Raw genomic sequence first — 144,179 nt, 5'->3', positions numbered from 1 at the left:
GGCGGGTAGCACAATCCAGCGTTTTATATGTTCTTACTGACTTTAGCCACTGTTCGAAGAGTTCTGCTTTTTTGCATGCTAGACTGGAAGGTCTTAAGCACAGCACCTAGAGAAAAAAGGTGCCCTGCAATTCCTCAGAACATTTTGATTTAAATCACTGGTGCAGCCTAATGTGTAATCTACACTGCACAGATAAAAACAGAGGGTTTTTTAATGGTGATTTCTGTTTGCCTGTTCTCTGAGATAGTTTTTTTTTTCCTCTCATCTTTAACCTCATTCAACATACATCTTACGTATTAAAAACCTGCAAATATGTGAACACATGAAAAAGGCCAATTTGAGTAGTAGTATCGGATATGAACTGTCTGGACTCTGTCTGGTTTTAGTCTACTCTGCTCAGCCATATAATTTCTCCTCTCCTGCTACAGGGCCTCATCATATTGGTCTCACTTGAACTTCTCTTCCTCTTTTTATTGTTTCCGCTGGCTCATGCTGATGTTTTTGCCGAGGTAGCTTGTGTCATTCCACACTCAGCTCACACTTGGTCCCTACATTTTTTTCTTTGTCATTCCTTTTTTCAGTCAAAGTCCTGATCTGCTTTAGAACCTTCATGGACAATTACAGTGCTTCCTTCTCTTTCTCATGAGCCTCCAGTCAACATCAGTTGTTTTTATCTCCTCAGGCTTTTTACTGTAATGTAGCAAAATTTTCTCTGCAGTCTTCTAAGATTGGTCTTTTTCTCTTATTTGCTTTAGCGGTGGTGCATTCAGCCACAGAAAATATAGTTTTCCTGGCATCACTGAGATCCTACATCCCCGCAGACAAACAAAACTGAGACATAGGTGCTATGGAGAACAGACATGTCTGTTGAAAGGGGTGGCTGTGGTTCTACTTAAGATATATCTCCTCCACCTCCAAAAGAGAATATTACACCCCTGAAGCAAGAAGGTGATCCAAGAAGCCATAGACAGCTGGCCACCAGAAGACCACACTATTTGTCAAATGATTAAGGCAGGACAGGTCAATTATGTTTTAGAAATGCTTTCTTATCTATACTAGTTTTACAGGAGAATTGTAACGACAACATTTACCTGAGAGATGAATCTCCCCTGTAAGGTCACTCTTAGTTCTGGAGAAATGTCTGCATGACTATATTAGTGTGAGGTTATGTTGCTCTTAACCCTGGGAAGACATGGCATAATCAAACCTTCCTTTGTGCCTTATGCTTTGAGGAGATTTATTTAGAAGATGTGAGTCAACTTAAATATTTTACATGATGACATACTGATAGCAACATATGCCACTGTGACCTCAAAGCTTGTTTATTAAGATTCCTTTTTCACTGAAATATTAGCAAGACTCATCTGCTGCTTGCAGCTTGTTCAGGATGTAACATCATGATTGCCTATGAGTTTGAAACACTGTGATACTATCCTCCCCAACCTTGAAACAAGTAGTTTTATGACATTGGAACTAATGCATATAATTTATGTCTTGAAGTTAATTGACTTTAGTGTCTGAGTTGCAAGCACTGGCTGAAGGTTTTCCTGCCACTGAGGTGAGCAGAAACATTCACTCTAACAGATATTAAAAATATTTATAAAACATATGGAAAATTGGAAAATTGTGTTCTAAAATTCCCTTTTTGAATCTCTGGCTATGTCAGCCACATTGTCTCTCTACTTAATTTCCTCAAGGATTCACACATCTGAAATTTCTTTCCTTCAAAGATTTGATAGGATGCTGCACTTGTTTTGGGAGTTACACTGTTACACTGATTTATGAAATATTTTAAGGTTTCCTAAATGTTTATGTTTATAATTTCTTTCCTCCTGACTTAAATTCATGATATGAATAACATCACTATTTTAGAAGCAAAACAAAACAAACAAAAGAACCTTACCTTTTAACATTTTATTTATTTGTTTGTTTGTTTGTTTGTCTGTGTACTGGGTCTGGTTGGTATGGAAGTAACTTTCTTCATAGCAGACTGTATGGTCCTGTGTTTAGATCTGTAAGTAAAACAGTGTTGATAACACACCTGTGTTTTAGTTATTGCTGGACAGTGCTTGCACAACATCAAGGCTGCCTCTGTTTCCCATTGTGTCCCCCGAACAAGTAGGCTGGGTGTCGGCAAGAGTTTAGGAGGGGACACAGCCTGGACAGTGGACTCAAACTGACCAAAGGGATATACCATACCATATAACATCATGCTCACGAATAAAACTTGTGGGGGAGTTTTTCCAAGGTAACCATTGCTCAGGGACTGGCTGGGCATCAGTCTGCTGGCAAGGTGGTGTGTGATTGCCTTTGCATCACTTCTTGGGGTTTTGTTTGGGGTTTTTTTTTATTCACTTATTAAACTGCCTTTATCTCAACCCATGAGTTTTTCTTGCATTTGCCCTTCCAATTCTCTCCTCAGTCCTGCTGGGAGTAAGAAGTGAGCAAGTGGCTGGTGGGTGCCCAGTTGCTAGCAGGGGTCCATCCACCACGCTCTGGGACTGAACAATTTCCGTTTCTGTAAGATGAGATGCATATGCAAAACAGAAGATGTTATCATTCCACACACAAATATTTTTATGATGCAGGTAGCTGCTTGACTTGTTCTGGATAATTTTGAAAGTTACTTCACTTTTCAGATATAGTCTCATCTTTTTTCCATAGTCATAGAGGTTTTTTGTGTTTCCTAAGGTATCTATATATTAGTTTCAGTCACCTATGTAGGCAGAAAAATTGTACTCTTGATCTCCAAGTACCATAGTAATTTCTGCAAATAAGAGTTACGCTTCAATATCTTGTAGGCGTTTTGAAAAGTACTCCAACTATATAGAAAAAGAGTCAATATGTCCAAGTCTTGATTATGAACTTCTTTTAACTTCTGGAGAATGGGATTAACAATTAAAGATAAGACTAGACTTGAAGCCAGAGATGTTTTATAGTTTTATGGTCATTTGAATTGGAAATAATAAATATTTATTTTCTAGCTTGGAAAGGGTGTCTCATGCATTTATAAGTGTTCTTAACTTTAGAGGTTTGAAAATGTCATGAAAGTAATGGCTCTCATAAGCTTTCCACTGGTGGAGAAAATAAGCCTTATGATATCTATTGACATGGGATCTAGCTCTCAGGCAGGGTTGAAGTCAGGTAAGGACAATTCTCCACCTCTAAGTCTTAATGTTGCTTTCCATTCGCGTTCAAATTTTCTCTGAAGTTTCACATCCCTGACCACGGTGACATGACTGAAATTTAATGATAGGTCAAATTACAAAGCTTTCAAAATGAGATTTAAAAAACCTCATGGAACAGTCAAAACACTTTTGGAATGTTTTCCAAGGCTATCAACTACACAAAAGTAACAGATCCCTTTAATACATTTTCAAATCAACCAAATTTTGTAAGACAGCTTGACCTTTGCTTCAGCAATAAGAAGAACAGAAGTTACGGTAATCTTGTCCATCTTTCTTACCAATGGAACACATTTGATCCAAATGCAGGCTAATTTATTCCTCTGTAAAGTCAATATCCAAATCAATTACTCTTCAGACTAGGTTCTTCCCTGTTTAAATTTTGATCTACTTGAATGCTCATTGACATAATTTGCAGAAATTTTGGCAATTCACTGAATCATCCTGTGTACTTAGCACCATAGTCCAGAGATGTTCCATAGGAAGAGGAATTTTCTTCAAACTCCTATTTTAACATTTAACAACTTCAGGTATGAAACAGTAAGTTGGATCATTTATCATGAAAATATGTAGCTTTATGAATTAAACAATAACTACCACAAAGCCAAACTTATAAAAGAATTTAAGTAACACAGGCTAAAAAAAAAGCAAAAGTCATCATCCATATTTTCATGCATATGGCCAAAATCCCAACCTTTTTGAAAGCCAGAATTAATCTGTCCTTCAACTGACTCAAATATGAGGCAGAAATATACATTTACAGGAAAAACAAGCAAACAAAGAAATAAACAAATTAAACACTTGTTATTGCATTTTATCATAACAATGTAGCTGCAGGCTTACGTGATTTGTACATGTAAGTGTGAGGTTTGTATGCACATCTGTAGAGGTGTAGTGAAATCATCCACACTGGATGCTCTGGAGCTAGAAATGCAAGGGAGAGGAAAGATATTATATTTTAGCTAGAATCAAAATCTTTTGGTGCATCTACAGACGACAGTTGTGGCCTGGAATGCGTTATTGTTAACCTTAGTTAGGGTCACAGAAACAAAGCTAGCTTCTGAGAAACTGGCTGAAATTACTCCCACAATTTATTTTTCTCTATTCAGAGGTCTTGCTGATACCACCTGACAGAAGAATAATGTTTGTCCAAGTGAGAAGTATTACAGTTTAAAAGACCATATATATCAGCACCAGACTTTTAAGATGATATTGGGAAGTCTTCTCTTCTGAAAAAGGACATTTTCATAATAACAAAAACAGTGTAAAGGAATGAGACCTCCTGGGCTGAAAGGACTATATCAGAAGGCTTCACCTCACCTGCTAGCAGGTGTTATTGTGGGTTTCAGAGAGGACTGCTCCTTCTGAAGACAGCCAGGGAAGTGCCTGAAAATAATCCTCACTGACATCTAGAATTCAGAAGATAAAACTGTGAAGCAGTAACAAGCTGGAGTGTGGGGAAAGTTCCTATCGATTAAAAGAAATGCATACTGCAGCAGAGTGATGCGATTTGTGCAAGGTAGTCCAGAAGTTGTAAGACAGCAGAGTCCAGAAGGTAGTTCACAAAATAAATAAATAAATAAAAATTAAAAAAAAAACAGGTGCAAATGCTATGTATGAAGGGAACAGACCATTTTTGGTTTTGTGTTAAGGCAATGGACAGATGTAAGTATTTCATCACAAATGTGAATCAAATAAAGCCTAAAGTTTGGGGACCTTTCACCTTCTCCATGCAGAAGAGAATCCTGTTAGCCCTTCCCCCAGTTGGAGAAAAGATATTGGGTTAGATGACCTTTTGGTCTCACCTGTTAGGGCTGTTCTTATGTTCTTATTCTAGGAACTAAAATCCCTGGGGTTTTGACTTCCTAACAGGCTGGTTACAATAAAGGTCCACCAAGGTTATTGGCGAATATAACGCTGGTTTTTTTCTGCAGGAAAAATATTTTTTATTTTTGTTGACTGTTTATAATTGTTCATATTACTTTAATGTCACAGTTCTGAACCAGCATCAAAGGAGGTAGGGCTGCACAGGTATAAAATAATTAAAAACTTGTGTACCACACAACTTGCACTTCAGTTATAAAACAAGAATTATGAGATGAATAAGGCAAAAATTATGGATACATGTTGCCCTGGCAGGTAGTGAATTTGAAACATTAACAACCTAAATACTGTCAGATTTCCTGTAGAAATTTTTGACAAATGAAAGAAAAAGAGGTTTTTGACAAGTAACAATGCAATACCTGGACTCGTACTTCTCTTAAGTTAAAGGACAAACATTATAAAGAATTCTGAAGCTGTTTATTTCAATGTTTAGCAAAATAACAATGGGGGATAACGTTTGATTCTATCAGGGGTTCCAGGTAACTTTTCGGTAGAGAAAAAAGAATGATAAGCAGAGTGAGAAATTGTGACTGATGGCCTTAAAAGCAATGCTTTTTTGGACAAGATATAGAAAAGTAAGCCAGAGGAGGGATACAAAAAGAAGGAAATATTTATGGCCAGAGAATATAAATAAACTTTGCAGCAGGATTTTATATGAATCCCAGAAAAAAGATTTGTTATTTGTTTATTTATCAAGGGTAGGTAGTGTGATGTTGTAGTAGCTGAAACAGGAGTTTAGCTTTGCTGGCAGCCATCAAAAGAGTTGTCTTAGAGGCCTTATACAGAACAAACTGAAAGATTTAATATCTAGTAAATTTCTGAATTAATGATGATATCCAGGTGGAACTGAGTGCCATTCAGGATGATGATGTTGTCAACAAAAAATAAGAATACTCTTGGTAGATAAGAACAGTTCAGGGAAACCTTTTGGATAAAGAGGAATGTGAGAAGATAAGCTCTGCAAAATACTATGTATCCACTGACTTTAACAGTGGAAGAGCAAATGGAGATGAGATGGTTATTGGAAAAGCAAAATGGTCACTGGAGGACTTTTTGAGGGGGAAGAATGTATGCTTTTATCATGAAGAAAAAGAGCCAGAAAAGAACTGACAGTCAAGAAGATTTAGAGAGCAAAACAAAATTGTTATGAAAGAGATCAAGGGAAGAAAGTGGATGAGGTAAAAGGAGAAAATGAAGGAATTAGAGGGAAGAACAGATGAGTAGGAGATGGCTGGATGAATCAGGCTGTGCGAGCATTGCAGCAAGAGATAAAGGAAAAAAAAAAAAAACAAGGGAAAAAAAAACCATTAAATGTGTAAGAGGGTGACTCAATAGGAGAATTAGCATTTTTCAAGTGAAAACCTTTCCCAAAACACCTTCCAATTCATTCTATACAAATATGCAACATAAAAACCCCTATTCAGTTTTAAAGTCTTACAAAATTTTCTGACTCATGATCTTTGCAACTGTGTGATGAGCAATGCTGCCCATTAAGTCACTTCCACAGTACCAAAACATTCCTTTGATGACTCTGTCTGCATAGCTGACCAAACCCTTACTTTTAAGATCATTTTAATGGAGTGGCATTGCTGCTGAAAAGAAGTAAAATGAAAATGCTGGAGGGCAAAGTCCAGGTACAATGAGACTTTAATTAATCAGGTTCCTAGCCAAGGCTTACTTCAGGTTTCACTGAAGTCAAGAGAAAGCCTGCTGCTGATTATAGTAGAATTGGATCAAAGGTGCATGACAAGATGAAGACTCTGTGAGAGTTCTTTGTCCTTAACTCTTTAATAGAGAGGTTAAAAATCATAATTTTTCTTTGAAGGATATATTAAGGTTTGGACTTATGTTCATATATTTTATAAAGAAAAAAAAAAAGTAAAATGCAAAATGGTTTGGTTTTCTTTCCTCTGCTTTGTCAGTTTCTTCTTTCTTGTTTTTCCACTAGATTAGAAAAGGCAGAAAGAAAACTATTTAGAAGAGTCTTCAGCAAAGTGCACTTAAATTCACTTTAAAAAAATGTTTCCCTCTCCCTTTTATATTTCTCTCCCTCCAGCAAATATTTTTCTGGTCCCTTGCCTGCTAGGAAGTTGGTTTAAATTATTGCAACACTTTCCCTGAATGTGAAGAACCGGGGATCTTGTCACCTCCCTGCCCTCCTTGTTAGGTTAAGGAAAAGCAAAAGTCCTCTATTCTCTGCCTATTACTATTTCCTGAAACAGACTGTTTCTGTAGGTAATCGGATATAAATGAGAGCAACCTTTTTCATAAACTAGTGTTAATCAGAAAATTAACAGTTACTTGGCAATGTCAGAACTGGTGGTCAGAAAAATTTGCCATTTAGGTAGATATACTCCCTGCTTAGCTGTATTGATCTCACAAGCCGGTCATATATATCAAGGAACAGTTGATTTAAATACAGCTATAGAGAGATGAAATGTAAAGGTTGATACAATAATTGATATGTGTGAAGAAACTGCAGCTGCACTAAAAGGCCTACACGTATCTCTAAGGAGATAATTATCAATAAAAATATCCAATATTTATCAAATAAAACTTATCTTTCTGTAACACATATTTTATATTTTTCAACATTTAAATGAAGTCAGACAGGAAATATTTTTACACTCTCTAATAAGTGAACAGTCTTTCAAATTTCAAAAAAAGATCAACTTCAAGTTTGGAAAATATTTTAAAAACTTAATTTTTTTATTAATTAATCTCTCCATTTAAATTTTTCTTCAACTTACTGCAAAAAAAAAAAGAAAGGAAATATTCTGTTTTAATTTTCAAAATGTTCAGTTTCAGAGCAATAATTTAATCATGATTTTTGTTTTGATTAAACTTGAAATCACACTCAAAAGGAAAAATAATGTTCAATCCTAAAAAATATTTGAAATCATTAAAATAGGATCCTTTTGGACAATTGTAAAAACATCTTTCATAGAATCATAGAATCATAGAAGAGTTTGGGTTGGAAGGGACCTCTAAAGGTCATCTAGTCCAACCCCCCTGCTGTGGGCAGGGACGTCTTCAACTAGATCAGGTTGCTCAGAGCTCCGTCCAAACTGACCTTGAAGGTTTCCAGGGATGAGGCATCCACCACCTCTCTGGGCAACCTGTGCCAGTGTTTCACCATCCTTAGCATAAAAAATTTCTTCCTTATATCTAGTCTCAGTCTACCTCCCTTTAGTTTAAAGCCATTCCCCCTTGTCCTGTCACCACAGGCCCTGCTAAAAAGCCTGTCCCCATCTTTCTTATAAGCCCCCTTGAAGTACTGATAGGCTGCAAGAAGGTCTCCCCAAAGCCTTCTCTTCTCCAGGCTGAACAGCCCCAACTCTCTCAGCCTTTCTTCATAGGAGAGGTGTTCCATCCCCCTCATCATTTTCGTGGCCCTCTTCTCGACCCGCTTCAACAGGTCTGTGTCTTTCTTATGCTGAGGACTCCAGGGCTGGACACAGTACTGCAGGTGGGGTCTCCCCAGAGCAGAGTAGAGGGGCAGAATTATTCCCCTCAACCTGCTGGCCACGCTGCTTTTGATGCAGCCCAGGATACAGTTGGCCTTCTGGGCTGCGAGTGCCCATTGCTGGCTCACGTCCAGCTTTTCATCCACCAGTACCCCCAAGTCCTTCTCGGCAGGGCTCCTCTCAAGCCCTTCATCCCCCAGCCTGTATTGATAGTGGGGGTTGCCCCGACCCAGGTGCAGGACCTTGCACTTGGCCTTGTTAAACCTCATGAGGTTCACATGAGCCCACTTCTCCAGCTTGTCCAGGTCCCTCTGGATGGCATCCCGTCCCTCTGGCATGTCAACCACACCACTCAGCTTGGTGTCCTCTGCAAACTTGCTGAGAGTGCGCTCGATCCCACTATGTCATTGATTTCATCTTTGATGTCATCTTTGTTTCTTCAAAATGGGAAATTCATTTACACTATCCTTTTTACCTATAAATTTCAGTTTCCACAGTCATCATTTTGTCAAAAAAAAAAAAAATTGAACTCTAGATTTGACTACATTTGAGCCACAAGTTTGTCAGTTCATCAATCATATCTGTATAACATTCCAGCTTTCACTTTATTCTAATATTCCAAAATTTACTTAACATATTCCTTGAATTTATTCCCATAAAACTAATCTTATTGAGTTGAAGAGAATCTTCTGAAAACACCTCCACTGCCAGCAGAGGATGAAATAAGAATCACAGAGTCACCTGAAAGTGAAATACTCTCTAGGAATTACTGTGCATATTCATTAGTAATATGAGACATAAGTAAATGTTAACGTACAGGGAAGTGACCTTCTTTACAGATATTTCAGAAGTGAGTTAAATGACAACATTTTTTTAATGGTTTGAGAAATAGTCACGACAGAATAAGAAGGCACTTGCAATGCCTTTTAGCATTACCTTATAAAAACAAATTAAAAATAAAGTAACAACAGAGCGAACAATAACACCTCATTTCCACTTTTGACATATATGTAGAGAATAAATATTCCTATAAGACATCAATCAGTGTGAAAGCATCCATCACTGGAGAAAGAATCTAAGGAAGGAAGTGAAGATTTTCCTCAAACTGGTTAATATTTTCAAATACACAGGGTGGGGTTTTTTTTCCAGATTTTATAGACACACACAAAAAAAAAAAGGAACAATGTGGAAAATTTTCTCCTTATTTCTCACTCTGCAAAAAGCACACTTCATCCAGCTCCACCATCCTAAATTGTTCACTTCTTGTATAGCCCTGATATAAGGATTTAAAAATACATTAGTGTGAAGCATTCAAACAAGTTCAAAATAAGACCTGTCAGTAAGACCTACAAAAGCAAGACCTTCCAGAGGACTTCCTTACCTACAGTCTGTTGTTATTAACTTCAAACTCTGGAGCTAAGGAAACAGAGATGCAGTTAAACCAGCTCTGAGCAATATCAGAAGTTCATTGTAGAGTCCTACAACACTATTGACAAAGTGATCTGTCAGCCTCATACTATTTACCCTAGAGGTCTTGGGAAGCCCTTAGAGTTCATCTGTTACTGAAACAAGCTTCTTAGATGGAAACTGAGCTTTGCCCTTAAAACATCAAAAGCAATAATTGATGAAATAGTGGCCTGAAAATCAAATGCAAAATATTTCAATTCCATGGAAATTATATATCTAAAATTTTTTTGTCGTTTTTATTTTTAAATGAGTGAAAGGGGCTTTCAGAAATCTGAAGACTGTCTGGTTTTATTGACTACTGAAAATGTTGGGTTTTTTTCCTTCTTGTTTCGGGTTCTGCATGACCAACTTAAAAAAAATAATTAAAAGGAAAAAAGAGCATCAAGTATATTCTTGGATTGTTCCTTTTCCTCAAGCCATGGTGATCAACTATTACGTAGAATGTTACCTTGCAATGAGTTTTCCATCACGGCTTTTGCTTCATCTAAGAAGGCCCTCTGGGCTTCTGATTGGATTCATGGAAGTTTACTTATAAATAAATAAATTAATTAATTAATAAAAGATGTGAATACTGAAAATGCCTGTGGTCAAAAGCAATTAACGTGTGGATTGTTGGAAATTGTCGATAGGCTATTTAACTGAAGTTTCTTGCTTATTCTTTAACTAAGTACCTAATGCTTCATTCTCCTTGAAAGCCAAAGACACTAGAAAAAAAATCAGTTGGAAAACCAGGTAGTCTGTTTGCTAGAGTCACTTCTTCTAAGCTCAAAAATAGAAAAAACTCACAAGGCTATTAACTATGGGGACACCCAGGATCTGTAGGATGAACTGAGCATAATTATGGAAGCATAAGCATCTCAAAATGCCAAACCTAAAAAATCCTTCATTTTCCTGCAGCAGGCTTGCTATTGGCTGCATCATTCTTTCTATAGCTTACAAGCAAAAAAACTTATTTCACTAAATTATTTTCACATGAGTATAAAGTATAATGTGAAGAATGATTGGACCTTGCTGTATCATTGCTTGCCTTCCAGCAAGCACTATGTGGCTTCACTACAGGGTTCAATTAATGTGAGGACAAGACAAGCTAACTTGTAATTGTCACATAAGTAAACATGTCAGTCAAAGTAAACTCTTGTCTCCTTCAAGGCTTTAACTTGCACTAGTAACTCAGATTAAAGCAAGAAACCACTTTGTTTTCACTGAATTTTTGTTGTAACTTGATTCCTTCAAACTAAAAAAGAAGCACAAAACATTTTATATTAGTTATGTGAAGGTTAGACTTATTCTGAGGGGAGAGCTTCTGCACTGTCTTAAAGAGAAGAAAGTATTCCTGGGTCACCTGTTTCTTGACTTCTGTTGTGCTTCCAGCCTATATTTATCTCCTTCTTTCAATAAAATTAGTAAGTGTCATTTACTGCCACCCAAACAATTATAACCCTAAGTTAAGCCCTACACCTTTGCTCAAATAACAGCTGAAATGAGCAGAAAATACTACTATAAAACATATTCAGTTATGACATGGTTCTTTACAAAGGGCAGGTTGTCAACTCTGTCCCTTAGCCACATTTGAATTTGAAGAGAACTCAAGCAGAAGGAGAAATGAGAAGGATGAGGGAAAAGTAGGTTAAGATAGGAACAAATAGGATGCAATCTAGGATTATATAGGACCAAGTAATTTCTGTGCAAGCAAAGCTTTTTCTTTTTTCCTAATATATATAAAAAAATATAGCATAGGAGAGTAGTTTTCTAAAACCCTTTTGTCAAGTGACAGTAAAGTCTTAAACCCTAGCAGTACTGATAATTATAATGCCCCATACTTATTTAAACAAATAGGATTCTTTCTCTAATCATCCTGACCTGAGACAACTAATAGCTGTAAACCCTTCTAATTACTTCCTAGCATAGGATTACTTTCACCTGACTGAGTAAACTGACATTTTAAATTCCTTTTTGCAATGTAACAGGATGTGTTCTGTTCAATGCTGCATTTATAATGTCCCAGTGTCTGGCAGAAGCATATTGTGAATTTCATTCAAAATACCAAGACAGGTGTTTAAATAGATATCCCAAGCCTCAAAGAAAACACAACAAAAGCCAGCATTTAACTTCCAATGAGGAAGGAAAGGCAAGGAAACATGTCAACTTGTGCAATCCTTAAGAAGCAGAATAACCCAGAAGCTATTTAGAGCTGCATCAAATTAATCTACCTGGTATGCAAACCTTGTCCCAAAGTAATTTTATTTCTTTAGAGTCACATTTTGTATGGAAAATCACACACTGATGGCAGGGATTGGCTCTGCTGAATGAACGTGCTCAGATGCAAATCCTGATGTTACTGGAGTGGTAACAGTTAAAGTCAGTAGAAAATGGAAGGACCAGACTTGGTGACATATGCAACAGTTGTTTATAGCCAGATATGATGTAGGTGAGAAATATAGAAAACTTTTCACATATTTCTCAATAATGCAACTCAATTACAATAATTGAAAATGCCCTTGAAATTTAGAATTTGGTCTGGTTACTCAAATATATAAAGATAGTGACTTTTCCCACCAAATTCTTATTGAAGAATGAATGGATCTTATTGAAGAATTTGGAGTATAAAGTAGAGAAAAAGACTTCAAGGATATCAGTTTGGCAAGAATACATGTGACTAACTTTATACAGCTGAGTCATCTCACAAAGTCAAAGGAACAACTTATCTTAGCAGCTTAATGTTTGAGATTAAAAAAATTAGTCATATGTAATTTACCTAACTTCCTTCCTATAGTTCCTCATCCAAAAATTTATTTCAAAATCTTTTCTGAGGGAGCTTTAATAGAAACTCCAACTTCTTCCAGTGAAATCCATTGGCTACACAAGATTGACTCCAGAGAAAAAACAGAAGGAAAGAAAAAACTATTTGCAAAAAACAAGTTCTCTTCAGATGAGAATAGGCTATACTAAATGTATTCCCAAACCCAGAGAACATGTCCTGTGGTGACATACAATCCACATGTTTAAAGAGTGTTAAAACGAGTTGAAAGCACTGATCAGAAATCTGGGATTTAAGTGAAGAAAACCCCAAAACATCCTTAAAAATTGGAGGTTAATACAGTAGAAACAGGTGAAAGTTTGGCTCCATAGTAATTATTTTATGATTTGTCATGAGCTCCAATGGATACAGGGTTTCGGTCAGGAAGTTTGAATGTTCTTCAGAAGATTTTCATAATTAAATGTGAACTTAAAAAAATGAAATATATTATTACATAAAAATGTATAATCAGGGCCACTAAACAACATTAACTTTTTTTTCTTTTTGATTATAGAACAGGAAATACAATTAGGAGTAATGAATAAGTTTGTTGGGGTCTTTTCATGAGATATTCCTTACAATTTTTCCTCTCTAGCATCATTGCAAAACAGAGTTTTGACAGTTTTAGAGTCTTGATTTGCATATTTTAACACCAGTTTGTATTTCTTTTGAAGTAAATCTTAGCACTATATTTTCTGAATGTGTAGTGCTTCATTTTGTGATAGTTATATCACTATAATCCTTTCTGTTCTGGAAGTATAAATATGTACTTCTAACTTTTCCTGTTTTTCTTTGAGAACCTCCCAGGAAAATATTTTAATCATAGACAAATACAAATCAAAGACATTCTGGAAGAAATGTTGTTATAAAATGTTTATGACAATTTAAGGATTTGTATTATAAAACTTTAAGCTAAACATCAAAAAAGACCTAGCTGCTTTTGGCTTTTGGTTTACCTGTATTATCTGGATCTTTTGTTTAACTCAGAATAATGGAAAACAATGAAAGCATGCTGACCAAATTAAAATACATTTACAGCCGATTTAGATTTCCAAGCCTATCTGTCAGTTCAAGGTTGCAAAATCTAATATACTGCACTAGAAAAACTCACAAAGGTGTATTTCTTCAAACAATGGACATTGCACTATATGGCTTTTATAAGGTGATTTACATTGCAACCACAGGTAGCAGGGAACACCTCCCTCTGTTCATCTAAAATCTGGGATTTTACATGTAATTTAGACAAAGAGATGGTCTCCTCTACAGAGAGATTCAGTTCTGTGAGTTCAGCAATGCCATTCGAGTTATGAGCAATTATATCGTGAAATAGATGGAGTTTTCCACGGAGAGAGCATCAGCTGATTTCCAGATTGATTATAGGGAAGCTGGGCTAATGAAATGGTTGCTGAAGGCAGTGTCACAGATGCTGTGAGAGGAACAGAAGAGAAAAAATAGTTTGCTAGTGAGATGGGAACATACATGCTTCTTGTATCACAGATAATTGGATTAATCAGAGCTCTAGTGCCAGCAGAGCCCCGTATCCCTATCTCTTGATTTATCTGTCAAAGACACTGGTAAACAGTGGCCCTTGGGAATGTCACACCAGAGGGAAGGGCAGCATCAGTGCAAAGGCATTGTGGCATTTGATAGCATGTTAGGGAATCTGACATCTCTGTAAACAAGATATTTATATATTTGTTAAGAGGTTAACCAGCTAACCTCACCAAAACCTGCAAACATTGTGAAGGTAAATGGTTCATTGTAATCAGGATCTTGAAAACATTCTATGTTAGCTTAGACTCTGGGATGTCTTCTTGCTATGGACAACTGAAATTTTTCTATCAGTTTTGCATGACATACAAAATTTGCTTTGAATCAAACGTGGTTTCCATGGAGAGTTTATACCTTCTGGATTCTTATTTTAGTTTTAATTTAAAGAAATTAAAAACCTAGGAAACAAAAAGGAGCTTCAGAAAAATAACAGGATTGCTTTGTTAAATTGTTTTCAAATCTTAAATTTGAGGAAAAAAGTTCTTGTTTGGATTGTCACTTAAATCTTCCGTCAACACATAAGTAGTTTTCAGACTACTTTTTGATGGTACCTTTTTTGTAGAGAGGAGTAGTATAAGTTGTCCTACCTAAATGAATAAGATTCCCATATTTTATTCGTGATTGGGTGTCGTGGTTTAACCCCATCCGACAACTAACAGTACGCAGCCGCTTGCTCACTCCCCCCTCAGTGGGATGGGGGAGAGAATCAGGAAAAAAAAAGTAAAATTCATAGATTGAGATAAAGACAGTTTAATAGGACAGAAAAGAAAGGGAAAATAACAATGACAATAACAATAATAATAATAATAATAATAAAAGAATATACAAAATAAGTGATGCACAATGTAATTGCTCACCACCTGCCAACTGATGCCCAGCCAATTCCCGAGCAGTGGTCGCTGCCCGCCAGCCAACTCCCCCCCAGTTTATATACTGAGCATGACATCATATGGTATGGAATATCCCTTTGGCCAGTTTGGGTCAGCTGTCCTGGCTGTGCCCCCTCCCAGCTTCTTGTGCACCCCCAGCCTTCTCACTGGTGGAGTGGTGTGAGAAGCAGAAAAGGCCTTGACTCTGTGTAAGCACTGCTCAACAATAACTAAAACATCCCTGTGTTATCAACATTGTTTTCAGCACAAATCCAAAACACAGCCTCATACTAGCCACTATGAAGAAAATTAACTCTAACCCAGCCAGAACCAGCACATTAGGAAACCCTGCTGTCTAACGTATGTGCTGTACACCCAGCTCTTGTGCACATAGCATAACTGATGAACGTGATATACACTGTCCGTATTCAGACATGCAATTCACCATACATCAGCAGTTCAGATGCATCTGGAAAGCCTTGGAACCAGCATGCACATACTGTATTGTTGATTTACTTGTGAAGAATAATATTGAAGCACCCAAATAAGCTATAACAGGCATGCCTACCCCAACTGGCTTCAGGATGTCAAGGAACCATGGACAATTCACTAAACCTATCAAATTTTGCATATTTTTTAATAACCTAAAACACAGACAAACCTTGATATTCTGTTGTCCTGCATGCAATTGTCCTAATGTATCCATAAACTAAGAGAAAACCTGCATCAGTTTATTCAGAAAAAGAATTGTAAGATGTGAGACCCAATCACTTACATTGGATCATATGCATATATTTTGTTCTGAAGCATTTAAAGTTGTTATATGTATAGTTTATTTCAGAAAGCAAAAGCAAGGAAACAAAGTTAAATAAGAGAAACATAGATATCTGTCTCTCCAACAAAGAGGCACCAAATTTCCCGTTATCACAAATATCATGCATTCTAGACCAGTCATTGACACTTCAACTGCTATCATTATGGTTTATCAGGCTTTATATTCCTAACATTAGGAATATGATAGATGAGTTGCCCCAGGGTTCGGTAAAAATGGGGTGGTTTGAACAAGGATTCAGTACATGAATGTGATCAGAGGTGGAAAGGAGCAGGCTGCAACACTGGTATTTCAAGGAATCTGGAACTGCTCTGCACATTGCAGTCAGAGTACACATCAAAGCGTTTGAGAAAGTTTCCAACTTTTCTATTGGGGAATGCACTTCTTGTATCACCCTATAATCCATGGTAGTGCTACAAGGTGCTAATGTGCTTAGGTGATAAAGCATTAACCAGTGAGTATTCAAGAAAGAATTGGGTGTCAAGTTGCCTTTTAAAGTTTAGTAAGTGTCAAGTTTTCACCAATTCATAAATAAATGAATGGTTCTTGAACTACATGGACTGCTTTCTTTATCCAGCGTGAAAGATGGCCTCTTCTGACACCTCTCTGCTCATTCTGTTTGCTGTATTTGCAGTTTGATCTTGATGAGTTATTTCGTTTCCTTCTTTTTTTATACAGGTTTGCCATCCTTGAGGAGTGTTCTCACCATAAACATCCTGAAAGCCAAATCACATAGTATACATCACAACAAGATATCTTCAGACACCTCCACAGATGCTGTTTGAAACATGACACCTGATTTGCTAAGTACGAGAAGACTGAAAAAAAAACCCCCTATACACACATTCCAAAAGTTCTGAATTTTCTCACCATGAGATCTGAAAGTATGATGTGCTTGCTCACCACACAGAACACTGCTCAGTCTTTCTTCACTAGCATGCATTATTTCCTCTTTTGAAGCTTGTGCTGTGTTAAAAGGTTGCTTTGTGTGTAAAAAGGCAGTAATTCATAATATATTCATTCGTATGTGAGAACACAGTTTTATTATTATCTTGAACAAGTAATTCAATGGAAAGCAATGATAATGACACACTGATGACACTAGTACGTATAAAAAGGAGAATGAGCTAATCTTTCAGTGGCAAAGAAAAACTTGTTATTGTATTGCCTTATGCAGTAGGCTTAAATAATAACACTATCATGACATGAAGTTTATATTCAATTTTGAATATATACTTTACTTAAAATATCATATTCATTTAATATGAATATACTTATTCTTTTTCCATGCTACTTTGAAAAATATTCTATAATATTCTGCCATACATCAGTTTCAAAGAGTTGGAAGTATATCTTAATTTATAGCCTGAAGCTGCACAAACTTGATCGTATCAGTACAGCTGTCTGGAAACAATTTTCTTGTCCTTTGAGAATTTTTGACGTATCAAAAATTTTCCCATCTAAAATGAGGCTAGCAAAGTCAAAATCTCTGAAATAAAATAGTGAGAGTTGATTAATCCTTCAGTCCATACCCAGTTTAGTTTCACATATTGTGTTTTGCATAGGCAACAACAACAAAAACAAACACTGGTTACTTTAAAATACATTGGTTTACTTTGGTAATTTTCTTTTAAACTATACATTGGCTTTTAATTAAGATAATTTTGATACAAAAAAAAAAAAGTTAAAAATATTAAAGTCAGCTCTATTAGAATCAGCTCTATTTACTAGATCCCCAAATCTACAGAGAGAACAGCCATGGCAAACTGATTTCTCCTCAGTAAGAAGATGAGAAGCATACATCTGTGAATGTGCTTAAAGGCAATTTTTAACCTTAAGAAACATCACACAAAAACTAAAGATACGAGGCTTCCCCAGAAAACTAAGAAAAAAAGAAAATCAGAAGATTAGCTATTTCTTGTCTGATTATTGAAAATCTGCCTTGACTCTACACCTTTTTGAAGCCCAACTCATATTTATATCCTTGGGTTTGTAATTCTAAAAAATACATTCATTCTGAGAAAGATGGGAGAAGCGATACTATATATTCAGTACATGACTAGCAAACACTAATCATGGTTATAATAATAAATCCTGAACAAACAGTTCCTTAAGTGTGTTTTAGACAAATGAAACCATGTTATTTTTTAAAAAATGTGGACATCTGTTGATAGTTATTTGCATGTTTACCACATGCTTATTATTTACATTTTGTGCATTAAAAATCTAATTGTTTATTAAAAATGAATTAATGAAAGCAAACCTTATGGCAACAGAGGAACACACCAGAATGAAACAGAAACTGTCAGAAAAAAAGCAAATTTGCCCTGAAACCCTATTAATCTGAGGCTTTATGATTGCCTGCTGCTTGTGCTAAGATGTCAACAACTGAAGTGGTGTAGGTTTGGGATATTTTTAATCTCTAAACGCAACAACCGTCAGTCAGAGAAATTACATTTGAGTAAATGAGTGTGGCTCTCCTTTGGGGTAAAAGGAAATGTGTCAGAATTATCACAGTTAGGTTGGCATAGCGTCTGGGCTGAATTGATCTATCATGGAGGTCTTTAATGTCTCTGGAACAGTAGTGCACACAGACTGCATGCTTCTTCTGACACATTGAGCGATTTCCCAGGAGACCTCCCTTTGGTCTACAGTAGCACAAACAGTTTTAGGCGGCTCGACACAGACTGAGTTTCAGCAGTGGTCTAACTTCTCTGGGATTTACATTCCCCTTAATGCAAACAACAGCTTTTGTCCTTGGGGAAAGTTGCACATAGATGGATTTTTTTTTTTTTCCTTTTTTCATTACGATTATGAATGGCACTGTTGTTAAAAAACAGTGATATTACATAGTTTAAAGCTAATCACTGACATGTAGAATATCATCAAATTCTTTTCTCACTCTCACTACATCCCTAACTTGAAAGGGGAACAAATTCAGTTTAATCTTTTAAGAAGCTTGGCAGAAGGTATACAAACTGAAAGACAACAAGACAAATAATTTAGAACTTATAAAAGAGAAGGGAGTCTTGAAAAAAATCCCAGAGGGTGGTTTTAAAAGAATGCAACTTACACTCAAGGAAATCCAGCAGCCACTGGTAAGCTAGTCCCTGTATCGATTCTGACCACAGGTCTGAGGGATAAAAGATCATTGCATCTTCCCTGACACGAAGGACCCTTTGGCTGCACTAGTTTTGTAGCTTAGCAGGGAAGAATTAATTTACAATACAAGCTCTTCAGAACCATATTGCAGAGGAAATGCTTTTAATTCAGAGCCCCCTTTTTAACAGCCTTCCAACTGTTTTTTTTTGTATGCTATAAAACATCCAGTTTCAAGCTAAAGGACAGCAAAGTGGTGCTTAGGGCTCAGACACTGGGGAGGAGCATGAAAGTCCTGTTGTTACTTCTCAGATGAAAGAGGAAAAGAGCAGAGCAGTAACAGGAAAGCAAGTGTTGAGGCAGGATCACACCAGGGCTCCAGTTTGAAGGACCCAACAAAAGGGTGGCTACTCCTTTTTAGTCTTCTAAAGGGCCTTCTTAGCCTAAGAAGATGGCCCCTTCTTAGCAGGGCCCATATCAGTCCCTGAAGAGAAGAATTGTGACTGGCAATATGGTAAGATCAGGTCAGTGACTGAATCTGCATATTTTACACCAAGAGAATTGTTAATGGTACGCTGTGGCTGAAGCTGAATGCACTGAGATTAAAACATAGGCATTTCTTTTGTTCTGCTGAGTTCTTACACTCAAACTATTACTCAGAGTCATTTTTGTAAACAACTGGATAAGCTTGCAAAATTACATTTGCAATAGAAAAGTCAGCAAACCTTATGTTAAAAGAGTAAAATGACACGACTATAGTAAAGACATTTCTTCTTTGTTATCTATTTGATCAGCTGTGAGGGCCTCTAACCTGCAGATTTCCTTACTACTGTGACCTCAGGTCTCTGCTTGACTTGGCTTGAGAGAATAAAAAAGAATTCACTGTTATTAACAACACATACACTAAGTAACTAAGCTTATGTTCAAGGTAATACAATAATTTTTATGCATATAATGAAAATGGCTTCTTAGTAGCAACTGGACAACATTGTCATTGAAGCTTTATAACAAAAATCCTTATTGAAATTTGAGCAATACTAATTCTGACTCAGAAGCCAATTCAAAAGAATTGATCACAATATATTTCTACAATCAAAATTACAGACTCAGTACTGAGAAATAACTAAGGATATTGGAAAATGATGTCCTCTTACTTAGAGGATATATAAATTATTTGCTGACAAAATGTGGAAAAATTGAGAAAAAAAATGTTACTGGCAGCTTAATTATTGCAACACATAATTTTGGGTTTATATTGCTTATTCTCTTACTTTACCCTAGGCTTTCAAGAAAGATGGTTTGTTTTGTTTTGTTGTTTTAATTTTCCCTACTGCTACAGCTGATGTAGGTATAATTTTAAGTTTTCTTCTTTATTTGTTCCAAAGCAAAGTTTTAAAAGTGATGTGCACAACAGCTAAGATCAGAAATACTACCACTTAGTTTGTCTGTCTCATCTTTTCAGAGTGATATCTCTGGACGTGTTTTGTTTTAATTCCAGTATCTGGCTTCATGAGTTTTCATCTTGAGGGGTGGGAGTGCTTCTGAGCACTCTTTTAATTCAATAATAAATTATTGTCTCTAAGAGAGAAGGGCTCCAAAGGGAAGGAAATGGGAAGCTGGTAGGATTTGAATATATTCATGTGGGTGCTGTGATTTGCAACTGGCAAAAATGTGCAAGCAGATGGAGCTGTGTTATCACTACTTTAGCTTCCTGAATAACATGTCATAGTCATTTGACCACTGAATGCAATGGTTAGAGCAGAGAAATACTGAATGTCTCCTGACAAGATGGAAGATAGCTCAGCATTGTCAAAGGTATGCTACATTTTCGCAGATGGTGGTCTGACGACCTATGAACATTTGAGGAAAAACCTCTCATCTAGGTGCAGGTCGTCCATTGGATTGTACTGCAAAATGACTACACCCCCCCCCCCCCAACAACAACAACAACAAAAAACAAACAAAAAAAAACCCTCAGAAAAATCCAAAAGCTATCCATGGCAAAAAATGCTGCTTCTCAACTGGCAGGCAGTGCACTGCTGAAGTGCTGACTGATGCGTCAGAGAGCAGAAGGTGCATATTCCATTCCCACTAACCAGGGCAATGCGGACACAATTAAGCTTTGAACAAGTTTCTGTAAAGTGGTCTGAAATCAGCATTATGGTCTAGGGGAGACACAGCACTCAAGGGGGAATGTGGAGAGCTGAGTCCTCCCATCTCTTCCCTAAGCTGCTATATGACTGAGAGGAGTCATTCCAGCATAGTTTCGTATGTGCTGTTCCTTCACATCCTTTCCACTCACATTAAGAGGTCTTTGGCTATTTGAACTGTACATTCAATAATGTAAAACCACTGTCTTACAGCATGCTCTCAAAGCATCTGGAATATTATGTTCCTGAGTTCTACAAAAGCCCTCTATTCATCACAAAAATGGAAACAGATAATAATAATAATAAAGACCAACTGTCACAACATAGTATTGGAGACTCATTCAAACACAAGCATATAAAGCTGGCTACATCTAAACCACTATGTTGTCCATGTGCTGAAGTAACCTGACTATTTTGCTGTTTGGAGGGACTCAGTAACAAAGTACTCCACTACTCCATCTGGCCTTCATCTTAAGAGGATACCTATTCACTCTGGGATAATATTTTGAAGCTTGAGCTGATCTGTACCTCTTGGGATAATGCATTTTTGAAGCACTGTATATTGTTTTTCACTAACATGCAAATATCTTCTGAATTTTGAATAAATTCTAATTCTGAATAAATTTTGGATGCTATACTAGACAACAAAATAACCAGATGATCGGGCTAATATCCAGGAATTAAATATAATCTAGACAGTATTGCTTCTGATATTTATAAAGAATGGTTGATCTTACACAGAGCCCCCCATAAGGGGCTCTCCTTTTAAATTATCCTGCTGTGGTAAGAGTAACATTTATCAAAAATGTGTGTTGTTTAGAGAAAACTGATTATGTGTGACTTGAAGCCACATAATTTTTCTAGTTAAGATAAATTCACATTAAATCAATCACAGCTTTATGAAAATAAAGGCCAGGAAACTAAGCACTGTGTAGATCATAGTCCCATAAAACAGGGCATAGGGTTTCGCATAATAAAAGAGGAGGTATATAAACATGAGAGCACAATATTAGTTCTCTCTCTTCCCCTCCTCTTATTAGAGAGAGCAAAGATATCAGAATTAACTGAAACAGCATTTGTTAAGTAGTTCAGGGTGGGTTTTTTTTCCAAATAAAAATTAAGGCCAAAAATGCCAATAATTAAATGCTGTGGTTTAACCCAGCAGGCAGCTAAACACCACACAGCTGTTCGTTCACTCTGCCCTGCCCCAGTGAGATAAGGGAGAGAATCGGAAAAAAAAAAAACAAGTAAAATTTGTGGGTTGAGATAAAGACAGTTTAATAGGACAGAAAAAGAAGGGAAAATAATAATAATAATGATAATGATAATGATGATGATGATGATAATAATAATAATAATAATAATAATAATAATAATAATAATGATAAAAGAATATACAAAATAAGTGATGCACAATGCAATTGCTCACCACCCACTGACTGATGCCCAGACAGTCCCCAAGCAGCAGTCACCACCCCCCCAGCCAACTCACCCCAGTTTATGTACTGAGCATGACGTCACATGGTATGGAATGTCCCTTTGGCCAGTTTGGGTCAGCTGTCCTGGCTGTGCCCCCTCCCAGCTTCTTGTGCACCTCCAGCCTTCTCAGTCGGTAGAGCATGGGAAGCTGAAAAGTCCTTGACTAGTGTAAGCACTACCTAGCAACAACTAAAACATCGGTGCGTTATCAACTTTGTTCTCATCCTAAATCCAAAACACAGCACTGTACCAGCTACTAGGAAGAAAATTAACAGAAAATCCCAGCCAAAACCAGGACATTAAAAAAACCCAAGAGGATTAAATATTCTGAAAAAAAAACCCAGACTCTTCAGAATATCAAAATGGCCTGATTTTTTCCAAAGACATTAGCCATGTGGTTTCCCCATGTATTTTAAACTATGTTCCCATTTGCGAAGCCTATGCAAGGAACCAGGAAGACTTGCCTGCAGAGAATACTACCTGTCACTCAAGCCACGTATCCCAGCTCAAGGCATGGACACTGGCTTCCCTCAGCACCACAGCTCCAGCCTGGGGCTCTTAGGCCTTGTTATCTCCAAGACTATTGCTGAGTCCTCAAATTTGAATCAACTACCAAAGCCCAGGAACTCTCTGATCATCCTAAGAACTACCCAAAGGCCAAATCAGGTTTCATTATCTTCCTGATTGTGCTTTGGTGAAATCTTGAACAATTCAAAATGATTCCTTAAAATCTACTGGTATTGCCAAACTGGTTTTGTTGCTGTTTGCTTGTTTTTCTACTCTAAAATATTTTTAATCAGAAAAATCTTAATCATCTCTGTACTTCCTATGCACGCATGAGTAGTAGAATCTATCTATGGATCTATTAAATCTAATTGGTTTGACCAGATTAAACTGGTCAATAGCACTGCTTATTCTCTCAGTATTGCTACGTTTGTGTGATCTCTATAGATACCTTTTTGTAACTGAGCAGTATGGCAAAGCCAAGCTCTGAGAAGACAGTGAGAGGCCATCATATTTTTGAACAAATACTAACATGCTAAAATCTTCTTTCTTGGCCTCTTTTTCAGTTGTACTTTCATTCTTTCCTCCCAATCATGATGACTAGAAACATACTTTAAAAACAAGTTAGGGGAAAAGATGAATCTTGAATAATTGGCATCATGAATCATAGACATTTCAGAACTCCAGGAGCTGGAACTTGAGGACAGGATTCATCTCACCTATCGTCAGCAGCTGAAAGTTAGGCAAACAGTTGAGCTTCTCAGCAGGGTTCCCTCCATAGTCAGCTGAGAGAAAGAAAAGAAAATACAGATGAGGTTGCTTAGCAACTCCATTTTTTTTCAAATGTCTTAGACGGCTCTCTTAAAATGGGATGAATCTTCCTCTGGAGACCTCCTTCTGCTTCCAATGATTATAGATGAAATAGCTTAAAGTGGTTGCCTGACTTCTGGACCAGTAAAATAGGTGAAATTAATTCCATCTCAAGATCTAATTACAGCACAATTACAGATTTTGGTTGTGCTCCAAGGATTGTAGTGGAAGGGAACTTGAATATTACCACACAGAAGGTGAAGAAGTTCATCTAAATAACCTGATGCAAACAGAATAGAGATTTGCCAAAGCGATGGAGGACAGCAATGGCATGTGCTGTGAAGATTATGCATTTATGCATTTTTTTACATCCATAAGCAGAAAGAAACATGGGAGAGGTCTGGGAATATTCTACACAAAGATCCCCGTTAAAAGACTTATTTATGTATATTTATCCCAATGTAGAAAGAATAAAAGTTAATTTATTCAGTTTTCGAATCATTCTTTACCTTTGTCATATCAAGAGGCAAGACATCATCAGAGCTTTGTTTCTTTTTTTTAAAAAAGCTGCTTCTTCTGCTATTTTCTTTATTCTAAATCAGCTGCTTCTTCAATGTTAGAGGAAAACAACTCTCCTCCCATGATTTTTTTTCAGTAACTCTTCACAACTGTTATATGTCACACACTCTAAGGAAAGAATTTAAGCATCAAGCTTATGAAGCAATGGCAGCTGAAGGGTTAGCAGTTCATCTTGATAAATTTTTGAACGCACATACAAAGCTCATATGGACTCTAGTTATGGAATTAAGGATGGAAATTTCATGTGAAGCTAAAGTACTTTCTAGCTGTTTTTAGCAAGTCAGAAATATCACAGTATTTATTTTTATTTTCAGAAAAAAAGGTTGTTTTTTTTAAATTACTAATTTTACTGATATTCTAGAATTCCACTCAAATTCATTCTTTTTATTTTTTTCAATATTATAATTTTTATGGGTCATATTTACAAATTAATTTTAATAATTTAAGATATACTTCTACAAATAAGTACTGAGTCTAAATACCACAGACATGTGCACCTGCACTGCCTAGGGTTCATTTTTTCCGTAGTGAGCAGGTGACATTCACACTGAAGAGCAATTTGCTTGTGTCTCTTCTGAACCACAAGGACTGCCATTGTTGCCCTAAAACAGTTAAGTAGTTAGTTAATTAGTTAGTTTGTGTGTGTGTACATATGAATTAAGGTGGAAGCAGTTTCAGATCAACGTGTCTGATCTAAGATGAGGGCTATGCTGTGGCACATCAGAGTGATGTTTCTATAATACAAAAGTGAGGGTAGGTTATGTCTACCCATGGGAGTGGCACAGTTTCTAAAAGGAATTATATGCTTTGTTTATATACTTATTTTCTCTAGAAGGTACTTAAACTCCATAGTAGATCTAGTCTTCTGTTCTGGAAGTAGTGTATGTGGAGGTCTACCCTCTGCTGGAACATATGCTTTGGTCAGGAGCCTTGCATATTTTTATTAATATTTAAAAAGCCCTGTTTTCTTAATGTTTGGAGGTAAGGATGATGCTGTTTTGAGTGGAAAATGGATTCAGGATACCCAAATGAAATTATTGCCTTAACTTTATTTCCTGTACCAAAAGAGTATTTAACTTGATTATTTCACCGCTGCAGCTGAAGTTAATTTTTTTGCAAGTACATCTTATAAAAGTATATTGCTATTGCAATTAATTGGATAATTACTGTAGGGAGGTCAAGAAATTTTTAATTCAATGTGATTTTTCAGATTTCTGAGAAATAAGAAGTCCTATCCCCAAATAAAACCGTTTCAAAACATTTTGCAGATTGACATGCAAGAAAAACCCTCCAGAAATTCTGTTTGGATTAGGTCAATCAAAACAATGCATTTAAATCATTTTGAAAGGTTTCATTTCATGCAGGAATCATATGCTCACAATTTTATCCCCAAAAAATTGATAAAAGAAATAAACAAGAAGCAACTGGTATCTGTCAATAGTTTCAGTAAACCAACATTTCCAGGAAAAAATCTGTGTTAAAGATTGTGACTAGGTCTAATTATCCATGTAAAAATTGTTTATATAAGACTGAAAAATAAAGTGCTAAATAAATCAGTTTATAAAAGAGTTATGACCTGAAACTCACTCTTTCATGTGCATGACTTTATCTTCACTTTCTCTTCATCTATTAGTATTTTAGATCCAATATTTGTTGTTTCTACTTAAGTATACTGCACTACTATAGTATGCAATAAATCATGCTTCTATGATCATTTTGGTAAATTGATTGAAAATAAGAACATTATAAAATTTATACGTAGTTATATTGGTTACTATGTATTTTCAAAACCTTCACCAGCTTTGAAGTGACTAAATGCTAAGAAAACTTCAAAGCCTTGCTGCTGTAAAATCTGGCCTGATGTTTTAAAACTTCAGTTCAGCAAAACCTAACCCAGATTTATCTTATTTTAATATTTTGAAACAATGTATCTGCATACCAAGGAAAGAAAACAAGATAGAAGTGATCAATACCACTGATTTATGGATGACAAAAAAAAAAAAAATCAAAACAAATTAATAAATTTGAAACTGCTAGTGCTTTCTAAAAATGTTTTTCTACCTATTTAACCTATAAAATCAAGTTAATTTAATATTACTTTTGAAACTTGACTTATTGAGATAAACAAACTTTCTCATAGAAATAAATCGAGAAGGTGTGCATGTATGCAAATATGCATATGCATGTGTGTGTGTATGTAAATAACTCAAATCATTTAATGCAAACTGTCTAAAAAAAATCACTGAGGTTTTACCAAGCTGGGAAAAATTCAAATTTAGGGATTTAATTTACTTAAAAATGCTATAAACAGAGTATAAAGATTAAGGTATGAAACTGATTATTACATATATTCATATGTACATATAGAAGGCCACTAGGTTGGTCAGGCAGGACTTGCCCTTGGTAAAGCCATGCTGGCTGTCTCGAATCACCTCCCTGTCCTCCACGTGCCTTAGCATAGCTTCCAGGAGGATCTGTTCCATGATCTTCCCAGGCACAGGCGTGAGACTGACCGGCCGGTAGTTCCCCGGGTCTTCCTTTTTTTCTCTTTTTAAAAACGGGGGTTACGTTTCCCCTTTTCCAGTCAGTGGGAACTTCACTGGACTGCCACGACTTCTCAAATACGATGGACAGTGGCTTAGCAACTTCATCCACCACTTCCTTCAGGACCCGCGGATGGATCTCATTGGGTCCCATGGACTTGTGCACCTTCAGGTGCATCAAACCTGATGTTCTCCCTCAGTGGGCAGCTCTTCATTCTCCCAGTCTCTGCCTTTGCCTTCTGCGGCTTGAGCAGTGAGGCTTGAGCACTTGCCAGTGAAGACCGAGGCAAAAAAGTCATTGAGTACCTCTGCCTTCTCCATGTCCCAGGAAACCAGGTCTCCCGTTTTGTTCTGGAGAGGGCCCACATTTTCCCTCGTCTTCCTTTTATCCCCAATGTACCTATAGAATCTTTTCTTGTTGCCCTTGAAGTCCCTGGCCAGATTTAATTCAATCAGGGCTTTAGCTTTCCTAACCTGATCCCTGGCTGCTCGGACAATTTCTCTGTATTCCTCCCGGGCTGCCTGTCCTTGCTTCCACCCTCTGTAGGCTTCCTTTTTGTGTTTGAGTTTGTCCAGGTGCTTTGTTCATATGTGTTTTAACTTTGCTTTGTTTTAAACAGCTCAAAGTTTAGCAATGTCTAATTGTTCTTACCCTGTTTTGGTCTTGTTACATGTTCTTCCCCCCTCCCACGCACACGTCTTCCCTCCTATCATGTCTTTTTTGGGAACTTGGAGCCATATACAGAAATGTAATTCTCCTTCAGACAGGACAGAGTGGCTGTTCCTTGCATAATTGTACCGAAGGAAGAGGTTCAAAAGTGGGAAGGGAGCAGAAGATTTCTTATTCTCTCTCTTATGCCCTATCCTATGTATATCAAAGAGGGGCAGCCAAAATCTAGTGCTTGTCAGGTCTGATTTAGTAATGTTCTGACAATCTTTCAAAGTCATACACTTCATCACACTCTTTAACAAATGAATCATTTGAAGTCTTTCACAGAAAGAGAGAAGAAAGCTTGGAGCAAAGCTGGAAAAGAAGATAATAACATTCTGTTGAAATGATTGACTAAGTGAAAATACAGATGTGTTTAGAACTAGTTTTTCAACTAGTGGTAATTATTTGATCCAGTTTCTTTCTGTTTCAGAATCTTAAAGGCTCTGGTGAAAATGAACAGAGCTGAAGTTGCACAACTGTTACCTTTGTTCTTGTGAATCTCAGGGAGCTTTTCTTATTTATGTGCTTCTTGATTGTTCCGTTCTGTTCAGCTCTGTTCTTTTTTGGCATCACATAGAGTCTCTTATTTGAGAAAGGTTAAATACGTATTTAACATTTCTGACAATGGAAAAAACTCATATAAGTAGCGTATTGAAGGGAAGTTGTTAATACTAAACCCCAGACCAATTTTTCCTTACAGAACCTAGGACATCTGTGGGAACACAGACTTGTGAGAATTCAGGCCTGCCTTGGCTTATCAGAAGCATGGGAAGATATTGCATGAGATATCGAAGTCCCACTGGCAGATTTCTAGACATCATCTGTTGGCTGGATATAGGTGGAAAAAACTAGGAATAAAAATAGATTATTCCTTTCCTCTTCTGAAGTTTTATTTGCATTTAGTTTTGCCTAAACAAGTTAAGTGTAAACATGTCAGGAAAAGAAAAAATGGTGGGAACCGGGGATTGAAGACAGAATGATTTAACATGGCAACCAGCCCAACTCCGTGCACTGCTGAGTGATCTTAGCCTCTGTGAAATAGGGAAATGCTCAGAATTTCAAAGAAGATTAGGTATGTAATCACTGATTCCTGTGGATGCTAGCAGACAAATCTTTAGGAAGGTAGAGAAAGGAAGATGAAAAGGGGTCAAAAGAGAAAAGACCCGATTCCAAAAAAGACTTCATGAAACATAAAACTGAAGTACAGTCTATCTTGCAATAAAAACAATCCTGCCTCACCCTTTTAGTGCACTTTCTGCTTTTCTATATCTCTTTCCACTGCCCACTCTTCTTCAGAAGGAGCATTTTGTTTTCCTTCCCTATATGGAGTAGCCTTCTGTGTGTTAGAGCACCACCTCAGATTTCCACCCATCTCTCCCTATTTGCTGTCACACCTACGCTTTTTCCTTTTTGGCCTACTTTTGATGTATATTCCATTTATAGTGCATATTGCAAAACTTTTTACACCCATCATGCAACACTTTGCATTAGAAGTGCCTCTTGTTTGTGAATGTATAGCATGTAATTTAAATTTTCCCCCCCTGTAGTAGTTACTGTGCCATATTTACAACACCATGAATAATATATGTGAGAGGACTGGCCTTATGCTGTCTAATATAAATAATGTTGTTTGTTTTACTACAAACTTGTAGATGGCATCAACAGAAATGGAGCCATTCCCATTTATCTGTGTGTCCTCTGCCTGGTATTGAATAGATCTATGCCTGCCTTTAAAGCAGAGGCCAGTCCCCGAGCTGCCACTGAATAATGCTTTCTAAAGCTCAGGGAAGTATTGTGCAAAGATGCTTTGTACATCTCTCCAGTTTCAGGGGTTCCTCTGTACCTGGATGGTCTCCTAATATTGATTAGAGTAGCCACCATGTTCCCAAAGAGCAGCCAAAAGAATGAAAAAAAGCAGAGCTATTACTCATGCATTTTTATCATCCAGACATCTTCTTATTTAGAAAATATCTTTTAGGATCCCCAAGACTTAAGGCTGCACTGAGACCATACGGCATCAGAGATATACATTTGTCTGTAGCTTTTCTTTTTACTCTCCCATGTAATTACTAGGACAAAAATTATACTAAATATTTTTTTCTGGTAGTTCCACTGCTGAAGTGGACCGACTGTGGGATGAAAATACTGCTTAAAACTTTGCTTTATACATTTTAGCTGAGGTACAGTAATTAATTTTGTTCTGGGTCTGGATTTTGCTTTTTGATTTTCAAAATATTAGACCAAATTCTGCACTCTGTTACACATATGCAAATATTCTTTTAATGGATGTGCAGCATTCTCAGAGAAGACTTAGTTCATTCAGGGCCCAATTTAACTGCCACTGAAATCAATGGAAAGGCTCTGACTGATGTCTATACAAATTGTATCAATCCCTTAATCATTTCAAATAGGATCTAATGGTGAAATGGTTCTCATTAAAAACAGTGTATTCTGAATATGAGCCTGCTGAGCTCATCAATGGTAGTATGAAAGCAATAATAAGAGCATAAAGAAAAAGGAATTATTTACTTAGGTTTCTCAATTGGCTATTTGATGTAAACATTCCTTTTGTTATAGTTAAGTTTCTCTGCCAGAATAAACAGATTCCTCCTTTCACCCCAATTACTGAACCCATAGCCCTAATGATATTTCATAATTAGAAACTAGCCTCATGATCCATCTTTCCAAGAAGAAATGTTGGTACTAAATTAATTATGCTACAAGTTTAGAGAACTACACTTTGCAACATTTCATGTTATTCTATTGGTGCCCACAACAGACATCTGATGAAAGCTATCTTCAGGGTTTGTTGGTACAGAAAATGATTGCAAAGGACCAGTTCCTAGAAGTCCCATTGCAAATGTTTATCTTATGTCAGTGGCTGAAATAGCCATTAGTACCCAGAAACCAACAAAAATGCAGGAATAGGAGATCCAAAACCAGAATTTATGATACTCCAGTTCTCCCATTTTAACAGTCAACTTCTTATGCTTCAGTTGAAGATGCTAGTTCAAGCAAACCACAATATTCTGTAATATTGCGCATCTGGTGACATAGTAGGGAGCAGTGATTACTTGTACCCATACAGGCTGCACCAGGAAACAGGAAATTCATTACTGTTGCTGGCAAAACCATATATTTCTGTGAATGTCCTGACCATTATTAGCCATAATTCCCGAAACATCTTTTGCAACTTTGTATTATGTCCAATTTCAGGTACAGCGACAAGCCCATCATTATCAATAGCTGTAAGTAACAGCTATTGTTACTTACTTATTGTAAGTAACACTGGTGCTGTAAACCTATTGAGTACAGGGGGAAATCTCCCACACCTTGCCTTCTTTCAACTTAAAATCATTTGTCACTGTAGTGTTACAGGATAATTTTGCATTCTTCAATGAGTATGTGCACTGTATTGCTACTGTAGACAATTAGAGTAAATTTTTTCTCCGCATAATTCACAGGTTATGGGCATGCCTTTACCCTTATTATTAAAACCAAAAACAGATCAAACTGAGCTGGTGGCATGAGTCTCTTTATTTAAGCTTCAGTTAATAAAAGGGTCCTTAACAAAGCCCTCCTCTCTGAACCCTCCCACTGCATTCACTTGCAAATCACTGTATGGCTGGCAAAGCCGGCGTCCTGTCCCCCCCCAGCTCCAAACCTTCTCATGTTGAGCACTGCGGCTCTATCAGCAGCAACATCTCTCTCAGTGAGGGACGTTTCTTATTAATCAGGGGCACTGAATGGAAACCAATCAGATAGAGAGTCCCTTTGGCTTCAGCTCCCTGCCTGCCTGACTTAAAAGTGATGCTGGGAGAGAGGGAGCCCTAGTTAGATGCAAGTACATACTGCGCTGGAGATACAGTAACAGGCAGAGGGGAGGAAGCAGGTAGAGAAACAGCACTGGAAGGACAGAGCTAGGCTCACACTGGCAGACACGGTGAGTAGATTAACTTTCTTCAACACTGAAATTGCTGACAGCAAAAGAGCAGGTGCTTTCTTAAAAAGTGTCTAAAAGGTTAAAGATGACTTACAGACACTTTTTTTTTTGGAGGGGGCAGGGTCAGCAGAGGACTTTGGGGAGATTTCTTTTATACAGTTCAGAAAGAAATTAATTGTACTAAATTGCTGAAATTTAAACTTCTATTGCTGTATATATGACAACTGCTTGTTCATATTAGAAATCTAGCAATGTGTATGCTATTTTGCAATACTATTAGACACTATTCAGTTTTTACTGCAATATAGCAGTAACAATATAGCCTAACTTTCGTGCAGGGTGCTTTTTCACCTGTCCAGATAGAAGCTTCCTTTTCTTTCTTTCATGTTTGTTTTTGTCGAAAACATCTGATCAAAACAAACCCGATTATGAAGGATGAAAAAGGAGGAGGTCTTTACTACTACTAAGAATACAGTACTGATGCTTTGTTTTGTTTTTCTTTAGTGGGAGTAGCAAAATTAGTATTTTTTTAATACGTGTTACAAGGGGAAGTGGCAGCTCAGGGTTCAGAAAGATTGCGAGCTGAGGGAGATGTCCCTTTGGATATTCATAGCAGTAAGTCAAAGTCAACAGGCTTAGAGTGTAAGGCTGTTTTCCAGAAGTGCTACCAAACAACCTTATCAGCCTAATATGTATAATCAGAGACTAGCACAGAAAGCAAGGCAGAAAGCATAAAAGCCTGAACTGACCACTTGATTTCGAAGTAACCAGCAGAAACCAATTCTCCAATGAATGACATTTTGCTTTTTCTTTTCACATGCAAGAAACGTGCAGTCACATCCATTCAATTTCACTGTATGAGCTTCAAACAATGATGCGTATGAACTATAAAGAAATGGATATTCCTTGCAGTTGTATTGCAATGTGCATACAGTAGCCACTCGCCTTCTCACAGATTTAAGTAGTAGGTCAGCAAATAGAATGGTATTTTCTTAGGATAATTTCCATTTTCAGTAGACAAATTTACAACCAACTTATCAGTCTTGCTGTGATTAAAATCAGTGACAAAACTCATATTTTACTTAAATCATAACAAGATTATGCTTCATTGCTGAGTACTACACTAGTTTCTCATGGTAAGGACAAATATGGATAAAAAGACAAGTGTAATATTTGCAATAGTTTCACTAATGAGATCAAAAGCTCTGTTTAATAAATAATATTGGTGGTAATGATAGGAATTGCTAATGACAGATCTTTAAAAATCATTGTTTCCAAGTCATTTTCCACATCTAAAATGTTGATTTCTATTCCAAAAAGTGAGAATAGACTAATTAAATATTTAGAAGTCTTGTGTTATATTTTTTCTACGATTATTAAGAACTCTATAAAAGAACTATATTAGTTTTAAAAAAGGTGCACTGTTATCTATATGTCAATTTGACAGGTCATTTGTCCTTCACTATGTAATAATATAAATTCAAGATAGAATTAAATATGTTTACAGCTAATGTGATTTTCTATTAGCAAAAATATAAAACTTTTACAAGGTCACATTATACAATCAAATGCCTATCAAAGAAATAATTCTTGTTTTGTTTTTTAAGTTGGATAAAAAAAGATTAATTTTAAATGAGGAAATGTAAGTGTATCAGTACTACATACTAAACTTGTACCTAAAATAGTTGTCAAGTCCTTTTAAACTTGATGGGGTGATTTCAACAAAGTTTTTCATATGTTTATTTGTATGAACAAAGTAGAGTATTTCACTTCAGAGGCTGTCTTGCAGCCGTTATTGTGAAAAATTGTGTTGCATAAGTAACCAGTTCATCTCACCTAGACACAAAAAGCAGTTTGGAGATGCAGTTTGGAGAGAAAATGTGGAGAAAACCAGCCCTGCAATATGCTTTGTACAGCTCCATGGTAAAAGTGCTTCAGGCTTTCAGCATTTTCACACTTGTCTGCAGAAGTGACCATTCTGAAAAGGCTGTCCTCCCCTCCGGACAGCAGCCCGTTCGCAGGGATCTGCGCTCTCCCCTCACCTGGCTGCCGCTCCACAAGGATGCTGATGTCAGTGGCAGTTGCATGGCGTTGGCAGAGACACCCTCTCATCATTGGCTCAGCCAATGAGGATGATTTCATTCCCCGACTTATCTGCCAAACAAAATGCAATAACCTAAATCCACTAGTTTAAATGTTATCACCCACAATGCTGCAGAAAGAACTGTACAACTTAATTCTGACATTCGCTTATGCCCTGGCATCAAGACATGGTTTCTGAAACTGCACAACACGGGTTTCAGGGAATCTACTGGCAGAAGCGTTGAGAAGTAGAGCTAGAAAGTAACAGGACTGACAATTTCCTCTGAGAAGGAGTTTGTTCAGGAGATAAAACAAGGTAGACTGATGTCTCCTGTTGGCTGTCCAAAGCCTGATGATAACAGGAAACATGAAGGAACACTTATTACTGCAGAATTTTCATTTATTATAGGGTAACACACACACACAGGATCTTGCACCTATTTTCAGAGATAAACAGAAACGCAGAACTGTTCTCCTTTTCTTCCTCCTCCCCCTTCTTTTCCCAATTTTACAAACTGTTCTGGGGATACAGCAAGACCTTACTGAAAATCAAAACTCAATAATGACCACTGTTTAAAAATTCTTCCCATTCCTGCACAAATCTTGGACTTATAAGAAAAGTGGGCTATATAGACCTGGATATAAGACAATATAGATATATAATTTTATATGTTTCTTTCATGCAGTCAGTGCTATTTAACTGCAGAAAGGAACTGGAGCAAAAGCCTAGACAAAAATGCCTCTCCCACTCATATCAGAATGCCTTCTGAATTTCTAAGGCTTGCAGCAGGTGTTACATGCAAATGCTATCTGCAGAAGCACAAATATTTGAACATGAATAAGGATGTCTGAGTGAAAGCTAACTGCATTCTGCATGTGAGTGAGAGAGTTTATGAAAAGTCATTTGTAGGAATAAATCCAAAATTTTGCTGAAAGGGGGTGGGAGGAGAAGGAAAATAAAGCAAAGGGAAATGATTATCAGCTATGTACAAGAAGAATCTTTGTAAAAGCAGTCAAGCGTCATTTTAATAACTTTCTTCTTTTGCCTTTTAAACAAATAAGAAATTGCCGAATGGCAAAAGGCAAGTTACCGTCCTGACTTTCAGTGACTGATCACGATAAAAAAAAAAAGTGGCATTGAGGCCTACTTGCTGAGCATGACTGAACAGGAGAGACATATCTTGATCAGATCATACTATGTGTTTGGAGTGCAAAATCCTAGCAAAACTGGGCTTTGGTTACTTCTAGGAAAATGCTGTTACTAACTTCAGAGAAAAAGTAAAAATACCGGATATATACTGCTGCTTACAAGAAAGCTCTAAAATGATTATGTTTTAGAAAGAAATAATTTTTTAATGCTTAGTATGTAATGTAATTATAGAAAAGATAGGAAGTGAAGTATGTTATTTATAATCTTCATTTCGCAATCTCAGAAAGATTACAAAAGGAGATGGGTGGCATTATCTTCATCCCATACACAGAGATTATTGCACAGAGAGTTGAATTGACTTGGTCTCAGTTACGGAGTAGCTCAATGTCAGAGCTAGGGGTGGAACGGGGCCTCTGCTTTCCCAGTCCTCCAATTTCTCCGTATGAATGCACTAATGTTCATAAAAATAAATGTGCCTTGAATACTTAAATAACACCATAAACAGCCATGAATATTTCTCTGGAAATATATTTCTGTAGCTGCAAAATGGAATGACTCACGTGATGGCCAGTGTATTTCTTTGCCAGTTAAATGCATATTCCTATATTTAAATTTCACACCTTTTAGTAGTAAGAGTAATAGCAACATCAAGACAACATCACATTAGATTCAGTTTTCCCTGTCTCATACAAACATAAATTTCATATTAGAATCTCTTGATATGAAAATGCAAATGTCAGAGAGGTTTATGCAAGTACAAATTTTCTAGGCGCTAAATGGTGTTCAGGTTACTTCATCCTTACCAACCCTAGTCAAGGGAAATAACCACCAGCTTCATAGAAATTCTGCCTGGAAGAATATTACAGTGTTTGGCCATGCATGTCATTGCTTAGAGACTCCAATTTTCACAAAAATACTGACAGTATTTTCCCATTGTATATAAGTATGTTGAGAAAGAGCTCCTAAATTACTTGTCCAAATTCAAAACATGCTTATTATAAATGATACCCAAGAAAAGGTTTTGTGAAATAGAGAAAACTGTAGATAATGCTTTTATGTTTGGAGATGGAACCAGCAGGCCTTTCCATCATTTTAGGCAAAATACACAACAACTCTCATACGGAAATTATCTCAATTTCCATATTTTTAATAGTTCAATTGAAGGTAATTAATAATGTATACAAGCCTATCTAGCAATATATATAGACATTATTAGCTTTAGTGATTACTTTCAGAAAATGATGATCAATTACATTGATAATCAGTGGTGCAGAATTTGACATTTATATTTTGGCAACTCTTAAAAAAGAATTCAATAAAACATCAGGTTGTATAAGAGTGTTCAATAAAGGAAATTTAAAAAGTATAATGATCTAACATCCTCAACTGAAGACCTTACCAAAATAATTGTTCTTTATTTCCTCTGTATTCCATCATTCAATATTTTCTCCTGAGGAGATGACAAAGAGGTAAAGGGAAAAAGGTGTGAGTTGGGGATAAGGGTGAAGTTAATCTCATTACTTCTGTTTGAAAGAAAAAGTAGGCATAGTACAAATGAAAATTAACATTTTAAAATCCAGCAGTTATAGGTTATATATGATTAGAAGGTATCAGTAAACTACTCTTACCTGAATTTAACAAATCAAAATAGACCCAGTTCATGAACAGAATTCTTCATATATATACATACATTCATACATATATATATCTATATACAGACATAAATCCAAGCATAATTCAGGCAAATTGTAAGAAGAATGATAAAATATTTTAAAAAGGAATAGATTAAAATGGGTTTGCTTAAGTTTGCAGTGCTATTTTCTGGCTGAATTTGTTTGCTTTTGTTGTTTATCATAATACTTTCATGTGATTTGCATTATTCTTTAACATAATACTTCATAATAATGGATTCAAATATTAAGTTTTGTAGTGGAAAACTACTGTAAACAAGTTATTTCTTCTGATTTTTAAGGCATAGGTACTGGTTGTGGGAAATCTCATAGAAATAATTCTGCCAGTGTAATAGCAGAAAAAAAAAATCAGGAAAACATAGTTATTTCAAAAGGAGATTCTCGCAGTTTAATTATTTGTCAGAAGAGGTGTTTGTGCTCGTACCACATTCTGGAACCCCTGTTCAGAATAACAAACATTTTGCAATAAGACTAGTCCCACTGAAGCCAGTGAAATTGCTTTTGTGCGTTCCCTTTACCCAGAGTAAAAATGAGTGCTGAATCTGTGTTTTTATGATTCTATCTGATAAAAATATATATTTTCCTCGGAGTAAAAATACAAATATTATGTTACAGAAAATATTTTCTCATTTCCTGCAAGATTTGCAATAATCCTTACATTTGCTTCCCAAAGGTAAAAGGAAATTTCACTTCTAATGAGAATTCAGACTTGCTGAAAAATGGAAATATATTTAAAAATTAGCGTAGATTCTTCATTCCTTGCTGTTACCTGCATCCCATGGATTACCAGCAATTGAGCCAGATCTTGCTTTTATTGTTTTTAAATTTGTGTGATACATGCTTTCTTTCCTAACGGAGACACATTTTTGGATTGCATTTATATTTTTTCTAGGGGTAAGATACTAAGTAAACCCCCTTGTGTTCTAAAGAAAATTAGTCTCTTCATTTTCTTTCATGGAGATAGAACTTCTTTATCTATGACACTGAAGATAATGTTCTTTGCTTAGTAGTAGTAGTAGTAGTAGCAGTAGTAGTAGTAGTATCAAGGCTGAGAACTCACATATTACTTCAAGTAAGGGGTTTGTAATGTTTTAATAGCATTTGTCACATTTTAATAAAATTCAAGCTTCTGGTGCTGCCTGCTCTTCCAGTCATAGTCCTACTGAAAAATACTCACTACTCATGGTGACAAACCACCCCTGTAGCAAACAACAGGACTTTCAAAACAGAAAAGTATGTCATGTATTCAATGTACTTCTAACTACTTTTTAAGGCAATTAAAGAGAAGACACTCTCCAAAAAGTTGGTACAGCTGCTCTCAGCTACAAGCGGCCAAAAAACCTACTGTTTGAGAACGTTTCCCTGAAGCTTTCATTCAGGAAAGGGGAAAACAGCACTAGGGAAGTTAAAAAGGGGAGTAAATTAGGAATTGATTAGACTGCACCATAGATTGATGTTTTTAGCAAAAAAAGAAACAAAAAGTAAAATAAAAGATGCTCATTCATACTGTTTGGCATAGATCTGAAAAGGTTGAATCTAATAGGCAATGGTTTAGGAACGTACCTAGTGTTGCACATTCAGAAACATAACTGTTAGCACTGCTAGAAGGAAAGATTTAGCACTCCTGCCAGTGGTACTCACTTTAATTATTTATTTGCCATTTGACTTTACTCTCATCCAATTCACATTTACGTTTTGGAGCACATTTCTCTAACAGCCCCCTACAATATAGATCCACAAAGAATAAACTTCTCAAATATACAAAGGTCCTCTATGTTTTTTTCTGTCCCCAACGTGTTTAGATTCTAGTTCATAATACTTTCCCAAAACTAAAACCCTACAGGTAGGATAGATATATTTTTTAAACTACTTTAAGGATTAGGTTTGCTAGGCGTTTGTTTGATTAAATAGTGACCTGCACTGCTATTCTCAGACACAGGACCATAGTTATCTTTGATTACTCAAGTGATATACTCAGTAATAGCACATAATATATAAATGATGATTTCAAAGAAAACATACATCTGAAAATTTCCTAACAATTGCAGATGAGACCAGATAGTTCTTGTGTAGTTTGTGTACAGATCTGTGTGTATAACACACTAGGAGTAGCATATATTCACAGCTTGGGTGCTGAACAGAACTAAAATGGGCCTTAAGGATTAACCAGGATTAGAGTTCCTGGTCCCATGACATAAAGGGGATCTCAACTTCTATTCAAAAAGAATTTCACTACTTTTTAACTGGCAGAAAATTGTATAAACTCAGGGTAACTATTTAAGTTATATTTTTCTGAAAGTGCAGGTAGTTTGAAACAGTAGCTGTGTCCCATGCATGTCACTGGGACCTTTCCTAAGACCTACACATGGCGGCCCCAAACAATACAAAGCCAGGGCAGAAACACACATTGAGTAACCTGATGTAATTGTTAAAGGACATGCCTAGAGCCACTAGAAGAAACCCTGTCAATACGGTAGAAAGAATCACTAGTTCTCTGGAGACAGAAGGAAAGGAAGGAAGGGAGGCTGGATTCCTCTCCAAATCTTCAAAAGTCGATTCACAAAGCTGAATCAGCATAAAGATTTGTGTGAATCAGCATAAGATTCTGGATTACTTGATTTGAGCTCTTTTTAAATGCAGTACTGTGGGCAGCTACAATACAAACAGGACCAAAATTAATGTTGTAGTTTGTCTATACCCTTTCTGTGCAAATAGCATCAGAATCATTAATTTGTACAGACTGAAAGCTGAAATCTGAAAAAAACCATACTTTTAAGGAACATAAATAGGGGGACATTGCTGTAGAATAGAAAGTAAATGAGTCGCATTAACTTTCTGCTTCCTTCACCTCAAGTTGATTAGCACTAATTGAATTTCATGCTAGTCAGCCTCTGAGTTTAGTAGGCAATAAAAAAAAAAATCCTGAAATTTCATTGCTTGTGGTGAAAACACACAGTCATATGTGCATACATGTGTCTATAACTGTATCAATATTGATATTATTTTAGAGATAGAGATGATAGAGATAAAGAGATCTAGGGATCTCTATAATGATATCAATATAGATATAAGTATGTTATTTTTTTTATGTGCAGAGCATCAGTGTCATGAAAGCCGTGCAGGTACTTGCATTGTAAGGTCTCCAGTGGTATATGTTCTAGCCAATATCAGGTAAGGTAGGATGCTTATGTTCTCTGAGTTGAGGAGAACTCTGCAGGCCATTTCAAGTTTCTATTCTTTAACAGCAGAGCCAGACCACTAAATATCAGAGGAAAGCACAGCAAAACAGCTGCTCTGCTTAACCATCAATCCATAATCATAGAATGGTTTGGGTCTGAAAGGGCATTTAGAATTCAATGCCCTTACCATGGGTAGGGACATCTTTCAGTAGATCAGGTTGCTCAAAGCCCTGTCCAACCTCACCTTGAATACTTGCAGTGATGGAGCATCCACAACCTCTCTGGGCAATCTGTTCCAGTGTCTCACCACCTTCACTATAAAATATTTCTTCCTTCTGTCCAATCTAAACCTGCCCTCTTTCAGTTTAAAGTCATTGGTTCATGTATAATTTTTCATCCACCAGTACCCCCAAATCCTTCTCCACAGGGCTACTCTCAATCCCTTCTTCCCCCAGTACGTATTGATACTAGGAATTGCCCCAACCCAGGTGCAGGACCTTGCACTTAGCCTTGTTGAACTTCATGAGATTCACATGGGTCCTCAAGCCTGTCAAGTTCCCTCTGGATGGCATCCCTTCTCTCAAGCAAATCAGCTGCACTACTCAGCTTGGTGTCATCTGTAAACTTGCTGAGGGTGCACTCAATCCCATGTCTATGTCGTTAATGAAGACATTAAATAGTACTGGTCCCAGTACAGACCCCATTTCAAAATGGGGTTTCCAGCTTGTCTTACTGTTTCTCATCTCAAGGGGCGAAGATTCAGGAAACCTGGAATCTTGTTGCTACAATGCAGGTTTTGGCATATCTTCAGCCTTACTGTATGGTCATCTAAATGATCATCCCCAAGGCAGACAAAGCAATACCTCTGATAACTTTCATTTAAATGCCCCTTTACAATGCAAATACAAAGTTGACTTCTTATTCCTACTTAACTTAATTGCTCCTGAAGTTTAGCTTTATCCTGATAATTGACAGGTCAAGTGATGTGAGCATGCTCCTTTTAAACAGAAATTTACATCCCAGTGGCCACTATCAGGTATCTGAAGGACAGGAAGAGCAAGGAAGATATAGATATGTTCTCTCTCCTTTCCAGGTAGTCTGTAGTGGTTAATTCTAAGGCACACTGAATGAAATATGAGGTTTTCAGGATTGCCATAGAGCATCCAAAATTTCTTATCCTATTTATAAAAAAGAAAACTGTAGATGTTAAGATTTAAATAGAAAGGTAGTCATAGGACAAAACTACCACCTCCATTTACAAGCAATTGTTTTCTCAGGTGCGGGTGACAAACAACAGCACCCATCCCATTCAAAAGATGAAGAACTGTTATTTGCCCTGAAATATAATTGTGTTCATCTTTGGAGGCAGCATGTATTGTAATTTTTTTTTTTTTCCCTCAAGAAATGGAATGCTACCATATGGTATGTTAAACTGTTGTGTCTGAGAATTGATATATCTTAATACTTTGCCAGCCATATTCATTAATGTTAGGAATATATATTAAAACTTGCAGTTTATCTCACTGAGAATTTAATAAGAAGTATTTGTCAGTGTTCATTTGGTTTATTGTCCACAGTTCTTTGAAATTATATGTGAAAGAAATTTAAACATAATCAGTGTAAAAAAGCTCAATATTTAAATGCAAGAAGATACGTATGCTTTATTTATATATATATGTATTTATGGGCATAAATAAGTGTAATTCACTAGTAAGTCAACTCCAACTTTTTAGAGTCAGGTGCATTACAATTTCATAGAGTGCATCTGCTAGTGAGCAGGAATACCTCAAGATCTCAGTAGAATCTTACCAAAATTATTATCTGCCAGAATGACAGCAGTATCATAACATTTCCAACATTTATCTCTTCTCATATTCTGTACCCATCCCTAGGGCCTGGCCTCACTACCTTCTGGAACAACTGGCCTTGCTTTGTCCTTGCTGTGGTTTGAGCTGGAGGACTATTGAGTTTTGTGGGGTCAGAGAGACTTGCCGGTTTGAAGAGAGGACAGTGGAGGGGACAGAGGTTTCTGAGTGGTCCTCATTCTGAGGGAAGCAAGGAAAAAAAGGGTGGCACCCTCCACCATGGGGTGATGTGTCATTGAAAAAGTCCTTTTCTTTTGCTCTGGAGATTAAACTGGTTTAGCAAGTGGAAGAAAAGATCCTTCCCCTCACTCCAACTCTCACTGACCTCTGTCCAAAAGAATTAATGTCACCATCATGTTTGTCTTAACACTTTATTGATATTTAAACAATGAAAGATTCAGAAGGTCTTAACAATCACTAATGTCTGTACTTCATTATTAAGAGACCTCCAGGAAAGGCCGGGGACTGGGCTAAGGCATAGGATCCAACCTGGCCTAAGTATGTGCACCCACATCACTGGACATCCATAGTTTGTCATCTTAATAGGGCAGTCCCTGATCAGGTCACCTGCGAGTTTTATGCTCTTCTATCATATTTATGTCCACTGATAGTGACTGCCTGGCAAAAATTGTAATAATTAACTAATAGAAATATTAATAATATTTCTGCATTCCCCCAACATGGAAAATATTGTCTATTACTTAAGTGAAAGTCAATTTATCATTTGTAAATTAAAGACACTGAACCCAGTTCTCATAGAACAACACAACACTACCTAGCTCACTAGGGATACACTGTTTTAAGTGAGTGTTTTTCACCCTGTGAGTCTGCAGACTTTTAAGGACCCTGTTTCTCAGAGACCCATACAAAAATATATATGCCAATTATAAGCAGGTTAAAATTTGTTGTACAGAAACCCACTTTCCTGATGGAAAATATTTATAGTATCTGTAAACCATAGTAGCCAAAAAAGAACCAACTTAGAACAGAATTTGTCTACTGCATTTTCAACAGATTTGAGGTTTATAAAAAAAGATATGTCGCCTAAGTAACCTTGTGTTCATATACTGCAAATACTGGAGGCACACAAAGGGAGAGGCTGTGAAAGGACTTGAGAGTGGAGAGTTTTTTATTAATACTTTATCGTGATTTTGATATCACTAATAAAACTGAAGGACAGGAGAATAGACAGGAAGACACAGACAGTGCAGTTTTAAAAATGAGAATTTTTAACCATTCTAGTTTTAATACACTATTAACAAGTTCAGAAACTTTCATGGATGTAAGTCTGCATTGCTTAAGTTCAAGTTTTGTCTTCGACTTCAGCTGAGATAAAAATAAACAAATAATTTTACTACTGAATTTGAAGTCCTGTTAAATTACTGGTACAACAGGAGAGTATAAACGGAGTCATAGCTTACTGTTCAGTAAAAAAAAAAAATACGCTGACTTGAATAACAGGTTTTCTCATTGAACACAGAATAAAATACTGAAATTAAAACTTGAAGAAGAAATACTAGAACCTGAGAAAATTATACAAATAACAGTGCATCATATGTAATATCTTTGTAATGATATGATTCTATCTCACTATAACTAAACTGAAAGAAGATCAGTGTTGTATTAGAGATCAAGTAAATTGGTATTCATGTGGTGCTCCTCAGAAATTACCAATTACCAGTCAGTAATTACAACAAAGTATTTCAAAGTGTTCTATGAAAGCAGTTAAGTATAAGCTCCAGGTAAACAACAGAAATGCATGTAGTCCTGATGGAAAGCTCAACATTGTCTAGCTGAATATTCCCATGGACACCGGTAACATTTAGATTCAATCTTTATAAAGGGAGGAAATACTGTCATGGTCATTAATAAGCAGAGCAGAGGACCTGAGACCTGCAAAGGGACAGAAAGGGCAGAATTTGTTAGGCAGCTGAGCACCAGCTTGTTCAGGAACATCTGAAGTGCCTGACCCACAGCAGAGCCCGCAGGCTGGGCAATAGCAACCAAACTAGGGAGGAAATAGTCAACTATTGTGTAATAAAGACTAATATTAAATACTAAGAATTTTTTTTTCTTTCCAGCGTCTTCACTCTCTTCCTCCTGCACAGGGGTTGGTATGTGTGCAGAATCCACATTAATTTGTATAATGTGCATGTGAATATAATGTGAGCAGATAGATAATATTACGACAAAGCCAATTTACATACAGGATGTGAAAAAAAAAATATTTGGATAATTATTTTTTAAAAATGCATTATCTTCTGTAACTAAGTCATTGGTATTCAAACAAATAAGTAGAATAACTCCATGTTCTTTGCAAGGTAAATGTTGGAGGAAACAGTATTGCAAAATGTCAACAAATACTGATTTCTGATACATCAGAGGATAAAGTTAGAGGAAAATCCAGATAGTGTAAAGAGGCTTCTTTCTGCACAGGCTGGGAGACAAAGGGAAATCATAGTTTGTTCAGCTATCAAAATAAGATTGAAATGTAATTTCAGTATAGCTTAAAATGGGATAAATAGAATACTGTGAACATATTGCTCATAAAAGTAATAAATTCTTTTATTAGATAAAATCAACAGTTATACTTGAGTACTGCATAATTAGAACAACAGATAAACGCGTAGTACAGATTTTAAAATCATACACAGGGCTAAGAAATCTTTGGATTAAAAAATCAAAGCCAAATGTATACATTAGTAACATGTTGAAGAAGCCATTGTTTTAGAAGGCATTAAAATGTATGTATCATTAAAGAAAATTTCATTAGAAGGCAGAGACACTAAGTGACTAATGCCAGACAAAAAGCAGAAAAACTACAGAAATGCAACAGAAACCTAACTGTAAGCCACTGAAGTTAGCAGAATCTTTTTACTGACTTACATGACTTGGAAGAAAATTCTAAAATTTACTGCAAAGACTAGAACAGTAAAAAATATGAACAATTATGCACACCTGAGCTGAGTAAATACAGTGCATGTAAGAAAGAGAAAAAAACCACCACCACTACAAAGATTAATTGTGTATTGAAATAATGTCCTGTGTAAGTGATGGAGGACAGAAGAATGGAAATAAAGAATGCCTTACCACACTTAAGCTTTGAATGCATGCCAGAATAAAGATGATACTGAAATAAACACATCACAAAAATCCAGAACACATTGGCTTTCAGAAAGAAAAAGCAAAATTATAATTGTATGTGTCATAGAGAAACCACCAGAAATTGGGAATTCCAACTTTAAATAACTACCTAAATTCTTACTAAGAACACCTTTTTCAGTGTTGGTGCAGATACAACCTGCGTTAAAAACAAACAGTACTTAAGTATTAGTCGTAATTCACTGTATGACAGAGGACTTACTTACATGATTAAAACAAAACAATAAATTCAAAGTATGAATGTTTTTGACTTGGTAATGGAGTATTCAAAGTAAGCCTGATGGCACATAAAAGAACTTCAGTGAATGTAATTGGAGAAAATGTGAACATATTTTCAAATGCCAACAGGGTAAACAGAAAGTAAAAATATGGTTGCATTAAGCACTTTTTTTTTTTTTAATTACATTCACAAGGCTCACATCCAAACGAGGAAAGTTTCACATGTAGTATATTTTTCAGTGCATTGTATGTTATAATTTCAACACTCACAAGCTGGTGTTAAATGTATTTTCTTATTTATTAATCAAGACCAAAAGGGAAAGCTAAAGATCAAGAAATAGGTTTAACTTCAAGCTCATAATTTCTTTTATGATGACTTAATGGCAGCTGATAATATTTTTTTTTTTTATTTTATGAAATTAGCTTCTGTGCAAAATTACTCACTTTCATTATAACACAAGTGGGAGGGGGGTTCAATCTGGAAGTTAAGATAAAATATTTCATTTTGTATCAGATAACAAGGCCTTTAATGATTAAAGTGGTTTTATTATTTAATATTAGCTACTAAAGCATACCACATCACAACAGAAGTGATGAAGTGGAAAGCTGTTTACATATTGTGAGGCAATATAATAAAAACTCATGAAATATTGATACTAAAACTGAAAAACATAGATTTTAAAACATACCAACTAAAGAAGTTCTCTTTTACAGGAAATTGGGAAAAATACTGGTAATGAGTGTAAATTATGAAAGGTTAACAAGTCTTAAGAAATAATAATGACTTGTTGAACATAAATAGCTGTAAACAATCTTTTCTTTTTTCAAATTTTGAGTTTAAATGTATTGTTGGAGTAAATTCTTGGGAGGGCAAGTCACAGGCTGTTCCAACAAGGCACATCATAGGGTGGATTGACCTTATGTGATGAAGAGATTTGTGATAAGCAAAAACTATCTAAAGAATATCAGAGTGAAGAAGAAACTGCCTAGATGCTTTATTCAGCTAAACTATTTTAAGGTGGAATGTTTATTCTGTCGTGTTTTATTCAGTTGATTGCTTTTCTCAAAAAAATCTGCAGTCCTACATGTCTACTTTGCTCTGGAGTCACCCCAATAACAGAAGTTTTCCTAAAACTTATCTATATATTATATTGCAGTAGAAACTGTTAGGTGACTTCAGATACCTCTATGGTAAATACTGATTTCTGTGAACAATGCTTACTCCCAGACGTGTATCTTTGAAGTTCCACAGAAAGTAGCAGAGGCTCTTAAAACACAGGGAGAAAGTAGTACTATTACATATGTCTCCAGTGAGGAAAAAGCTGGGGACAGAAAAGTTTAGTGGATCTCAAAATAAATGAAAAAATAGACCCATGGTAACATAGACCGTTTTCAGAGCTGCTGAGCATTTATAAAAGTAGTTTAATTCCTGGACCTGCTGATACTCAGCAACTCTGAAAAAGTCAGATCCATGTTTCTTGAACTGAGTAACTGAAAACAGTGATTCTAATGGACAGCCAAACTTTATCTAACAAATATATGCTATGAATGGATTGTTCAAATTTAACTTTATACACTTCTCTGAAGAACACCTATCCTCCTTTCCTGCAGCGTTTTTGTTCTCAAGTGTTTGCATCCTCTCTCTTCTCCTCTTTCCTCTCCTCCTTGGTACACTTGCTCTTTCCCTTCCCTACACTTGCCTTCCTCTTTTCTTATTTACTCAGCATTAACTTCTCTAAAAAAAAAAAAAAAAAAAGGAAAAAAAAGAGAAAAAAGATGTAATGGTTTAGATTATATAGAGTATGTAGGCTACGATGTTTAATTTTACTTAGGAATAAGAAAGAAAAATACCAGAAACAACTAAAGAAAAATCACATTCCATACAAGGTGTAACATTTTCACATAAGTTTCATATATAATTTCATATACATTTGAGCATATGTGCTTTCAACCACAGAATTTGTATTTGGACTTGCGTCTCTAGGGTTTTAACTTGACCTTTCTTTTCTCATTTACCAAATAGCTCTGTAATACCAACGCTAACGTCACTTTCTGCCAACTACAGTGCTACCAAATAATGAGATATGTTCATAGCCAAACCAGCAAGAGAGCTTTTTTGTAAAGCAACAGGCAAATCAAACCTATACTTTAGTTCAAAAATATTGGAAAGGGATTAACCAACTATCAGTGCTCCTCTGATGCCAAAAATACCAAAAGTCCCTCCTCACATAGGCTTACTGGGGTGTGCTGGACTCCCCACGTGGTACACAGAACTATCAGGGAGAGGCAAAGAGAATGCTCTAAAGAAATTACGAAAGTAAAGCAAGTGTTATTGATCGCTCTGCACTTTTCTGTTCTACTCCTTGAGATACATCCTAGTCCACTGACCTTTCAGGTATGAAGGCAGTCTAGTCCGTGCTTTCCAAAATATGGGTAATGCCTTTATGAGTACTGTGTTCTTCCAAGCAAAGATTTCATAGAACTGGACGTCTCATCAGTTATTAAGAGTGATATTTTAAGTTGATCTTACTATTTACAGAGACAAACAATCGAAGTATGTTTAGCAAATACCTCAAGCACTCTTCTTTGATAGTTATATATATATTTTCCATTTCATAAGGTGGGAAATGAGTACAGAGAGATTAAACTCTGCTCAAAATTAGTAGAAGGTCATGTGGTGGAATCAAGAGCAAGAGAAATTACTCCAACTTTTTTTTTTTTTTTTTTGTGACAGGATGTTTTTCTCTTGTTTAGGTATATTTGACTTTAGTAGAACCATTTCACTCAGCTCCAATAAGATTATTAGTATGTATTATCTAGTACTGAACTATATTGCTTATTCGTATAAAACCAAAAAAACTCAGAACAAACATCATCCTTAAGTACAATTAAAAAAAAGGAATAAAAGAATGTTTGCAGTTTTGCTGTCTCATAAAGTGGAAAGATATATTACAATGTTATGGCTCCCTCTTTTGGATAGCACATATCTAGTATGCAATAATAAGAAAACTCATCATGTCCTTAACACCAAAAAAAATAACACAAGCCTCTCTGGTTTTCCCCCAGATCCTGCTTAACAGTGATAAATGCAGCCAATAAAACCAAGCTTTTTATACATTTCTCACAAAATGCAATTATATTGCAGATCTCTACATTCTATAAAAATAGACATGCATTTCCCAGCTCGGGCTGTAGCTAGAATATTTTTGAAAGACGTTAAACATTAGTCTATCAAATACCTATAAGAACTGGAACATAAAATTCTTTCATGGATTGCTCCTTATTTTAGCAGTGTTGTTAATACAAAATTAAGGAGAACAATAAACAGAAGATTGATGGAAAGCACTTAAGCTAACTTACTCTCTGGACAAGTGACCATAAAGGAATAAATTTTGTTCCTACACTATTATTACTTCATTAGGAGCTGTGAGTGAAAAATAAACGGTCAGTTGGGTTGCTCTTTAAAATCTTCACCATAACTGTGACCTAGCTGAAAGTCCACAGATCTATATGCACTGGCTTCAGGAAATTTTTGAACATACCCTTGAAGAATTAAAAGACATATAACATTTTTAGAAGAAAAAAAAATATTCTTGTAAAATAAAAGGTGTTTTATTAGATGGGAAAGGTGAGGAAAGAGTAAAACTGTTAAAAGGTATCAAACAACACAAAATAGTGAACCTTAACAGAGCCTGAACTCCTATGAATTAAGACTTTTTCCTAATGTAAGACTAGTAATCAAAAAATGTTGGCTTTATAGATATAGTTATATTTAATTCTGAATTTGGATTTTGCTTTCCCAGGTATTGGAAGCATACCACCATTTTTCTACGTTAATATGTAGGCATAATTCTGCATTACACAACAGGTTCGATTTTCTCCATGTCTCCATGTATGCTGCTGTGAGACAACTAGAAATAAAATTTTTGGCAAAAGATGTTCATGAAAAATTCAGTAGCATTATTCAATGACTTCAGCTGTGTCAGCTAGAAGACAGACTTTATTTCACTCAAAAATCCTTCCTATTACTTTCTTATTACCTTTATATAAAATATGGATGTTAGGCAGGTATATATAAATGAATTGTTCTACAGGCTTTGTTTAACACTTTCTATTACTAAAAATAGCCATTCCTGAACATTCATTAAGATGTTGTGTTATACAATTAAAAAATTAGTTGTTTTTATATCAACCTACTTAAAATTGTTATATCATGATACCCATCTTAATTATATAATTTCAGCATGTTTTTCCTTCACCGCATCCAGAATTGCAGTAAGAGAATTGCAGTTGACTATGCTGCATCGTTATTATTCAATCTATTTATTAGTAACTATAAAATGTTTATTTTAAAATCAACACTGTAGTAATGAGATTTAGATGAAGGTATATTATTTTCCATGAAGAACTGCCTGTGGATAGTTCATATAATGACAGTTCTTCAGAGTTAGGAAAAAAAAGGCAATTTAGCATGCTTTATTTACAGTAGTAACAAAACTGTTTCACTAACTGATACTGTGCACCCCCAGCCATACTACTAAAAAGTGACATCAAAATTTGGCTGTAATAATGATTGTGGAATCACAAAGATAAAAAAACAGGAGGAAATTCACTTGTAGGAAGTATAACTTTGTTTCATGTAAAATATCTATTCCTACATAAACCAAGAAAAGATCAAAAAAAAGTGACTGACATACACATCTCTATGTACAGATGAACTATACACTTTGTTTTTTCCTGTTATGTGATTAAGTTAATTTGTTTTCTATTAAGCCAGGTATTTTATGAGTTGTCTTAGCAGTATGGAGTCCAAACATAGCTATGGTCCTTCATATACCCTTTTCCCTCATCTTTCAGGAATGCAAGAAGGAAGGGAGACAGTCATAGGCATTTGAGTTTACGTGAGAAAGTTTTAAAGCTCGACTATGCCCTGTCATTTCACGCAAAGCAACAAAAAATACTGGAGCAGACAACATAAAGCAAATGCTTTGTTATATCAACTTTTTTTCAGTCATATTTCTACTTTTTTTTCACTCTGAAACTGGAAACATATACATGGTTTCATGCAGTTATGTCTTTTGCTTCTTACTGAGTTTTAATGAAAAAGGCAGGAAAACATAGGGGGTAATTCTGGAATGTTATCTGAAAGGTACTATGTGTGTTTTGAATTGATCCAAATAAATCACATGAAAATCTGCATGCTCTGGGAAGTCATACTGAAATATAGGCTATTAAACTCTCAAGTCCAGTTCAGATTTTATTAAAGGAAACATATCACATGTAATTTGAAAGCTACCTGGTATCTTAAGAGAAATAAACTAGTTATTTCTGTCTCTGGTTGCTAGAAAAAAATAGTAAGACAGTTGGTATCAGCAATAACAACTACAGTCTCATCAAAGCATGATTAAATGATTAAATGCATATTTAATCATCTTTAAACTGAGTTCCAGATGGGTTTGAAGTCTTCTGAAGTTGCCCATCATGGTAGTAACAATAAACCACATACAAAGTCAGCACTAAGGGTAGAAATTTGAGGGCAAATTCAGGAAATACTATAGGAAATCTTGAAACCTCAACAGGGGGGAAAAAAAAAGAATAATTTTTACAGGATTTATTTCCCCAGGGGGCTTTAAATCTTGAAGTAATCAAAATTTCAATATGAAATTGAGCATGGAAGCCAAACTCTGAGCTGCTGATCACAGTTCCTGGTGGGCTTCTCTGCAGGACTGTCAAGCACCAGAGGGAGTTTGACCACATCTAGGCTACTAGCTCTTGGGAGAGAGCATAAATCCTTAGGAAACAAATAGCAGAAAGGGGCTCCACTAGAACAGCGTATACCCCCAAGATCCAGTGCCATGTATCTGTGTAATACCCTTTCTGTCATTTTATCAGAGGCTGGGGAAACATTTTGATTTTAACAAACTGCTATAATTATAAACTGAAAACTTGTTTGGAAAGTTCCATGAAAAATTTTACCGTCAGTGCTATGCTTGTGGCTACCCACTGTTCTGTGGTTCATTTGTCACAGTTTTCAGCAGAAAACAGAAAGGGTTATAAACCCTTAAAGATTAAATGACAGATTGGGTTTTTTTAATTTTTTTTTTATTTATTTATTTAACCAGGCATTCATCGGAAGGTCTAACTTCAGTACAGTGGGATTTCAAGTCATAGTAAATGGCAATGGCTTCACGCATACAGTCAGGAATCCTAAAAATCTCAGTGATGAAACTGCTGAAATATTAATTATTTTCTTTAACTTTTCACTTCAACTTCATTGATACTTGAGGGTTTCAAGGTATCAAGTTTGATGCCAACTTTAAAAAGCAGTTCCAGTTCTACCAGGGACAAGTCACAGAGACAAAGTCTGAGGCCCAGACCAGTGAAATTGTTAACAACTCTTACAAAGAATACAATTGTTAGGCACATGACATACTGGGGAAAAGTCAGTATAGTTTTTGGAAAGGGAAGTCCTGCCTCACAGACATATTTGAGTCCTCTGAAAGAGTTATCAAGCATATGGATAGCTTTGACCTCTTTGATATGATTTAGTTGTGCTTCTAGAAGGCTTTTGACAGGGTCACTCACCAAAGGCTCTTAAGCAGCCATGAGCTAAAAGTGAAGGTCCCTGCATATATCAGTAATTGATTAAATGACAGGAACCAACAAGAAGAAGTAAATAACGAGTTTTCACATTGCAATAAGGTCTGTTGTAGTGTTCCACAGGGATCTGTACTAGGGCCAGCACTGTTCAACATACTCATAAATAAACTGAAAACAGGTTTGAATATCAAGGTGAAAAACTTTGCAAGTGACATTCAGCATAATAAAGCCAAGGGGCCTTTACAAAAGCTTGCAAAAGGATCTTATGACTATGATTATACTAATATACTTCACCTGGCAGGGAAACTGGCTTTTGCAATGTAATTGTCCATACCATTTTACTGTTATTACAGTCCCTAACATCAGTTTAGCCTATACCAACTGGCACTCTCCCAGAAAATTCCTGACAGTGTTTGAGGACTAAGCCTGAGGTGATTTCTCATAGATGATATGGATATAGTAACCCTGCTTTGGAGGGAGGGAGGGGAGAGAAGAAGAGAGTTTAGCCATGTGGATTTGAGCCTTGCCATGCCAACCAGTCTCTACCTTACAATGAGTTAATAACTATAGCAGTTTTCTATATATACATTTGTAGTCTATGCAATACAGTGAGTGGACACCAAAATGATGGATGGTGAAATTGTTATGAAATTATGTAAAGCCACACACATGGTAAACCCCAGATTTTACGTTTAAAATAATAAAGTCTGATATTGCCATTGGGGAATAACACCATAATGTAACAATAGATAATAACAGGAAAACATTAGCCCAGAGCTCTGCAGCGGTCAAAAAAAGCAAACAATGCCATGTATCATGATGAAATTAAGTAGAGAATGTGATTAAACTGCTGTCTATATATGCATGAAGCTCCTGCAGCTTGAATATTGCAACAAATTATGATCTCCAATCTCAAAAGATACATCAAAAAAAGAGAAAAGATTCAGAGGAGGGCTACACGTGCAATCAAAAGTATGGCACAGCTTCCAGACAAGGAATGTTTAAACAGGCAGTCCCAGAACTTTTCATCTTGGAAAAGAGATAACTGAAAGAGAAGTTGATTTAAGTCTATACATTCATCAGTGGCAAAGAGAATGAAGAGGGAATAACTATTTACCTTGGTTTCCAATGGCAGTACTAGTTGTCTAATGAAGCTGTCCATTACAATGTTCAAAAACAAACAAAAAGAGTTGGTTCTTTTCACAAGATTGTTAAACTGTGAGTCTCCTTGCAGAATGTTGTGGCTTCTAGAAGCTTACGTGATTTCAAAGCGAAAGTGGAGAAAGTCATGACAAAGAGAATCTATTGGGGATTACTAAATACCTAATACTTGGAGACTGAGAAAACATACAGGAGAAAAATCATTATATGCTTCTCCATGCTTATACACTCTCAGGGATGTCTGCTTGTTGAAGACATCCTCATCTTGGACTATCAGGATACTAACAGAATAAGCAATACTTTATTATGCTTATTTAGAATTTGTTCATGTTTTGCATTTGTCTTTCATTAATGAAGTCAAATGAGATGCAAGTGAAGGGCTTTTTTGGTTGTTTGGGGAAGGTGGGGGGGAGGTGTTTTTTGGTTTTAAGGAAGAGATTCAGACCTAGAAATAAGAAAAAGGAAAGTAATTGTACTTTATATTTCTGAGATCTATATTATTCCTGTGAGTGGTAGAATTACCACTTGTAGGTATTTTAGGGTGTTTATTATGGAAATAAAGGCTGAAGCCTCAGCTGCATCAGACTTCTTTCAGATTAACTGAGATAACAAATAGCAAAAAAAATATGTTAAACCTATGCACTTTTTCTGTGCACAAATTCCTATGCTTGCAAGGGGCCTGCTCAGCTCTGAGGATGAGACTTCTCTTGATTTTGTGATCCCCTTGGAGACAGCAGAAGGGCATAAAGGGGGTTGAGCTCTGATAAATGACCGCATTCAGCAGCTGCTAAGTTCCTTCAGGAAGGAAGCAGCAACAACGGGCTGCAATTACCAGTCCAAATCTGCTAACTACCTTTAATTGGTCAGCAACTGAGTTTTTCCAGTCCAGAGACGTGAATGTATATTCCCTTGCAGGCAGTAATTAAGTCTGATTTTCATGATCCTTCTCTATAGGAACAAGATTTCTAACGACTCAGCCATACATGAGAAAAAAAAAGGAGGGTGGAAAAGATTAATGTTTTTTTAAAAATCTGGGAAATACTAGCTTGAAGATGTCTTTATTCTCAGAAATTCTAGCTTGCAACAACCTCTTGGGCCATTATACAAGCTGTAGACTCGGAAAGTTTAGCAAGCTTTCATCCTGGTACATGCTATGCTCAGGAGATATGCAGAGGTAGGAGGCACCTGATATGGAATCTCAGACTGCTTCGTTAGGACCTAGCTGTGTGACCAGAGTGGACTGCTGCATAATAAAGCAGCAAGAAAGAGACATTTGGCAAAAGCATGTAGTCCCAGTTATCAGGAGAACTGGTAAGTATGTCCTGTCATTAAGAGTGCTGCCATAGGTGAATCTCATCTGCTTCATGCCGAGAGACTGATGAGAATCGATGTATCTGGAAAATAGGGACCTACACCTCCAGATACTCCTTTGTTTTGTATCGGGTACATAGAGGACTATGCTGTTTATGGAAAAAAAAAAAAAAAGAAAAAAGAAAAAAAGGCAACAACAACAACAAAAAAAATCACCAATCAAGAAATGCCTTAAATATTGCAGGGTATCAGTATCAAAGTATTGATATTGAGTATCGAGACAATCTTAAAGGGGAAGCAAAGAGAAGAATTTTACTTTGATGACAGCATTTATTTTTCCTCCTGTCTCTGAAGGCTATTCTTTAAAAAACATGAATGTGATGGATGTGTTGCATTTGTAAATAAGGTGTGGTATAAAAATATATAATATGATAAGAGTAAAATGTGTTCCCTGTGAAGAAAAATCGATACTAAAGATCAAAGGAATATCTTCAAAAGGCCTTGCATTAAGGGTTTACAAGTGCTATATTTCCAAGTTCCCCTCATGCTGATGACAAGCAGATCCTGTAAAAAGGTTCATTATTGGAGAAAAAGGGTCTTCTATTTTTTATTTAATGTGAAAATACACATTTTGCTTTTGTAATCCAGTGAGCTGCTGCCTCAGGAGTAGATATTTTAAAAGTCTCTTTTTAGCTTCATTAAATACCATTGCTAACAAGTGAGAGACCCTCATATAGGATGGGTTGGAATACTGCAGACTTCATTCACTAGCTGACAGAAGGATGGTTGGGCGAGAACGAGTCCAGAAACAATTTCATCTACACCTTGGAAGAGACTTGCTCCAGAGAAGGGCAAATGTTTTTTTCACCGGCCAGGGACAGTTGTTTTAAATCACAGCTGTGTCTCTGCATAAGTCTTTGCCAGTGGGGACTGTCCAAACACGAATCAACACATTCTCTTGCCAGATCCACCCACCTGGGGGACTGGCATTACTCACTGTGAGTGCTATAGAGAGGGTGACTCAAACCATGTTGAGTTAAATTTGGACCAGTGTCTCCAATGTATGTGCCCAAGAGGCTGCCAAAACTCTAAAATAAATGCTCTCTCTTGTCACAGCAAGATAAATGTTTCTTATAATGCACCTACAAACCATAGATTAGTTTGCCTAAAGACATTAATTCAACAGACATTCCAATACATATTGTTATTCATTCACATTCCTTAAAACTTTATTTATATTTGTGTGACTCCTTGACTCATGTAGCTAGGGGAACCTGCACTGGTGTCCCAGACACAAAGAACTGCCTTCAGCTGTTTCCTGTCAAAATTTTCAGCTGAGTTTCCCAATGGACAAAAAGCAGTTCTGGAAATCTGTTCCAAAAGGTTTGCAGTGGGAGCTGCTGAGTGGGGAAATGTTTCTTTTTTAGTGTGGCCCATGTTTCTGTGCCCGAATGGGATCTGAGTACTTGTACTCAAAGAATGAGTGTTCATCAGTCAAAAATCTGTCCCTTAAGTTTTGGGGATCCCTCAAAAGCTACTTCAGCTCTCATAGAAATAAATTAAAACACCTTACTTGATTCCCCCAGGTTCAGCCCGGGAGGTCAGTCAAGATGCACATTGGCTGGTTTTTTTTCATCTTTTCAATGTTAACCCTGACCCCATCTTTACCTATGGAGAGGGGATAGGGAAGGAAAAAATTAGGAAGATGAAAACAAAAGGAGCTTGCTTGTTGAAAGTCAGCCACCAATGATACGTCCACAGTCTATATTCATGTTTGTAGGATGACTGCACTAAGAGAATATTTGAGCGCTGCAGTCAGAGGGAAGCATGTGTATGCATACCTGGGCTATCTTTAATTAGTTAGGGGAGTAATAAAAGTGAACCTACAGTGGCACAGACCTAGCCTCTAGCTAAGTCTTGGTATTATCGGTGGCAGTGTGCAGTTTATAGTACAGCCTTTTGTTGCTACAGCTTCACTGTTCTTAGTATTCAGGCTCGGTAGATTAAAGCTACATGCAGATATTTTGTTTTCAAAAGAAACACAGCCAAAGTCAATGAGACCACTTCCATGCATGCAGGCTACACAAGATTTATACTTGCTATATCCTGTTAAAATACATACTTTGGTTTTACAGATTGTTTGGATCATCCTGAACATCAGTTGCATCCTTTCTATTTAAAGATTAGTGAGCACAATATGAAGAAATGCTGCTGCAGTTAACTCCGCTATTTTTAGCTATACACAAACATTACGGCCTTTTTCTTTCAAAACAGAATTTTACTTCATTATTAACAAATGAAACAAACTAATGTGGGATACGTTACCAAGTTGCTGAAGGTTAGCTTTTTTTCATGTCATGCTTGTGAGTGACTGTGCTGCACTAATTAAAAACATTGCCATGGCAATTGCTATAGAAACATTTAAATTGGCATCATTGCTAACAAATCCCTGCTATTGATCCCAGTAGGGCTTATTTCACACTACACCTGAAGAATCTAAATAGAATATTTTACATTCAAAAGCACTTTAAAAGATACATTTTTCCAGTTGCTAATGTGCTCAGGAGAATAATGTCTTTCATACAGAGATAATTCATTCACCTGGAACTGTTGTAGGATTCTGACATCAGAGTCCTTACTGCAAGGAGAGACTATAATGGTTCTAGGCTACCATCGCAGATCCCTCAAACCATAAAAATTAAAAACATTTATTGCCTCCACTCAGATCCTCTGATTTGCAAAGTGGAGAAAGAATGCAGGTTCTCCAAAATTTGGGGCATTAAAATGTTTAATACATGAATACCTCATCTTAAAAGAAGATTCCAATGCAACTAGGAAGAAAACCATTTTCCATTGTTTGACAAGAACAGTAAGTTGACTGTTGTACCGAGTAAATGGTGGAAGCAGAAGTGAAGTGAGAGAGATTGCGTATATAATTTTGATCAGTTACTTAGAACAAAACCCATTTAAATTCTTCTCTCTGGTTTCAGGTTTAAGATCTTTTCTCCTCTTAGAACATATCAAATTAGATGTTTACCATAATGTTCAGTAGATCCAGACTGATCCAGACTAATAACTCTCTCTTTACATCTAATACATCCAACTATTGTAAAAATCAAAAGCTGGAAATAATGGGCTATATCTTTTTTTTTTTTTTTTTTCATCCAAAACCTGAGTCTTATCCCTCCTGACATGAAGGCTATTGCCTTTCCTCTCAGCAGTAGTAAAGTCCTTCTGTTAATTAGCAAGGAAATCAGTAGAGGGCAGCACTACACAGAAAACCAAGCATTTTAAACAATCTCAGATTAAGTTCTGCACTGGCTGGCATAAAATATGGAAACCTAGATTCCTCCAAGAAGAAAACTCTGTTAAAAAATTGGTGTTTGCACAGAAATAATTTCTTCTAGCAGGCTCAGAGCATCTGTTCACAGAGCATTGTGGTTCCTTGAACAGCTGCTCTTACTTTTCCAGACTACATCAGAATCCTTTGTTTGAACATTAAAATACACTTTCTGAGTCTACCAAACACAACTCCTGACCCACTTGAAAAGCTATGAGACAAGATGCATAAGCCAATAACTACCTTGAAATATTTCTTTGAGTACAAAGAAAAGAGTAGTACAAACATCTTATACATTTGAAGGACTATGGCAAATAGTGTTTGGACAGAAAGGAATGAGGGCAATTTCAGGAAATTAAAAATGTGTAGTTTTGAAAAAGCAAAAATGAAGCATTTGAAATTTGAAATTTCATTTCCATTTGAGATTATCACAAAACTGAACATGCAATCACACATCTCCAAATGGCCAAATGAAAATACATTGATGTCCCCTATCCTTCCCCCTGTTTCAAAAAAGAGTAAAAATAAACCAGACTAAATCATCTGAGTGTTAGATTTGTCTAAGTTTTGAAATAATGACATTTTGAAGAGAAAATTTAAAATGTTTGACATTTTTGGATAACTTATTTTTCACAGCAGTCTTCCAAGGCTTAGAGGTTTTGTAAAATATATTTTAGGATTTTTAGTAGTTTCATAGATTCACTATGTGTTAAAATTTTACCGGACACGTGTGTAGTTTTCAGGGTTTTTTGGTTGGTTGGTTTGTGGGTTTTTTGTTTTAATGCAGAAGAGCTGATATGTTGCAAGAAATTAGAGAAATAAATCAGTCATGACCTTAAATATATAAAACCACAAAATTTATCAGAATAGTTAAGTAGCAACACATCACTCATATACAAAACAAAAGCAATCAAATCCAAAATTTGATCAATATGAATATTTGAATATGTTATCGTTCAGAATGTATGTAAGATGAATTCTTGAACTACAATCCAACAAAAAGTGCTGTAATGCAGTTGTGAAAGGGCATTATTTGAGGACACATCAAGCAAGAGTATCTCAAGAAGAGATAAGAGACATCAGAGCCATTGGACAAACTTGATAATTTGCCTTTTGAGTACAGTATTTTCAAAAATAGTTCTTGTTGCCGTTTACTTTCATTCTACAATACCTTAACCAGGTTCTAATTTAGAAAGACTGAAGAGGCCCTGCAATCTGCCTCAGATGGTGCAGTGGGCTGAATTTGAGGATCTGGATGATCATGTCTTATACTCTACATTGATAAATAGTTTTATTTAGTGATAAAAACTACTTCAGTCTCTATTATACAGGGAATTAGAATCATCAAATTTAGACATGGATAAAAGATCAGCTGAGGCTTTTTTTTTCCTTTTGATCTGTATCCAGTAAGTTTCAAACACAAGGCAAGATCATCATGTACACAACGTGTTCTCCAGTTAACGTCAAAATTTACTGGTGTTAAATTAGCCACAGGAGAGTTCCCCTTGGCCCCTCTGCATGCAACAGAAACATATTGAGTGTTACAAGAGAGAAAACAAGGTTTTGAGTATATCTACAGAATTCAAAGAAAATACAGCCATTAATGTATGCCAAGATCTATGTACATGCGTGATTTTATGCAAATAGAGTTAATTTACTTTGTGCTTTGATTCTTCAATTAAAATAAAGAAGCAAAAGAAAATAAGTTTTCCTGCATTATATCCATGATCTTCTGCATAAATTTGACACCTATTAAGTTGTTTTCTTTTTGTTTTTGAACATGATGTTAGAAAGTGATAAATATTCCAAGCCTTCACTTCTTGCTCAGCTAAAACTCTGTTTGAAGTTACTAAAATGCTAAGACTTTGATCCCTCTTCAGGATTGCTACTTAAGATCCTGAGACTGTACAGCATATCATCATTTTAAGGAAAACTTCACACAAGGGCACAATTCTATCAATTTAATCGTTAAGGCCTTTAGAGTACAATTCACTGAATGTTTTTGGTTAAATGGTCTGGGTTCTTAACTGACTAATAATTTTCACAAAAAGCATCTTATTTCCAAAAATTTCTATCTTTTTATACAGAAAATTACTCCCTTCCCCTCCCCTAAAAAAAACAAAGTGAAAGTAGCTGCTGGTAATGTTGGGTTGTGGGAGAAAAGAGCATAAGTATGTGTGATTTTTTAAAATTTCAAAATTTCTGTATTCTAAAATTTCTGGGTGTTGTGGCTTCATGCTACAGTCACTGTTCATGGACTAGGATTCCCAAAGCAGACGATACTTTTGCTGCTGAATTTTTTTCCTATGCTTTCCATAATGTACAGTGACAGCTCAGCTAACGATATCCTAAAGCAAAAGCAGGCTTTACAGGAAACCCAGGTTATGGAAAAGACTTGGACATCAGGCACCTCAGTTGTACTGCCAAATAAAGAGTATGGGTTTAAAAAAAAAAATCTTTGGTTTTGATTAAATGTTGTTTACAAACTTCTACACAAAACATCAGTGCCAGTTTTAGAAAAATAATAACAACAATAAGATTCTATATCATGAAAATTCCCATTCATTCAGGAGGGGAAAAAATAAAATACACTCCAAATGCAGAATTTTGTTAACCCCAGCAGGATTCCTATGAACCAAAACTTATCTAACAAGTACTTTTTCTTTCTTGAATCTGTTGAAGTCATCAATAATACTTTAAATTTCATCTTATATTATGAGTTCCTTTGTACAGAAACAGAAGGGTAGTAAAGGGGAAGAAGGGGTTGTATTAATCATGAAGTAACAGAAAATTCAGATTTGCAGACAATTCTGAACAGATAGTAAGAGATGATAGCATCAGGCTGAGCTGGGAGAGATTAGGTTGGAAGGTTTCTTACTATTTGGGCTGTTTCATTGTGTCAGGATGCTGCTGGTAGCTAAAGTTTTCAGATGAAGAAGTATTTTACTCAGACTGTTAAATTAATATCTATATACAGTGTGAGAGACTGAAATAGAAGAAGATGAAGGAGACATTAAAGAATTTGACTTAAAACTCTCTGAGTAATTCTTGCATGTAGTTGTCTCAAGAAAATGCTCCAACATACAACTGGTCTTTATTTTTATGGTTATATGTAATTTCCATGGGCTATTGTCATGATCACTAGGCTATTTGTATTCTTGTTTCCCTAAGGCCACAGTCTTAGGGAAACAAAATTATTGCAACTTACTCAAATACTTTTCTCCATCCTCTAGGTCCTACTTACAAGAGGAATATAACATTTGAAAAATCTGTTCTGGTGGATTACTAGAGGAGTGGAGGCTAACAGTATCACTGTAAACGATGAGGACTTACTCCTTGACAGTTTTGCTTTGGAGCTGTATGTTTCATGCGATTCATATGATGCCATCCCAAAAAAGGACTAACAAGCACTCACACAGTGAAAAGATAACAGGATTGTCAGAGAATGGTGGAAAAACACTGCACCGCACCAAGCGTGGTTGGATGTGGAACCAATTTTTCTTGCTGGAGGAGTACACAGGTCCAGATACTCAATACGTGGGCAAGGTAAGCCTTGTGTTTAAAGGATCTTTAGAGATGATGCATCTGACACCCTTGGTATTTTCCCTCCTTCTCCATAGTTGTTTTGCTTTTTATACAGCAATGGTCCCAATTTCTCATTTAAGTCAAACAAAGCATGTCATGGACCACCTGAGGCTTCCGTGATTGTTCAAAGTTGTGGAGAAATGAAGTAGCTTAGTGAAAAAAAAATAGGAAACTGTTCAGACTAAAATGTTCCAATTTCTTATTGCATATGCCCATGCAAGTTTTACCACTGAATCATTTCCATTTTTCAACTGTTAAACATAAATATTAGATAAGGTAATAGAGAAGTTATGCCTTCATTCATCTACCTCATAGCATTTGCCAGTATACTGGGTTGTGTACTTCCTCAAGTGAAATATAGAATTCTATTTATTAATAATAAAATTGTTGTCTATGCATGATTCTAAGTATGGATAAAGTGTTCAAGGAGAAAAAAAAATCTGGTTTTCATCATTTCTGCAATAAACTGAGATCTTTACTTAATGGCTTGAGAGACTTTCCATTCTTTGAGACCTATCTACGTCAGCTATGGCCGACAACAGGACCTCTGAATTCCAGCTGTCTGCAGTCCTACTTTTTCTGATAACACACAACTCAAAGATTTCCAGATTTTTAGCCCTTTGTGGTGTCTCACCAAACACGAATGTGCCTTGTAGTCTGGTATAACTAAACAATCTTGGTAGAGATGTAGAATACACACAGCAACCACCCAGAATTACTTACAAATTAAGGAAATGTTTATCTTAATATCTTAAGTTAATAAATGTCCATTCCAGCTTCTGTCATTCATCCACAATACTGTCACTAGCTTGCATTGTCAGGTAGCTCTCTCACTTTCTGGTGCCTAACTACCAAATAGATTGAGACATTTTTAATTAAAAGACCCCAAACTGTTTTTGAACATTTGCTAATATCTCTGGTCATGGGAGGCATGTTCATCTGAAGAATATGGAAATCATCTCTCTTTATTAAGAAGCAAATGTCGAAGAAGCCAACCATGGTAACTATGAACTTGATTCTGGTCTTGTTTATACCAACACTACACCCATATAATTCTGTTTTCAGTGAAATTAATTCTGACTTGAAGTAGGGGAAATAAAATGAAAACCAATAATCCTATTGCTAGACCTGTTTATCAGTGTGTAAAATAAGAAGGTTTGTTGTAGGCAAAGGGATCTTCAATAAAGAGTGAACTGCATAGAGAGATTTCTAAATAAAATTTAGTTGGAAGCATCTTTCAGTATTGAGTAAACTTGCAAAGAAAACTTACAATAAGATACACAATAATATAGACCTCCATCGCCGTAAGTTCTACCTAGATTCAAAGAAATATTTTTTTGTAAAAATAGAAAGTTGTCATAGAGGAGAAGTAAGTATCAAACATAATAGTTGATTCCAGTTTCAGTCCCACTGCTACAGACGAATGGACTCCAAACCACCTATGCCATTCTAAACCTCAGTAAATTAAGCTTACATCAAGACTGTCATCACCATCTCTGTTTCACACAAGGAATGCCTACATGGTATATTGCAACAGATGCAAACTTACTCTGCACTTATTACAGACTACCTAAAAACCATTGGACCTTATTATCACAGAGCTAAGTCCAGGAAGGAAAACAAATGGCTGTACAGCAGTTGGATCTGAGATGATTCATTTCTTACAACTCAGATAACATGTTGAGATTTTTCACATTTCACTGCAAAATATTGTACAGAGGCCCTGAGGGAGGGGTTAGCATTACTGATTCTCTAAACAGATGGAAATCACCCCAACTGTTACCCCATGTTCCAAAGAGATGGAGTTGGATTGAAGTGATAAACTCCATATGGTCACATTAACTTTAGAACAGTTTATGACATGACAAAATGATCATAGTTCTGTCCTCAGTGGTATAAAACCACAATAAATCCATATAAGTTAGTTTAAATTGTCCTAGGTACACGTGACATATGGCACCAAGAGGGAGCTGTTACAACAAGAAGTCAACTAAGGAATTTAGTTTTTTTTAAAAAAAAGCAACAACTTTTTTGAACAATTTTATTCTGAGAAAGGCTTAAATCTCAGGTTTAGTATTCTCCTGCTCAAAGTGATGGTAATTAGCAAACTGGTATCTGTAAAGAGAGAGCACTTTTATTCCAACCCATGGGGACTAGTTCACAGCAAGTATTCTTATCCAGTCCCTCTTTAATATGGATATGCACAGGCAGATGGATTACTGGAGTAGAATAATAAATGTTGTACTAGAAATTAAATAAACTGAATTAAGAAACTTTATCAGGAAATAAACTTCTAAGGGATCTTAGCCATAATACTAAAAAATCAGTTTTCTCTCCCTAGTTCAATTTTCAAACAATTTTAACCTGTTAGGTCATTGTGTTTTGTTAGTGATGCTACTTTGTTGATGCTTTATTTTGTTATGAAGGCATTCTGTTATTGGCAGTGGAGTAGGATCACTCGGTATGACATAAAGGGATAAAATTTATTTACTAAGAAGAATGGGCACATGGGATGGAGGGCTATTCTGTGACATCCACACACCTCTCACTCCCGCTGCTCAGCCCCCCAGCCCAGTTTAGACCAGCAGCGGGGACCCAGGGGAACTGTACACTTGCTTTGACCGCTGGACTGCCCAAGTCTTGGCTGGCAGTCTGGCCCTTACGAGGGCACTTCTGCCTTTGCCTCAGGCCCCACTCTGTGTCAGAGGTCCCTGGATGGAGGAGTTTGTCCCCCACATCTGAGGGGTTATCATCTTAAGTATAGTACTTCTTAAAATTAGATTGTCAGCAGCCAATGGCTGCACTAGTCAAGTAGCCTCAGGATGATCTCTTTCCCCATATCTAAAGCCAAATAGCAGTTGTTACTGGGGTTTGTCTCACCCTCTGGTCTCCTTCCCAAATATCTTCTAAGAATGGAAAGTCATTAACAGCTCCATCATCCCTGATTTTTTGTCTCTTTCCTGCACATACCAGACTAATCTAAGCAGTTAGAGCTGGCGGATGCAATCACTGTCTCACTTATCTGAGTGGTGCTTGTGTGTAGGCTTCACCCTGTGACAAGCAGTAATTAAAAAAGAGGTCTGGTGTACTTGTAAGGTAGATGAAAACCCCAGCTCCACACAAACCTGGCTCATGGCTCCCAGACTGCTAACGGGGGTAACACAGTGTTAATGGACTCTGAACAGCTAGAACAGAGTTTATGTTCCCAATTATAGTTAGATAGCTTTTAGACAAAGGCAGTAGTAGTGATAATAGGTGACATAAAATGGAGACCAGTAAGTGCATCTAATGCACTTAGCAGAAATAGAAAGTATTGTTTGATGAGCAAAGGAAGTTAGCATTCAATAGCTGCAAAAAGGCTTGATGGCTAAAAGAATTGTAGTAAGGAAATTACTTAAAGAACAGACCTAAATCAACAACCACCCTTCAGGGACAGGGCATATATGCAGAACGATTGCCTTGTGAATGTGGTGGGAGTCAAGGTAAATCCAGACAACCTACAGTATATCCATCACATATCCTTCTCTTCTCCCAACTCAGAGGACCTGTCTCATACACTGGTGCATGCATAAAAAATAAGTGCATAGGAAGTCTTTAAATTTGCTAGGTCTTATTACTCGTACCTGCAACAATGCAAGAACTACTTATGACATCCTTCAATTTCTTATCCTTTTAAATTATATTCAGGAAATGCTTAGAAAAACCAGTGCCTCCATCATGCTAAGTGTATAAAAAGATGCATAGGGAGATAAACTTTGCTCTGGGGAGTTTGCAAATGAAATATTCAGTCAGACCCAGGTAAAGTAAGCAGTATCACAAAGTCCTGTTTAAAAATTTAGCCAAGAAAAATAAAAAATTCTAAAACATAAAAATGACCATATTCTTTCAAGATGCCTGTTGCCTAGTGTGAATGTTGAATATCTCAATGAGATCATCAGTGTGAGGAATTTTTACGGGATGTATTGAGGGCAACTGTAAAACTCATCCTGCCTACTAAGAATTCACAAAGAAGAAAAAGAAAAAATGGGTTACAATATAACATTCAGAGTTAAATGTATGCGAGAAGTTTCTTTTTAAAGGAAAAGAAACAACTGGCATTTTTTTGTGAAATATGAAGGGGTTGAGAAAATAAAAATCCTGACTGTATATCATACTGTGGCGTTCCTTGGTTTCTGGCATCTCCTTTTCTTTCACTAGAGAAGGGCCATAGATCCAGCTTCTCAGCTGCTACTAACTTTAAGCCCCCTGCAGAACCTAAGAAATGGAATCTAAAACACTGACATTCTATGAGAAAAAAGTCTACCAAATTTACTCACTTCCTAAGCAAACAATCCAAAGAGATAATAATCTAAAAAAAGGACATGCAATTTAGGAAGTATTAAAATATTGATGGTGATGATGTTCATTAATTTAAGAAAAAGCTAATAAAATGCACAGAAGGCTCTAACCATGTAGCCCTTTAGGAATAATTAGTTTTATTTTCCAAAGCTAATACTGATTTTATGTGCCTCCACTTCTAAATAACTTACCTGATACCCATTTCAGTTGTGCAAAATGCCAAATATCCCAGCTCTTTAACTCCTGTCTTTATGAAATATCCCTAGGCCTATTCAAAATCATCAGCCATTTTAGAAAACACAGTCCTTTATGTTTTGCAACAATACACTTAAGTGATTTCAAGAGAAAAGAGATTTTCCCTCCTTTTAAGTCACTCAATTACATTTTTTACATGAAAGCTAGTCTCTCCCTATATCAAACAGGCACTTTGCTAATCAAAGGCTGTTAATCTTGATGGACAGATAACATGTGAAGTTCCATGCAATGTATGTTAGACCACTCATAAACTGTACAATCAAACACCTGTCATATCCCAGAATTTAAAAACAATAAACAAACAACAACAATAAAAACATTTTTGTACACCACCTGCAATCTTTCTTTTTCATATTAAGGGGGAAATACAAAATCAAATAAAAAAGAACAGACACTGCTCAAAATTAGCTGCTCCATGAATAACCTCCTGTTTAATAATGTCCATAAAAATAAATAAACTAAGCTTTGTGTGTCATAAACACAATTTAAATTGGATACAAACTGAAGAAAAATCTCTGTTCTATCTCCAGTTAACCAGTGATTTTTATTCATGATATTTGCCTGTGTGTCTTATTAAAAAGTATAAAGTGAAAAGAAAAATATTCAGAGGGTGGGGTTTTTTGGAGACCTTTTTTGTTTTGTTTTGTTTTGTTTTTAAAGGGGGGAGGGGGCGGGCTACAACATATATTCAAATGCAACCATTTATTTCTTGTAGTCTGCACCCACAAATATTCAGACATCTACAAGTGAGATTGCCTACTATAGCAGTCTGCCTTATAAGAAAAGAGAGAAAGAAGACCAGAAGAACTTCATGTAACAATTCAAGAAGTCTCACTGAATTACCAGCCTCACCAGAATTGCTGTTATTTAATACAAAACTTCACTCAATTACCTCATTATACTGTATGGGTTTTTTTCTTATTTAATGGAATTGGATAGTATTTCCTTGGAAATATAGACCAAAAATGTACTAATGCGTGGAAATATTATTTCACATTACTTTGCTGGCTGCCTTTGGTACACCACTGTCCTGGTTTCAGCAGGGATAGAGTTCGTTTCCTTCCTAGTAGCTGGTACAGTGCTGTGTTTTGGGTTTAGGATGAGAACAAAGTTGATAACACACCCATGTTTTAGTTGTTGCTAGGTAATGCTTACACTAGTCAAGGACTTCTTAGTTTTCCATGCTCTACCGACTGAGAAGGCTGGAGGTGCACAAGAAGCTGGGAGGGGGCACAGCCAAACTGGCCAAAGGGACATTCCATACCATGTGACGTCATGCGCAGTACATAAACTGGGGAAAGCTGGCCGGGGGGGCCGCTGCTCGGGGACTGGCTGGGCATCGGTCGGTGGGTGGCGAGCAATTGCACTGTGCATCACTTGCTTTGTGTATTATTATTACATTATTATTATTATTATTATTATTATTATTATTATTATTATTATTATTATTTCAATTATTAAACTATTTTCATCTCAACCCACGAGTTTTTCTCACTTGTGCTCTTCCAATTCTCTTCCCCATCCCACTGGGGGGCGGAGGGGGAGTGAGTGAGTGGCTGTGTGGTGCTCAGTTGCCGACTGAGGTTAAACCACAACCACAAAAGTCCAGAGTAGGCTCCCTTTTAATATGCAAAGCAGTAGAGAAGTCAGAAAATGGGATCAGTGAAGCCCTTACTCCATTAGTCTTATCCTAGTTCATCCATGTCCTCTCAACCATGTTGCCAAGGCCTTGGCCATTCTCAGCCTCTGCTCTGAGCAGTTTGGGAAGAAGTTGTTTATGGCCCAAATGGGTGACCCACTGAGCTGGCTCTTGACAATGCTGCAGTGACAAACTATGCAGTAACCTTAGTTTCTCCATCCTGAAGCATGATGTTCTCATCCGCTGCAAATATATTTTTTTATTAATTACCTAATATTGTTTTCTTTATGTATTGAATTTTATCTTAATCTTTCCTTTAGAGTATGTGAGAGAACTTTCTTTTTCAGTTGTGTCTTTAATCAATTAATGCAATTAATCCATAAGGATTTCTTTACAGTATATTATTTTCCCTCCACAGAGTCAGTTTAAGAACCACCTATTCTTAGGATAAGAGAACATACAGGTGCACTATCCTTTCAGTGTTTCAAGTGTGCCCTGCACTTTGTTATCGATGCATCCCACTTGTCTCATTTGAAAAACTGTTGCATTCAGTACAGCACCTAAATGCTACTAAAACCAGCATGTTTCTTTGCCATCTTTTGACTTAGCAGTATGATGTTTAAAAAAACCAACAGAATCATAAACAATCATATGTTGCTGACATTTAATCATTTAGATGTGTAATTCAACTGGGGGCAGATTTCATCACATTCTTAACATGTTCCTTTTAGCATGTGCTATAACCCAAAGCCATCCTGTAAAACACAGCTTTTGAAGAAGATTTAATAATGTATTTTCATTAGAATCTCTGCTCTTAAAGTAAAATCAGTATTGTAAAATTAAATAAAAGAAGAAAAGTTAGTGGGGTCTCCTGGGTCACCTTCTTTTGTCTTTACTTTCCTCACAAACCCTAAGTTTTTCCTCATCTTGGAATGAATACTGCAGAAAAAATGTTGTGTCAAAAAAGAAAGGAAAAAAGTCATAAGGACAGAAAAGATCAAAGAAATAAGAAAAAGAGTCTGACCAATATTTTAAAAAATAAGAAATGGAAAACATTTTTGATTCCAAAATTAATAAATTATCTCCACTTACATTGTATTCTTCAGCTAGCACATTTTTTCAACAAACTTTTGATCTAGTTTCAAGAAGCCATATCTATAGGTAGATGAATCCTGAGAATAAAACTAAAATGGAAACAGGCAAACCAAGAAAAAAAAGGTTAAAAAACCCACCACAACAAGTGCCTGTCTCCAGATACATGTATAACAACTACAAATACCAATGAAGAGCCATAGCTTTATTTGTTTAAAAATAATTTATTTTCTGAAGGCTTCCAATGTAAAATTTATTGAAAAATTGCTGGAGGTAAAATTTATTTTCATTAAAAAATAGTAAAAACAAACTTTCCAATACAATTTGATTGTTACTTTTAAAAAGAGAGCTGGAGGGCCAGGTAAGAAAATGGTGAAAGAAAAATGCTACATCTTCCAAAACCAATAGGACTGTTTTCTTTTGGAGAAAGGACAGCTGTTCTTTTCTAACAACCTAAGTATGTTTTTAATTGAAGTTTCAAAAATAGTGAAGAGATCTAATCACATCATGCATAACCCAAGTATAAACAGTTTAAATATGAAATATCTTGAATGTTACATTGCCCTGATAGGCCTAAGCTAGAATTTTGCAATCAAATTTGGACATCCTATTTCACAAAATAAAGAATTTCTGAAAACAACTCCAATGATCAGAGACTTCAAATACATGAATAACAAGAGTGAGTTGGCATTGTTTGATACAGATAGAGCAGCTGTCATGAGATCTGACAGCTTCTGTTTCTTCAACTACATAAAAGACTGCTAAAAAAAAAAACAATCTCAAGTTCTTGTCATGTTCAGGGCAAGAAGTTGGGTTCATATTGTCATAAGGTTGATTTACATTCAACATCAGGAAAAGTTTTTGATGGTATATACAGTCAATACAGTGAAGTGTTAGGTAAAGATCACTTGGAGAGACAGGATTATCTTGACACTGGAGGTTTTCCTGAGAAACTAAAAAAACACATGCCAGAAAGTCCACACTGATCCTACCTGGAGGCAGGAGGATGGCAGAGATTATCTCTTTAGGTCCCTGTCTGTTCTGTTTTCAAGGATTCTGTGTGTGTTTTTCAAATTCAAATGCTAAATCAGCTAAACTGTTTGTGAAAAACAAAACTAAACCAAGAATAAACCCAAAGACATAAGAAAAGAGGAAATCCTCAAACTGTTTATTCCAAACTCTTCCCTTTCCCTTTTCCTTCCCTTTTCCCTTCCCCTCCCTTTCCCCTTCCTCTCCCAAGACAGAACATCCAGTATGTAATGATTTTCAAGTTTAAAAAAAAAAAAAAAAAAGCAGAAAGCTGCCAACTATGTGCCTTTATGCTTAATGGAAAAAGGAGAATTTGCAAGATAATTTTTGAGAATTTAGCAAGGCTAAGTGACAATTTCATCCATAGCATAAATACAGGCATCTGAAAATTACCCAGCTACTTTTAAAGCCAAAGCCAATACAAGATAATTCAATAAGGGCAAAAAAATAACAATTCCCCAATTATTTTCCCTTTTCCCTCTCTCCCTCCATGCTCCTCCTCTCAGGTGTGGAAAAATTGCACTCACCCGATACCCAACATAACAGCAAAGGCTACTGTGTGGAGTCTAGTTTATTGTTCACTACAATGCTTGCTCTTTGCTTAATCACAACTCCCCTTCCCTGGGGATCTCCTGAGTGTGTTCAGAGCACCCATAGGGTGGGCCAGGACAACAGTAACGGGGGTCTGAGGCCCACACAGTGGAGGCCCCCCCTATGGAGTTTACTGGGATTTAGGGTGTTGACAAGCTAATGAAAACCAAGGCTTGAAGTAAAAAAAAAAACTGATTTAAAGACAAAGTAGGCATGGAGAATGGAGTTCTCTTCTGTCTCCAGTGGTAACTTCCAGTTGGCATTTAAAATACCATTTTCATTTTAATAAAAACTGGCTTTTCTGAGCTTAGAAACCTCTTGGTCTTGGCAAGCTCCTTATGCTAAAAGGCCTAAGCAGGTCTGCCTCAAAGATCTGGCTGGCTCAGGAACCTGCCACAACAAGTAATTGTTATTCATAGAATATCCCTAGCTGCTTCTTACAACTTCATAGGCTGGTATTTCTCAGCCTTGCAGCTTTAAGCCTGGGGGAAGAGAAGATTAGACTAGTGGCAATCCTGCAGACCTGTCATTATCTGTTATCAGGCAATCATTTAGTGTGCATGAAAAGGTGGGAGGGTGAGGAAAATGTATTTCACAAGATACTTTTCATGATGTTTTATATTTGTTACATTGATTGCATTATGGGAGCGATTCTGAAAAGGGGAAGTGTTTTGACTATATTGTGGTTTACCGGTGCCTATCAGCCTAGTGATAAAAAGAGTTCAAAACCCATCAGAGCAAATCAATATGTGACTACTCAGAAATGGCAATTTGACTGCATCAGAGGGTGGTATTGTGTAACATCTTGTCTGTCGGAGAAAGGTTTATGAATAGTCTTCTTGAAGACAGAGGAGCTGTCAACAAGCAACTGCCAAGAACAACAAGTCTTTTCTTCCTGTATGTGTCTGATACATCAAATCCTGTCCATTCCAGGAATCATCATACATTTCAGCCTTCTAGAAACCAAAAAATATGTTAGTCTAGCCAATGTAATCAGTCAATTTAACACTATGCTGGGTATCAATCAAAAGAGGAATCTGTGATTTCTTATCAGTTATAGAAATACATAACTACGGTCAAATCCTTGCTGTCTGTATTGCTGTAGCAACACAAACACACTGTGCTAACTTCTGCTCTCTCTTATATCAATCTATGGTCAAGAAACTCTGCTGAAATCGCTCCTTTCTGTTTTACACAGCAGAGTGTAATAAAAAGAGTGAGAAAGCATTCCAGCCTCCATGAACATTTCAGAAGTTATAAATTCCTCCAAGTCTTGCTTCACATTTCAGGCACAAGCATGCTCATTTCAGATGGAAGCCATCATACCATTTTTGCCAAATTGGGAGTGTGAGGAAATGACAATCAGGCTGATAATCTTAAATGAGTTTTAGCCTTAACTGAAGAGAAATTGTTTTTATGTATTCTCCATTTCCATAGAGGGAACTTAAGGAGAAAGGGCATCAATTCCCCTCTGTTTAAGTTGTAGAATGCTTAACAAAATCTCAAAGAGGTCTTTGGATGGTTGATTCAGGTACAAGAATAAAGTTTTAGCCCAAACCCTGCCATAAAAATAACTGGTGATGCTGGAAATAATTATTAATAACATCTGATTGAATGTTTGCTTTATGCACAATTTTCCATCTGTAAAATGTAATTGCCAACACTTATCCTAATGAAGCTTTTCCTCAGAACATGTTTATGTATGAGGTGTGCCCACACAATATTAAAAAAAAAAAAAAAAAGCTCTGGAATATCATGAAAACAGCCATGAATCAGCCATTTGATTGGAAGCAGGGCTTGGAAGTATTGGGTTGAATAAGATATCAGGGCACACTATGAAAAGGAGGAAAAAACCAAAACTAAATATTTAATAGCTTTCTACCTGGTGAACGGTGCTTGAATTTGTGATACAAACAATTGCTGTAACTTTTCCTAATGCATAAAAATGACAAACACAGAAGTATTAAGTGGGATATTGTTATACTTCTACTCAAGCATTCATAAAATGCATTTACCTAGCTTAAAATTTGTGATTCTTGTCACCACCTGTAGCCATTTTTGCCCCTTGAACTTTTAGATGATGCTACATATTTCTGATTAAGACCTGAAATAGATTTAGTTTCTAAATATTGAGAACAAATTTAGTTCTTATAAGAAAGTTCTGGTTTGCAACTTCTATGCAGCTTAAGTGGCATTAACACTATTATATCACACTGTTAAAAATGTTGCAACTACTGACACAAGCTTTAAAAATGGTGCTTTTCTAACAGTTCAATCTTACAGGGATTGTGCAAGTAAGCATATTTTTCTTTTTAATAAGCATTTGTGATGAATAAACACTGTCAAATACCAGGAGGTAACACAGCATTAAATGTTCAAATATAACTGGGTCAGGTAGCTGACTGAGAGGACTAAATTAACAAATGAAGAATAAAACATAGAAAGTATTTGCTTACTTTGTTTCTCTACTACTACAGCATTTGCATTTAAAATGCTGAGACTAAAGATCCTTTAAATCAATAATTAAAAAAAAAAAAGGAAAAAGTTTCTGTATGTTCTGTGCAACACAAATGACTAAAAGAAATAACCATGTACATTTATCTTTAATTTTAAACCTAAATTAATTAGCTATAAACAAATGGTGTGGACAATAAAATGAATGTAAAGAGGAATTTGGCATGCAAGCAAATATTTCTGTATTTATTGTCGCTGAAGTAAATGGAAACGGGGTTGTTGCAAGAAAGCAAAATAAATCATTAAAGTTTTTTTTTAACTGTCTCTCTAAGTTTCACAGAACATGAAAATACATTTATCTCTGTACAGGCTAGTAATTTTGAAGTGGAAGAGGTCACAGTCTGACTCCCACCCATTCCATGTGGAAGATTTAGAATCACATGCAGAAAAGCATGAATTGAACAGCAAAAATGTGAGTCTATCCCAGAAGAAATTCTTTAGTCCTTCAAAAATGTTTTTAATGGAAGGAAACAGGAATGACCCATTCTGTTTTCATTCCATTAGAGGTGCAATTAATTGTCTTTGTACTTCAGGAGCCTAAATCTGGTCTAACTTCAAAGTGTATAAAAGAAAAAGAAACAACAAAAAACCCCACAGTTTAAAATAATTTTATGCTTCTAAAAAGCTATGAGAATATATGTGTGTGTGTGTGTGTATATATATAAGCCATTGTTTTCTCTTCAGGATAAAGAAAAGATTTATTTTGATCTTTTTTATGAGGATAAAAGAAAAAAGGATAAGTAAAACCTTATAATGATGATGCTATGATTATTAATATTAATTTCCACTTCCCTAAGTACCATTCAATGAAATATATCAAAGTATTTTATATTAAATGAACAGTACCTATGGTGAGGCAGACAATGACATAATATTTGTTCTTCTGAGAAGAAAACTACAGCAGAGTTGCTGAAACAGTGATTTGAGGTCACAGAGCCAGTCAATGACAAGAGCTGGAAACAGAACTGACTAACCACTGCACAGGGACAAATTCAGCATAATGGCAAGGCTTATCTGTTTGAAGAGAAGATCAAGGCAGAAAGGACAGCACACATTGAGTGAAAACCATTTGAAAAATGAACACTCCTGATCCCTCATTTTGAATATTAGCAAAATCTCAAGTTCTATCTTAAAACTTATCTCTAAATGGTCAACAAGACCATGGTCAACATTTTGCTCCAGATGAAGTCATAAGATAATTAGCAAAACAATCAGTTTTACTTTGTGTGCTGTGTGCTTCCTCAAAGCACAGAGTAACTCTTTAGACAAAAATGGATTTCAGCAAAAGATGCAGTCAGCATTGAAGACTCCCGTTCCCAAAAAAAATCTTTTTTTGATGAAGTTAATACAAAGTTAGCATTGATACACTCAGATTTTTATCTGCTTTAACCATATGCAAACGTTTTGATTATCCATGCTGTTAAACTGACATTACTTGAACTCATCTTTTATGCACCACTTGCTGGGCTTCTTTTTCATTGTTTGTTCTGACAATCTAAAAAAAAAATTTAAAAAATCCCTCTTAAATTACTCCTGCCTTATCTAATGTCTCCATATTAATCTCACTTCATTTGACCAGCTTGCAGATTCAGCTATTAAATTAAACGTATCCTCCATGAAGCAACACTGTTGGTCTGCAGGGCTTTATGCTTGGTTTGGGCCTTATGCTTTGGCTTCTCTAGACACTACTCCTCTTTCATGGAGTTTTCATCTGAAGCCCCAGGCAGCCTTATCCTGGCTCTCCTCTAAGCCACAGTCTTTATGCTTAATCAGACTGGTATAATTAGCCTGTGATTTATGCAGAACCTGAAGCCCATCTCAAGCCCCCTCCAAATGGCATTACACTTACCAGGTTCTGTTGTGCCAGGAAAATAATAAAGTTGTTTTGATAACTATTCCAGCCACCGCCTTGTCTTTGCCATCATTACAGTGATGACCTTCCAAAGATGGTATTTTGAAACAAGATTTAAAAGAACCATACAAGTAGGTAATGCAAATTTCAATAAATATGAAATCAATGACAAATAAGAAAAAGAAAAAAAAAAAATACCCTAAATATCTCTTTCCTAAATACTGGTTTTCAGCATACTCTTCTTGAAACAACAGCTTCCCTTAGGAAGCTACATTATCACAACATAGATTCAAGGCTTGTTGCTTGTTGTGCCCCGTCCTGATTTCAAAACTTATGCTTTGATATACCTACCTTTGAGAATCTGTTTCTCAGATTTTATCAAGAGTGGGGCGTGCACCTATGTGTCTTAGAGCGGGCACAGGGCAGGGGAATTGCACTCACTGGTGAAGGCACGAGACGGATGACTCTACAGTATACCTTCACTGAGTACCCTTTGGTTGGTATGACAGTTTACATTTCCAATACAGTCTACAGAATAGAGAAACAGTATAATAAATATAAACTAATTTCAGCCTGTGCTTTTTGTTTGGTTAACTTTGCCAATAAATAAGCAGTAGCAAAGGACCTTAGTGATGCTTTAAGTCAAGCAATGACCTTACCTACCTTCCACTACTGTTAATTTGAAAGTTTAGTTTTAGAAAAACATTTAAGGTATTTAAACAGTCACCATTTAACAACCACATTCTGAAATGTGTATTGAGGAATGAATAGATTTCTTCTTGTGAGGGCTGTACAGTGTCCACAAAATATTTATCTTATCAGTTTGAAAAGTAGGAACTTAGGAAAAACACATCTTTTAAAATTGTAATTTGAAGCTTTGTGTTAGAGATCATTGTGAATCAATAGGCATGGAACTCAAAATCATTACTTTTTTAGGTTTGAAATGCATTCATGTAAAAGTAAATATGTTTTAAGGATAGTAAATAACAAAATATTTTGAATATTTCTGGAAACAACATATAGTTGAACAGCTTAGGAAACATGCACATTTTGGGATCCACTTCCTTTGAGTCAGCAGGCCTACAGTCTGGTTTTGTTTGTTTGGTGCTGCAAATCTGGAAGCCTGTTTACATATTTTAGACCAAAAAGGACTCTCTGATGATATTGCCTCACATCTCAACATCTTACCCTATTACTCTTACATTAAGCTGTATGACTTTCTGAAAAACATTCAGTCTTGATCTGTAGACATCTGTCTACAAGTATACACACTTATATGTATATATACACATAAAATTGTGATTAAAAGTAGTAAAATACTCCTGTTATTGATGTATTCTTCAGATCATTGTGGATGACCCACAACTGGAAACAGTATAACATTAGTCAGTTCAGTATAACTTCAGTCAATGCAGTACTTGTCCAAAGTTAGAGCAATGGGTAACTAGACAAGTTCAAGGCCATCAGATTCATAAAACAAAACAAAACAAAACGACCCCCCACAGGTCCCTCTAACATCCCTATTCTAATCTGACAGTTGTAGATGCTGGGGCGGGGCGGGGGTGGGGAGTGTAAAAGAAGAAAAAATTGCAGTGGCCAGACTTGCATGCTCTCTCAAACCACCATCTCCTATTGCTACTGAGATAAAGAACTTGACTATACAAACCATTGGTGTCCCCTACTAGAATATTTCTTATATACTTATTAGTGTAGAGCTGAGCCCAGATCAATTAGTACTGTCCATCCATATGACAAACTCATGTTGCTTCCAGGGCCAGAGCCTTTATTCCTGCCTATCTCTGTGCACATCTTTTGGAACTACAGTGCATTTTGAGTGCCTCTGAAAAGGCAAGAGATATCACACACAGAGACAGATTTCACTCAAGTTTCTTGTGAGAGAAAAATCTATGAGAAAAATATCTTTTCTTATTGTGAAGCCTTTAAAATAATGATGGATTTATCACCTGTTCCATGGATTGATTAAAGTGACAGTGCTTGATGTTGTGATGTGATAATTTCTGACCTGTGGACATAACTGATCACTATGGTCACTTCCTGTAAACCTGTATCTCACGTTATGGAACAGCCAAGTGACAGGGTATGGCAAACCATAAAAAAGCAGTTCGGCTTTTTTCATCAGGCTGAAAACCTGCAACCCAGCTGTTGATTTGGAGAATAAAGAGAGGAGAACAAACAAATTCTATGTGCTCTGAAATCCAATTCTTTGTGCAGAAGTAAGAATGCAACCATTTTTCCAGATTTGTTTACAACCTAGCATATAGGGCATAGGACATGTAGAAGGTATGCAGTGGAAGGAGGCACTTGAGAAAACAGATTTGGTTTCCAGGACTCCCCCCAGGTATGTAGAGATGTACATGGAGGGAATGAATTTGCCCGTATTGTGTTTGTATCAGCAGAATCAAAAGACTGAGAATTCTGCTGAACCCCTCCTGAATGAAAACCAGATTTACCCTTACCTACTAAGTAAAAATCAGCACCTGCAGCTGATGTCAGCAGTGTTTCTCACAATACCATTCTCTAGAGAATTTGTAACAATAGGCGGCTGAACACAAGAGCCAGATGCTGGAAAACGGGAGATAAGAAAAGTAAATGTCATTTGCCTTGTTTAATATACAGTCACTTAGGTTACCATCACACACAGAGTTTGGTTGTTTAATTAAGAAGTTTGTGCTGATGTCACAAATTCAAGTCAGGTAAATACATTGCCATTTAAAACATACATAAAACTTTTGATTAAACACACAAAAATAGAAAATTAAAGTAATGCAGATACTGCTATTGCAATCCACACTGAAGAACTACTGCAGTTATTAAGATATCTTTAGAGTTTTTAATTAGTTAAAATGTTAATGAAGGAGAATATTGACTGAGCTGCTGTTGGTGCTGTATCCTAGCTGCTGTAAATCTCACAAAGGTCTGAAATCATACAGTGGGGGCACTGTTCAATATCCTACCTGTCACTAGCACTCAACATATTTTCTGTGACATTTTAGGGTTGGCTGGCATGCTATAAGCTCTTATTTCAAGTACACTTCTTGCATTTTTGGTATGAATTTATTTTGTTTTAGGTAGTACTCATCCATCCTCCTTCACAAATATTGTCTTCTTTCCCACCTCTATATGCATAACCTTCTTTACTTGGAGGAAGCTTAGAGTGATAATTACAGTCAAGTTTCCTGGGGTCAAATCAATTTGTGCTTTAATACATACTGGGCAGACTTGGAAAACTCAATCTTTTTTCTGTGCCACAGCTTCAGAATAAATAGCATAGTACAATCACCATATATGAATAGAAATTTGATGTAAATAGGCATACGGCTTTGTAAAAATAACATTCACATGAGCTTGTGTTTTCCTGTATCTTGCATGTTTCTTCCCTCAGCCCAGGAGCTTTAGCCAGAAACTGTGATTAAAAAATGCTTGAGGAGTCCTAAAAGTACAGAAACTTTCTTCTTTTCTTCTCATTTCTGAAAGGGTCACTTTGGACACACCTGAATAGCTTATGCTTCCCTGTTCCTTCCCATTGCTTACTATTTATGTTTATTGCTTTCACATTTAAGAAGACGTAAGCATATTTGAAAGAATCATACTAAATCTGACAGTTAATGACACTGCCAAGTTGATTGTTTATGCCATGTACAGTCTATTATGGTCTCCCTATATACATTTTCCAGAGTCAGTAGGTCTGGATATATTACAGCCAAAACTCAACATTTTCTAGCTGTCAAACTATTAATAAAATGCTTCATTATGTTAATTTCATGGAAAAGTTTTTCAATCTGAAGTTATACATGGCTTGAGTCTTTTGCCTTAAGCTTTAAAGGAAGCAATGTTATGAAAGGTAAACTCAAGGAAAAGACTGTAGTAAAGGCAAAGTTGTGACTGGCATGTGGAAAGCATCTTAACTGTACCAGGAACTAAGAGGTTGAATATATAGTGTTTTGGAGGGGAGGGGGAATGTTTTCCATCTGAAGCGTAAATTGCACATGAAATATAAAAAGAACAGAGATGTGTTCAGACAGCTGCATTATGGTTTAACAAAACCTTAAATAGAAATACACTTGGTATAAAAAGACAATACCAATGTAACTCTTGGTTCAGCTTTCATTTTCACAGGGGGAAAAAAATCTTTGTCTTTTATAGCTTCCAAGTTTCCTCTGCTGACTTGTGATAACCTCAAACCAAAATAACTGGCACCATTTACACTTTACGTTTTTATTGTTATGCCTCCAGCAACTGGAAGAAAAAAACCCAGCAAGCAAATCCTAATGTCCTCCTTTAAGAAAGACCTTTGAATTACACACATTGAAACAAAACCTTATTCCAGCCAAAATTAACAAAGAGCATGCAATAAGCTACTGCTCCAAACATCTAATATACATATACAGGCATACACAAACTTACCATTAGCATTTTCAATGTTTTGTGTAAATATAAATACAGTCTAACTTTACTGGTGAAGGTGGAAAAAAATAACAGAGAAGACTGCAGTAGAGTAGACTCCTCAGAAATTGCTTCATGCAACTATAATATCAAAGAGGAATTAAGCCCTTTAGATTACCATAGCAAATTTACAGAAATTATGAAAATACCTTCACAATTCTATAGGATGAATTTAAAAAATACTGTAAGGACATTAAAATTTTCTAATGTAATTTGTAGGACTTATGCTCAAAGAACTTCTTACTTCTACTTGTATACAACAATAAATAGCAAGTAAGGATGAACACCCAAAGGTAGTATTGCACAATATACAAGGCAACCTTGGTGACAGTGAACATAGGAAGAAAGGTAACACTCCATAGCTATATTTGACCTGTGGGACCCAGAATTGCTTCCCCGTTCCAAGAAAAGTCTTAGTTTTGCATCTTCCTCCCATTCCTCCCTGTCCTACTTCGAGGAAAGCAAATAAATTAGCTGAGACAGATAGGAACCTCCACTCTCTCTAATGTATGACCAGGATGTTAAAGAGTTTGAGTTTCAGGCGTTTGGGCCTGGGACTAGGCATGCCCATGAATTCACTTGTCCTCCAGGTCAGATATCAATCACCCGCCTATCTATCTGGTAAGTTTATGACACATCTGAAAAAAAAAAAAGATTTCTGACTTTAAAATTCTATATTTGTGCCATTTGTTCCTCCCATGTGCATCTGCATTCTAGCTGTGATTGCAGCTCCATGCAATCCTGTATCCTTGACATACCCTTGAGGAGGTTCACTTGTGTTCTGGTAGTAGTTTCACCACAACAGTGTGGAAATCAGCGTGGTCTTCATCTCCCACTAAAATATGTAGATGTACCAATTTAGTGACACTAAGAAGAGTTCATTTGACCACAATAATCCCCCAACATATCTTCAATTAAAAGTAAGGAAAGAACATTGTTCACACTTTCTAGAAGGCATTTACAGGCAGATAGGGTCTGAGACAGAAGACCATGGGATATCAGGATTCATCTGCTGGAGAAAACTGTGTCGGTGGAGGCAGTGGAGGTAAGAAATCTGTAGTAATAGCCCTTTTTCTATACCATGATACAGATGCACACTGTAAACCATCTAAATTGTGTTAGTACAGTATGTACCACAATGTAAACATGGATCTACCCTCTCCTTGATGTGTCTTCGTCCTTCCTTTCCCCTCATCCCTGTTCACAAGAGAGATCATACCTCCTTTCTGAATTTAGGCAACCAAATAAATGTTTTCACTGTATTTATTCATAACAATCTCGCTAGTCTTAAGTAGCTCATCTTGCTCTTTTTTCCCCTTTTCATCTGCAACAATAGTTGTACAGAAATAAATTGCAAATAAAATGAAATTTAAATGAAGTCTGGCAATTTCTTGCTTCTAAATGGGGAAAATTCATTCATATCACTATATAATTTATTAACTGTGTCCACTGATTCTCCCTTCTTCCATTGATTACGTCTGCCTAACTTGAAAAGAGTTACTCTCTATTACAAAGATCTGAGAACCAGATCAGCTGCACAGTTTACAGAAAACTTAGTAAATTAAAATTTAGTTAATAAGAAACAGTCAAGTACTTTTAAACATGGGCTTTTAAGGAACTTTTTTCTAAGGCAATATCTTTTTCTTTTTCCTCTGTTTTCTTTTGCCATTCCATGCCAGTTCCTGAACTTGATCATTTATGAGATATCTTTTCCCTCCAAAGAATGCTGTTATCTTAGCATATAATAATATGTTATAATAATAGCAGTTTTGAGAGAAGTTATGGATTAGCCTTGGACATACTAAGAATGCATAGTCAAATAAAATACTTTCTGAAACCAGGCAGTTACATGTTATAACCACCATTTGCTGATAAATATTGAGTGCTACATGAGGGTGAAGTGTAAGCCAAAGGAGCAAGGTACTTAATTTAGGGGAAATAGAATTATGCTACAGAACTCTGAGATAATCTGTTCTTTGCCTACTCATTTACTTATTGTAAATTACAGTAACAGGGACCCATGTAAATTTATGTCAAGATTTCTTTTGAGAACATCAAGATCTCAATTATCACATCACATAAAAATTCAGTTTCACAGAACTGGATAGGCAAGCTAATTTGAGATACACACTTTTCTTATGTAAATAAAGAAAAAAGATTGAGAGAGCATTTATAAATATGCCCATATTTATAAGACATACGTTGTTACAGAAATAGCTAATTGTCACTCCCATAACCATTACCAATGTCTTTGTCTCTGACGATCCTCAGGAAAAGTTGTGTTGGGAACATGTTTAGCCAGCCACACAGAAGACTATAGAAAAAGAAATGTGTGCAAAAGAATATTAAGAAATCAAGATACTCGGCAGTGCATCTTCTAAGTTATGTCTTCATTCCAACGTGTTTCAGATGACTTGATGCTGGATATTGAATGGAATGGGGATGGCATTTGTTATCGGTGTGGTCACTATATACTGAGTAATCTAATATATTATCTGGTTTAGGGGTTTTTTTGTTTGTTTGTTTGCTTTTCTTTATCAAAGTACTTCATGGTTCTCCTCTGGCCTGCCAGCTTTTCACAGAAATTGCAGAACGAATATTTTATGATATGAGAAAGGACACATTTGACAAATTCATTTTTCAGCCATATAGAGTTTTTGCTTACTAACCTACCCCACCCCAAATAAAGAAAAAGGATCATGTAGAGTAAAGCAAAACAAATATTTCAACAGGAATTACTTTCTGCTGATAGTAAGTGGTGGACCTCCCCAGACCTGCTGAGTCTGTAAAATGTAGAGGGAAACCACAGCAGTCAAAGATTATTTCAGATCAAATGTATGAATATTATTTTTCCAGTTTGAACATCTGAGCCCTTCACACACATAAACAGTTTACTAATTAAAAAAAAAAAAAAAATCCATAAACTATTTTGTATGTAAAACTGTTTACTATAACTGGAAATAGGATTTAGAAAATTTGTCTGTTCTTGTTCCTTGGTTTTAGTAAATAAAGGGCATGACATTTTGTAAATACATTATAACACACCATGTTTTTGCATGTGATCTTCTGTAGGTGATTTTCTGTAGGCAATTTTCTGTAAGGTCTCTGCAGAAAAAATAAAATTTGAAAAGCTGAAATCGTATTTTATATTATAAATTCAAAATATTTAAGCAGTTTATAGAAGATTACCAGTCATAAAAACCGACAATATAGATTGGTCAAAATTAGATTGCAGTATCTTTTTACGAATGTGTATGTCCCTATACTTATTTTGCATAAACATCTACAATCTTACATGGAGTTACTTCGTCTCATAAATTAAAAGCATGTTCTGTAATTATATAACTAATATAGTGAGAGAATGGTTGGATTGTTCTGTTTTACAGAACTAGTATTTTATTTCCATAAGATGCTGGATAATGTTTTGCTTTATTTAGTTATTCTTAAATATGAAAATGGTCCTTTTTTTTTTTTTTTTTTTTTTCACAAACTATGATGTTGCAAAATTACTTCACAGGTTAATGAAGATTCCTCAAATGCAAAGTGCAAAACAAAATATACATAGGAAATAGAAATTGTTACATGTAGAATAAGTGGTAGTTTGCAACTGTACTTCAAGTGATCTTGCTAATAGAAAATTGGCAATAGGAAGTGGAACTCTTCATTGCTAGGAAATCACATTCTATTCCCAAATTTATGATGCTTGAAAATTCTGTTTATCATTTGGTAGAAACATGAGATAAGTAGGAAGCTTAAAATACCCATCACAGTTTGAGCTACCTGACATCTTTGTAAATAGTTTCAACAGACAGAGGAAATAAATTAAGCTATTCTCTGAGGACCTATGCATAGTTGAGGAGCAGGGTAAGGGAATGGCAATGAACAGATGCAAATTTTTTCCAGAACCATGTGTTAGTGCAGAAAAGATCACTGCTCCCACTACTTGCTCATCGTTGCCCCATTTCAAGACGTTTTTGACCCTGGATTACCAGCAGAGTTGTTCATATGAGCAATTGAAATGAGGTTGGCAAGCTAACACTATTTACATTCACAGCCTGGATCACTGCTATTCATCTGCATCTGTCTCTTGGTATATAGAACCTCTTCTCAGCAGATGACCAGCTCTCCAAGTCTAAAAAGAGTTTGTAGGAATAAAAATTTTCAAATAGCAAACTTGGCAATCTTAGTAAGTAAAGGGCTAACTTTAAGTCAGTTCATAGTCTCTGAAAGATTCTTTAGGTAGCAGAACTGTCTGGGAAATGCATTTAACAACTTTTCAAATATGTACTACATTATTACCACTGTTTAAAATAAAATTATGTTAAAATAACATTACAGATATAATTACCAATAAAATATTATTTCTGATAAAATTCCACATATACAATATATTCTTATTTAAGAATTTTGTTTTCTGTTCTAAATCAAAACAAACAATATAAAAATCTCATTCTACCCCCTGCCCCCTTCTTTCTTTTATTTTCCAGTTGAGAACTGTGTGAGATTTTGTTTCAGTAATGACTGCTTGTTTTTAAAGTGGGAAACTTCTAGTGCCTCTGGACATATTCCATTCTTCTCATGCATAGCAGTCCTGACAATTAAAGACCAGGGCTCTGGTAAGTTAAGCCTCTTTCTTTGCAGTCTGCCAGGCAGGCTGCTATGGAGATAATACCTGTGGGCCAAAGTCCAGTTTAATTCATATAACAATAAGCAAGTTAAATAAATTTCTATCAATAACAATGTGTGTTGGAGTATATATTGTATATATTGTCCTGAAGCAATCAAAAGGGACTTCAGGGCACTGGGGTGACTGGTTGAAGGATCAGGAGCACAGGTAGTGTTCTCCTCAATCCCTACAGTGGCAGGGAAGAATACTGAAAGGAACAGGAAAACACACCTGATCAACACATGGCTCAGGGGCTGGTGCCATCGGAGGAATTTTGGCTTTTTTGACCATGGGGAGGTTGACACGGCACTGGGCCTGCTGGTGACAGATGGAGTCCAGCTGTCTCACAGGGTGAAAAGGATTTTTGCTCATGAATTGGCAGGGCTCATTGAGAGGGCTTTAAACTAGGTTCAAAGGGGGAAGGGGATAAAACCAGGCTCACTAGAGATGAGCCTAGGGGTGGCGTGCCAATGCCGGGGGCGAAATCGATAGCCCAGCTCAAGTGCATCTACACCAATGCACGCAGCATGGGCGGCAAACAGGAGGAGCTGGAAGCCATTGTGCAGCGGGAGAGATATGACTTAGTCGCCATCACAGAAACATGGTGGGGTGACTCTCATGACTGGAGTGCTGCAATGGATGGCTACAGACTCTTCAGAAGGGACAGGCAAGGAAGGAGAGGCGGTGGGGTGGCCCTGTATGTTAGGGAGTGTTTTGATTGTCTAGAGCTCAACGATTGTGATGATGATACGGTTGAGTGTTCATGGGTAAGGATGAGGGGGAAGGCCAATGAGGCAGATATCCTGCTGGGAGTCTGTTATAGACCACCCAACCAGGATGAAGAGGTGGATGAAGCACTATACAAGTGGCTGGCAGAAGTCTCACAATTGCTAGCCATTTTTCTTGTGGGGGACTTCAACTTCCTGGACGTCTGCTGGAAATACAACACGGCAGAGAGGAAGCAGTCTAGGAGGTTCCTGGAGTGTGTGGAAGACAACTTCCTGACACAGCTGGTAAGTGAGCCTACCAGGGGAGGTGCCTCGCTCGACCTGCTGTTTACAAACAGAGAAGGACTGGTGGGAGATGTGGTGGTCGGAGGCCATCTTGGGCTTAGTGACCATGAAATGGTAGAATTCTCGCTTCTTGGTGAAGTAAGGAGGGGGGGCAGCAAAACCGCAACCATGGACTTCTGGAGGGCGGACTTTGGCCTGTTCAGGATGCTGGTTGAGAGAGTCCCTTAGGAGATGGTCCTGAAGGGCAAAGAGGTCCAGGAAGGCTGGACGATCTTCAAGAAGGAAGTCTTAAAGGCGCAGGAGCAGGCTGTCCCTGTACATTGTCAGAAGAACGGGCGGGGAAGACAACCGGCCTGGCTGAACGGGGAGCTCTTGCTGGGACTCAGGAAAAAAAAAGGAGAGTTTACCACTTGTGGAAGAAGGGGCAGGCGACTCAAGAAGCATACAGGGATCTCGTTAGGTCGTGCAGAGAAGAAATGAGAAAGGCAAAAGCCCAGCTAGAACGCAATCTGGCCGCTGCTGTTAGAGACAACAAAAAATGTTTTTACAGATATATTAATGACAAAAAGAGAGCCAGGGAGAATCTCCATCCTTTATTGGATGCGGGGGGGAACGTTGTCACCGAGGATGAGGAAAAGGCTGGGGTACTCAATGCCTTCTTTGCCTCAGTCTTTAACAGGCAGACCAGTTATCCTCAGGGTACTCGGCCCCCTGAGCTGGAAGACAGGGACGGCGAGCAGGATGAACCCCCCATAATCCAAGAGGAAGCAGTCAATGACCTGCTACGCCACCTGGATGCTCTCAAGTCTATGGGGCTGGATGGGATCCACCCAAGAGTGCTGAGGGAGCTGGCGGAGGAGCTCGCCAAGCCACTCTCCATCATTTATCAGCAGTCCTGGTTAACGGGGGAGGTGCCGGACGACTGGAGGCTTGCCAATGTGACACCCATCTACAGCAAGGGCCGGAAGGAGGATCCGGGGAACTACAGGCCTGTCAGCCTGACCTCGGTGCCGGGGAAGATTATGGAGCGGTTCATGTTGAGGGCGCTCACAAGGCATGAGCGGGACAACCAGGGGATCAGGCCCAGCCAGCACGGGTTCATGAGAGGCAGGTCCTGCCTGACCAAGCTGATCTCCTTCTATGACCAGGTGACCCGCCTAGTGGATGAGGGAAAGGCTGTCGATGTGGTCTACCTGGACTTCAGTAAGGCCTCTGACACCGTGTCCCACAGCATTCTCCTAGAGAAGCTGGTGGCTCACGGCTTAGACAGGTGGACTCTGCGCTGGGTCAAAAACTGGCTGGACGGCCAGGCCCAGAGAGTTGTGGTGAATGGAGTTACATCCAGCTGGCGGCCGGTCATGAGCGGTGTTCCCCAGGGCTCAGTACTGGGGCCGGTCTTGTTCAATATATTTATCAATGATCTGGATGAGGGGATCAAGTGCACCCTCAGTAAGTTTGCAGACGACACCAAGTTGGGTGGGAGTGTTGATCTGCTCGAGGGTAGGAAGGCTCTGCAGAGGGACCTGGACAGGCTGGATCGATGGGCCGAGGCCAACTGTATGAAATTCAACAAGGCCAAGTGCTGGGTCCTGCACTTCAGCCACAACAACCCCATGCAGCGCTACAGGCTTGGGGAAGAGTGGCTGGAAAGCTGCCTGTCGGAAAAGGACCTGGGGGTGCTTTTTCATGTTTCAGACCTGCCGGCTGAACATGAGCCGGCAGTGTGCCCAGGCAGCGAAGAAAGCCAATGGCATCCTGGCCTGTATCAGAAATAGCGTGGCCAGCAGGAGTAGGGAAGCGATCATGCCCCTGTACTCAGCCCTGGTGAAGCTGCACCTCGAATACTGTGTTCAGTTTTGGGCCCCTCACTACAAGAAGGACGTCGAGGTGCTGGAGCGTGTCCAGAGAAGGGCAACGAAGCTGGTGAAGGGTCTGGAGAACAAGTCTGATGAAGAGCAGCTGAGGGAACTGGGGTTGTTTAGCATGGAGAAAAGGAGGCTGAGGGGAGACCTCATCGCTCTCTACAACTACCTGAAAGGAGGTTGTAGCGAGGTGGGTGTCGGTCTCTTCTGCCAAGTAACAAGCGATAGGACGAGAGGAAATGGCCTCAAGTTGCACCAGGGAAGGTTTAGATTGGATGTGAGGAAAAATTTCTTTACTGAAAGCGTGGTTAAACATTGGAAGAGGCTGCCCAGGGAAGTGGTGGAGTCCCCATCCCTGGAAGTATTTAAAAGACGTGTAGATGAGGCGTTTAGGGACATGGTTGATGGTTGGACTCGATGATCTTAGAGGTCTTTTCCAACCTTAATGATCCTATGATTCTATGATATACATGTGCAGGAAAAAAACAAAAGCCCCGGGGAGACTGATGGAAATTATTTCAAAAATACAAAAAGTAACTTTGTAGATACAGGACAGAATGTGCGGCTACTCAACTTTTGAGTACGTACATGTCTAATTGTGATTTAACCTGGCAGGCAGCTAAACACCACACAGCCGTTCGTTCACTCTGCCCTGCCCCAGTGAGATAAGGGAGAGAATCGGAAAAAAAAAAAAAGTAAAATTTGTGGGTTGAGATAAAGACAGTTTAATAGGACAGAAAAAGAAGGGAAAATAATAATAATAATAATAATGATAATGATAATAATGATGATAAAAGAATATACAAAATAAGTGATGAACAATGCAATTGCTCACCATCTGCCGACCGATGCCCAGCCAGGTCCTGAGCAGCAGTCGCCACCCCCCCGGCCAACTCCCCCCAGTTTATATACTGAGCATGACGTCACATGGAATGGAATATCCCTTTGGCCAGTTTGGGTCAGCTGTCCTGGCTGTGCCCCCTCCCAACTTCTCGCTGGCAGTGTATGGGAAGCTGAAAAGTCCTTGACTAGTGTAAGCACTACCTAGCAACAACTAAAACATCGGTGTGTTATCAACATTATTATCCTAAATCCAAAACACAGCACTGTACCAGCTACTAGGAAGAAAATTAACTCTATCCCAGCCAAAACCAGGACACTAATGTAGGCACTTACATTACTAATATTAGTACTAGAAACAGTTTAACAAATTACTGATTAGTCAGTGATGACTTATTGTGTGGGAATTTAGAAGTACTTCCTTATATTCAGCGTGGAGAAAGGATGTTAGCTTTATGGAGGCTCCAGCCTCCCTAATGCTTTATGTTAAGTTATTTCCCTTCTCCTGACACATGGGATTGATCCCTCACCGAGCTCCCAGACACGGCTCTTGCTCTGGCTGCTCCCCTGGCTGGCTGGCTGAGGATGTTAAGGAGACACATGACGACATAAGGCATCATAAGAAGCACTTGGGCGTTTTAAAGACTCAAAAAGAAGTTGGCCTGTCTTCATGAGAAAACTAGGTTCAGGTACTAGTCATCAGTCCTGAGATCGGATTCTTATTTGGCAAATTTTTAAAAGGCTCCTACCTCAAGAAAAGAGGAGAAAGCTATATTTATGCCACAAGGTGCAGAATACCTCAACAAGGATGAATGTGCACTGTTTCTTAGGGACACGAAATTGGCCTGTGTGCACAAGACAAAATCATCTGACAAAAAGAAATATGCTATATTTTGTACTTGACATACAAATGTATACTCTTTTTTTTTCCTGAAAATAAGAATCAAATATGAAAATAAGAATCAAATATTTTTAATGAGCTTTGTATATTGATTACATAGTGCTCCACATTCTGTGTCAAGATACCCATACAATATTTAAGTTTATTTTTTCTGCAATACCTGTAGAGTTGACAAGTTGACAGGGACTTTTTTTTGAGTGCTGTGTGCATGTTGTATATAACTCTTTCAACCCATTGTATGCAATCCTTAAGAATTTTCACAGATATTTATTACAGATATACACTGAACATATTAAGTGCTAAAACTCTTTGGATAGTCATCTCATCCAGTCTTACCTCTAGAAGACCATAACAATAATCAGACCACATTTCGTGACTAGTGTTAGGCTACAGTGTTAAATGAGGAAAAAAATCAAAGTGAAGAAATTTAACAAAATCCACCACAATCACCCTTCATACAGGTGGAATAATAAAAAGATGCAATGGCTCAGCTATGAAATATGGAGATAAACACTGGCAGGAATACAGGAACAAGGAAACAAGTAAAGGAGTGGCATAAAATATCTTACCTGGCTCTAGTGACTATCTAGAGTAATACCTTTACTGATACTGAACAATATTTTCTCAGGTGGATGATATACTACATATTTCTACACAGAGAAATAAAAAAAATGCTGGAATAAGATTCTTTCTGTCCACATTTGAAAAACACTCAGGTCACCGATCTGTGACCAGATGCGACTGTAAGCATATATCTGAGGAAAATATACTGCAGATGCTAATAAAAAGGAACTGTGGGTCCCTGTAAATGAAATTACAGGAATAGACTTCCAAAAAAGAGTATTATGTGAGAATTTCTAGTGCCTGGGTCAGCTTTAAGGGCTTGTTTTGGCTTTGGTTTTAGACGCTTTTTCATAATGGTGCCATATGGCAAACTAATCAGTGCCTGTAAGTTCACAGGGATACAGTTTTGAACACTTATGAAGAGGTGTAGTAGGAAAAGGACTGTTAAACCCTACTCGATGCTTTGAAAATTTACCTCCTAGTGTTCTTGAAAATTATTTCTCCTATGTGGAGGGGACTAGAAGGAAGGAAGTAATTAACTTAGGTAAGATGTTCCTAAAGAAAAAAAAAAAAAAAAGAATACAACTAGAAACACAAGTTGCTTAAATCAGAACATTTATAGCTGATTTTGGGAAGTTCAGAAGCTCTTATCCTTAAAACCCACTTCTTCTATGTTGTTACAAGGTAATTGGTTGCCTTATCAGCAATCAATTAATGGGAAGACAAGTGTTATTTTGCAAATAGAAACTTGGGAGTTTTACACCCCCTGTCATCTTCAAAAAGGAAACTTCTGGTAGTTTCTGGACAGACTATTTAAAGAAATATATTTTTTTTGTTTTAAGTTGGTCATTTTAAATACTAGTCAAATATCTTCTACATCCCCCTATGTCCTTTTGAGTTTGTTTAGAGCTATTTTTTGTGTATGACTGAATCTCAAACTTGCAATTTTTCCAACAGTGAAACAGAAGATAACCACTGCTGACCCCAATTACAGTCAAGATTGTACAGACTTATTCATATATGCTGAATGATTTGGTCTGTAATAACAATACATATATTTATAGAATTCTTCTTTTCTACCTCCCTGAAGCTACACACTGACCAAGATAAAGGAGATGGAAATTTAAAATACATATTAACAGGAGATGGGGCTGGCAGTCTGTTCATTATAGATGAAAATACAGGAGATATTCATGCTGCAAAGAAATTGGACAGAGAAGAAAAGTCCCTGTATGTGCTCCGTGCCAAGGCTATAGACAGAAAAACTGGAAGACAAGTGGAGCCAGAGTCTGAATTTATCATTAAAATCCATGATATCAATGACAATGAACCAAAATTCACCAAGGACATGTACACTGCCAGTATTCCGGAGATGTCTGGAGTTGGTAGGTAAAAACTTATCCTTATGTAAAATACAAATGTGTTTGAGTTGATTTGGAACTTGTAAGTAATTTATTATTTGAGGCACTTAATACTAGCTTCTGTGAATACCCATGGAACAATTTCTGTTACCAGTAATGTATCATAAATAATTGGTTCCTGCTTTTATTTATTTGTTTCATCTTCATCCACTTTTTAATCCTTTTTCCACACTATAAGCTACCCTTTACTCCATTAAGCCCACCGGAACCATCAAGGAATATAACATATATGGTTGTCTTATCAGTTGCTACATAGTTTTGCCACAGATGAGAATATCACTTGCATAAAATGTATCCTCTTTGTATTTGTAAAGTCTAATTTACCAAACTTTTCTGTACCTTTAGACGCAAACAGCTTTGAGCATGTAAGTATGTAAATCAATTAATATATCAAAATGATGCCAAATATGTTCCTACAAATACTTTAAAAATTGTTTTGGCTTTTTTGTTTGTTTGTTTGTGGGTTTTAAATTATTTTTTCTCTTTGGTATCAATATTAGTAGTTGGTGTTTTTTTTTTTTTAATATGGATTTGTCTGCTTGGTTTTTTTTAAGATACCAAACATATGAACACCTTCCCCAAAGAAATAACTTTTTTTGTTTAAAAAAATATTTCTTCATGGATAAAAACTTACAGCTATTCACAACAGCTGCACTGAAAGGTAAAAATGTGGAGTAACAGTAGAAGACAGGTTGGACGGGGCTCTGAGCAACCTGATGTAGTTGAAGATGTCCCTGCCCATGGCAGGGGGGTTGGACTAGGTGACCTTTAGAGGTCCCTTCCAACCCAAACTATTCTATGATTCTATGATTCTATAAGATGGGTGAGAAATATAGCATCAAAGGAAAATAATTTTCTGAGTTTTGTTCAAATAATATAAAGTGATAGATAATCTTCACCAGCACACATTCATAAGAAGTTATCATGATTACGTAAGTGCTCCACTCTTTTACAGTAGAGACAGTCTCTCTGATAAGATTAGTAAGTATAGAATACATAGGCTATGGGAAACAAATGACAGGTAAATTCTCAAGAGTTATTTACTTATCATGAATTACTGAAATGGTTTGCAAAATCAGCCCTGGATGATGGCATTGCTAAGAGAGACAATAAAATACCAATCAACATTTGTGACTAATATGTATCTTTGCAAAATAATTTCCAGAAGCTAATAATTATCTCTGAGAGCAGTAGCAGAAGTATAATGGAATAGGACTCTATTTTATAACTCTCTTTTATAATCATGAGAAGGGAGTAACTACATTACTATGTATAATGTGATGAGTCCAAGAACGGTTCTTTTAAAGATACATGGAAAATAGAGAAAACCTTTCCATTCAGAATTTACTTTGCTGATAATCTGTGAAGGAAAAATGTTGGCAGTGCACCTGTCATATTTAATTTGAAATATGTTTGTAAGGAAGGAACTCTATAGGAATAGATAAGATAAAAAGCATGATGTCCATGTTTAACCTTATCACTTAGTCCAACTACATTAATGTCAATGGAGAAGCATGAATAAAAGAGAACAGAATAAGATCCAGTGCTTTGGCACTGCCTTTGAAATTTTAAGTATATCCAATGTCTGTATTTGATGAGGATGATGTTAGTATAAGTACCATTATGTACTTTAAGCTGAGAAAGTGTCCATAAAAGACCCAAGTAAAGGTGAGTTTTACTGTGAAGGAAGAATTAGAGGAAAAGCATTTAAACAGTAAAAAAAAAGCCCCTTAGCTTCCAATATGAAGGCAAAAAAGGGATCCGAGTTACTCTTTGCTCTGTTTAGTTGACATTTACATTTGGGGATATAAAAACTACACTGGAATCACAATTTTTAGCATTTGAATTTGGATGAGTAAAAGTAGTTTTGTAATTTCTTAAACTAGCAGAGAATAAGAACCCAAATACAGATCAGTCCATTCAAGAAGCAGAATTTCTATATTTGTGAAGTCAGTCATAAGAATGCTAATTCAACAGTCAGGATGTACATATAGGTAAATAAGGAATACACAAATATATTCCTTCTTGGAGTCCCTTTGTCCTCCTCCAGATAAGGAAGCAGATGCCATAACTGGAGAAAATGGCTTGGGAGTGAAAAGGTGAGATTCTTGCCATAAGTGGAATGCAATTTACAGGTGAGCAAGTGGTACTCTTGTAAACCTTCCCATAAAGCACACAAGAGAACATATAAAATACAGAATGAAGATAGTGTAGTTCTTGAAATAACTGGACAAAAGACAGCTATATGAATGTAAACCAGCAAATATGCACGAGGCAGCACATACAACAAAATGCAGGGAAAAGAAGAAAAAAGAGAGTGACAAAAATTAAACTCAAAACTGACACAGTGTGTCAATGGGTTGTGTAAGTAGTTCCTGGTTCATACTTTCCACAGTGGCTACGATATCCATTAAAAAAATCTCCAATGCATTATGAAAATGGCATTTAAGCAGTTGTAATTATTCCTCATTCAATAGGTATGATTCAATGAACAGCTACTACCTTTTATTTTGTATGGATTTGCAGTCCAAAGAGTTTTTTCCTGAACATAGTGTTTATTGCAGAACATCACAAATTTACAGAATTGTCAGTTATGCAAGTTCATAATGAGTTCATTACACCTCAGCACTTAGTCTCTTCAGCGGTTTTGATATATATTGCTGTTTGCAGATTAGATCAAATAGAAGTCCAAAAGCTAAATTTGGTAAGGACGTAGGGCTGAACCTTTTAGTTGGTTCTGGACTGTAGAATTTAAAATGGAATTTGAGGCTGGAGGCTCACGTAAAATAAGTCATGAAGGAAGAATAAAGTGGGGAATTATTGAGTGAGCAATGCATATTAGGGTTATTGCTGCTGTGAAAGTAAGTGCATCTGAAAGAAAAGGACAGAAAATATACTGAAAATGAAAATGAAAAGAAAGAATGAAAAAAGACTGAAATCACAAAAGTGCATTCCAGAAAACCAGAGGACTTCAGAATAAAAAATGAAGTGCCCCTTAATTGTATTTGTTCCTCTATAACAATGGAAGAAAATAAGAATAATAAAATAAAAACAAGAATCCCTGGAATAGGGTGATCATCTTTACTAAGACTACATCAAATGAAAAAGTCAGTGTAGTCCTGCATTACCTGCATAAATACTTAAGATGATGAAGGTTATTTGTTATAACGATATATACACATTCTTGCATACCTAACCAAATAACTTTTCTGACTGGAAAGAACTATACAATTACACTATACACGTTTTAAGAAATAGATATACTCAAGATGAGCAGGTCAAAAATTTGTGGGAAAATCTCAGTTTCTTCACATCCTTCACTTCCTCCCAATTTTGTGCCTTAAAATATAACTTTTTTTCTTAAATATTATATTTATTATGTTTGCCAAGTTCAACAAATATGACAGCAGATATTTATGAAAGCTTAGGAAAATGTCACTAAGATTGAGAAATTGAAGAGAAATCATCACTAGCAATGTTTTCAGTTGTGTGTGTATCTGTTATTCAAATGACATATCATGCTACATATTTCTCAGTGTGTGACTGACTGTTTCTTGGAATAACTAGATCTAGAGCACACAAGGGAAAATAATAAGTCAACACCTCTGACAGAATGTGTGATTTTCAGTACCAATAGGCAAACCTCACTCACATTTAACTAGTTTGATAGTAAGAACACTGAAAGCATCACATGGATTTTCAGCACAACTTATCCAAGCCCAGGGGGAAATATGAATGCTTATTTGTCCACGTTTGTGCTAATGCCATGTTGTAATATTTACACTGCAGCCATCAAGCTATACATAAATTAGCTTTGCTATGCCTAAATGGGATCCTTAAATGGGATCCAGTCATATCTCCAACAGCATTATGGGTGTACCTAAAATGTTGTGTAGCAAAGTTAGTACTGGAAGCAATCAAAACCACTGGAGTGAGCTGACTGCAGTGTCATTTCAGATAGCTTTCATGGAAATGATCACACTAAATGCTCACAGTGATATTAACTTAAAAAACTAAATAAGAAAGTTGGTTTAAGAGATTCTAAAACTCAATAACATGGAATTTCTCATTAAAATCAGCTACTATACTGAAGAAGTGGAGGATAATAATGGCTGTAGCTGTATTTTTAAAGAGTGCTAGAGCTGACTGGAAGAATCCTGAGATTTATGTCAGACTAGGTAAATTGATTCAATAAAAAATAGTTAAAAAAATGAGAAAAAGATGCTAGACAGACCCATAAAGGTTAATCAAAACATAATATAGAAAGTAAAGGAACAAAAGACGTTCAACATTTTAAATTGATGGAATGCCAAAGTTGTGAGATCTAATCTTGGTCATAATGAAGAGCAGGTGGATTTGAAGCATGACCTATTCTGATTTGGCTATATTTTAGAAATACTGTAAGAGGAAACTTCAGAGAAGCTAAATACATATTATGCATCTTGAGAATAATCTTTTCATTCCCTCTTCATGTAGAAGGCAAAGTACAGTCCTGATTATACTTAAAATCTACTTATTTTAACTCCAAGGCTTACACGAGTAGAAGCTACGATCCAAGTATTTTTCCAAGTGAAAGATGATTGCTAAAAAAACAAAATAAAATGAAACCAAAACTAACCCTACACCTCATTGTGAAAACCACTTTTCTCAGGATATAAATGAAGTTATTAAGAAATTTTTAAAAAGGGAAGTTAGCAATGAGATGTCCTGTGAAGTTCAATCCCTTTTGGCTCCTGGGTCAATATTATTACATCCGCCTGTACCTGCCTTGTTAATTTTAATGAGTAAGGCTTACCATTTTTTCTCATTAAACAACTTTAGCATGCAGCTGATGAGTATTTCACAACATATTTTTAATCTTTGAATTGATCTTATTAAGAGAAGGGATAATCCTAATTTAATTTAGCACTTATTTCTTCATACTTAACTGCTGCTTTCTAGATTTTATGGATCTGACCAGAGGCACCTCCAGGTTCAGAATTCTACATGATAAGATTTGTATAACGTATAAGTATAGAGGGTCATATTTTAAATGGCTAAATTTAAAATTTATAATTTTTCCATTAAATTACTTTTATTGCAAATACAGTCAGAATGAAAGAGTTTTTCTTTAGCTGAACAGTGAAGTTTGATAGAAGGACATTATATATGAAATATAGATATGGTCATTTTCAACTCAGGCATACAGGATTACAGCATGCCTAAACATGCCCTGTATTTAACAGCTACTCTAAATAAAAGATATAAATAAAATATATACACACAAGGAGAAAGAGAGAAAGAGAGAGATGAAATTGCAGTAAAACACACAGGGCAATATGCATTAATACTACCATTTTTATTACCATGCTATTGTCTGTGAGTGCTGTAGTATAAACTGAAACATCAATTACACAATGATTGTGTTAGAAGTTCCATTATCGTTGCTCACTATTTCTATAGTATCTCTTGGGAATCTAAGCATCACAACTATACTGGATTTAAGTAAGACTGCATTCTGATATTTAGTTTTAGTTACATCATGTTTTCAGCATCACGCAGTCATAAAAACTTACTTCTCAAGAACAGTTTGTTATTTTGTATAGGAAGAACAAAAACAAGTAGGTCTTACAGTAAAAAAAAAAAACAAACCACAAATACAGTAACCATCGCATTTTCTATTTTTGAATTTGCTTATGTCAGTAAACATTAATCTAAAGATGTGTGAAAAGACTAAATGGAGGCAGCACTTATCTTTCATATTTCACCAGGAAATAGTTGTATTTTCTTCTCTGCATATTTTCCCTGGATTCAGATGTTTATAAAAAAAAGCTATGAATGACTGTCTTGACTTTGCCACAAGCTTATGAAAACTACTTGGCAAAATTTCAGAATGCTAATTGTTAACATATAGTCTATTTTAAAATGAATTATTAAGTTAGCTTTAAGAGAAAGACATATTTCAAATAAATATTTTATCCTGAGTTCATATTTTACATTCTGCAGTTAAAATATAGTATTAGAATTCCTTTTAGTCAAACTAAGCATGATAGCAGAAATCGTGTAGCTAGAATACTTCCTATATTTCTGTTTGCATTTGCTACTATAACTAAAAAATTTCAAAACCTCTATAACTGTCAGAATCTGCATAGGGTTATCTTTTTTAAATGCACTATTTTTATCCTTTTTTAATTTATCTTCTTTATTATTTTTATACAAGTCTTTATAATGAAAAAAAAATTCCTTTCAACAAAATAAAGATGAAAATATAAAATAAGATTTTGATGACTCATAATACTTTCTCAAAATAAACCATCAAGGTGAAAAAGGCAAAAACCTCTTTTTGTTAAACATTTAAAAATATAAATTTAGTTTTCCAAGAAATTTAGGGTATTTTGGGGTTTTGTTAGTTCTGGACATATATTGTTAGATACATGCATAGCATTTTTATTTACAATAGGCTTGCAAATTTTATTAGGAAAGTATATAGAATACTTTATAAATATTTTGTCTTTGTCATTAGACAGAACATTTTCAGAAGAGTATGAGGGGGTGCTTTAAGACTTTGTATTTCCAGCTAAAAAAAGAAAAACACTGGAATGCCAAAGGAATCTTATTTAGATCATGATTTTTTTTTTTCTTAAATTATTCTATCATTTGTATAGTTATGTATATAACGTGGACAGCATTTTCCTAGCAAAAAGGAGGTCTACTCTGCAAGGAACTTACTTGCTAGAGCTCTGATACTATAAACAGGTTATTTTGAATTTGTACAGCTCCACTGACTTCAAGCTGAATGTTACGTAAGCGTTAGGATCTCCCTGCATGGATTTTATTTCATGGTAAACGTATATAATTTCTGTAAAATTTAAATGTCCATGTACCACTACTATTTTTTTTCCTGAGGTTTCTCCTATGTTTAGTTAGATAAACAAAATCATATATAATGTAGACATTTTGGCTCTTCAAGAAACAGAATGAAACCATCCTCAGAGGAAAATCTATGAGTTTACAACACTCCCAAATAATTATGTGATCTCAAGAAACAAACAAACATACACTCTGATCCAAATGAAAAACAATAGTTTCTTTTCAGGGTCCAAACAAGTGATGTAACTAATTTTTAACAATAACATTTTGGAATTATTATCATTATACAGCTCTGTTCAACATCCAAACATAACGTATGAAATTAAAAGTAAACATTGAGAATATACATTATTTTTTTCCCTTCAGAGCTTTGTTAATTTTATCTTTTCATAAATCCATTAGTGATACTGCATTATTCTTTGTTACTGACTGAAGAAAAGATAAACACTTAAAAAATTAATATAAGCAATCACATAAAAACTAATACGCATATATTATGTGTATATATATGAAGGTAAAGAGGAAACTTAAATAAATAAATCATGTTTATAAAATTTGGGAAATTCCTTATAAGTCATCAGAAATACCATAGTTCCTTTAAATTTTATGCAGAATGTATTAATGACACACTTGAAAGAACTGAGAGACACTGCACATTCAGAAAAATGAGGGACAAAAATCAGCCTTAGCAAGATTCAAACCAGTGCTTCTGGTTCTGAAGAATTCAAATCATTCATAAATTTCAGATTTACAGATCATTTTAACATTACAGATAGGCAGATCTCAAGCTACAGCGAAAAGGAGTGGCTCTCTTTTTCTTCTTTTGGTCTCTCTGCTCCTAGTTGTGCTGTCTTATGCCTTACCCACTGTCCCTCTAAACCCAAAAGAAGAAAGTTTAAGGAGCTAAATTATCAGAAAAATAGATTGTTCAGAATATAGAATTTCTGCTACTTTTGTTCCCTGGGTCAGATCACATGAGGTTAGATGCCAGAGCTGGTGCTAGGGAAGTGACAGGAGCATGCAAAGTATAGCAGGTAAAAGCAGGAGAGACTGTTTCATCCAGCAGTGGCTAACCTCAGCTAAAAAGTCACTTGACATACTCATTTTTCTTCAGCTACAAAATCCTCATGTCTTCTAAACAGGACTCCTCACTTCCTTTCTCGTCTTTTTTTTAGGGGGGGAGGTTTGGTTTCTTATTAAGATACCACAAGTCTGAGGCAGCACAATGGGAAAACCAGAACCATCTATTCACCCCCTGTGAGTAACTTAGGTTACTCGCTCTCGGTGCTGGAAGAAATTGGGGTTTTGTAGAATTGCTGTCAGCAAGTAAAGGTAGCTAGCACTTGCTGTAAACACAGGAAGGTATAAATAATTTCCATATTTCTGGCCCGTGGGAACTGAGCCACTGTCAACTCATTGTTGGAAGATTATCACCTCCTCTGAGCTCCCATAAACCTCCATCTGCTGACCCTTCATGACATGCTGGTCTAAACTATTTCCCGTAGGAAGAAATAAGATGACAGCAGTTCAAATGCAGCAATTAGTAAGCAGGATGGATGACTTTTAAAGCACTATATGGGGCTTTAGGCTTTGTAAACTGGTTGGCCTAAACTTTGGATATGTAATTTTAAGGTGACCACAAACTCATTTAATCTCTGTATGTCTCAATTTTCCATCAATTCCATCAATTTCCATCAATTAGTGGAAGACTAGAACAGCTCTATTCCATATGTGGAAATGTGTTCAGCAGCAACAGACACCACAGTGCCCTTGGAGTGACAGTCTTCTTGCCAAGTGACATTTTCAGGCTTGGGCTGTGTTAAATGTGGCTCCCCTTTACATGTCTCTGAAATGATTCAGTGCAATACTGTTTGCCTGGCTACTTTATTGCAACAAATTTATTATTTCCTGTTATCTGTGTACATTGAAAAAACCAAACCAAACCAAAACAAAAAAAACCCCAGAGGTCTGGACCTGTCTAGATTACAGCTTGAAATTAGCATTAAAAGTGCCTGTATCATACTTACACTAAAAATGTTTGATGTATCCATTTTCCTTCCTTTTATTTCAGTAGATTTTCAGCTATAACACTATAATCTCTGAACAAAAGCATAATGGGCCTGAATTCTTTACATCAGCACTTTTGCTCACACTGCAGTGCAGTACAATGGGATACGTTCTGCATTGTTAGAGATGCTGTCCTCCAGATAGGATGTTAAACCAAGGTCCTTTCATCTTTCATGGCTTTACATCTAAAAAGTAAAAATCTCATTGACATTCTGAAAATATTAAGGAACAGACATGTTGCTTCAGCCAGTATATATACCTCTTGATATGAACATACACCCTTTATACATCTTTTGATATAAACATGTTACAATTCACAGCCACGTGTAACCTCTTTTCAGAGCCACAGTAAATACTGAGTTCCTATGCATGACACCAGTTTACAGGCACCTAATTTATTCCCTTATGAGCTCTTGCAGCTATGAGCCACCAAATAATTTTTCTTCTTTTGAGACAGGCTACAGTATAATGGGTGTGTTGAGCCCCTTCTCACATTTATGTGACCATATGGAGCCTGCGGCAATTGAACTGCTGGTACTAAGGACTGGAATAGCTTATATTAGGAACACCTGCATCTTTATCAGAAGGAACATGCCAAGGAGATGCATACATGTGTTATATCCTTTATTAAAACTAAAACATGGCAGACATTAAAATAAGCAAGCTAATAGTGGCGAGGAGGTAATCTGTTGTCTAAGCGCAGATCTTGCTCTTCAAGTGTTAACGTTAATATCTCTGTTTATATCATGCTAATGCACAGGGTTCTTTCCTGACACTATGTAGTTAAGTACTTACAAGTACTTAACAAGTAGTTACTTGTGTAGTTTTAGGTGTCTGAAAAAAATCCTTTTCTTCATTTAAATGGTTTTTGAGAATGGAATTTCTCAAATGTTGGATCTGAAGTAGGCTGGGAAGACTGGACACACAGATCTAAGTCAGGTATGGTAATTAACTAGATATAGGTTAAATCTGTTTGGGAATTGGTTATATGTAGCCATAAAAGAAATTTACAAATTATATTGAGAAGTATTATTTCATTTTTTTTATTCTGTTAAATCAAAGCACATCTGGGATGCTTACTTAGTCTAATCTTCTGAACACAGAAGCTTTTCAGTTGTTTTTAAAAGTAAAGGAAGCTTTCTGAATGCCTGAATATACATTTTAGTTGCTAACGTTATTCAGCTGAGTGTAAAATGCAGGTTTATTTTTTAAAATCATGCTAACACACGCATGCATCTATTTAGAAAGTAAAACACAAAAGCAGGGTGGTTTGTGGTTTTTTTTCACTAGATTCCTCTATAACTTTTAAGTATTTCCAAAATGTGTAAATAAGATACAATGGATCACATCTGGGTATAAGATAAAACACAGGGTTTTTTTCTAATATAATATAAATTAAAGTAACTGTCACACACAGTAGAATGTACATAAAGATGCTTTGACATAATTTGCAGTCTTCCAAAGAGGTAACAGTCTCATCAAACAGATCAGTCTGTCACAAAACAAAGGTCCAGCCTCCTAGATCTTTATTTATCCCATATACCTCCTTTCATGAGCTATCCCCCTCCACCCCTAACTCTCAGTTTTAGTAGAGCTCCTGAGAAATGAAAGCTTCATCTCATGTGAATCTGAATGATTAAGACTACTTCTGTTACAAATGTTTTAGCTACAGCATACCACCAGCCTAAGAGTAGCAAGCTCAGGAAAGGAACATTACTCCCCCAAAAGTAGTCCACTATTCTCCCTAACAGAGACCATCAAATGGCTCTCTACTGAGGTGGAAGGACTATGAATGTCTGCCCATAATGGATACACTACTGTTAAATAAGTAAATTTCTCACTTAAACTGTGCCCATACACATATATATATGTGTACATATGTATATATAATAGATATGTATGTTTATATATATGACAGAAATAAAATATGATATTTCTTTCAATTAAATCATGAAAATAGGTATGAGAATTGATAAGTTTCTAGCAACATAAAAGATGAATTATAGAAATAACAGTTACTGCTTATGTGTTTTTCTTTGTTCAATTAACAATTCACCTTGAATTCTATTATATGTCACCATTTTTCCTTCTTGCCAATCATATGGTCATTTTGAAAATGTTCTGTGTCATACACAGCCTTCACAGAGTCAAGAAAATGAAGGTAAGAAAAGGCTTATTCTGGACTGCCTTGTCTAACTCCTGCTTATTTGAAAACTACTCTATATTATTCCCACTGATACTCATCTTTTACTAAGTACATGGAACAAGATAGCTTACAGCATTTCTCAAGACAATCACTGTATTTTTCTTAATATCTAGCAAAATGCACATCTGCAAGTTTTCGCAATGACAGCAATCCTGATGCTCACATTTACTTTATTATCTGCTATCTAACCAGATGCCTCAAAATGCTTTCCAGAATAGCTTTTTCCTACAACCTCATAGATATGTGACACTATGAAATTAAGATCAAGCATGATTAAGATCTGTGCAGTTATCAATTTTATTCCTTATGAAAGTTGTTCATATCTTCATATTTAAAACACATATTGCTCACACTTAATTGGTAATTTAAAAACAAAACAAAACAACCTAACTTGCTGTCCACTGAAGTATGTACACATATGTGAATATCCTGTATTTAACAGAGTTGCTGCCAATAAACCATGAATTCTCATCAAAGCTACCTGTCAGAAAGCCAACTCAATAACAGTTACTTCACTCTGCTCCAAGGCAAATGATAAATAGCCTGTGATAAATAAGGCTATGTACACTGTATATTGGAGACGTAAACAAAAAATCAAAAGGTTTATTTCCTCATAAAGTCAAAATATGTGACAGTTGTGAAAAAACCACCAAAATAATAACCACCTCTTTAGCACACTGAGGTGGTTAAGAGAGAGGACAGGAAAAAAAAGTCTTATATTTCATAGTCCAAAAGACTAACACTTATTGACTTCATGAATAAGATTTTAAAAGATACCTTGGCATATGTCCAACTAATTTTCACTGAGACTTAGACACTCCAGTGTCGAAACCTTTGGAAATTAGCTCAGGCATTTCTAAGATTATTTCTCAAATAAGCAATTTGTAATCAATACCTTTAATCTTTTTCAATCAGAAGTTATCAAATCTATGAGATTTGTCCAAATGAGATTGTCCTCATGATGTGTGCCATTTACTGTGACCATAATCTTGCAATCAATAGCCAATGCACTTGTGATCAATTTTCAAGCATAGTGAAAACTCAACAGTCTTTAGCAGAACACTTCTGCATGTGAATCATTTGACAGATTATACTCAAGACATTTGAACACTTTTGAAGATAAATGAAATGTCTAGAAATAATAACAGAGAAGTGCCTACAGTGACCCTACTTAATATTCTGGGGGGTTTGTCTACACGTACATATACACGCGCACACACACATGTATATACTTACATCTCTATTTACTTATATATACCCATGCAAGCTCTAGAAGTGTTTTGCTTTTGTCTAAAAATAGTACTTCAACTAAAGTAATTTTAAAAAAGCCCATGACTAAGATAACCCTGGAATTTGTTTCATTTTCTCTGCTTTAGACTCCATTTCTCTTCCAAATTACAGGTCTTTATTGTCATTTCCACAGACAACATCCACAGTACCTAAACATGACAGAAGCAAGAGGCTTTCATGAATTATCTATTAAATTAAATGTATTAATTTGAATTAATGTAAATTTGAGTTTACCGATATCTTCATTTACTGCATTTTCATATAAAATTACTATTTTCCACAGCTGTATTAATGTTTAAAGAGATAGACTTTATCACCACCCAAACAGCAGTTCCCACAGATGATGCAAATGCCCCCAGATAAAATAAATATGAGGTCAACCTGTTGTCTTAATAATAATGTACTACACTCTCATGGTCATAATAGAGATTCACATATGGTTTCAAATTGCACCTGTTTGCAGAGCTGGCAAAAGGTAGAAACTCTGTAAAGATTTCTATTTACTTGTATTACAGAAGAATTTTGAAGATGCAAATGAGAGTGAGGTACTAGTTCCCAGTCATAGATAGAAATCCATAGTAAAGAGACTCTCCAAAATCTAATAAAGAGATACAAAAGCCAAGCTCAAAAAAAGAGAGCAAATGAAAAATAGGTACAGAAAACTAACTTGTTCCTTCCAAAAAAAATTCATAAGCCTGTCTGTGTTGCATTGTAAAATACAGAATTGTACAGGCATGTACATCAGAAACTCAAAGTTTAGTCCTAAAAAGTGGCAATTATTGAAAACTGTTTCTAAAAATCTTGCTTTTTTGCTCTTAAGTGAAACCTTTAGAGATTGTATGGAGGACCCCAGGTAACATTTTTTGAGAAAAGAAAAGGGCAAAGCAGAATAGTTGTTAAAGGTGTGCTACATGAACAAAGGGCCCTGAGAGTAGTGAAGAAATAACATCCCTATGATAACTTCATTATTTTATAAATTAAAAATTATAATTAGAACTAAAACCTTGGTTGGAACTGTTGGCTAGGTATTGAGATTTTTAATCAATAGATAACCACGTTGCAGCCTTTACGAACTACTACTTCTTCTAGTAGTATCAACGGGGACAAGCTCTTCCTAAGTTTATCATAAAAACAGCTGAAAGCTGTTTCTCTCTTTTGGAGTATTCCAGAAATTAAGATAGGGCAAAGGGCCAAGATTGCCAGCTCTCATCTTTAAAAAGGAAATAAGCCTTCAAGGATTCTTAAGTGGTGGAGTTTCTGTGACTGACCTGCCATGGATGGCAGCTGTCAGTCCAAAAAGCTGGCCTATTTCCACATGCTCCGTAACAGCACTGTGGTCAGAGAAAGAGTAACCAAGGTAATTAACTGCCATATTATGTCATTACTTGTTGCTCCTTCAACATATTGGTTTCACTACCAATTCTAGTTGGAACAACCTTACCATATGCATAGCAGTTCCAGACCCAGAAACATGCTTCTGGTGAGTTTCAACATTATTTTGAATAGAAATTTTGAGGATAATTTTGTGATTAATTCTTTTCTTTTTTGGTTTTAATTTCTTTTTGAACATAGACTGCAGATACTTTCTCTGTGTAAAAGAAGTGTATTTTCTAATTGTAAGTATGTACAGCATGTTGAACAAAATGAAGAAGATTTCTAAGCTGCAGTTCATTTATTATGGATGGCAGATCACTTTATACTGTACCTCAGTCACTAGGAAATGCAATGTAAAAGCTAGTCAACATTAACACTTGAAAGAGTCTGACTACTCTTTTCTCTATTTTATCACTGCCATTTGATGGCACCAGTATTGCTGTTTCAGAAGTGACTTTCTTTATGATGAGAAGGGGAAAAAGAAGCTTCCCAAAAGAATAAACATACACAGAGTTGTTCATCCACCAATACTTCAGACTACTTCTCATTCTTTTTACTGTTTCCCACTTGTTATTGCATCCATAATGCTTTTCAAATTCTCATGCAGGGCATCTGATGCACTTCACAGTGACAATTACTGCCAAAGGAAAACTAAATTTACTGTTTCAAGGTATTGAACAGCGGGAGGGCAAAGGCTAGAGGCTTTGTTCAGCTTTAGCCATTCTTTTCCAGTTCAATTTCAGACATTATGTTACAATGGTGTATGTATTGTATTCACTGGCAAAAGCCTCTACCCCACACAGCATTTCAGGCAGATTAAAGACAGAGCAGTTTAGTCACATTGCATCTTTCTATGTGGTGAGACAATCATTAGCACGTACTTACTTCTTTAATGCAAGTTCCGATAACACAATCTAAAATGTAACTTCATTTTGTCATAGAAAAGGAAACATTGATCAAAACCCCAAACATCAAAACACAACACACACAAGAAATGATAAAAATTATTTCCCCATTATATTTATAAAACACAAGGGACTGTTTCTGGAGTAAAATTCTGCATAAAAATAGCATCTCGTATTTCCGAAATTGGTGGTAAGGTCCATCTGTTTTTACTGGTATGGAGTGAAATGGAGAGGAAAAAGTAGTTCTGAGGGAAGAAGTAAGGCTATACCACGCAGCATAGCTTGCTTTTCTTGCATCTCTCATAAATTACTTTTAGTCACATTAGCAGGGATTACAGTGACTCTTTATGTACACCACAGTGGTGCAAAGTTTGTGATTCCTGGATGGGAGATCAGTGGGCAGCCGAAACAAAGGTACAGTACCCATCTACAGGAGCTAGCATGTCAACTGACTTCTCGATCAACCATTATGTGAGACTATATACACAAAAATAAGAGACAATGTTTTCAAGTGAGATTAAGTTTCATCTCATACCTATACAGCAGACTATTAAAAATCATCAACTTGGTAAAATGTAATTTATGAAGTATTGCATCTCTTGGTTTATGCCACCTTTTTGCCTCCTCTCTTTTTTATACATTTCTGCTCAATACATATGGCTGAACTACATTTTAAGTTCCTTCTTAATTTTCCAGTGTCATGTTATTGCTCCTTTGAGTCTGGTTCCTCAGGTTCCTTATTTGTTCTAAGTTGGCTTTATTTGTTTTTCGCAGTCATGCCCATTTATTCCTCTTCTAGCTTGGATCATTTATCTGTTTACCTGTTGACACTTGCTCCTTTTCTGCTTTTACTCTTTCTTTTCCTTTGCTCTTACACATCTTTCCTACTACCAACCTTCTGGCCTTTTGTGCATCACAGAAAAAGCAGTCTAGTGAAATCTCTGTTAAATTGTGGTCATGTACAAAAGAGCAAAGTTCACTTTGCAGTTCCCTATTCCTTCAGCTTTCTAGGTAGAGCTGTTTTCCAGTCAAAACATAAGAGTTACATCTCAACCTTATTTAGCCCTGCCCTTTGTACAGAAAGCAGTCTGAAGTGATGTAGTCCAACTGATGTGGTAATGAGATCCTCAGTGGTGAATTCTACACATTCCTAAACTTTTTAGGCTTGGGTAGTGCCATATGTCTGCTCCTAGTTCATAATTTCTGCAGTTCATTGCCTAAGCACAGAGTCCTATCCAGAGAGAACAACCTGCTCTCAAAAACAAAAGTGGTTTAATACCTCTCAATATTTCTGTAGCTCACTTAAAATTTCACTCATGTCTTCAGCAGGGGTATCTCCATAGTATGTCTGCATGAAAACAGTCCTTGGAGACATGTTGTCTGAGCAAACTATCTGTCCACTTATCTTTAGGCTTTTAGCCAAACAAAATTCCTGATTTTGCCTCCAGAGGTTTTCCAGAGCTCTCCCAAATCTTTTCAGCTTGTAAAAGTAATCCACTTCTAAAATCTTCCCTCCATGAATAAACTTGATGAACAGCAGATTGCCATTGTGCTTGAAAACAGGAAGCAAGCACAAGAGCTTCTCCTTTAGGAAGACAAAGTCCTTCCTGCCTCTCCACTTACCCCAGATGGTCTTCTATTTCTGAAAATGAAAAGCCTTTCTGCTTTGAGTGGAGCTCTCTCTTAAACAGAGCTAGATACACACACGCAAGTTCTCTGTAAAACTCAGAAGTTTTCAATAATTGCCAATTTTGACAGAAGTTGACTTGAGAAAAAATAGAAAGGAAGCTGTCTGATAATGTAAAAAACATCCTGTTTCAGCATTTTCCATTTTTTTTTTTATTTCCAAATGACTTTTTGAAAACTTTATATTAGAAGGCCAAAGTCTAAACCAAACATCTTATTTTTTCTTAAAATCAAAAGTTTGAATTGATCTGAAATCCTACTTTTATAAAAAATGTCAGAACCAAACTCAAAATGCATTTGAAGTTACAGAATTCCCTTTGGAAAAGAAATGTCATGGTTCTGAATGATATTTAAATTACTATCTGTCATTTTTTGAGCCAGTGTTCATGGTGGAATCTTGAAACATACTATGCTAACAACATAATCTGCTCATTTTCTTCACCCAAGCTGGAGATTACTGTTCAAAATGAAAGCTACAGAAAAAGTTATCAGTAAAAATAGCATTTTCAAATAGATGCAGATATATTCTTCTGACTGGCAGAAGCTGTTTTAATTCATGTCAACCAAAGAAGCCACGTAGGAACAAGAGTTGCATGCTGAAGACTATGTCTTTAGATGAAAAGGTAGCAAAATACGTGCCTATCTCATCTAGTGGAAGACCTCTTTTGCACTACAGCAATCCTCTGCAGGCTATTTACTTCAGCTGTGCAATGCACTCTGGTACCGTGCTAGGACACCTAATTACACCAGAGGGATGCTTTCAAAGACTGAATAGCACAAAAGTAGAAAGCATTTTAAACATAATTCAGAAAAGCATTCTCATTTCAAATGCTTTTTCAAATTTATGTCTCACTCTTCATGAGTTCTGGAAATCTGTGTCAGTGGGTCTCGGTTCTGACAATGAGTTATACTGTCCTAGATATGGAATGATGCCCTCTCTAATTCAGTTTTCCTTTTTGGACTCTACATTCTTGCATACACATACATGTATACATATGCACACACAATCACACACACACAAAGACACTACTTACACAGATTTAGTCTAGATTTGTCTTCTCTCAGGTTATCTTCACAATTATCCTTCTGCATTTTTCCACCCTTACATTAGGATCCCATCCATCACAGATGTGTTGTCAAAGTGCTTAAGCTTCCAGTCGCAAATGTACATCTAAGCAAAGAAGAAAAGGGAAAAAAAAAAGAATAATGCTGATGCTATAGCACTCATAAAGCTTGGCAAATTCAACACATTCAGCAAACTGCTATTCCTTGCTCATTGTACGCAGACATAGAGAGAATCTTTGAGAGACAAAGCCAACAAAACAGTCTCCAACCTGGTGAAAGAAGTATTGAAAATTCATCAAAACAAAACAAAACAAATAAGGAAAAAAAAAAGAAAAAGAAAAAAGAAAGGAAAAGAAAATAAGACATACCTCTTGAGAGCTCTGAGATTTAGTTCCCATCTTGAGATGGGATACGCTTGCTGAATAGGATTGGGTTGAAGTTCACTTTGTTCTGCAGAAAAGTGATGTTATTACTCCTTAGACTGCTATTGTAGTCATTCTCACATTTTTTCTGTCATCTTTCACACCACACTCAGGTGGTGTGTTTGATCTTGACTGGCTTCCAGAGGCCCACCCAGCTGCTCTCTCACTCTTCCTCCTCAACAGTACAGAGGGAGAAAATAGGATGGAAAAGCTCATGGGTTGACATAAAGACAGGGAGATCACTTACCAATTACCATCAGGGGCAAAACAGACTTGACTTGGGAAAATTAATTTAATTTATTGCCCATTAAAAATAGAGTTGGATGGTGAGAAACAAAGACAAAAACTAAAACACCTTCTCCCCAACCCCAATTCTTCCCAGGCTCTACTTCACTTCTTCATTGCTGCTCATGTTGGCAGATGTGGAAGTATCTCAGAAAGCTTCTAATTTCTAACCTAGCAGCCTGATTTATATTTTAAATCATGCTGACTTCTGTTGACAAATGTGGGCAAAAGGCTGCTTGTAACTATATAAATACATCTACATTCTGTGGGTACCATTCAGGTGGGGGTGAGGATAGGGCATAGTTGTTTTTAATTAAAAAGATCCAAACTGTTTTTGCCTCAATACCAATTACTTTGGAATTAGTGCTGAGTTCCTTTATTTTGCTGCCTTTAATTTCTGACCCCAAAAGCTAAGAGAAGTTTCTTTCCTCATTAAAAAAAAGCTGCACAAGCACTGCCTATCGTCTGTGAAGATCCTCCTTTATGACACAGCAGACTGTTGGTAGAGAAGAGAGTGAACTGCATGCTGACAATAAATTTTCTGAGGTTATACATTTGTTAATTGTTTTTCACAATTATACTATTAATTTACTACAAAGCAGCAGCTGTTATAACACTATCTTTTCACCACTTTACAAAATTCGACAAATAAAAGAAATCATCAATATTTTGCAAACTAGAATGAGATCTCATTTTGTATAAGATCCACTTGAATTATCTGATAGTGACCTCCAAAGTTTCTGTAGGGTTACAGCTTCTGTACTCTCCTCAGCAAGCATAATTATATGGCACTGGAGCCTCACGAAACAAAGATATATGTTCCAATGAGACAAAGACAGAAATTTCCCAGACTTCTCTGAGCCCTGAAATGCCTTTCTTAAAAAACAAACAAACAGGCAAAAACCATTCTCAAAACAGGCTTCAGCATTCTTTTTTCATCAAAACAGTATGCTAGGAAAAGAAAATTAATGTGCATTCAGTTGTTATGACCACACTCAAACTTCTGTGTCAGTCCCAAGACAGTGCCTAAATCAGGAGGCCACAGCAATAAGTTTTCCTGACGAAGACATTTTGAGTTGTTTGGGGGGGAGGGTGGGATGGACATATATACATTTCCCCTGATTCTTAACTTCTAGATGCTACAGTGGCACACTGTATAAGCATGGGATTCTACTGATGACTTTTACATTTTTTATAGGCTAGCAACTAATATTGACTCTCCTTTCCCTGTTAGTCTTGAGGAGGCATGGGATTTAATTTATTTGCTTTTTTGAAAGCAGATAGTACTCATGGAATTTTACATTTCTCAGAAAACTTTCTTTATTTTTTGTCCAGATGAGGAGTTCTGCTGGACACTGTTAGTGATGAAATTGTCCTTAAAAATTCACTTCTTCAGGATTATTTTACAGCTCAACTTGGCACACAGATGACCTTTAACTGTTTAACCAGGCAAAAAGTAATCTAGATTGCTGACGGCAAAAATCATCTTCAGAATTTGATGAATTGTTACCAAACATTTTTACAACTTTGTTCTGCTGGTTCGTTGCAGAGGAAGAAGTATTCCTCCTCGCTAGTCATGCTGTTCAGATAACGTGAAATAGTGGGAATTGTTACTATTCTGTAGGTAAAACTATTAAATGTAAAGCGGTATTATGTACTGTGTGAAAACAGATGCATCTAACAGGACCTAATAATAACATGTGCTCTCATAAATCTGTTTTGATTACACTTGATTTCTACTTTCCCCAATCCTTCGTATACCCTGAAGAGCGACAGTAGAGATGATTCTCTTCAATTACATCAGTCATAGGTAAACAAGCATCTTCTGAATGTATAGTCAAGACAGATACTTGACGGCAAGTTATCCAGGTGAACTTCAATCTAGAGAGGCTGAGGGTGAAGAAAAAAAGGAATAGGAAATGATATCACTTAAGTGGACAGTGCTCACTAGACCTTTTTCTTCTAAGGAAAGTGAGATACATAAAAAATACCCAGCCAAAAATAGGGTAAAGAGCTTTTTCTCAGTCAGACTTCTGCCCTTGGCAAGGAGTTAAAGACCTTTACACTTCTAGCTATTGGACTGCCTGCATTTATCCAGACATTTGTCAGCTCTAGATTGTGTTAGCAAAATGTATCCTGATGCCTTGAAAATTGCTTAGAAAAAAAAGCTTGTGAAGAACAGTTTTGTCCTGTTATATGTCTTATAAGAAAGGTTTTACAGAAGCTTTCATTTTATTCTAATCCATAAACTACACCAAATGTGTTGGCTCACAGTGCTCTTAATCCCATATAGCCTATATTCTCCTCATTGTGATCACAGGAAATGGGTAAGCCATTTTCATGCAAAATAAGTGAATGATGAAAAAATGTAGTTATCGTTTAATGGCAATTATTTGCCAAATAGGTGGATAATTTTGATCAAGGGATAAAAAAACCCCCAGAACATCTTAGTACAAAACCAAGCTAATTTTTTAAAAACATCTTAAAAATTAGTTAGGATGAGACAAAAATTTTTATTCAGTCTGACTTCAGATATTTGGAGGTTGTCATCTAAGCAGAAAATGGGTATGGGGAAATTTACTTTAGGTTAATTTACTGATTAAGTCAAACTTAAGAATCATAATGGTACTTTTCACACAGCAGCTACCTACCTTTTAAGCGAACAGTTTCAGCTGAGTTCATGTTATTACCAGAGCACAATCTTCAAACCTGTTTGATCACCAAAAAAGCCTAATACTGTGTTGGGTTTCAAAGACATATGTCAATCCCTATGTGATTACTCATGTTTAAGTGAAGCATGAAACTTAATTGATAATGATTTTAGTTTTAGTCACGAGGAAGATGATACTTTATTTTGCTGTTTGCTTGGGTAGGATAACATTGGGTTTGTCTACCAGATGCTGTTTGATTTTTTACTGAATTCAGTACTGAAACCACAGTGTGTGGTTTACAAGAAGTAGGTGTCTTCTTAAAATCTGCTGATTCCTTGTTTGGTACCCATTTAGGTACATCTGTTATTCAAGTGACAGCCACAGATGCTGATGATGCCAACTACGGAAACAGTGCCAAAGTGGTGTACAGCATCCTCCAGGGACAGCCATATTTCTCAGTGGATCCAGAAACAGGTTAGCAATTCATTCAGTCTTACTTTTTGCAATGACAGGGACAAGATGCAGGGATCAAGGCACTTTTCACTTGCATTTAAATATTGGAACAGCTTGACACAAAGCTGATACACTTTTTCTAAATGGAAATTGGAATCACAATAAAATTATGTCTTTTTTTGTTAAAAAAATATTATTGCAGAAGAAGAACTGCTTTACTTGGTATGAATAAGACTTCTGGAAGGCAACTGTTAACTGTAAAAGTCAACAGTTCAGAAAGGGTGTAGAATATTGTAAAGGGTCCAAAGAATCATGAAAGTATTAAAGCTTATTTTACACCAATTTCTGGGAATTTCATCTGTTTGTCTTTAAGAAAGAAAAAAGGAGCTGGTCAATTTCACACTATAAGGTAAAAAAAAAATCCCCAAAGGTAAATTAATTTTTTCTAAAAGTTTGTAATTCCAACAGCTATTAGAATTGAAGCAAGAAGCATTAATGTTTTTAAGTTGTAAAACATGAACGGAAGCCCTTTTCACTGTTAAGCAGGAAATCAGATAAGAGGCAGAAACAAAGAAAAAAAAATTGTGTGAACTCTGGATATCTATAATCCAAAATTAGGGTTCTAAAAAGAAACAAACAACACTCTCCCCCCTCTCCAGATACCTAATCCTAATGCACGTAAGACTTAGCAGGCATTGCATTAGCTTGTTCCTGCATGTTATCAAAATTGTTCTGTTTTGAGAATCTAGACTTTAAGTACAATTGTGCCCAGAATCCCTGAAGTTCCTAATCCATTGAGCATGCTCAGATGATGGTTGATTTCCTTTTGAAACAATTTCTTTTTTAAATACAGCAAGGGCATTATATCAAAAGGATAATGAGTCATATGGCTACAGTTTTAAAAGGGAGCATAACGATTTTGCCTAGGATTAAAGTGTTTGGGTTTTTTCCACCTTTTCCTATCTCTCTCCTTTTTCTCTTTTCTCTAATCCCCTACTCAAAAAATCTTTACCAGGCATGAGCAGGGAAACAGGACCAGTACCACACGGTCATTAACTGATGGCAGCAGGTGGTTAGGCAGGCAGACAGTTTGGGGGAGACCTGGGCTCTCATCTTTGGTTCTGGGATTATCTTTCACTTTTTCAATTTGCTTTTTAGTGTTACATATATTAACAAGCCTAGGTACGGTAATCAGAACCTGGTAATCCTGGATCAGATGTAAATGCCATAACCACTAGATTACAGAAGTTTTTTTCTTTGTTTCACTCTCTAGGAGTAGGAGCTTTCCAGGGTTGTTGTTTTTTTTTTTTTTTTTTTTGTATAATAGGACAGCTTCCATATCAAGCTGAGCTTGTAATGAGAGCCTTCTGAGAAAGGAAAGGCAGGAGTGTGAACCCTCCAAGCAAAAAAAGGACGCTGTATTTAAATTCTCCCACTTCACAAGAGAAAACTCTCATCACTTCAACCTTGCAAAGCTACCACCCTTCTAAATACAAAGAAAAAAGTTCTGCTTGGTTTTCTAAAAGAAAACATGTGTGTCTCCACTTTAATGAAAAGGTCTTTTGGGCTCTGGATCCCAGGAGGATTGAGGTCACTTCTCTGTTCAGGCTATGGTATTTTTGGTTTTCTCACCTCAGGTCCCTACTCTTTTTGTGTGCTGTACAAGAGTCTGAGACATTTAAATTACATTTATGAAATTCTTGAGATCAGACACCCAAAAAAGATTTTCCAACACTAAGTTTACAGTCTTGTCCAATTCTTTCATTAGCTATACTGTTAGCTGACTTACAGTGGCTATCACTGGGCATTAAAATCTATGATCTATTACAGTCCAAAAGAATGAATCCAGGGCATATTAGAGTTCAGCCTTGTGCTACAATATCAAAACCTCACCAGGGCTGGAGATTACAGAATGTGTTAAAATAATAACTGGGGATAGTAGCTGAAAAATATCATTAATTCAAAAAATATATTTATATTTTTGTCATTGAAAGAATAATTAAATTGACTTAGCACATCACAAACAATGAATAATGTCTCTGTTACATTTATTTCTCTTTTTTCTTAAACTCACATTATATCAGCTATAGATTGAAAGTCTTATTGCAGTATACCTTGTTTTGATTACTATGGATTAACATCTGCACAGTATATCTTACGTGAATCCATTTAAAAACCCTGAGATTAAAGTGGATGGTGCTTCTTTTCCTTCACCTCTCTGTCTCTCCTTTTTCTCTCTTCTCCAAGGCATAATCAAGACTGCTTTGCCAGACATGAGCAGAGAAAACAGGGAACAGTATCAAGTGGTCATCCAGGCCAAAGACATGGGAGGCCAGATGGGAGGACTATCAGGGACCACCACCGTGAACATCACGCTGACTGATGTCAATGACAATCCGCCTCGCTTCCCCCAGAGTATGGAGCATCTAATAGTTCTGTTCTTTGCCAAAGAACCTCTCTAAAATCAGCTGTTTCACTGTCACCATCTGAGATCTTTTTTTCTCCTTTTTGTTTTTTTTTTGGTATAAATACTGGGCCACTGCTGTGTCTGTTTATGTTGCAGCATTACTAAGGCAAATGGGAATCTCTGTCTCCATTTTTTTAATAGCAAAATATTTCTTACTTGCCATTCTTACTCTGCTTACAGGAATGTGAGCTGTAACAATAACCTAGGATAACGGCAGGGACTTGAAAGCCTTTAGAGGAATTTAGTTACAAAATCAAGGGTTCAGTTTTTGAAGACACTTGTAGTTCCACATGTTTGGGCAAGCAAATAGGTCAGCAAATTTTCTAATGCACCACCTTGCATAGGCAGAGTTGGTCAGGTGGTATGCTCCGCTGGAAGTCTAAGCATTTGGTTTTGGTACTTGTAATCTGTGTTCAGCTCTTGATGTTGAATGATTTTGATAATCTAGACCAGTTTGATACAATTAAGTTTTTTAAAAATATCTCTGTAGAATAAAAAATGGTAAACAACAGAAAGCTGTACAATACAGAAAGCTTCACAGCATACTACAGATCCTCTCGTCCTAGGCCACTGGTTTAAATCCAATCCCAAGTTGTTATAATCAGCATCTGATAACTGTTTGATAGGCTGCAGGTAGAAGAAATTTACAGCCTCAGTTCAGTGCCTGCTGGAAAAATGTCCACATTATAAAATTTGAATTGCTTGTTGGCACTGATTAGGGACCTGACTGGCTCTCTTTACAGATTCACCAAGGACTGAACAAACAGAGCTGATTTAGAAAATGTTCTCCTGGACTTGAAGAAACTTGAAAAGCACTTCAGTACCATGGCAATAAGTACACTCAGAATAGTATAAACAGGTCAACCTAGAACAGATTTTTAAAAATACTAGAAAACTCTGACAGTGTAGGAGAAAGAATTCTTGAAATTGCATATAACTTTTTTTAATCTCTATTCATGATAACAGATTGCTTTTTAAAAAGAGAGGGGAGGGGAAGTACTGCAGTCCTCATAAAGAAAATATAATTTGAATTCACACTCAGAGTTTAGTTGCTGAGAATCGTCTTCACATGGCAAACTCAAACACCAATTTTCAACCAACCTTCCTGTTTGACTTCAGGAGGGGATATTGCTTAAACTTTATGGCATGATATAGCCCATAATATTCTGGTAAATAGGAATTCCTGAACCTAAATTAGAATGCGATGTAGCACAATGCATTGTAAGCTTTGTGGCTGAATGAAATTAAATGAAATGAAATTTAAAAAATAAAGAATGAAGAACGCATAGAACTGCAAAATAACTTAGGGTTTTCAGTCTCCTTTTAGCCTTTTTTTCTTATGATACTCTTCTTTCAAGATTAGCTGAAGCCTGAAGTCTATGGAAGTTCTGATTATTTCAGTAAGTTTTGGGTTTAGTTGTTAATTATAGGGAAATTTACACAATTTGATGCCTCATACAATATTCTCTGTAGCTTTCTACTTTGAACATCACTGAAACACATTGAATGGGCTGTAGAAGACCTACTGTGGAATCTATTTAATGGTGCAATTTTCGTTTTGCTGATGACCCTTCCCTCTCATTTTCTTTCTCCTCAGCAGGGTGGTTGTCAACACTTCCTAGGGAATCAAACATAGAGAAACATCTGGAGGTTTTGATTTCTTAGATAGTTATGAAGAGGAGCATACCTTCAGAGAACTATCTAGTTCTGGAAGTCTGCTCCTTCCAAAAATCAATTATCTTCTATTTTCTCTTATGTGAGGCAAGAATAAGTGAAAATGTGACCTGAGGCAGAAGGCGTATTACAAATGGAAGCAACAGGAGTTAATGTCAAGGTACTGAAGAACGAAAGATTGATTTCTTAGAAGGACAGAAGAAAGGAAAATGGCAGAGTGCATTGTGAAGTACTGGTTGTTCAAACTGCATTAAGAAGGAACAGATTTTCTGTTTTGTTTTGTTTCCTGAAAGGAATCCTGGACAATTAAAAGACATAGGCCAAAACCGAATTTAAATGGCACCATAATGAAAATCTTACACATTTTGAATTCAATTGTATTCTAAACCAAATTTGCCATCTTGCATGCTGAAAATGTGTAGCACTCACAGAGCACCATAAAAATAAGGAATGCTTTCAGATGCAAAAGCACTCAAGAGAGCTATTTATTCTGGAAGAAGTCATAAGTAGCATGATTAAACCTGTTCTTACAGTATTTCTGGCTCACCTGCCAAACCCTTGAGCAAGCCTTCAAACTTATGGTTAGCTGCCAGGAATCCTAACTTTCACCCCATTTTCAGTCTGGTTTAAGGGAATAACGTGCATTTTAGTCTGTGTGGATTGCAGCCAAACAGTCTACTGCTGAGTTTTCACTTACAACCTTGAATTTGTAACAGCAAATACAATTTAGCATCAAACATTAGCTTCCATTTTGTTACACATCCATATAAATATAAGGTTTTTGCAGTGATACTCTTTTGTACTTTGTACATTTGGGGATAGAAACTCATTCAGCACTCAGACGTTTGGTATAGTCCTTGTACTTAAAAGGAACCTTCAGGACCCTTTAAGTATCTTAAAAGAAAGCAAAGGACATGCAAATATAGGAAATAGGCTAGCTACAAGAAAGATACTTGACTGTACTGTACTACACGTCAATACAATTTATACAGGTTCTTACTCGACCCTTCAAATAAGGATTGTGGATTTTATCAGGTGCTCATTTTGTCAGGTTCAGACTCTTAAAATATTTTTCCAATGCTACTACTTCACTCAGTAAATTAATATTAATTTACATGAGAAAACAGGTCAAAAGAAACATCAGATTCTGGAATGTCACATGTAAAATGCTGAATATATCAGATTTTTTTTACATTTTCTTGGTAACAAATAACTGCAAATACTGATTTAGAAACATTTGTGTCTTGCTAGTGATGAAAGGTCTTCATTGTCTAGTTCTGACTGGTCAAGAAAACCATCTGATTAATACTTTTTCTGCAACAGCATGTCTATAATTAGATTTTTATTGCAAATGTTGTCAGAAAATACATATAAATTCACTTTTCATACACATAGGCAAGATTAAAATGTCTGTGTAATCAGAAATATTTCTAGCAAACCCTGATTATAAAAACATTAAATGAAACCAACCATTGAAAGAGCACAAAAAGTATGTGCAGGGTAAATTAAAAAAAATCTGAATGTATCTGCATTTCAATTAACTATAGCAATTAACATGAACATGTATCCAAATACTCTTTACCATGACTCTTTAGTATGTATTACCAATAACAGATGAATGAATTACTTTCACACAGAATACCTACAAATCTTGAATATATTTTTCAAAAGAATAAAAAAAAAGCACCTATTCTATTTTAGTCTCTTTCCAAAATCCACACTGGCTTCCACAATTCTTGTGCCTTGAGAAAACAAAACAAAATCCCCTACTACTTCTAAGTATATCTAGGAACATTTCTAGAAAACTGAGAGGAAAAAAAATATCTATACTGTTAAATAATCAAGGTTAGAACGGGTGCCTTATTGTTGAGCTTCTCTGTTCCTTATAGCTGAAGAACAAAAAAAAAAAAAAAAAAAAGAAAAAAACATTAAAAGCACAGTACTAAATGAGTGAAGAATCACTTGAAATTTTTGTGACAGTTTGTCAATCAACTCCAAACCCTGTTTTAGTTTAGTATGATGACTAACAGCACTTTTCTTAAAGTGTTTCAAACGTCAAGCTACTTAAAAAATCCAGGTGAAACTGAAGTTGTTTATTATTCAGAAGAACAAAGCTTCTCAAAATAATAAATGCTTGATTTCGCTCTTCCAGGCACCTACCAGTTCAGCTCTCCTGAGTCTGCACCACCTGGGACTCCTCTTGGCAGAATTAAAGCCAATGACCCTGATGTGGGTGAAAATGCAGAGATTGAGTATAGCATCTCCAATGGGGATGGATCAGATATGTTTGATATCGTCACTGACAAGGACACACAGGAAGGGATTATAACTGTCAAAAAGGTTTATTTTTTTTCCTCCCTCTCTTTTATATGTACTTAGCTCTCCAGGTGTTATGGTTATTTTTCTTTTTCCAGGGGAAGGGAGGGTAGATCTCACAAGGGGTCAGGCTGCCAAGGAGTTGTTGTATTAGTTTTGTTCTTCTCTTTCTTCAGCAGATATCTGTTATTTTCAAGTCTCGAGGGAAATTTACTGGCATGTCACTTCACATAAAGCAATATTTCAGTGGCTGCTGTCTGTTCAATATATATAGTCTCACACACAGTACTTTTGAATTAGGGTTGTGAAAACCTGGAGGGGCTCAGTTCACAGTAAGGTTTGTCAGCTGAATGCTGCAGTAAGGCTCACAAGGGTTGGAGGCTCAACTGAAGTTTGATGAACTTACACCTCCAAGGCTAAACTGTCCCTCTCTAATCTGTCCAACAGTCAGGTAACTTCAGTACCTAAAATCTCTCTTGGTTTAAGTCCAACCTTGGTGAAACTTAAGTTGTTACATATTATGTCAATGGAAGTCCAAAGAGCAAAGACATGGGCATAAATTTAATTCAAAATACCATCTCTGACAGATTTATTGGTTCCTTTCTAGCGTTCAGACTGTTAAACTCTGAACGCTATTTTCGGTTCTATTCTCACTGAACACATCAGTAACAATTAATTGATATATACATATATGTAAATATAGATCTATACACATGTATTTGGAAACATACGTATATTTATGTATGAGCATGCACGTATAGGTGTGCACATATGAATGTATATATGCATTTGCATATATGGATATGCATAATATAAATGTCACATAGATTGGAAATCAGACTTCATAGTTTTTATTTCACTCTCGAATGTGGAGGCCAGGAACAGGTCTGGGTTGCTCCTGATGCAAAATAAACAAGGGTAGATGGTAATGCGGGAGGAATAAGGAAAAAGGAAATAGGACAGAGAGCATTTAAGAGCTGGGATAATTATTCTTGTTCCTACAAATGAGATGAGACATATAAGACTTTTAGCAATTACTACTTGTGGATTGAGTCCAACTTTCCTGTTTCTTTCTCTTTTTTGATTTTTCTTTAGATTGACACCTCCTGGTTTTCCAGGAATCTGAACAAGTAGTAGGCAGAGGGATCATAATTGCCTTGTTGCCCTATAATACTCCTTATTTTTCTTATACCTAGAACAAGCCTTAATATACTCCATGTTCTCCAAGATGCATTAAATTTTAGAGCTTTTGCTCCTAAAAATGCCTACACTTCTAATTCAGCATTATAAAACTGACTCACATTTCTTGTAAAGTGACACAATTTTCTTTATTATTATTATTTGTTCCCCAGCGTCTGGATTTTGAAAACAAGATGTTATACACCTTAAGAGTGGAAGCAACCAACACTCATCCTGATCCTCGTTTTCTTCAGCTGGGGCCATTCAAAGACACGGCTTTGGTCAAAATTTCTGTGGAAGACATAGATGAACCTCCAGTGTTCAGCAGACCTTGGTATTTAATAGAGGCAGATGAAGATGCCAAGGAAGGAAGCATTATTGGGCAGGTTGTAGCCCATGATCCGGATGTAACAAAGAATGCAATAAAGTAAGCCATTACAAAATATAAAATGCTTTAGATGTGGGTCAAGTCTCATGCACAAAGTGTGATGAGAGTGCAATGTAATAGGGGGCCACCTGAGTAATGAAGCCCATAGGGGCTACTGAAAAGTGTCAAGCAGAGAAATATCTATGGGAGCTTGTGAAGGCAAACACAGTTAACAGTGCAGGGTATGTTGAAGGACAGCCTATAGGCACCAGGTAAAAAGAAAGGAGAGGTCAGCATTTAACTGGCATCATGTTCTAGTACTTTCATCAAACTGTTCATAAGACTTATGTTTTTATACCATGTTTCCAATGGCAAACTTATGTAAAATACTCAAAATGGTGTATTTCTATGCTCCCTGCTGACTGATAGCAGTCAGCCTTCTGTACCTTCATAATCCCCTAGATATAACACTGTCTACCATGTTCCACAGCTTAACTATTTAATGACCACATTATATTAAATAAGAAATGATTGCAAGAAAGTCATAAAAATTAAAGGGCAGAGTTCAGCGCTGTGGAATTGCTGTAATTGTTAGCCATCTGCTATTATTATCTGAAGTGACAAACACAGCACTGAAATTTGTGTATTTACCATGCAACTGATTAGAAAACCTGATTTCTGTATTTCTGAACAAGCCTGTTATGTCCTGCAGCAGTACAGTTTAGGGTAGGAAGTGTGAGAGGAGGAAGAAAATAAAATAGTTTTAAGTAGTCTATGTATAAAATCTCAATTTAACCTTGTAGTGACTGGTAACTACTAGACTAATTAAAAAACACCTGTAAAATAAGTTTTTCCTTGCTGGGAAAGAACAAAGCAAAAGCAAGTGTAATAAAATAAGATTTTAAGAACTTTCATCTTAAACAACAACAAATCCAAAGATTTTTCTGGTGATTTTGATGGTCCTTGTGACATCTCAAAAATATCTTGTTATAAATTGATACTTAATTATACCTGCAATGTGTGTCCTTTGATGACTGAGTTCTCCAAGAAACAATTAATTTGCAAAAATGTTATCTAAGAATGTTCACTTTTAGTTGTTATTCTAGCATTCACTTTATAAGCTAAAATGTAATTTCAAATATCAATCCAACAAACTGCCCACATAAATAGTTTTCTCTTCATCCCACTCACTAGTCTTAAAAAATTGTTTCTCAGTATTTGTAACATGCTGCACTCCTCAGGAAGCTACAGGAAAGCTTAGGTTAATTGTAAAGAAAACAATCTTGATTAACCACAGTTAAAATTAGAAAACTTTTAGAGGTGGTTGTGCACTAAACTAGAGACTGTAATAGGAGAGAGTGATGCTCAGTTGTACTGTATCTTGACAGATATTCTGTGGATCGACACACTGACCTTGACAGAATATTCAACATCTATTCAGGAAATGGATCCTTATTCATCTCAAAGCCACTTGACCGGGAAGAAACTCCCTGGCACAACATCACTGTCATAGCAACTGAAATCAGTAAGTTGGAGATCATTTATCTCAGAAGAACATTAGAACTGAGAAAAGACTGAAATTCTACAGTATCTATGATTTTTCTTGTTTCATTAGTTTGCCCTTATTCAGATATTATCAATAGACAGTATCTTTAAATGCTCATCTAAGAGTTCGATATACTGCTTTAGGATTATCTTTGCCCATTTGTGAAAAGATAATTTGGAATTATCAGGCTCAACAAAAAACCATGCACAGTATATATTAGACAAATTAACTGGTTCCCTGAGAATTCCCAGCAAATAATTTGGTGCAGGTGTGATTCACTGGCTTTATCTTAAGCTAAGTCTTTAGGAAAATCTTGGGGGAAAAAAAGATGTCCATGACGGACAAATAACATATTGTCAGAATGACCACTGTAAACAGGGGAAGAAATTATGCTTTACCTCAACAGCTTTAACTTATCTCAGGAAATGGCTTCATTTGAAGCCAAGATTAGAGGAAATTCTTTCCCCTCCATGTCTGAAGCAAACCCTGGCCCTAAGTCTTTCACCAGGATTCTTTGCTATTCTGTTGGACCTTTTTAGATCTGCATGTCTCTTGTCTGCCTTTTCTTTCCAGCCAACTGATAACAGTCATCAGAGGGGAAACAGAGACACTGATTTTAGGGAACAACTTTTCTCCCTTCCTTCGTTCTCCCTATAGATTCCCCAGGATTCTATATGCTTAACAGACTGTTAGTCAGGTAATATGGAGAGATAAATTATACCCCCACTTTCAAAAAGACTGATACCTTTCCCTCATAAATGATTTTTCATTGTTTGGTCAAATATAGTCTCCATTTTCAATATGTGTACTGTAAGATTCATCTCCAGTGATAACTTGACCTTGGAGGTCAAGTTTGTGAAGACCAATTGATATTAACATCTACACATATCCTTTTTTTTTGTTTTGTTTTTTTACATTTTGGGGAGAAAGGACAACTTCGGGTAGTTTGGGGTTTTTTGTGTGTTGTTGACTGACACTGTTTAACTGCTTTACTTTGAACAAGTAAATGTTCTTGACAGCTCGACCTCAGGAAACAGCTTTTGCAATGAATCATTTACTGCACTGATGTATGGAATACAAGTCAACAATAACTCAGTGGCCTGTTTTTAATGCAAATCAATTTAAGTATACTTTGTATTATTTCAAAATACATATACTATAATAGAACCATTTGTTTCAAATATGAATAGGGCTTTTATGCCTATGGAATATATGTCAGTAGAAAATGAAATAAAATTGTTTTAATATAATCAAGATAAATGAACATTTCTAATGCCTATTGGAAAAAATATATTAGATAATTTCAGGTCCTTTCATAGACTGTAAATCTTTGCATTGTAATATAAATAATTTTCTTGTTTCAGATAATCCTAAACAAAGTAGCCAGATACCTGTCTTCATCCGGATTTTAGACATAAATGATCATGCACCAGAATTTGCCAAATACTATGAAACATTTGTTTGTGAAAATGCAAAAGCAGGACAGGTAAACAAATACTTATATTACTGAAGAACTTGTAATGAGACTATCCTGGTATACCATCCCGAAAACTTCAGTGTATCTTAATTTGAGCAACTGCAAACCAACCTAGCCTCTTTATCCTACCTTCTACAGAAACTACCAGTTGATACAGGTTGGAGGAGATAAAAGATGCAGGATTTTACCCTAGTATAGTAACATAGCATATAATACAAAATCGTACTTTAAGGTGTTTTTTCATTCCTAATATCAGAAAATATTTTTTGTAACTAGTTATGCATAATGCTACAAAACTCTTTCTACTGTTTGATAATTCCATTTCTTTCTGGATTTTTTTCAAAGCCTTAGTTAATATAGCCACACCTTCAAGTACACAAAGCAGGAAAATCTTTTATTATGCTTCAGTAAAGGAAACATAAAAAAGAAACTTTTACAAAAATAAAAGATAATGCAACTATTTCCACTGTAAGTTAAACTTCAATTTGGAATTGAGTTGAATTTGGTCAAAGCTCATGTATATCCCTTTCTAAACTATCTCAACAATTCTGTAATAATCTAAAAAGACAATAACAAGATTTATAGAGAAAATAAAGTGGTAACTGAGAAAAGAGGCAGACCAACAGAACTCAGAGCCAGGATATTACAGAAATCTTTTGCTATTACTGCCGCCACAGCCAACATCTATTTATGCTAATGCCAGTCAGCCTTTTAGTTTTAAATCCTATGAAGAAAGATGTATGTTTTGCTGATTTTTAATTCTGAAAGTATTTACCAAAGAACTGGATTTAGTAGCAGATTGGGTACCCTGAGATTGTCTTTCGGGCATGGGCCTAAGTCCGTGCATGAGCCTCTTCTCTAGACTGATGCATTTTTGAATGGAAGAAAAAGCTTGAGATCATTTTCACTAGCACAAACCTGAGTGGGTTCCTACTCTAGTGGAGAGAGGCCAGGACGGAGCCCTAAACTCAGCCCAAAACCTGTGTCTCACTAGTTTTATGCTGACGTCATCCAACCAAAGCTGGCTGACTTCTCAGAAAGTATATGGAAAGGATCAGAATGTAGGAAATTTTGTTTGTCCTTAGAGCACAGTGACCGTACAATACTCCAAGGCTTTACCAGGCTAGCAGATATGGATACACATCAGGAAACATGCTCATGTTTTACCTTAGTTGCTGCCCAGTGCTGTAGTTAACATAGTCACAGGGGCTGCTCTGAAAATAGCATAGATGGTACCTGATATGAGTCTAGAATTTCAGGTCCTGCAGAACTCTAGACAGAGCAAGAACATGCAATTTACCAGTTGCCATTCAAATGATGTTTTATGAATGGTTTAACAGATGGAAAAAAAAATAGATACCAAAAAAGGGAGAAAAAGAGGATACAGGGATTGGTAGAGTTTGCATTCAATTCTACTTATTTTTCATTCATTGCACCTAATACTGGAATTTAGGTAAGTGGGTTAGAAAGACAGAGGATACTTTGAGTGAAATCACTTGGCTTTGACTAGGTACTTGACCATTATTTTAATTATTTTTCAAGAAATTATATGAATAGAAGAATATGCATATCAAAGGCAGCGATGAATTAAATTAAAACAGTGGAATTATAATATCAGAAAAGTGAACAAGGAGCACCTTTCAAAACAACTGAGGTTTATGAACAGAATATTGTCTTAACCAGTGACATAAATTGTCACATAAGGATACAGTTCAAGCCTTATAGAATGAGCAAAAATTCCCTAAACTTCTGCTTATTGTACCCTCATAGTTTTGTTTTATGATTTATAAGATGTTTTTCCAGGTGGCATACATTCAAATAATCCTAGCCATTAATTTCAAACAGCTAGCATATGACCTAAATTCTGCAACAAAATCTCTTTGCACAAGATGAAATTGAGACAAATAAATCTTAAAATCTCAGTATAATGACTGATAGCAAAGTGAGTCATGTACTTTACTTGCATAACACAAAGAAAGGTTCCAAAGCTTACACATGAAGATTTCATTGAAATTAATCATGCAATCGTGCAATTTTATCAACCAACAAACACAGGTTTTTTCATATGTTTGAACCAAGTTCACTCCAGGCGTACTGCTTGTCAGTTTCCTTAACCCAATTTCCATCTAGTCTAGCATACTTGATGAAATATCCATTAATGTATAAAATTTCGTTTACCTTTCTGGCAAATTCTGTGATTTTCTAATAACAGAGATGACAGAGGCCCATTAGATAGGCATACTGTTATTCAGACCTCCCTTCCATCTAGCGTACCAATGTAATTCCAGGAATTATTTTCCCTAATTGGAAAAATCCACAAAAATACTAGAAAGACAGTGTGTATCAAGTGTAGCTGCAGAAGAATGAGAGATCCAGACCATTCTTCTATTAATTAATAATTGGGTTCCTCAAGACAGGCATCTGAGTTCGTATCTGGACATTTACATATAGTTGACTTAGTTTTCCAGAAAAAAAATTACCTCCAGTACATGAGACTACTTTTATTTTGCTTCCTAAAAATAGCAATGAATATAGAGATACACACTTGAATATTTTGGCCAAGGATGTTAAGTTCCAGATAGCCTGTATTGCTCAGGTTTAGTAGTCCCCCTATAATAGCATAAAGATATAGAATCATGTTGTGTTCATTTAGTGCTACTCCACCTTATTTTAGAGATCACCTAAAGCAGCTGTCTTACTAGAACCATTATTGCTTCTTGACACATCACAGCAGTGCTTCTACATCTGGTGCCCATAGCAGGAGAGCCAGACTGAGAAGATAAATATATTTAGTTAATTTTTAAATTTATTTTTTTTAATCAGGCCCAGCTATTAATCATACTGCTCTCTAAATCTCAGTTGCATCAGGAAGCAGTCAGAATGATCAAATATTGCTCTCTGCTGCCAAGTGACATTACTCATTCTCAACATCAGCAGATATTAGAGGCTGCATTCATTGTGTTTTTCAGATAGCCTTAGGAGGGTCAGAGGAAAAAAAATCCTCCAGTCTCTCCTCTTCCCCAGCCACTCTTTTGTCTCAAAACAACAACGATATGACCGGGGAGAAACATTATCACTAGAGGTGCATAAACAACTACGTTCGTTAGGCTGGAACAGATTTGTCACCGTGCAAGTCCCATTCCACTGGCTAATACACAGGCTAAAGAAAAGTATGATGCAGCCTTCCTCTCGCACAGTTTAGAAATCCCTAATCCTTTGATGGTGTGTTAGAGCCCCAGGGACTGTTGTGGGGAAGGCTCTGGTACAAGATCTCTCATGCCCTTGTCACAGGAATTAATTGGGTCTTTTTAGCTGGATTAGAGGATGAGTCCTCTCCATGGAAACCAGGAAGATTTACTTGAAAAGGAGAGTGATTTAACTGAACAATTTGTTAGTAACAATTTAGCTAATTTCAACACCCATCAATAATAATATTTAAGAAAATAACCTGGGTCCCTTTTTTTGCACTGATGCTATATTCTTTTCTGCCATTCAGGGGCTCTCAGACATCAGAACAAAGAGTTTGTTTCCTCTTCAGAAAGCTGGCATATTTTTCTTTTCATTAGTCTCCATACCGCCCCCCCCCCCCCTTTTTCAGATGGAACAGACAAAGATCACATCTTTCGTGTGGCCATTGCTAATTATCAGTCACGAGTTGTTTATACATTGTAGCTGCCTTCTCCAGGTAGACACCTCTTGGCTTGATTTAGTGAGAGACCCATGCTAACAGTCTGTCTCCCTTTTGAAGTAAGAATTGGAGTTCAAGGGAGAATTTTCCAACTTCTGATAAGCATTAAGTCCTGCTTTAAAACTGCCAACACATTTGTGGAACAGAGCCAAGACTTGAAAACCAAACTGCTTTGCATTACCAAACATGAAGTTTTGTTAAGTGGCAGGCATTTTAGAATATTTCTTAAGACATAAAGCATCAAGATCAAAGGTCTATTCAAGCTTACACACATGTGATGGAAGCTGCTTTCTGCAGCTAGCAACATACAGGTGTATAGGCTAGAATTGTGCCTGAACATGTGTGATCGCTCAAGCCACAAAATGATAAGATGGGCATCCACTGACAGCTGGATTGATTTTGAAACTCAGGTGGGGACACTTGAACTATATTATTACTTCAGTCCTAGATAAATGTAGCCACTTTGAAATCTTCTACAAAATCTTCATCCCACCCACTTACACTGTGCTATGTTAGTAATACATTCAAGATTAGTTAGTGATTGGCCTTACCAGATCGTACAGGCAGGAAAAGAGGCAAAAGAAAGAAAGGGCAGGAGAAACAGAAAGTTGCTCTTCCACCATTCCCCAATAACATCTGCACACTACTATGTTCTGATGATTGTCAAAAGCACAGTCTCTCTCACTATCTGTTTTTTCATAGTTTATTACAGACAAAGTGGTAAGATCTTTCCAGATTCCTTGAGAAATAGTTGCAGCACAAAACAAATTTAATACATTTCAAGAATGAGAAAGCCAGTGCTCCAAAATCCAGGATTTGTTCTGTTCTCTCCTATATCACTTCTGAAAAAAGTTTCAGACAAAAACAAACAGCAAAATGTCCCAAACATTCCTTTTGCAGTTGTTTAGTGATATTTTTTGAGTCTTATCTCAGAAGCAGCTGAAAGTAGATAAATGACATTTGAGAAATTTCTCTGTTGTATAATATCCAGGTTTAACTAAGAACATAATATAGCAAGAACAAAAGCCCAAATGATCCAAGTGGATTGAAGGCCTTCTCCTCTGCATATCTATAATCCCATACAAGAAACAACAAAATTCAGCAGCTGTTACTGTATCTCTAGCTCAACAATATCTGTCTCTAGTGGTCTTACTTCTCTGAGACTGGAAGTACAGTTTTCATGCTATATGACAATTACATTGTTTTAAAACTTCAGAAAGGCACTGTCTGCAACAGCAGACCATCTTTAAATTCCTGTGAAAGTGACATTATTTTTTACTGTCTTCTTTATAGTGAATTTTAAAAGAAGGAATTTTGAAAAAAGATTTAAAAATATGGTAGCTGGTTTGAAAGAAAGCAGACATTCTATTTGTCTCAAATTTTATTTTATTTGTAGAAATTTTTAACCTGAAAATATATTGCATCTCTGCACCCATAGACCTCATCTTGTTCAGCTTTCTTCAATGAACCTTTCAAGAATCTGTCTGAAGCATGTTGCTGCATTTTTAAAGTGTGTACCCTGAAGCTAATGTGCAGCTGTGGATTGTTCGCATGACATGCCAAGCCAGTGCAGCTGAAAAGCCCACCTAAAAAGTGGCTAGCTGGTGCTGACCTCTATACTGTTAAAGATGCACTACTAACTTAACGTTTACTTTAATGGTTCCTATATTCCTTTTAGAGGCAGTCCCAAGGCTGAGCCCACGACCCAAGTCTCCTACTTGTACAGCTCTCTGTGTCCAAAAATGGAGCCTCAGGAGCAGTAAGGGCATGCTCTGAAGTGCACAGGGACCCTTGTTACTGCAGAATGCCTCCACCTAGCTTTTACTCACTTTCTATCTTTAAAACAGCTTGAAGAAAACTGGAGAGCAGGCTATGTCTAGGGATGTACCAGATATATGTAAGGAATCTGTTACTAGGCAGTCTATTCATCCCCAATCACTTTTTCAGAAATGACTATGAATAGCTATAAAATAGCCTGAACATAAACTAGAATCACAATTTTGACTGTGGTGTAAGTCATGGCCTTAAAAACACAGTATCCATGAGGGAAAAAACCCCACAAACCAGTATTATAATCAAACCATTTCCACATTTGAAAAAAATGATGCCAATGGGAAATAGGTCCAAAACCTTTAACAGAATCTCTGGCTTCATCATGAAATAAATTCTTCAAGAAATTTTTCTAGAGGAAATAATTCCTCATTCACAACTCGTCTTACATTGTCAAGCTGCTACTAGCACTTTGTCCTGAGTGTAAAAGAGAAAAACTTATGTCAATGCCTAAGTTTAAATTTTCAGTACCCTCAAAGACAAATGACCCCTAAAAATGTGAATTTACCCAATAAGATCCACTTAATAATACGAGACTTTCTTTAAACACACAGAAGTGCACATGCACATGCACATATACACACAACCCTCAAAATAATGACAATAATGTTGTATTTTCCAAATTGTGCTCATTTGCATGAGAAACTATGGAAGAAAAAAAATAAAAGGAATGTTTTTTATCTTCTCTAAGCCTGATATGCTTGAAACATATTTGAGTAAAAGTAATTTTCTTGAAATAACTCTTCCCTTATAAATCTTACAGTGTCAGAGATCTTTCTCTGAACTGCTGGTGAAGAGTGATCATAACTCAATGTCCATAACTGCTTCAAAATGGAAGAATACATTTCCAACATGAAATTACAAAATGTACATGAAACAGTACTAATTTTTTTCATATAACTGTGATACTTAAAATAAAAATAACCACATCTCTTTCATTTCTGCAGGAATTATCATGAACATCATTCTCTTTTATTTACAGCTGTATAACTGAAAAAAAGAACCTTAATTAGATAACATTTCTAATTTCTTTTCACCTGTTCATCATTTGGAAAAATTCACCAGCAATCATCCTTTCTCATTGTTCTTTTATTCTCTGATCTTTCCTGGCAGAAGAACAGATAGTTCTTAATTTATGCAGCCAATAGTTAGAGCAGGTAATAAGGTTTTTGTTATTTTTTTTCCTTCAGCCTTACCCTCAACAATAAGTTTTCAATGTATTTAGGTTCCTCTATGCCTGGCACAATTGTCCTCCTCCATGTGATTTACACATGAAGGGAATCAAATCCAGATCCTACAAACATCCCACTGATTACATCTCAAAAAGCCCCAAGATACTCAGCTGCAATTTCTGGTAGCTATTATATCAGGATATTTTATCCTTGAGTTTTTCAGCAAGTAATTGCACAAATATTATCACTTATTCTAATTCTTTCTCTTCTCTCTGGTACTTTTACACTTTTTCTGTCTTTTCAAACTTGTAAAAATGTGAGAGGAAAATTTTCTCATTTCAATTTGGTATTTTAGTCCTATCAGAATGATTTTTTTTTTAATTGTAACAATATTACATTTTTGCATTAAACAATGCAAAACTAAAATTAAACACCATCCTGGTCTTGCTCTCTGTATTGCCACTCTCAGAGGCAGATTGAGATGTGTCCCAATGTCCCAAAAGTGATGGGACATTAGAAAATGTTGGCACAATCAAAGACTCAGCAACATACTGAACAGGCTACTTTGCCATAAACACTGATTTGGTTAATCTTGGGAAACAGCTAAAACTTTAAAAAAAAAAAAAAAAATCTAAAGAGCAATGATCATCAAATGCTTTAAAAGTGAAGAGACCTTAATATGTAGTTATTACTCTAATCACACTTAGAAAAACTGCATAATCCTGCCTTCAGCATAGTCATGTCCTCTTGTACAAGGCTGATGTTCACAAATTACCTTTCAAGTTCCTCAATACGCCTCAAAAATAAAAAGAAAATGATAAAAAAAAAAAATCTTGTGGTTGTTTTAGAAGCAGCTGCTTGGAAGTAAATGAGCCAAACTTAGACTTTCTCTACTGTTTTTTTTTAATAACAACTTAACAAGCTGTAGTAAAAGTATCTCAAAATTAATTAGAAAAAATGGGCCAAATACTCAATGTGCAGTACAGCACTAGCAGCAGCAGGTTTTTGAATGATATAGTAAGAAAAACATTTAGTATTTTTGGTAGTCCTATAATTATACTTGTCTAATACAGTGTTCCATCCTGAGAGATGCTAAATACCCTCCAAAATTTAACTGTATCCTCAAGTCCCACTCAAGCTGATGTTCAGAGAAAGTACACAAGAAAAAGCCACTCCTTACTTGATTGCTGCAAAGCTTAAAAATTGTATCAGTGTTACTTGTCAATTACTGTATTTCTTGAAAAAGACATGCTGTACTTTCCCTGGAAATTTCAGAAAAACAAGCCACGAAGTAAGTCCTTTGATATCTGTGTGATTTCAGCACACCCTGTGCACTGGAAACACTTGAAAACCTCAAGACAGGCATTGGCTCCCTCATGGCTTTGAAAGAAACAAGTCTGACTGCTGAGCTCTTTCTGCCTTTAAGTTTAGGTGCCATAGGAACTTGCCTGTACTGAGTTGCAGCATTCTCAGTTGAAGATTACTCCCATTCTTATGCCACCAAGCTTTGTCATCTTATGATTGAAGTCAAACACACCATTGCAAGCCAAGGTGGAGTATGGGTCACTCTCCAGTGCAATACACACTAGGGAGTGCAAAGCACATAGCAGTCATTCATACGACTCACTGGCGTTTCTACGACTCATGCAACCCGGCATGGTGTTAACTATTGCAAGTCATTTCACAAACCACAGCTATTCCCAGGTAGCTTTTCCTTCCTCAGTTCTGCTGCTGTTTTCCTCAGCCTCTGTCTATCTAGCAGCACATAGTTAGAAAAAGAGTCAGATTGCTAGCGTATATGTGTCTATATATACGAGTACACATATTTACACATGTTTTGATGCAACAGGAAAGCCTGTGCAACCCAGAGGTACTGCTGAAGCCTCTCATTTTTTAGTCCACTCTACTCTGACCCTATGCTGGCACTATTATCATTCCTTCCCAGCTGGGCTTGAGTGGCCTTGTTAGGGCAGCTATAAAGCTCCACAGCCAGAGGTTTCAATTTAGGAGGGAGTAAAGCTTCTCTTTTTATTACCTCAGGAGAACCGAGCATTCTGCCAGTGCAGTACTCCAATTTATCGCCAGGAGCAGATGAGGTGTACTGGGAATTAGAACCACTTAACAACTGGTTTACACACTACTTTGTGTCATTGCTACATGAGGCCACAGGAGGTTTACAGCTTATTCAGAAGGGCAATTGTTTCTGTATCACTGCAAGATATGGAGTACAAATCAAAGCACACGGCTCTCTTGCAGTGAGGACTGGTCCCTTTTTCATTTTCCATTATGTGTTTAAACAATAAAACAACAATTTGCTTACTGTAACCTCTCCTGTGTTTATGAGGGGAACATTTGGCTTAGGACATCAGTTTGTGTCTACAGATAGAGATTCACTGGATTTTTACTGGACATGAAAAGCAGAGACCTTATTTCAAACACAAGATTTCTAAAATAGTATGAAATACTGTTTTCTTTATAGCTGATACAGACTGTGAGTGCAGTTGACAAAGATGACCCTCCTCAAGGACACAAATTTTTCTTTGAGTTGGTGCCAGAATTTGCTGTTCATCCAAACTTCTCCATTGTAGACAACAAAGGTAACTGCTGACCAGTAGCATGCCCCCCTGCCCCCACACCACATAAAGCTTCATCCAGCAACTTTTATTTATTCTGCTTTTCCATTCTAGATAACACAGCAGGAATTATGACTAGAAGAAATGGATACAGCCGTAGTAAGATGAGTACCTATCTCCTGCCAATCATAATATTTGACAATGACTACCCGATCCAGAGCAGCACTGGCACGCTGACCATTCGAGTGTGTGCCTGCGACAGCTGGGGTAACATGCAGTCCTGCAACGCTGAGGCCTTCCTCCTGCCTGCTGGCCTCAGCACAGGGGCACTGGTTGCCATTCTCCTCTGCATTATTATCCTGCTAGGCAAGTACCTGTGATGAGATGTTTAATTGACTAGGCAAAGGTCTGGTCACTTCTAGACCCCTGATATTCTTCAACCCCTTATTCACATGACCCTGCAGAACAGTATTTCATACCTGATGTGGTTTGTTTGTTTGTTTGTTTTTAACCAACTGTTTTCTAAGACAGAAAAGGAGCTGGGAGAGTGGGAGAGGGAGCTACTATAGGCTGTTTGTCATCATTACTATTCAGAAGAATGTGTGAAAAGAATGAGACTATCAATGTTATTTAGATGAAATAAATTTGAAAATCTAGGGTCAGTTTTAAATACCATGCTCATTTGAGTAATGTTTTATATTATAAACAGATCTTCACTTAGATCCAGGACTTTAAAATCACACTTCTGAAGCTGAGTGATAAGTTTCTCAGTGATTAAATACTATCAATTATACTAGCTATTTAATCATGAATGATTTGTAATTTTTATACTTAGGAAATATTTAGCTCAAAAGCATGGAAGAGAAATGTTCAATTGCTTGCAAGTGGTAGCGAGAGCAGCTGATTAAAGTGTGAGCACAGAAGTTAGATGGTAGTTGGAGAGCAGAAGCATTAGAAAGATGAGGTGATATATGAAGAAACTAGAATAAATGTTATCTCATAACCTGATGTTAAGAGTATAAAAACTGCAACTTACCTGTTTTGCTTACCAGAGAAGTGCCTCCTTAAAAGTGACATCATCTCTACTTTCCAGTCAAACTCTGTGGAAGACCTCTTTCCCTTTCCACCTGTCCTAGCAAACACAGCTTGCCAAGGGGGCAGTGACAAGCTTACAGGTGTCAGTTTATATAATTCTAAGGAGATGCCTTCTTTTTCAGTTTTTAGACTGGATTCAAGATACCTCCAGTAAATATTCAGAAGACCACAGAGGTTATTAGGAGAGGGGCAATATGTAGGAACTATATCTGTACTGTTGGGTATAGGGAAGGGAGGGTACTTGAGCTCTGACAAACTGGTTGTCCATACTGCTTAGGTTCAAGCATTCCCGCGGGCCTGGTTTCAGCATGAGCCAGCTTGGATTCCCCAGGACATTGCTCAGGCATAGTCTGAGCAGCAGAACTTGCAGGGCACCACTTCCAGCAGACAATTATCATTCAAACTCTACCAGATCTGGCTCTCCACCTTGCATAGTTCACCATGTCAGCAGGCTCTGCGTCTTCAAAGCCACCTTTCATGCCCCAACGTTGAGCATGAAATGTGTACCATGAAACACATACCCTTACTCGCTCACTATGAAAACATCACTCTGATTGGCTGTAATGCTTTAGTACAGAAACATTGAACTAAAAACAAAAATCAAAGTGTGCCTTAGAACCACAGTGATAGCACATGAGACTCAGAACAGGCTCAGGGACCAGTGCTGGGCAAAACAAGTGTGACCGCTTTGTGTCTCTTGGCCCCAGGGTCAGAAACCCTGCTCTACTTAGCGCTAGGCATAAGCTGAAGCCAGAGTAGCATAAGGCTGAAAAGCATCTAAACAGAATTGTTAGTCTACAGCTGGTGTTGTTCTCGGCACCTTATTTAGTTTTTCAATAAGATGTAGTGTGTTAGGATAGTAGACTGGTGTCATCATGCCCAAAATAGGAGAGACATATTAAGTACCTGGCTGTGAAAGACACTTCATAATAACCTTTTAGTGATCTGCCCTACTCTTGTATATGAAGTTCTTAAACTTACTGAAGTGGGCTATTACTTGTCTAGCATTAGGAAAACTTGAAAAAAATGGCTCCTGTACAGATACAAAACTGCAAACAAAACAGAACAGAACAGCCTTTACATTCACAGCATTGTACCATGGCATGTGGAAGATCTCGGTTCCCCTCTCCCTACCCGCAGTATGTCCAGTCTTCCCTTTTATTCACCAGTACTCAAGTCATTCAGAGTTAAAACTTTGCTCCTAAGACTCAACAAAAGTGCGCAGCACTGCTGTAATGTGTGGTTCAGCAACCACTGTTATGCCTCATTGACAGATGATCTCACCGGCCTCTCCTATTTACTCCAGCTACTGGAGCTAGGGTCAGATTTTAAAATGCATTTAAGCATTCAGTTCCTACCGAAATCAATATCATTTAGGCACCAGAATGTATTTAAAAATCTTAACTTCAGGTTTTCATCTCCCTCTGTAGATGTTCATTTTTGTGTCAATCCTTACCTCTCCAAAAGGAAGAGTTATTCAACTAACATTTCTTAAACTAGAGGGATCATGTTTTTAAAAAGAGACATTTAGTACCAAAGATTGGATTTAAATTCTTGCAGTCATTGAAGCCAAAAATAGTTTTGTCAATAATATTGATAGCTGAAGTTCTTCAGATTCTTATTTTCAGGAGGACCTGTAGATCCCAGTTTCAAAAGTGAATTAGACACTTAGGAATACCTAAATCACTAGCTTTCAAGAGTATGAATTACTTTTGCCAAGGAGATTCAACTACATTTGATGAAATCACCCTTAGTGACTGCCAGGAATGCAGTACTTCACAAAACTAAAATCAAAGTCAAACCCTAGTAGAATGTTATATGTTAAGACATTGTCTGCATTTCAACTTCAGCTTAATTGTATATCTATTTCAAATATATAATATTTTAATCATTGCTCCCATAGGTTTAAAAAAGCATGAGTTTTTGACTGCTATAAAATCATTAATATTTTTCCTTATTAACTTCAACTTGGAGATCACTTTTATCACTATTTTCCTACTAAAAATCCCATCCCAGACTTAAAACTTTTCCAGTTCAACAGATAATGCAAAATATTTACTCATTTATTTAATTTTCAACTACCCATTTATTCCTTCATCTTTTGTTTCCTTTCAGTATTAGTTGTCTTGTTTACGGCTCTCAAGAGACAGAGGAAGAAAGAACCCTTGATCATCTCAAAGGATGATGTTCGGGACAACATTGTGACCTACAATGATGAAGGAGGTGGGGAAGAAGACACACAGGCTTTTGACATTGGCACACTGAGAAATCCAGAAGCGAGGGAGGAAAGTAAGATGAGAAGAGATGTTATCCCAGAAACTATATTTCAGATAAGACGGACTGCACCTCTTTGGGAAAACATTGATGTCCAAGATTTTATTCATAGAAGGTTAAAGGAAAATGATTTAGACCCAGCTGCCCCTCCCTATGATTCACTAGCAACATACGCCTACGAAGGAAATGATTCCATAGCAAATTCACTCAGCTCCCTGGAATCGCTTACCACAGAGGGCAACCAAGACTATGATTACCTCAGTGACTGGGGACCTCGATTTAAAAAACTAGCAGATATGTATGGTGGAGAGGACAGTGATCGAGACTGAGAAAGTAATCTGTGGCCTGGTCAGTGTTAGTGGAATTCATGTCTATGTTACTAGATAAAGTGGCCTACTCTCTCTTTCTTGGGAATAAAAAAATTACAAAAAATAGGTGTTGTCTTAGTAAGGGTTCGCTTAATCAATAAGTCAACGTGAATGAATATGAATTATTTAGATTTTAAAAAATCTATAATTCAACCTCCCTGCCTAGAAACCTCATGAAAGGTTTTCATTGACAATGAAAAGACAATAAAAGGCTTTTTGTGCCTTTAATAATGAGATGGAAACTTAATTTTTTTTAATTGCTTTGCATTACCTTTCCTACTAGCTGGGACAGTGTGCATCCACATTGTAACATGAGCTCAAAAATATACTTTAAAAAAGATTAATATTACTGCCATATTTATTGCGTTAAAGAATGTCTGTGTGTTGATTCATCATATTTTTATATATGTATATTTATATTTTTGTATTTTTATTAAATAAATTAGTATTTATAAAAACACTACTTAATCACGTACTTTGTTAATCATAAGGAACTGTCCAATCTTTCTGAACAAAGGAAACTACGTATTGTGCAATACTTCATTTTTGAATGCATCTTCTTATATTGGATTAGTGGTTGAAATGTACTGTGCAAGAACAATATGAAGAGTGCTCTGTAATGGGAATGCAGTGTAGAAAAAAAAAAATTTGAAAAAGTGATTATAAATAAATGCAGTCTGACTTGCAATGTGTATTACTATATGGCATAATAATATAGTTTCATTGTGAAACTCGCCCCCACATACCTTCTTATATGAACAGGTGACCAGTGAGAAGATTTAACATATATATGTCTGGGAATTTAAGGAACCATGAAGGTTTATTCTGGTAGATATGAAAACAATTTTATAATGTCTTTTAAAAAATTGGAATTAAGCAAACATCAATAATGAAAGGAAGGCTTTTGTATTCTAACCTTATTTTTGGGTTTTGAGGCAATTAGGCAAATCAGACATATTACTAGTAGCTTCTTTTTAAATCAAAGCAAGCCAAGCAATAAAACCAAAGTCCAACTAATATTTTATTAAAGAAGTTAGTGTTCTCTTCATTCAAAGAAGTGCATACATTTGCGTATTTTCTAAAGCATTAATGACAATCTTCAAGTATGTATTTGTGTTTAAAATCTATTTGCTGGATCAGCTTTTATGCAATGCACATTTTTTTTCATAACACAGGATAGGAGGAATTTACCTGGATCACATGTGATCTAACTGTGTCACCTCCCGGTGCTGAGGACATTCTGAGATTAACAGGGGCAGCTTCTGGCCTGTGACTTGCTGAGGCTGCTGCGTGGCCAGCCGCTCTGGATGCCCTAGTGGGTACTGCAGCTAATTAAATCTCAGGCTTTTTATGCCTCTGAACAGGCAGAAGGCCAGATATAGGAACCAACAAGGACTTACATAGCATTGGCATATATAGAAATCTACCTTGTCAGGTTACAAAGGTGGCAGAAAAACTTCAGATCACCCTTTGATTAACTTCTGTTTTCCAGTAATAGGTTCAGACTGATAGAGTTATGTACATCAATTTTTTAACCATTTAAATAATATTTTTGTGAAATAAACATTAACAAAGTTCATCATTCAATGAATAAACAGGAATTTTGAAGGAAAGGAGATTAGATAATAAATGTGTATGTGGACAACTCATTTTGAAGTCCAGTTACTGGTAAGTCATCTCCTTTTAACCATCTGTGAACAACAGCTATATGATTTCTCTAAGTCTTAAAGGGAGCATCAGACCTAGATCCCACTATTACCTTGTATTTGGATTCCTAAAGATACAGGGAAGGAAAAGAAGGTCCTGAGAGACCTCTTAGAGTTTGATGGCTATTGTTGGTTTCACAGGTCCACATTTAGAGGAATTGGGTGAGGTCCATTGTGGATACCACTACCCTAGCACGGTTGAAGGAGCTGACTGACACAGAAAATGTCTTTGAGTTGCCCAATACAATCTGGTACTGATGAAGTTATTAGCTTCCTTTGGCATTTTAAGATTAGTGACATTGATGGGTACAGCTGACAAAAGGTTCAACAAAAAAGACCAAGTTTCAGCTGGATAGGCAAATAATATTGGTCCAATACTGGGCAGAAGTGCTGATTGACGCAGTGGGATACGCAATACTGGTTAAGTATCAGGAAAGAAAGAGAGGGACGAGAGGTAGGAACTCCTTACAGTGATGCTTCTGCAGATGTTCTTCCCTCTGTGAGAGAACAGAGGCACAGAAGTACTGGGCATTTCATGTTTATGAACACCTTCATCCTCTGTGAAATCAACTGTGCTTAGCAAAGTTCCAGATCCATGGGATTGCCTCAAACCTCAGACATGTCTTACTGTGAAGTTCAAGGCCTTGAGCCCTTAGAAGAGGCTCAAGAGGAAGGAGAAAAGTCATTTTTTATGGTGTTAGTCTCACCAAGGATCTACTTTTCTGTCACTCAGTTCTGCTGTGGTTCACTCCAAAGGAGAATAAGTAGCTGGAAACACTTAGGCTTTCCAAGACTAATTCATGATCTCTTGTAGAAAAACTACTTGTGACTGTTAAGGGTCAAGATAAACTTACTAACTCCTGAGGAAATACTGTGGGAGATGAGTCTGATTTAGTCATCATTCTGAACAGTCTTAAATAAATTTTGAATGGGCTCTCCCCAGTATGAAGAGCAAATAAGCTGAGAAAAAGGAGCGAAAAGGAGTGAAAATGAACACGGAAAAATTCCAAGTGAATGTTCCAAGAAAAGAAAAAAGTAAATCCATTCTGTCTTGAAAGGGGGGGGGGGGAGGGGAAGAGGAACATATGATGGTCTTGTTTCATAATGTTTATGTATTTTCTATTTCTTTCCACTTTAACTGAATTTTATAACATCCTCATAGAGTTACAAGCTTATCCTGAAAAACAGTCTTATCAGTAAAAAATAATGCTGGAGACAATTTCTCACAGAAGGTTGCATCTTTCAATGAAATGCCGAAACAGACTCCTCATTATACCAGGTTAAGCAACTTAACTGCAACCACCACCATACATAAACATGCCTAAAATTTTTAGTCATTTCATGAAATGGCTGTTTTCAGAACAGAATAGTCACACAAAAAAAACCATGTATAAAACTTTCCCTTAGTACTTTTCTTATGCATTGATGACAACAGGCATTAATACCTTCTACACTACCAAAGGCATTTTAACTGCTAATGGTCTAATTTACACTGAAAGTTGTATTTTAAAGTCACATTTACACTTCACTCCTCACTTGTGCTAAGCAGACAGATAGAATACATAAGTGTTTGGGTCATTGCATATTGCAGTATTGTTACATTTTATGTTTTACAATTGAATTTGTAGATGAACTTGAGAAGTTCCAGAAAGAAAAAAGAAAAAAGAAGGAAAAACAGAATGGGGAAACCAAACATTTTTGCCTCTGCTATAGGAAGATGAATGGGGGCAGGTGAATTCTAGAAGCATTTTTCAGGAACATAACGTGGATATTACTTTGTACGCACATGATTATCTGTCTATATGTATGGGTGAGTGTATATATATGCATATATAAAAAATACCACTTTATTATCTATAAGGTTAAACAACAGAAACCCTTAGGTACCACTTCTATTCAAACAGACATGTCCACCTAAAAGGAAAAAAAGCATGGCAGAGCACAAGACACATTCAACTGTGCAAACCAAAGGACATAAACCAATCTGATTTTACAGATTGTTTTATGTTGTTCTATCATCCTGCTATTAGAGGGTGTATTTTACACTTCAGTTCAGTTTCAGTTCATGAATCATAATTCAAACTAGGAGGGATCTGGCCTGAACTCTACTTAAAAATCACTTCCAAATTTGGGATATTACATCTTCGTTAGAATCTCACAGAAAGGAAAGTGCAGAAAAGAGGGTTGTGAATACCACTGTTCTTGTGTTCTAAAGAAATCATGTTGACGTTATTTCTGCAGGGGAAGTGAGTGCCTCTGTGTGGAATCAGCCCACTGGCTGTCACAGGGCACCATGCAACAGAGGAAATCCAGGAACATTTACTTTTTTCTTTTTACCCCCCGCCCCCCACCATCCCCATTCAAAGCAAAGCACTCTGCAACACTCTTCGCCCACTCCAGCATAATTCATTAGAATAATTTTTAGCAAATTTCAGATCACCAGTAAAAGCCGAAGAAGTGACAGTGTCTTGTCACAACTTCAATGTCTTTTTTCCTCTTGCTGGTGTGCACTATTTTAGCAGGAAATACATTTTCATAGCAGTCCTGTGACTTAAAATATAAGCATATTCCTGATTTTCTTCATTTTACCACAGAATTTGACACAGCTCCTGTCATAACACATATTAATATACCTTCATCAAGCTTCAAATGAACTCCATAATTTTAAAAAGCATTTGCTTTTAGAGTCAGCGTGCCAAGCATTTCTCCTGTCACTTCTCACAGGGGAATGACAGGCTGTACAAAGTAAGCCTGTAGAAACACAGAATTTGATTTTTGGTGGGAGTAAAATGATAATAACGTTGTTCACTGCTTATAGTTCTGTCCTTCAATCTACCTTTTGAGTTCCTGGTAGACATTTAGACCACATTAGAAACAGTTTATGATCTGTTAGAGTAGTGCAGGAATATCTTTGGAGCAGCACAGGATCCAAATACCAACCTATTCTTAAAATACAGTCCAGCATCCTTACAGTCTTCCTTTCCCTCCAGCAGCAGGAGGCAGAATGACCCTCCCAGACACTGCATCACATAAGTACGTACCTGGTACTTACTACTGGAAGAAGAGGTGAAAGCTAGAGTTTCACAAGTAAAAATGGTGAGAAGGAAATTAGGGCTGGGATTTTTGTTACTTGAGAATTGCTCTTGCAGCTGTCAGGAAGCAGGCTGCTGGTTGCTAGGAGCAACGATAATAGTACTTACTTCTTATATAATGCTTTTCATCCCTAGTTTTTAAAGCTTTTTACAAAGAAAGTCAGTATCATTATCACCATTTTACAGGTAGGAAAAACAATTTTTGTGCACCAGTTTCCCCAAGGACATCCAACAGGACAATAGTGGAGACTGGAGCAGAAGCCTGCTCTTCTATTCACAGGCCACACTGCCTTGAGGACAGGTAACCACTTAGGAGGCATTAATGTATGTACCTTCACTGCTTTTAAACTGATCGGAAAGTTTGCTTTTAATTAGCTTTTACTGCCCCACAATTTTCAGACATCTTAAGGGAAGATGCCCTTCCATGGGACACCATGTGTCAAAGACCCTTTCTAAATTAAGGCTGTGCTTTGGACAAATACGTGTTTCTGAAACAGGTCCAAGGTAGTTGTAAAAAGAGAGGTTGAGGTTCTTTCCTGGGCTTGCTTCCTGGAGGAAAGAGAATGAAAGAGGCTTTTAATGCCAGGTACAAAGTGAAAATGAGAGACAAAGAAATGTGGAGTAAGCCCTAAAAACTGCAGGAATATGCCCAGATTTGGCAAAGAATTAGCTTTAACCTAAAAGTTAATCTTTCATTTAAAGCAGATGACAGTGGGACAGAAGGGGCAGACAGTGGAAGAATATCAGGTTGTAGTACCTAGCACCACCTGGTCTTCACTCCTTCAGAATTAATTATTTTTTATTTCTAAGGACTCCTTCCATGCCTTTCCATTTGTTTTCTTGATGAGACATTATCTTTTGATTGCTGAAAAAAAAAAAAAATTGCTTTTTGTCTAGCAGTTCCAGATTGGTAATTTAATGACAAATCTTTAGGAACAAGCCTGACCAGCACTCAGCAGAGATGCAGAGAGAAAACAACACATGAAGAGGCTCTTCAACCCCATCCCCTGTGTAAGTGAAGGGCTTAGCTTCAACTAATGCTCAAACTAGGATACAGAATGGACACCAGGCATCATGGCACCATCAGAGTGAGAGCCAAAGGGAGTAAACAGCTTCCCCACCTGCTAACACATATGCTGCCATCTGCAACTTAGTGACCAAGAGGGAAGTTTGATCTTTTCCAAAGCAATGGCAGTGTGCTTTCCTTGGTGCCATGGCTGAGTGACTTCAGCTATCCTGTGCAATAGTGCCAGAATATTTGTTGTCACTGATGTTTGGCCAACCCTGCACTGTTTTACAGCCAACTTTTGCACAGCACTACCAATAAGGGCCAGATTTCACCCACTGCATTTTTCTTCCAAAGTCAGTGATGTGCTGCTGGACTTCACAACATCAAACTTATTGCAAAGTACTATGAGAAATCGCCCAGTGTAATTTTTTAGAGGAAACAAAACCCTTATGTTAATGGTCTTTCTCTTGATTTTATGAAAAGCCTTTAAAAATGAAATGAAAATGAGTATTGCATTACATCATTAATACAAACACATGCCTGTACAAGTGATGTAATCTGACGTAATTTACACATGTATTTAAGTGATATAAAGGAAATCTCTTTCAACCTTTTAAACCTTTTAAACTAAAGATAGTTGCACATAAATTAAAAGCTTGATCCTAACGGTCCTAATGATCCTATAAAGCAGGTTTAAATAAATTTTAAAGGGTTAGATAGTATCGTATATTGTATATATAATTTGCAGAATGATTCTTTTTACAGATTTTTAAATAATCTTACAAAAGCTATGAATCTATACTGTCTTATATAGAATAGAGGAAAAAAAAAAGAAATGTGATACATTTCTACCTAGCAAATAAGGACTTTCCTATAAAAAAGATTTATACACTTGTAATAGAAGGAAAGTCTGAGGAAAGAGGTAATATCTTTTATCCAACCATATTAGCTGCTTTAATAAAGCCAGACAAGTTTTTAGACTTATGAATCCCTTCTCATCAGGACTGACAAAGACTAGAAAAATCTCCAATGCCACTCTGCAATATAAGCTTTTTAAGTCCAAATGCCAAATTAATTTTTAAATTGTTTATTAACAGAAGTTTTCATTTATAAATCGCAATTTTTGAGTTTTTTGGTAAGGCAACATTTTCAAGGAAGATGTGCTGACGTGCCCTATAGCTACATTTAGGGACATTTGCCAATTAATACTTTTTTCATTTCACTTTTGTTATATGTGCATAAATATGGAAAAGCAATTTATGAGCAAACATTCTTCTAATCTCACTTTTCAACCAGTAGGACAACACACTGCCTGAATTTTGTAGGACAGGACTGTCAGCATACTCAGAGAGGCAGAAAACCAGAGTTTCAAAGCAGCTAGTTCAAAATTATTAGATAAACCAGTTTGCAACAAAGTAGTACACAATTCATATGCATAATACATATTCTAAGTAAATTTTAATATGAAATTAAATAACAATTTATCCTGTGGCTTTTGCAGTATATACAGTTCTTTAAAGTATTGCACACAAGTTCTATGAAGCCAGTGGGTCACAGCAGCCAGACGTCAGATTATAAGAAAATTCCTGCCATGCCATGGCTATCCTGCCAAAGATAGGAACTCTGAACTGTCAGGTTGCAGCCCTGGATGGCAAAAATCAAGAGCAAGAACATAACATTTGACTCCGAACCTTCATTGTTCCAAAGTCAGCTACATTTCTGATTCAATAAAGGTCTCATCTAAATCCAAGTCTCGCTTCCCAGCAATGCTCGGATGTGCCTGTTACAGGCAACTGTCTCAAGTTGCAACATCATAATGGAACCAGGCCTGAACGATTTTGTGGATTCTTGCAGTTCCATTTAGTGACGGTATTGTTATAAATACTCTGGTGAACCAGAACACTGCAGACATGAGTGAATACACCTATGAAAATGACAGTTCATTGACAGAGCTTCAGTGGTTTCCAGCTTTGAGAAGAACATGGTAAAGTGATTATCGCATTATACTTAGCAGCTCCAGATTTAATTTTCTGTTCCCTCCAGAGCAAATTAAATTGGATTTGGATGGAGTATTTAGCCATCTGTCCCATAGCATCATATCCTTTCCTTATGAAGTGTGATGTAAGTGAATGATGTCATGATGAACTTGTACAAAGTTCCTTTAATAGAGAGTATACACTACTTAAACATATAAATCTAGGCAGCATAAATATACATAATACATTAATCATTGAAATTACATAGTGCCTATCATCAGGTCTGAACAGCACTGTCATGTTCTACTAGGTTCAAGAACAAATTCATTTTTCCCTGAGTTTCTTTTTCTCCATTGTCCTCTCCCCATCTTTTGTAATTAACCCCAGGACTTTCACCTGAAGTCTCCGAGTATATAGGAAATGATTCACTGTTATATTATACCTTGTGCATCCACAGACATCAGTGTACTGCTGCCTTCTAATTTTGTAGTATTAATTTTCTCATTGAGTAAAACTGCAAAAGCAACTGTGGATGTGGTTCTGCTCTCCAGAATATTGTTGCTGATGATGATTTGCTACTAATCTTTTGTTCATGCAAGCAACCAAACTTGCAGACTGTAAATAGCACAGACTGAGAAAATTAATGTTCTTTCCCTCTTCCTCCTGACACACAAAGAGATTCCTCCAGCAGTTCAGCTCTTTCAGGTTGGTTTAGATATTGGGGCACTACTATTTTTCCTAAGAGATGCATTGTAGGACAATAATTGGATTGTCTTAAATGTTTCCATTTCTCTACATTCATTTATGAAAGACTGATTCATTCTCATTTCAGGAATAGAAAAGAGCTATTTTATTGCTTT

The 144,179-nt window shown here is 36.4% G+C and overlaps 1 protein-coding gene across 3 annotated transcripts; it reads left to right on the top strand.

Moving 5' to 3' along the window:
- The first annotated feature begins 31,601 nt into the window (after positions 1-31,601).
- On the top strand, positions 31,602-135,902 carry CDH9 (cadherin 9). Of its 3 annotated transcripts, XM_076330389.1 has the most exons (13): positions 31,602-31,871; positions 43,920-43,952; positions 60,865-61,177; positions 89,927-90,221; positions 111,412-111,531; positions 113,758-113,925; positions 117,804-117,991; positions 119,320-119,573; positions 120,902-121,038; positions 122,424-122,545; positions 131,706-131,823; positions 131,914-132,165; positions 135,010-135,902. In XM_076330389.1, the coding sequence occupies exons 3-13, from the start codon at positions 60,953-60,955 to the stop codon at positions 135,495-135,497; spliced, it is 2,367 nt and encodes a 788-aa protein (XP_076186504.1). In that variant the 5' UTR covers positions 31,602-31,871; positions 43,920-43,952; positions 60,865-60,952; the 3' UTR covers positions 135,498-135,902. The 3 variants fall into 3 exon arrangements, with proteins under 3 accessions (XP_076186504.1, XP_076186503.1, XP_076186505.1); XM_076330388.1 differs by lacking the exon at positions 43,920-43,952; XM_076330390.1 differs by lacking the exons at positions 31,602-31,871; positions 43,920-43,952; positions 89,927-90,221 and having other exon boundaries at positions 61,058-61,177.
- Positions 135,903-144,179: the final 8,277 nt, after the last annotated feature.

This window comes from Aptenodytes patagonicus, chromosome 2 (assembly GCF_965638725.1).
Source record: "Aptenodytes patagonicus chromosome 2, bAptPat1.pri.cur, whole genome shotgun sequence".
Lineage (NCBI taxonomy): Eukaryota > Metazoa > Chordata > Aves > Sphenisciformes > Spheniscidae > Aptenodytes > Aptenodytes patagonicus.
Note: the sequence above shows the minus strand (reverse complement) of the source record. Positions and strands in the feature narration are given on the sequence as shown.

Coding starts and splice junctions, on each gene's coding strand:
- CDH9 (XM_076330388.1), top strand. CDS start 60,953: ATGAGGACTTACTCCTTGACAGTTTTGCTTTGGAGCTGTATGTTTCAT. Junction 117,992..119,319: donor GGATTATAACTGTCAAAAAG/GTTTATTTTTTT, acceptor TTTGTTCCCCAG/CGTCTGGATTTTGAAAACAA. Junction 131,824..131,913: donor CTCCATTGTAGACAACAAAG/GTAACTGCTGAC, acceptor TTTCCATTCTAG/ATAACACAGCAGGAATTATG.